At 44.7% G+C, this 123,806-nt stretch overlaps 11 protein-coding genes and 2 long non-coding RNA genes across 22 annotated transcripts; 8 read left to right on the plus strand and 5 right to left on the minus strand.

Moving 5' to 3' along the window:
• The first annotated feature begins 1,366 nt into the window (after positions 1-1,366).
• tnfb (tumor necrosis factor b (TNF superfamily, member 2)) lies at positions 1,367-3,305 on the plus strand. Its single transcript, XM_057046395.1, has 4 exons — positions 1,367-1,735; positions 1,823-1,868; positions 1,945-2,004; positions 2,390-3,305. The coding sequence occupies exons 1-4, from the start codon at positions 1,547-1,549 to the stop codon at positions 2,845-2,847; spliced, it is 753 nt and encodes a 250-aa protein (XP_056902375.1). The 5' UTR covers positions 1,367-1,546; the 3' UTR covers positions 2,848-3,305.
• Positions 3,306-4,138: 833 nt separating this feature from the next.
• gabbr1a (gamma-aminobutyric acid (GABA) B receptor, 1a) lies at positions 4,139-49,668 on the minus strand. 3 transcript variants are annotated; one of them, XM_057046386.1, is made up of 25 exons: positions 49,422-49,668; positions 49,041-49,107; positions 46,444-46,533; positions 46,142-46,206; positions 45,034-45,172; positions 44,304-44,489; positions 42,420-42,437; positions 36,785-36,945; positions 31,388-31,522; positions 28,829-28,999; positions 28,022-28,123; positions 27,673-27,738; positions 27,330-27,521; positions 25,391-25,636; positions 24,426-24,489; positions 23,631-23,708; positions 18,310-18,460; positions 17,024-17,156; positions 14,658-14,774; positions 13,519-13,629; positions 11,754-11,847; positions 8,013-8,140; positions 7,153-7,282; positions 6,574-6,728; positions 4,139-5,682 (listed from the first exon to the last, which is right to left on the minus strand). In XM_057046386.1, the coding sequence occupies exons 3-25, from the start codon at positions 46,523-46,525 to the stop codon at positions 5,404-5,406; spliced, it is 3,003 nt and encodes a 1,000-aa protein (XP_056902366.1). In that variant the 5' UTR covers positions 46,526-46,533; positions 49,041-49,107; positions 49,422-49,668; the 3' UTR covers positions 4,139-5,403. The 3 variants fall into 3 exon arrangements, with proteins under 3 accessions (XP_056902366.1, XP_056902365.1, XP_056902364.1); XM_057046385.1 differs by having other exon boundaries at positions 6,574-6,717; positions 7,154-7,282; positions 49,349-49,432; XM_057046384.1 differs by having other exon boundaries at positions 49,349-49,432.
• Positions 49,669-49,926: 258 nt separating this feature from the next.
• Positions 49,927-53,958, minus strand: sh3bp5la (SH3-binding domain protein 5-like, a). The gene is made up of 6 exons (XM_057046389.1): positions 53,265-53,958; positions 52,924-52,986; positions 52,700-52,828; positions 52,135-52,299; positions 51,785-51,958; positions 49,927-51,563 (listed from the first exon to the last, which is right to left on the minus strand). The coding sequence occupies exons 1-6, from the start codon at positions 53,496-53,498 to the stop codon at positions 51,039-51,041; spliced, it is 1,290 nt and encodes a 429-aa protein (XP_056902369.1). The 5' UTR covers positions 53,499-53,958; the 3' UTR covers positions 49,927-51,038.
• Positions 53,959-54,304: 346 nt separating this feature from the next.
• Positions 54,305-59,341, minus strand: mgat1a (alpha-1,3-mannosyl-glycoprotein 2-beta-N-acetylglucosaminyltransferase a). 2 transcript variants are annotated; one of them, XM_057046388.1, is made up of 4 exons: positions 58,427-59,341; positions 56,856-58,330; positions 55,738-56,641; positions 54,305-55,603 (listed from the first exon to the last, which is right to left on the minus strand). In XM_057046388.1, exons 3-4 carry the CDS (start codon positions 56,368-56,370, stop codon positions 54,905-54,907), a joined length of 1,332 nt encoding a protein of 443 aa, XP_056902368.1. In that variant the 5' UTR covers positions 56,371-56,641; positions 56,856-58,330; positions 58,427-59,341; the 3' UTR covers positions 54,305-54,904. The 2 variants fall into 2 exon arrangements, with proteins under 2 accessions (XP_056902368.1, XP_056902367.1); XM_057046387.1 differs by having other exon boundaries at positions 56,942-58,330; positions 58,427-59,340.
• Positions 59,342-59,928: 587 nt separating this feature from the next.
• rnf183 (ring finger protein 183) lies at positions 59,929-63,980 on the minus strand. 2 transcript variants are annotated; one of them, XM_057046393.1, is made up of 2 exons: positions 63,094-63,980; positions 59,929-61,423 (listed from the first exon to the last, which is right to left on the minus strand). In XM_057046393.1, the coding sequence occupies exon 2, from the start codon at positions 61,362-61,364 to the stop codon at positions 60,390-60,392; it is 975 nt and encodes a 324-aa protein (XP_056902373.1). In that variant the 5' UTR covers positions 61,365-61,423; positions 63,094-63,980; the 3' UTR covers positions 59,929-60,389. The 2 variants fall into 2 exon arrangements, with proteins under 2 accessions (XP_056902373.1, XP_056902372.1); XM_057046392.1 differs by lacking the exon at positions 63,094-63,980 and adding an exon at positions 62,141-62,431.
• Positions 60,830-64,439, plus strand: LOC130533178 (uncharacterized). The gene is made up of 2 exons (XR_008952500.1): positions 60,830-61,444; positions 63,976-64,439. It is a non-coding gene; the product is annotated as an uncharacterized LOC130533178 (long non-coding RNA).
• dhx16 (DEAH (Asp-Glu-Ala-His) box polypeptide 16) lies at positions 64,436-73,749 on the minus strand. Its single transcript, XM_057046383.1, has 21 exons — positions 73,524-73,749; positions 72,703-72,905; positions 72,333-72,562; positions 71,815-71,995; positions 71,667-71,723; positions 70,822-71,076; positions 70,400-70,633; positions 69,603-69,794; positions 69,256-69,366; positions 68,965-69,080; positions 68,605-68,815; positions 68,414-68,512; positions 67,921-68,073; positions 67,553-67,693; positions 66,824-66,986; positions 66,581-66,699; positions 66,379-66,446; positions 65,908-66,070; positions 65,416-65,577; positions 64,844-65,017; positions 64,436-64,612 (listed from the first exon to the last, which is right to left on the minus strand). Exons 2-21 carry the CDS (start codon positions 72,898-72,900, stop codon positions 64,484-64,486), a joined length of 3,156 nt encoding a protein of 1,051 aa, XP_056902363.1. The 5' UTR covers positions 72,901-72,905; positions 73,524-73,749; the 3' UTR covers positions 64,436-64,483.
• Positions 73,750-74,040: 291 nt separating this feature from the next.
• Positions 74,041-78,509, plus strand: LOC130533176 (lysosomal thioesterase PPT2-like). Of its 2 annotated transcripts, none has more exons than XR_008952499.1 (8): positions 74,041-74,367; positions 74,847-75,000; positions 75,796-75,891; positions 76,313-76,420; positions 76,493-76,576; positions 76,663-76,789; positions 77,159-77,213; positions 77,320-77,404. XR_008952499.1 is itself a non-coding variant. In XM_057046394.1 (8 exons), the coding sequence occupies exons 1-8, from the start codon at positions 74,233-74,235 to the stop codon at positions 77,461-77,463; spliced, it is 861 nt and encodes a 286-aa protein (XP_056902374.1). In that variant the 5' UTR covers positions 74,042-74,232; the 3' UTR covers positions 77,464-78,509. The 2 variants fall into 2 exon arrangements, 1 of the variants encoding a protein (XP_056902374.1); XM_057046394.1 differs by having other exon boundaries at positions 74,042-74,367; positions 76,663-76,747; positions 77,320-78,509.
• Positions 78,510-81,447: 2,938 nt separating this feature from the next.
• Positions 81,448-81,927, plus strand: LOC130532079 (uncharacterized). The gene is made up of 3 exons (XR_008952258.1): positions 81,448-81,584; positions 81,722-81,752; positions 81,831-81,927. It is a non-coding gene; the product is annotated as an uncharacterized LOC130532079 (long non-coding RNA).
• A 242-nt stretch (positions 81,928-82,169) lies between these two features.
• LOC130532463 (ankyrin repeat domain-containing protein 26-like) lies at positions 82,170-85,935 on the plus strand. The gene is made up of 11 exons (XM_057045131.1): positions 82,170-82,246; positions 82,364-82,502; positions 82,583-82,729; positions 82,874-83,294; positions 83,407-83,648; positions 83,734-83,886; positions 84,053-84,165; positions 84,284-84,371; positions 84,631-84,861; positions 85,013-85,218; positions 85,330-85,935. The coding sequence occupies exons 1-11, from the start codon at positions 82,170-82,172 to the stop codon at positions 85,406-85,408; spliced, it is 1,896 nt and encodes a 631-aa protein (XP_056901111.1). The 3' UTR covers positions 85,409-85,935.
• A 525-nt stretch (positions 85,936-86,460) lies between these two features.
• Positions 86,461-95,243, plus strand: si:ch73-95l15.5 (uncharacterized). Of its 2 annotated transcripts, none has more exons than XM_057045633.1 (12): positions 86,461-86,618; positions 87,120-87,313; positions 87,393-88,405; positions 88,773-88,901; positions 90,308-90,373; positions 90,771-90,875; positions 91,308-91,457; positions 91,567-91,716; positions 91,999-92,112; positions 92,277-92,468; positions 92,641-94,198; positions 94,634-95,243. In XM_057045633.1, the coding sequence occupies exons 2-11, from the start codon at positions 87,148-87,150 to the stop codon at positions 92,701-92,703; spliced, it is 2,148 nt and encodes a 715-aa protein (XP_056901613.1). In that variant the 5' UTR covers positions 86,461-86,618; positions 87,120-87,147; the 3' UTR covers positions 92,704-94,198; positions 94,634-95,243. The 2 variants fall into 2 exon arrangements, with proteins under 2 accessions (XP_056901613.1, XP_056901612.1); XM_057045632.1 differs by having other exon boundaries at positions 91,567-91,715; positions 91,989-92,112.
• Positions 95,244-98,311: 3,068 nt separating this feature from the next.
• On the plus strand, positions 98,312-108,335 carry LOC130532541 (membrane-spanning 4-domains subfamily A member 12-like). 2 transcript variants are annotated; one of them, XM_057045240.1, is made up of 7 exons: positions 98,312-98,450; positions 101,127-101,314; positions 101,974-102,090; positions 102,294-102,350; positions 106,162-106,344; positions 107,496-107,618; positions 107,977-108,335. In XM_057045240.1, exons 2-7 carry the CDS (start codon positions 101,138-101,140, stop codon positions 108,040-108,042), a joined length of 723 nt encoding a protein of 240 aa, XP_056901220.1. In that variant the 5' UTR covers positions 98,312-98,450; positions 101,127-101,137; the 3' UTR covers positions 108,043-108,335. The 2 variants fall into 2 exon arrangements, with proteins under 2 accessions (XP_056901220.1, XP_056901221.1); XM_057045241.1 differs by lacking the exon at positions 98,312-98,450 and adding an exon at positions 98,812-98,862.
• A 2,056-nt stretch (positions 108,336-110,391) lies between these two features.
• LOC130532542 (uncharacterized) lies at positions 110,392-114,676 on the plus strand. 3 transcript variants are annotated; one of them, XM_057045245.1, is made up of 6 exons: positions 110,392-111,884; positions 111,966-112,218; positions 112,342-112,398; positions 112,482-112,640; positions 114,403-114,513; positions 114,604-114,676. In XM_057045245.1, the coding sequence occupies exons 2-6, from the start codon at positions 112,054-112,056 to the stop codon at positions 114,646-114,648; spliced, it is 537 nt and encodes a 178-aa protein (XP_056901225.1). In that variant the 5' UTR covers positions 110,392-111,884; positions 111,966-112,053; the 3' UTR covers positions 114,649-114,676. The 3 variants fall into 3 exon arrangements, with proteins under 3 accessions (XP_056901225.1, XP_056901222.1, XP_056901223.1); XM_057045242.1 differs by having other exon boundaries at positions 111,966-112,398; XM_057045243.1 differs by having other exon boundaries at positions 110,392-112,398.
• Positions 114,677-123,806: the final 9,130 nt, after the last annotated feature.

Raw genomic sequence — 123,806 nt, forward strand, 5'->3', positions numbered from 1 at the left:
CTGTTATTATTATTATTATTATTATTATTATTATTATTAATTATTATCTTGTGTGAGGACTTTTCAGATGGGATGTAGAATTGCTCAAAATTCATCAGAGTGTAAGAATAATCATCTGAGTCTATTTTTGGCTCCCTGTCAGTTTGGTTTTTTTGCTGTAATCCCGACCGCAGAATTTCGAAAGAGTGGACTGCAGCCTGTTGGAGGTCACCACAACTAACACCTGCATCTGATAAATGTTCCTATGAATAATGACGAGCTGGTGGGTGTGGAGCCAAGAGGAGGAAGTGTAAACATATGTCTTGTGGGTGCATATGATGATGATGATGGTGATGATATCATGCATAACTGCAGCTTTTCCGTGGATTGAATCAGCCAAGGTATCAGGAAGCTGTTTCTACAGACACACACAGACTCACACACACACACACACACACAGATTTACTAAATCATTAAACTTAGGATAATGGAAAGTAAATAAGAAAGAGAAATTTGATGAAAGCTTATGGGCATTTTAGTCTGGTGCTCTAAAAAATTCCTCAAATCTTTAAAAAGCCTGTGTGAACCACAGAGGGTGAGATTAGAAACTGAAAAAGGGAAACTGAAAGACCAAAAGAGCCATCAGGAAGTGGAACTGGTCTGTCCAGGGTTTGAACAGGGATTCCTCATCGGCCGGCTCTGACATGAAAATACGAAAGCCAACGGGTTTCACCTGAACAGTGCTCCCTTTTTAGATTACTCTCGTTTGTTTTCACATGAACTGACGCCAAAATACCACAAGCAAAGCGAAAAGAAAGATGAATATACGATTGTTTCTAGAGTGGACGGTTCCGCTTTGGTATTTTCATCAATGTTAAACAGCCTCACTTGCAAAAGGGTTAGCGTGATTTCAGCTTCAGCAGTGATGATAGTCATGATTTTATCTGGAAAAGAATGTGTCTCCTAACCGCATAGCTACGATAAAGATGGGAGGAGATTAAGAACATAGTAGTGACACATTTAAACCATGAAGGGCTTCAAAGCAAAACTTGTTAACAACATGAACAGATAGACGTCACAATTTTATGGCATTTTCAAACAATTTGACCTCAGAACGTTGGCAAGCCACGAATTCACGAGTAAACGTCCACAGTCACACAGTTTTACATGCTGTGGGTGGCACAGTAATGAGCAGAATATGTGTTTGTGTGCTTTGGTGAACGCTTGCCTGCCTGGATGTGTTACAACACTGTCAGCTTTCAAAACCTAGATTCTGGACGCTCCAAAACCACTTTCCCATTCTGAAAGCAACACTCCAGATTTGATTTAAAAAAAAAACCTGTGACTTTCCTTCTCTCTCTCCTCTCTCCGTGGCTCAGGTCTGCGCGGCGGCCTCCATTTACCAAATGACATCACTGGAGTTTCCCTTGTGCAGAAGTAACTGCTGCAGCATAAATACTACAGGCAGAGGCACTGACAGCAACACAAAGAGAAGGAGAAGTCATCACTGCAGATCGCAGCAGCGAAGAAATATCTGTAAAGGCAGCAGCAGAGCCCAAAACACAGGATGGTGAATTACATGACAGCAGCCAGCGACGTGGAAACGGGTCTTCAGCAGAAGACCGTGGTCTTAGTGGAAAAGAAATCCTCTACTGGGTGGATGGGGACGATCTTCTTGGCCATTTTCGTGGTGGTCCTCTGTTGCGGAGGCGCCCTGCTGTTTGTGAGCTACTGGAACGGAAGGCAAGAGATGCAGGTGAGAGCCAGACACCTTCTGCAGGCCTGCACCCAAACATCATATCTACATTTCTAAGTCTAATTGGATGGTTTTATTCTATTGCAGGCTGTTCCAGAAAAATCTGAAACACTAATTGAGAAGAAGGATACAGGTAACTATACGTGAACACAGCAAAACACGAGCGCCTGTTGCTCAAATCAAGCTCACAGTTGTGGTTTCCTCCTCAGATCCCCACTACACGCTGAGCCGCATCAGCAGCAAAGCCAAGGCAGCCATCCATTTAGAAGGTGAGTTCCTGACGGGCCCTCGCCCAACAGCAGGCCCCTCGTTTCAGCAGCTCCTGGAAATAAGGAAGCTGCCGCGTAAATCATTAGCAAGTCCCTCGTGTTTAATCTTAAATCAAACGCTGGGTGGTCAAGTCACATCACGCGTGAAGAATCTGTGGTATTTTAATGACACACGGCAAATAATCATGCTCATGAAGAAACACCCCCCAAAAAAACTTGATGTAATTATGCTCCCATGTATGTGACTTGTGTTAGTGGTGGTTCAGCACACACAGACCAAAGTTGGATGTTAAAACAAAAAAGAAAACACCCCACGTCAACAAACGTTTGTCATTTTTAGCATCAGGAAAGACTTTAAGAGTGTTCCTTCATGCTGTGTTCTCAGGCAGCTTCGATGAAGGAGAGAACAGAAAAGACCAGGTGGAGTGGAAGAACGGTCAAGGCCAGGCGTTCGCTCAGGGCGACTTCCAGCTCGACAACAACACCATCATCATTCCCAAAACCGGCCTGTACTTTGTTTACAGCCAGGCTTCTTTCCGAGTGACTTGCGGCGAAGGGGACAAACACTCACCGGGAAAAAGCCACATTCCCCTCAGCCACAGGGTTTGGCGGTACTCGGACTCCATCGGCACTGAGACCACTCTGCTGAACGCGGTGAGGTCAGCGTGTCAGAACTCGGCGCTGGAGGGAGGCTACAGCGAGGGACAAAGCTGCTACAACACCATTTACCTGGGCGCCGTCTTCCAGCTGAAAATGGGGGACAAACTTCGGACCGAGACCAACCAGCTGTCCGAGCTGGAGACGGAGGAGGGCAAGACTTTCTTCGGTGTGTTTGCACTTTAAAACAACGTCCCTGAACATCCAAAGCTCCGCACGCTGCCCTCAGCGGTTGGGAGGATTTTATTGTTTTCCAACGGTCATGAAGATCATTCATCTTCAGGGTGAAATAGGAACATTTAAGTCTCAATGGAGATGAAGGTTGTTGTTAAACACTGTTGAGCTATAAACTGTAACAGTTTGCATCATCATTGTTTTTGCCCTTTAGGCACTTCTTGTTTATTTATATTAATATTTATGGTGACCTGAGATCATGACAGACTTGACTTTCTCTGCTGTACCAGATGAGGACACAGCTCTTTGTTGAAGAGCGTAGGTTCAAGGAATATGTGTATGTACAACGGTGTTTTTATAATCTTAACATGTATGTATTTATTTTTATTTATATATTTAAATTGGTGGTATCTGGTGGTGAAGATGTACTGACGGTACAGGATTATGTCAATTAAACTGCTGTAAACTGAGCAAACAATTGTGTTTCTAAAATACTTCCCATGTGAAACAGCAAATTTCTCTCTCTCTCTCACACACACACACACACACACACACACGCACACGCACACACACCCACACACACACACACCCACACACACCTACACACACAAAAATGGGCCAGAGCCAGCAAATAGTTCCCTCATCAGACAAGTGGAGGGGAATTTTTGACTTTTTTTGTCCTGCTGTGTCAGGTGGAGACCCACAGAAGCCTCAGCCCAGAGCGGGTTTTCCCCAGTGGCACCCCCCACCCCAACTCTCTTCCACACACACACACACACACACACACACACACACACACGCATTTCAACCTCTGACCTCCTACGCAAACGCACCAACCTGCCCTCATTACCAAACTCATTCCCTCATGCTTGTCCTCAGTCAGCTGGAAACGGATGTGACACAGGGTGTCTCTCTCGTCATGCCCCCCTATATATCACACACATACCAAACACTTTCTGATTCATTTCCTTTTCTCGACTGACCTGTTGTTGCTCTGGTAACAAGATTGGCTTTCACACTGCATCAAGACCCACTTCCCTCTTTTGTGAATGAGATCTTTTAAATTCGTTTCCTTCATTTTAATGCGGGGAAAGTGTCAACAGAAGAAGTAAACAGAGGCGACTCACTGCTGACATCTAGTGGATATCAGGTAAACAAGAACCACAGTTTCATCTTTATCTTGTGCACCTCTTCATCGATGCAAAGTAACCAAAACCAGCTACTGCGGTTTCACATGGTTAACTTCTGGATAAAGTACATGGCAGCACTAAAACACAGAGTAAAACAACCAGTAAATGACCAGTTCAAATAACAAAACCATTGCTTTTATTTATGGCATATTTGCATACACATACTTTGAAATATATAAACATTTAGGATAGAGATATAGATAGAATGAATACAAAGACCCCCAAAACCATGTATATTGTCACAAATCTGCAAGATAATCCATCATTTTTAAGGTTACTTCTGCCTTCATATGATACGCTGATCCAGGAAGTGACCAGGTCATAAATTCGTCCTTTATATCCTCCTGAATACACAGCTAAAATTCACAAGAGTAAAATAAAGGTAGGTTTAACTCTAGATCCATTTAAAGTGCACTATGAGATAATGGGTACATTTTGGAATATCTGGTGATCGTTTCGTGAGGTGACGACTCCGTTTAGGTATCAGTGCTTTTCAGAAACTGTAAAAGCTCCCGTCTAAAACCTCCAGACGAGCCCCTGATTTAACACGGTATGTTACACAGCTTTGCCCACAGCTTTATCCACACCCCTCCCAGTGCAGTCCCCAGCAGGAGAAGATGGTAGAATATAAACCAAGCAGAACGTCCATCAAGTTTGTCAGTGATGAGAAAAAGCAAGTAAACAATAAAGACTTGGCAGGACGGCGTGTGAATACGTCACACGTTCTAGCCGAGTGTGCGTTACAACCACACCAAACTGGTTGAACACGATCCTGGAAAGCCAAAGAAAAAGTTGTAAACTGTGATTTTAACTGTCAAAAGCGGATAAAACACGAGCACATTTGATTTCCTTCGGCGGAACATTTGCACTGGAGTTTTTAAGAGGCTGCTTTCGACACAAACTACAGCCACGCATGCCAAAACCCTCCCCGGCGCTCGACCTGAGCTGACCAGCAGAGCGATCTTTAAGAAAAACGGGACACGGTTACGTTGAAATGACTCCTGAAAGGTAAAACGAACCGTGAAAAAACAGACAGTACAGAACAATATAGGAAACAACTGCATGTACAGTTCTTCTTCAGTCAACAACCTAAAGACACAGAGCAGAGACACGATAGCAAAGACACAACCACAAACGTTTCTGTTGTTGCTAAATCCAACGTGTCTGAAAATTCAAGCAGGAACCTGGATGAAGGCAGGTGAGCTGCTCCCCATCAGGCTTCTATCCCCTCTATTATAATCACTGTCACAACACCGCCGTGCTGACACGAGTGAAGGTCACAGTGTCCCAGCGTGTTCTGTGTGTGTGTGTGTGTGTGTGTGTGTGTGTGTGTGTGTGTGTGTGTGTGTGTGTGTGTGTGTGTGCGTGTGTGTGTCTCCTACTTATAAAGCAGTGGGATTTGGCTGTTGTGGCAGTGGTTACGGCTCATCTTGCTGTCAGCTGGGTACAGGCTGGAGGAGTTGGAGAAGGAAGGAGGAAGAGAGTGGTTGTCTGTGGTGGGGTAACCCGGTGGGGGGAGCAGGGATTTTGGATCCGTCTGGGATGAGGGTGGGGGGGCATTATGGTTCTGATTCTGGCCAATGGAAGGTCGGTGGCGGTTCCGTAGAGCCTGCCGCTCCGCCAGCTGGTTGCGTAGTGCAGAGACTCGTTCTTCTTTCTGCAGCAAAGACACAAAGAAGACAAAAGTCAGAGGGAATACCGGTAAACACATTAATTACGTTCTCCAAGTTCCGTTTTCAATGAAACAAAATATTGCCCAGCGTCACCAGCAAATGTGCAGGCTGGAATGTTCAGATGGATCAATATTATTTTCTGAACTGCTGAGTTTCATTGGGAATATTCCTTTAAACAAAGGTCACTTACAAAAATAGCATCTACCATTTTGAGCCGTAGTCGTGGATGTTATCACGTCCTCCGTGGACTCCTTTATTACCTCCGCCAAGGCGACATGACATTACCTAAATACCTCGAAGTTATGAAGGGATTTTAATTAAATAGTCAGGAAAGGTTGATAACAGGTGAAGGAAGAGCTCATTAAAATATGTGAAGTTCCAGATTCCGGAGGGATTTGACCTCTGAACTTTCAAAAACCAAAGCCAAGTGCTTTGATCATAAAGCAGCCTGCTTTATTACATAACCTTGCTGCCTATATATGTAAAGATACTATTCCACAGGTGTAAATCCCAACATGGGGGGGGGGGGATGGGGGCTGCTTGGATTTCTGGCCTCTCTGAGAGCTTTTTCCTTGTTAATACCAAGATTATTGCTATAAACAAGAACTATTCTCCATCTTTATTACATTCTGTATTCGATTTCTCTTTAAATATGAGGGCGCCTCCTCAGCTGTTAGAGCGGCACTGAAACAAGGTTTTATTACCATGTAATAAAGATTAATGTGCGTTTTGCCTCGGTGTTATGCCACAGGTTTAGAATTCTAATAAAGACAACATTCACGGGGCAGCGGATGCATTCATTACAAAATATTTACTCCTTCCATCCTCACTCATGTGTAATCAAAGCAGCAAAGCAGTAAAGCGGAGGCCGTCACCTCCTGGATGATCTTCTGCAGCTCCCGGTTCTCTCGCTCCAGCTGCCTGGACTTCTCTTCATCGTTGTTGTTGGTGGATGATCCGGTCTTCAGTGTGTCCTGCTGCTCTGATTGCCACTCGCCACGGGTGATGAGACGCCGCATCTGGCCCGCCGCCAAAAAAATGAAACATCAAAGAACAAATCAATATCAAAAACAATAATCAGACCCCCAAAGAACATCAGAAAATTCTGAGTTTCATAACAACATATTGAGCAGATGATTAAATATCTGTTCCATTTTTATCATCTTATGTTTAGCTAGGAGGTCAGGGCGCCACCTGCTGGAGGGGGCACCACTTCAAGACCCCCTCCCCCCCAAAAGAAATAAAATTAAAACAAAAATACAACTAAAACTAGAACAACAATGAGCAGTCTTTACTTTAGGATGCTATCACCTAGAACCAGTTCTATTCGAGGCCACACTCCCAGTCCAGGGACTTTAACATCCAGGTACCTTATTGATGGACGTCACATTTGACTAATTTCAGGGAAGGAAACAGTATTAGCAAAAAAGGTTAAGGAGGCTGCTAAATAATCACCTTGGGTACAAAAAGCACCACCAAAGTAATGTAGGCAGAGAAGACGATCGCAAGAGACGCGAAGGCGAAGGACGCGTCCTGCTGTGAAGACAGGATCATCGTCACTGGAGCCGTGATCAGGCACAGCACCTGCAGAACGAGAGGAAGAGCCAGGAAGGTCGGGGTGGAGAAGAAAACAGTTGTGGGGGGGGGGGGGGGGGGCAGACATCCACAACAGCATCAGGAATGTGCAGCAAAACCAGCAAAACCAAAGCATGAAAATATGCAACAATCAACGTCTTCGGGGTCCCACAGCGTCGCACAAAGGAAGCCTGTGGCACCATGGTAACCAGCGTCTGGATCACAACATTCCATAATATCACACGCCGTCACAGCTGAGACGAAATGATGAAATTACCGCTGCATTTGCGGCAGCAGCACAATCAAAGATCCCTGATCAATGCTCTCCTCCCGAGGAGACAACGCTGAGGAGCTACGATGCTTCTTCTCCAATTAAACCACAAAGCTCGATCTTAAGATCACAGCAACCCTCATCAGCCTGAAACGGGTCGAGTGAGCATCTCCGAGAGATACAGCTGACCTGCTCTAATCAATTCAGGATTATTTAGAGCCCAAAAATCACAAACATTCTGCCTGAAAGACTTTTACAATCTGCTCACCCCCCCATCCTCACACCCTCAAACCAGGTCAGGAAACACTTAAAACGGAAGAAACCCGAGACGGACAGAACAGGAGATAAAACCATTAAGGTGTAATGGTCCATTGAGGAAGGGATGGCTGCTACTAGGGCAGAACTCGAGCAGAGGGCAGAAAGTAGAGGCAGCGTTTTCGATGCGATGGTTCATTTTTTGCTACTCACAGCGACGTTGTAAATGGCCATCCCCACGGCCCGATGGTCGTTGATCTTTTCCGTGGAGACAGACTTGGTTTCATAGGCCAGGAAGATGCCCAGCAGCAGCAGCAGCCCCTTGTATCCATACACCACCCCTGCAGGAAGAACGAGGTCGGGATTTGTAATATGCTGCTAACAGCCACACATTTATACGACAGCTCTCATTTGTGGGCTGGTTGATGGGAAGGTTACCGGTAATATCCAGCCTTCCTCCAACATTAAAATGAATTATCTTTGCATTTATTAAACAAAATGTTCAAGGTCAAATAAAAATGAAGGCATCTATTTTTTCACATGCATCTGGCTGAAGTTTCACTGTATTTGTCTGATTTAATACCCTCATTAGTTGTTTCTTCGTACTATTTTTTTTCCTCTTCAGAAAAATTTATGTCAAATGCCAAAAGAAGAAAATAAAAAGCTGAGAGCAAATGCAAACCTAAATCATAGTTTCCCTTCTGGGAGTCATTTCCATAATGTTCTGCTAAAGGAGCTCGCCGCTGGCAACGTATCGAGAAAATCTAGTGGAGAAATGGGCGTTTAACTCAGGAAAAGTGATGTTTAAATTAGCAGAAAATGGGCAAATTCAAGCAAGAGTTCCAAAAAACTGACATGCTTGAGTAACTGCAGTTATTACAGTATTGAAATGACGTCACCCTCGGGAGGTCAAACTAAACATAAAGCATTTCTGTAGGTTCCAACTTGACCCATCGCTGCCAGCTATTGATATTTAGGTAATTCTCCATCTTTACACCTGAGCCTCGATCTTTGAAACACATCTGATATTCTAGATATGCTTTAAAAGGTGATCTTATTTACAGGTCAATAATATAAAACAGGCAATGCTGCCGCGGCGTCTGTAGAGTCCCGTATATTGTTGTGTGATGACAAAAACACTCGACTGCACGTTCATGTTGGGGTTTCTGGGTTGTGTCGGCCGCTGTCCTGCAGGGGGTGGTGTGGAGCACAATTGGCGGCAGCTGGCACTGCGGGCAGGAGCACCTGTAGGCAATTTACATCTTGCTGCCGATTTAAGCAGGTTGTGCCTGCCTGTCAGTGCCAGGGTGTTCTGCGCCTGTTCCGTGTTCCCTGGAGGGCCGCTCCTGCTCCTGCTCCCCGTGCCCAGGAGGGCCGCGCCTGCTCCTGCTCCCCGTGCCCTGGAGGGCCACTCCTGTTCCGTGTTCCCTGGAGGGCTGCTCCTGCTCCCTGTGCCCGGGTGGGCCGTGTTTGTTTCCTGCGCCCTGGAGGGCCGCGCCCGTTCCCTGGGTGCCATGCAGTCCTGGAGGGCTGCCTTCGTGTTCTTTGTGTGCCCCCCCACCCTGTAAATAAAGCTGTTTGACCACTCCACCATTGTGTCCTGGCCTGCGTCCTGTTCAACCCCCTCTTCGTAACAGTTCATTCATAAATGACGTCTTGGTTTAAAGTCCACTGCATTGATTTTACTCCTCAATGTTCAAATAATAAAACCAGTGTTTCATTAAAACAAACCCTTTTTTAAGGTTCTAGACGGAGGATTAAGCACCAGGGCTCTTTATCCTGGTGCTACTTGGACTTTATTTGGCTGGGTAAAAATCTGACCTGGCATAAAAAGAGAGAAAGTAGAAAAATCTGAACGTTCTGCTAGACTGATGGATTAACAACCCATCCGAGCGTGCTAACTTGCTCACAGGCACTAAGGCAGATTCATCAGGACCAAAGGCAACAGCACGCTATCTTGGCTCTCACCAAGGTCACATGCTCAATTGGGTGCAGAAAGGATGAGTTTCATGTTAAAGGAATTTATGGCTTCAAAGTCTTCAAATGAGACTTCCAGCTTGATTGTAGCGATAATAACAATGTTATAAGATAATAGAGAGCGAGTGAGAGGCAGAGAGAGAGAGAGAGAGAGCAGAGGAAGATGATAAAAAAAGACGGGATGGAGGGTTGAAGCCGGTCAGAGAAAAGACAGATTGACACGTCTTTAAACGGCCTGTTTCTTCTCTTCTCAGAAATGACTGATAGAGCAGTGCCTCCCTTTCTTCTCGGAGGACAGAACTGCTAACGGGCGACGGCCCACTTTGCGACGCTGATTATTTGAATTTCAGCGTTATTATACTTTCATAAGAGCCGCAACCCTCAGAAGACAGGCAGATAAAATGACAATGTGGACCACCAAGTAGGGAGAAGTGGGGGGCGGGTGGTGAGACCTCACACAGTATTACTACATGGCAAAAATAGAAAATATTTATAATAAAACATTATGAGCATTTTTTGCTCCTACAGCCCAGAAGAGTGGCTCCTCCAAGCACCCACAGCTGGTAGACAATTCTGGAGCGGCTGAGAGGCTCTAAATTCCTGTGTGGACTTTTCAGAGACGTCCTCTGTAATTAGTAAGGTAAGCACATGTGACTGAGAGCCCGACATGCTCACTGAGGAATGTGATATGTTTTTAATGACAGGTTCGGAACTCTCGGCCTTCAGGGTTGCAGTAATGGGACCATTGCTGCAGTTCTGACATGAATTATTGAGAGTGATCACAGCTCTCCTACCCTGGCTTCTCTCCACTGACCCAAAAGAATCCAGAATCTTGAAAATCCTCCTCCTGAACTACAGGCTGCAGCATATCTGGAGAAGCTGACAGAACCAGATTTTCCCAACAGAACTCTCCGCTCTCAGAGTAGAACTAAAAGTAGAACAGACAACCTTTACAATCTTCGGAGTCATGCTGCTGGGGTCCAGAGTCCGCCTCTCCTCTCCTCTCCTCTCTCCTCTCCTCTCTCCTCTCCTCTCTCTCTCCTCTCCTCTCCTCTCCTCTCCCCCATCTTAATTCTTTATCTTCAGGACAACAAATAATGACTCATGACCTTCTGTCCTTCCCTCTGTCCTATCTGTCCTTCTGTCAACACCCTGAGTCAATCATGACTCAGCTGACGTCCTACATTAAAGTGAGATGATAAATGGTCTCAATACGCCCCCACCGCCCTGGAAGACACGTGACAATCGTTGGTGAGTATCGAGTGATCAACAAATGTTTTGTGCCATCAGATTTGACCACGAAACCACTTGTGACAATGTTCTGTTGGTTCTGAAGGTCCAGAAGATGCTGCATCCAGCTGAAATTAGAAACACGTTGTGATAACGTTGTTTTTTTTCCTCTCTTCATGGTTTTTCCTCTCTTAAGGTTTTGCTGTTATGTGCACAACACAGTTGGCTCAAGCTTTTAAAGCTTTTAACCTGACCTTTGTTAGTAGGATGTTTGCTCATATTTCATTGCAAAAACATAAAAAAGCAATTTACTAACACGCCTACAGAAATTAGAACCACCATTAAATCTGCATGAAACCTGAGCACCTGGAAGAAAATTCAACCTCTAACTGGGAGGTTGAATAAAACTGCCACAAAATCGGACACCTTTGGCTCCAACAATGTTTCAAACAATGGAATCTGGAAGAACTCAATGCCTCTTAGTGAAAACTCAATTATTATTTATAATCCACTAAGCAAAGACAGTTCCGTTGAGATGGCATTATGTAGCAGTATGGGCATAAAACACAAGGACATTAACATTTATCATGAGTAATATTAACACTGAAATATTTAGTAACATTCTTGCATAATATATATTATGTGTTCCTAATATCATGCAGCGCCAGACTGCATTAAAATGAGAGCAGGGCAAAGAGTGATAATGAAAGTGTGAGATGTGAGAAAAGAAAGAAGCAGAGCCGATACCGAGCCACGTGTTCATCTTCTCTGAGCTGCAGTGCTCCAACAAGGGCTGAATGAGGACGTCCAGATCTTCTTTAGGGGCCTCTTTAGTGAACTTCTACTCAGACGGCAGAAAGAAGAATGGGGGGAGGGGATGGAAAGGGAGATAATAAGAAGCAACACTGGCAGAGGGAAAGCTGTGCTTTTAGCAACAGAGGGCTGATTCGCTTCGGGGGAAGGATCCATCCTGCACATCAGACATGATGGTGAAAATTACCTTATTATTAATCAGATATATAATAACCATGAAAAAATGGCAGCTCCGTTTAAGGCCGGCAGCAGTTAAGAGCAGCACTCTGCAGGTAATGGCTGATAACTCATGTTAATCCGGAGGCTCAACCTGTCCTCCGCAGCTTGCTCTTCGGTCAGGTACCGGGTGCACTCAGCATCAGCCAGCGCTACCTGCTAAAGCTAACACTGTGGGATCCACGCAGGAGCTTCTAAAGAGAATACATTTCAGGGGGTGGATCAAATCAGAGCTGATCCTGTTTTATGTGAGTCTCTGAACAAGGGGGCAACTTTATTCCCTATCAAAGGAGTGTTAAAAGACCTATTTAATGAGGAGCCATAAATGTTAACCAGCACACCAGTAAATTGTGTCTGTTTATGGGCAGTGCAGCAGAATCTTCTGGAGCTCCTGACTGAACACAGCTAAAACATGCCTGCAGCCCCTGCTGGACCATGAAACCAGGAAGACTGGTCTCCCACCCAGTCCAGGATCTAAGTATGTTGGTGCAAATATACTGGCGCTGGGCATGACGGGCTGGAAATTATTATTTACCGAGGTTACTTTTCTTTTATTGGATTGGAAAATGCAGACCCAGCCTTGGTCAAACAGAAAATGAATCAATTACGACAATGAGAAAATCCATTTATCAGCCCGATCCTTCCCGTTCTGGAATCCAGCTCCCCACAGCAACCTGCCATAAACCATCTTAGTCGCCCTCTCGAAGTGAAAAAGACCACTTTAATGAGTAAAAATCAAAAGAAATCAAGAGGAAAACTAGGCTGGCTTTACTGCAAATTAATTTTTGCTGAACTTGAATTTAAGTGTGTTTTTTTTTTACAGTGTCTTAATTCACCAGGTGATCTTTACAAATACAAACATAAGTCATAAATCAGTTCTTATTAGATGTTATAGATTATAGATCAGGGGTCGGCAACCCGCGGCTCTGGAGCCGCATGCGGCTCTTTGGCGCCGCCCTAGTGGCTCCCTGGAGCTTTTTCAAAAATATGAAAATGGAAATTGTTTTAATATAATTTCTGTAGGAGGAATAACGTGACAATCATTCTTAAAGTTTTCCAATGCTGTATAAATGTGTATAATAAATATTTAATTTCAACATCTCATTATAATGGAAGTTAAACTTAAAGCGTCATCGTACAGCAGAGCGGCCACGTGGTGCCTCATTCTCTCCAGGATGCTGCAGGGAAAATAAACATTTCATCATGAATGCTCATTATGTATTTGTAGCCTACTTATCATTTGGAAAGTAGGCTAATGCAGCTAATATAGACACTTACAGCATGTGTTGCCTTTATTATGAGCCCTGTATAAGGCTTTTAATTTTTTGCGGCTCCAGACAGATTTGTTTCTTGTTTTTTTGGTCCAATATGGCTCTTCCAACATTTTGGGTTGCCGACCCCTGTTATAGATGGACACACACACACACACACACACACACACACACACACACACACACACTAATAAATCTGTTTATTTCCCTACCTCCACTGTGATATGCAGAGGATCCACAATCTGCCAGATGACGAGGGACAGGAAGTCGATAGCCAGTAGCACTCCAACTGTTGCATAGAGCTTCCATGGCTCCAAGTGTTGCTGTGTCAATTTGATGAAAAAGACACACACACACACACACACACACACACACACACACACACAATCCAAGGGCATCATGTGAGGCGGTGCAGAAACAGTGAAGCCAGGTTGACAGCATCATAGTGAGTTCTGGATGACTGGCTGCAAACTGTCTAACTGAAAGTGAGTGCGTGTGCGTGCACACGCCAGAAAGAGTGAGGGAGAGTGAGAATGTGTGTATTTTAGGAGCTGTGGGAGTTCGCCCATATGTGTCTACAGGCCACTCACACAGAACTGCGCTGACTATATTTGTGCTCCCACCTGAACTCATCGCTCTGACACAGAGATGAACCCATCTGGGTTAACCAGACGGCTCATATCAGCTGCAATACTGGAGAACTCAGGCAACACCAGGAGTGCTACACCCATCCTGAAAAAACAGGCAGCTCCCCTGCTGCTCTCTGCCTCCTTCCCCACACGCTTCTCTCCCAGCACGTCCAGCATTCGTCGTAGCAGCCACTCGAGCGAGCGATCGTCAAAGTGGAAAATGAAATGCAGATGGAGACGCATTCCAGTCCTGTGCCATTTCACTCGAGTCACATGAAAGTTGATTTGAAAAGAGCTCCTTCTCCATTAGCAGAAGTTTCTTTGAACACTCGAGCGGAGCTTTACGGCAAAATGGTGGACGGGAAGAGAGCGGAAAGTGGACCTGATTCGTTGTGCTTCACGCAAACAATCACCCTCATGAAGGTTCCACTATAGGACTTTAGTGCTTATCCATATTCATAAACACTCCATAAATAGTTTAAACTCTTGTTATTCTGATGAGGCTTTGGATGCCCCCCCCTTTCCCCCCCACAGCACACATGTAAACCAGAACAGCAGGAAGGTGGAGCTGATGGTGTGTTTGGTTCTGCTCGTGTTCCCGACAGCAGCATCAGAAATCCTACATGCATTTTCCATGTTTCCAAGGTTTTACTGTCTCAGCTGGTTTGTTTTTCCCCATAAAACCACGTCAGGGCTCACCCCCCCCCATCCCTTCCTCCTACCTTCTTCTTCTCCTTCTTTTCCTCCTTCTTTGTGAAGAGGGTGTGAACCCACCAGATCTTGGTGAACATGCTGCCGTACGCCAGGCTGAAGCCGAGGCCGAGGAGCCAGAGTCGGAACTGCAGGAGAGGGGAAGAGTCGGGCGAGAAGAGCGAGACGAGAGGTTGTTTGTGAGAACGTGTGCGAGCGCTGGTGCTGGAGCTGTTGTCAGCTCCTGCGTGAGCTTCTATTAGTTTTTTCTGTTTGTTGCACATTATCGTTCCGTGTTTGCTTTTTTCTGGCTGTTTCAATTGTTCTGCTCTGCTCTCTTGGCTCTTTATTTGGTTTATTCACCATTTTTCGATTTCAGGGAACTGTAACTATATTCCTCTTCAAAAAACATTATGTTTGTAATCAATTATATTTTTAAAAAAAAGACAAATCAGCTTTAAAGGGTATAGTGGGTTGAATGAGGGGAATATATCACAGACCCCGAACTTACAGAATCCAACAAGGCTGGTTTTTAATCTCAAACATAAATTAGGACATTTATATATTGTCTCGATTAATAAATTATGAACTTTAAATGAATGAATGAAGACGATAAAACCTGGTAACGTTAAGAATTTAACACCCGTTAGGCTGAGAAAATGTATGGGTGTATTCAGAGGGGACATGAAGTTGGTCAGTGAAGAGGATGAGAAGATGAAGGGCACGAAGAGGACCGGGTCAGACTACGACAGCTGGTTCGATGTGGCGACCCCTGAAGGTAAAAGCCAGACGTAAAAGTTCTAACAGGAGCAGGGCATCATATATTTTTCATGAATGATACTCCATATGTGGAGTCTAACATGTGATCGAATTATGCTCCTTTTTCACTCTGAATATTCCACATCAGATCCGACTGTGTTTAACTTCCTGCCAAAAAATAACTTTGCCAGGAGTTAAAGATTTGTAGGTGTTGCAACATAAGCAACGGCATTGATTTTCCATCCAGTAATAACAGATACAGATATATGGCTGCAACTGTTCAATAATGGAATGTACAGGAGATATAAAAAGTCTACAGCCCCTATTAAAATGTCAGATTTTTGTGATGTAAAAGTGAGAAATTGTGCCAGTAATGTTGATAGATTACTGAAAAACAAACAGAACTTGACTTTTTGGGTTGGAGACCATCTGCAATGCACATCCTGGCTGGTGCTGGGTGGATCGTGAGGTCATCTCCTCCCAGCTCTTCAGATCAACACTGATCTACAGATGGATTCTGCTCTGGCTCCAGCTGCCCTCATGCTGTCCCGCTGAAAGGTGACCTTCCTCCTCATCTTCAAGAGAAAAGGCTTCCATGTTGCCCCCCCCCACCTCACAGCCCAAACCTATGAAGAACTCTTGAGGTTCTTGTCACATGTAGCCCACCTCCAGGACCTTCCAGCAGCTCCTTTAATGTTGCTGTCCTGGAAGCCTCCCTGACCCATTTTCTCCTGGTCTCCTCATGGGTTTTGGAGGGACGTCCAGTTCTCGGTCGTGTCCCTGTGGAGCCACATGTCCTCCTGTCTTCACTGTGGTCCATGGTCTATCTGAAGCCTTGGAAACTCTTTTCTTCTCTTCTCCTGACTGATCCCTCCAACAGTGAGACCCCTCTGATGCTCTGGAAGCTCTCTGTGGACCGTGGCTTTGCTGTCTCATCTAACTAAGGACAAGTCAGGAAGATCCTCCTGGAAGAGCTCAACCCAGGAATGATGGACGGACCACTGCTGAGCAGGAGTCTGATGGTCTGAACACACCAACCTCCCAGTTATTGCAGGCTGGAAACACTTGTGCAACCACAGTACTTTAGCTTTTCCAGTAAAATATTTATTTAATCTTGTAGGTCCCATTAAAGGTGGATAAAGTACTGACATAATTCTCTGAATTCCATTTTTTAACATCACAAAACCTGATTTTTTTTTTACACCCACTGTAACAATAAAAATCTCATTTTAAGAGACTCTTGTCTTTGCTTGTCTGGACAGAAGACACAACTGACGACGTGAGCAGATACATAACAAAGAGCAGAGACGCTTCAGAAATGGAAATCTGCTTCTTCCCATCTCATCACGGGTGACAGAAATGCTCCCACTCCCCAATAAAGCTGGGCTCCTCACTGTGTGGATCCCAGCAGATCTATGCCTGCACCACAGAATGCCAAATTAGACTTAAATACTTTATTATTAAGACTGTGTTTAAATTCCTACCGATTCCACCCGGAGAGCGTACGAGATGGAAATCCCGACGCAGGAAATGCGGTACACGCTAAAACATCAAATCCGTCCACGTTTCACACACCAAAACAGAGAGTGAGGATCACACGGCGACACCAGCGTGGATATCTGCCGACAGCGAGGCTCACCTGGCAAACGACGGGGAACTGTGACCTGTGGACGTGGTGACCATCGATCCCCAGCGGGAAGACTGCAGCTAGTGCCATCATGCAGCCCACCGCTGTCATGTTGTTCAAGTAAGGCTGTGAGTTTTGGATGTATCTGGATCCAATTGGAGGAGAAAGAGAAGCAATGAGTGTAAAAAAATTGGGTCCGAACCAGCAGTGTGACCTGACCACACCCTGTCCTTCCATCCTTTCAAACATACATTTGATCTATTTGGATTGTTTGGGTCTAAAGGAGGCATCCAGGTATTTTCCAAAGATGTGAAAAGAACCAAAACCAGAACCTTGTTGGCATGCGGGTGGCGTAAAACCCTGCACGCACCCCAAGGCATCATTATCAGATCATTTCTGCCGCCTCATTAAATCTAACATCACTTCCTGATGCTACAAATTCTGTTCAAGTACACTGGAGTTTGGCTGTGAGGAGCAAATAACACAGGAAAATGTTGATTTCACACTTGCAAAGTCTTTCTTGCAGAAATAATTCAGCTGAACATCTCGGGCAAGTTTTTAATTCAGTGCTGCTGGATTTGTGCAGCACTTTCCAAAACCCCTAATTAAATTAATTCATGTAGAAAATGATGTTCCTCCCAGTTTTGGTGGGAAGTATGTTCATGTTGGTTGCATAAATTAGCTTAAAATGTGGCTGCATTTAATGGCTTCTTTGATGGGATCATTTCAAGACACTGTTTTATTTTAATGGCTGTAAAAAAAAAAGCCTGAACGCAGCTTTAAAGGCGGTTACACATGTGTATGTGTAACGCCGTTAAACTCTTCTTTTGGCTGGTTTCTAATTGTTCTGTGAATTTTTTTTAACAGTTTTTGCGTTCTTTTGTGATATCATAAAATGCAATGCAAATGCATGATAATCAATTTAAAACAGACTTATGTCTCAATCTTAAAATTGCATTTGCATTGCAGCAGCATTTCAGCCAATCACCTGACAGGGCCGGAGGTAAAACTGGACTGTTATTTTCAAAATTACTCCGAGTGAATAATCACAATCAATAATGATGGGAGCAGTTTGTGGCGTGAGTCATTTCCTTTCACTTTTCTGGGCGCTAACAGAGCCTCTCCAACAGGTGACCTTCACATGCCAACGCTCTGACAGTAGCTTTAATTAACCCATCAATCCTCATTATTTTCTGGTAAAAACACCCTTTTAGCAGCAACCAAATGGAGGGACAAACTGGAATTTAGCCCAAATACGCATATTTATACCAAATGACAGTGTTTAACTGTCGACTCACCGGACGTTGCCGTTGTAAATGTTGAAGGTCAGGCACAGGATGCCGAGCAGGATGCCGAGGCCAGCAAAGACAGAAACGGCTGCAAACAGCTTTTGAGACAGGAAGCGGTACTCTTCGATCACCACGGTACGATCGGCTGGAGGTCCGGCGCCTGAATGTGGACAATAAAACACCATAAAACCGGAGCAGAGAGTGCTGACGGCGTTCATCTTTGGCACTCAAAACAGGACTCATTCATCTGCACGGATGGGGCGATAACATGCAAGGATTAACTTTATTTAGCAAGCACCTCGGGCCTGTGATGTTCTTGACTCTGCAGAGCCTCGACTGTCAACTGTCTCCAGTGGTGGATTAATCCTCGCTGGTATTTCCAGCCGCATGTGAGATTCAAATAAACTGCGGCAATGCAGAAACTGCTTTTAAAAGATTGTATTTATATTCCCCCCTTCATTAGGATCAGTGGTCTTTGCTCTTTGCTGAGCCATGTTTACTGGTTCTGCTTCATCATGGATCCGGGTTCGCCTACAGCCTACTCATTATGGTCTGAAATGACTCTGACTGAAACCAACGATCCATTTTGCTGAAGATTTTACAACTCGATGAGCGACACTTTGGAATCAGAACCCTTTAAGATGTCAGCCTGCCCTCATGGAATCGCTCATCAGCTGACTGAACCTTTGGAAAGGCTTCTCCGCTCTCAACAAGGGACAATTGAGCCTGACAATTTCTGTAACTACCTGACATCGACACCCACTTCAGGGTTTTTTGCCCACTCTTTCTCTCTGACACAGTGATTTCTGTCTCCACCAAACGGCCTCAGAGCTGTCGCCAAATGTCCAAACTATCATTTCATTTCTCCTCTCCTCTGTGTCACCACCATCAGAACAAGGCAGCTAATTAATTTATTCTAGAACAATCATTGTCATTTTTTATGAATCGTCTGATCTACTGTAATCTAATATTAACTTTAAAGGTGTCCGCCAGAAAACTCCCGTCTGCTCCGGTTGGTCAGTTTCCCATTTCAACTCATTCCAGTTAAATATTGGTAGTTTTCATTTACTTTCCTATGAAGCAAACTGTAAATATGTTCACTGCCTGGCTGCAGCGTGTCTGGTGATCAGCACATTTCCTATAGATGAGTGAACTAAATACTCTTCAGGTTTAATAAAAACAAATATAAGACTACAATCGTGCACTAGAGTGATTCAAAATCACATGTAAGACGTATGTGAAGTGTAGAGAAGCCATAGTTGTCCTTCTCCTGTTGAGGAAAATAGCCGACTCTTTGAACTTTACAGCCTTGAAACAAAAAGTGCTGAAGGCATGAATTTTAAAACAACATAACAGTGATTTGCTGATGTCTAATAAGCTGTAAGTATTGCTTTAAGGTCATAAAAACTCCAGCCTAATTGTCTCCTTCCTCATCCTTATGGATAAAAGCTGCTTCCTCCTTCCCTTTAGTCTCATTCCAGCAGTTTCCTTCAGTATTTAACCTGCTTGCTGTAGCCTGGGCTGTTTGTTGGGCTTATGCATATAAGACTGATTAATGTGTATTGATCTGAGCTGAATGAGTCATTATTAAGCGTATAATATTTCTATAGGTTCTCCCCCTGCTCAAGTGTTGACAGGTTCAAACAAAGGCAGATGGATGCGGAGCCGGTTTATACCAGCTTATCTGTGCATGTGTGCATGCATCCTGCAAAGCACACGCACCCCATATGTGTCACGTGAACCTGCAGTCATCATGAATAAACCTGCTCAGTGTCATGAGTTAATCTGAGCGTGTGTGGGGGCTCCGGGATTAGGGGCAGCATTCAGCAGTAACTGGTTGGGGTAACGGTTATGGTAAAGTTTGGGTTAACTAGGCTGTAAAAATGGGAAGAGAAAATGGACTCAAAGGCCGCGCAGAGCAGCAGAGGCTAAAGAGCGTCATCGCCACACGGAGCCAATCTGTCACTACGAGGGACGTGTCAGAGCGCCGCGGCCTGGAGGGTTGCTGGGTGTCAACGCGCTGATCACGGTCTGTTAAGACGCGTGTCAGCACGTTCACGCAGCTGATGTATATCTGGTGATGAAGGGACGGTGATATAGGAGCTGTTCTGGGCTCATGTTAAAGCTGACATTTATAACTTCCATCACACTGAACCCACATTTACGACTCTTTATGACCTTCACAAAGAGGTTGTTTCAGCACAGCCTGCGTGTGTGAGGAATTTCAGATACTATGCACAGCATATATGGATTTACACCGTATGCTTACATATAAGCTGCATACATTATTCATTGCCCATAAACATAATGCAGTGCAGCTCTCCCTGTACCACATGTGAACTGCATGAAACACACACACAGACTCACACAGACTCACAGCATGTCAGTGTGGTGAATGGGAACACAAATGCACTGACCCAGTTTGTGATGTGCTTAAACGTGTGACATAATGTGTGGCATATGCTGCAAGAGTTTTATCAAAAACAAGAAGAGGGAGAGCGCACAGAGAGCAGAAGTCAGAGCGGAGGACTCATTAGGATCCCACTGAGCAATCCTCCCTTTGAGTTGTGTAAATCACAATCCTGAAGACTTACAGCAGCGTTGGCGTTAAAGAATGCACCATAAAGACAAAGAAATGCTACATCACACAAACGGCAGCTTTGCTTATAAGTCTGGTTCATTTAAATTTGTTTGGCTGATTTTAACTGACTGAAGTATTTTGTTTTTAATTCGCGCACACGTGCTACATTTTCCTGTCATTACTTCCTGTTTCGTGACAAGTTCTCGCTGCGTCGCTCTAATTGAGTCGTAATCCTGTTTACCTGCACTGATCTCGATTTTGCTCCATTTCACCCACTTTCCCCACCCACAACACGTATAACATCATTCCCATGTTTTTCACACATTTACAGAGAATGGTTGACTGCGATCTGAGAGATAATTGCTGATTAGCCTGAGATGAGAAAGAGAGAGAGAAGTGACATCGACTAACTTTTAGTTTATAATTAGAACCAAAACACCTCTGTGAAGCTGTTTTCTTGTCGAAACGTACATGCTTATACAGTATGTAACATGAGTTACTTAACAACAATATTATCCTGAAAAATACACAATCTGCAGAATAAGTTAATGGGTTAAATGTTGTCTATGAATATAAAGCAGTGTTTAAAATATGAAAAGATTAAATATGGTGCAAATACGACATCACCACAGTCGTATGAAGCCTTTCAGAGTTTCTGCACATGTGTACAACAGGAAGATATACTGCTGTGTGCCGGTGTGCGTGGCAGTGCATTGTGTGTGTGTGTGTGTTAACTATCCGTCCTTGATCAAAGAATCAGGACAGGGTGTTGCCATGGAGACCCAGCTCTATACCAGTTGCCACAGCGATTAGGAGTAGAGAGCAGCCAAAGTGGTTGTTAGGGCGACCGTGAAGGGAGTGGGGAAAGTGAGAAGGGTTAAAACTCAGGGTGCACAGGAAGTATCACACACACACACAACCACACACACACATACATGTTTATTTCTAGGAAATAAAAACCCCACTCTGCCCAAGTTTCATTCACCGCCAGAGTTACCAATTAAAAGCCCGTAAGGGGGGCAAACGACAGTCCTGTCTGGGGCAACCTCCTCGCTCTCTGTCACCTCTCCCTCAGTGTGTGTGTGTTCATTTGTGTGTTCAAAGCTTCATGAGTTTGTAATATCGCAAAAAAAACAGAGTATGGAGATGGACTCCCCCCGGTGTGGGGGCAATAAAAGATATCTCCTTTTTCTCCTCTTTACTGACCTAACAAAGTGTGTGTCACACAGCAACAGGCCAAACTCGGCCCCCCTGACCAACAGGCCCCTCTAGGGACATGTGAGACGCTCCTCAGCGCTCATTCTTTACGACACAGGCGGCAGACTTCAGGGGCGTCTGGGAGAAGGTCAAATAAAACCCAAATGGATTTTTCTAATCACCCGGCTAGACACTGGAACACACGCCCTCCCCGCGCTCATTCACGAGGGGAGACGCACCTGTTTTGTCAGCAAAGACACTGAAACGGTAGAAGTAAATGTGACAACCTGCATAAATGAGAATAAATAACGAGCAATTACAACCCGCTTGAGTAGTTGAAATGTAATGAAACCGTTGGTGCAGGTGCTCCGGTCATTTAGACACCGTTACATCGGCAGAGACACTGATGATGAACCAAAAGCCGAGAAGACAGAGCTGGAAGATTTTAATAAGGTGCTGCTTTCTTCCCCTGGAATTCCGCAGACATGGAAACACACATATAAATTAGGCTGCTGGGAGACACTAATTGTCCCTTGGAAGGGTTTCTGTGGCAGAAATTACTATTATAAATGCGTAAAGACGACAAATTGATGGATAGATAATGGGTAATCTAGTTTTGCATATCTATTACTGCCCTGGATTGTTCCCAGGTCTGGAATTATTACCAAATTTTCAAATTTGGTTCTGGGAAAATGAGAAATTCCAGCACTGTGACATCAAGCATTTCCTTAAAAGCTTGTAAAGCCCAGCTCTCGGAAGGCCGACGCGTGCAGAAATGATTAGTGGCGCACTGTCCTGGCACAAGTGTGTCACCTCTCCCGAGAGGCACGGACCAGTAAACAAGCACAGACGAGGTCTCGCTGTCGGCAGCGCATCATCAGCAGTAATAGGGTTTCCCAGGAAACATGGTGTTCAGCCGGAGTCAGGGAGTCAGCCCCGGCTCCGAGGCTGGATGAATAAGCAGGGAGCTTTGGAAACCCGTGTCCTCGGAGGTGGACGGACAGATGTGAGGTGATGGGTGATGAGATGTGCACTTTCTAAAAACAATCCATCAGGACGACGTGATCCTGAGTCCCGCCCACCAATACGAGCAGCGGCAGCGGTGGCAGTGGCAGCGGCAGCGGCAGCAGCCGTGCTTGATTGCTGCAATTTGCTTCAAAAGTCACACTCCTCCTCTGAGTCATAACTCAGAGACATCTTGATGCACGCAGCTTGAAAATAAAACCAAACACCCACTAACACCTGCTTTTGTTTTCAGTGGGAAAAAAAGGAAAAGTACAGTTCGTTTAACGTCTCCGCAGTGGCTGCAGAGACGAATCTGTTCCGTCTTCACCTGTGGTGCAACCTATCTGTGGTCTGATGAAACAATTGATTCTGAAATGCCAGCAAGAAGAATATAAAACCAGTCTGGGTGCAGCCTGTGATAGGATCACGGACAAAGGGGTGGGGGGGTGTTAGGGTGGGACTGTAGTCTGTGAAAGCATCAATCAAGCAAGAACGTGGCTCACAAACGGGAAGCTGCAAGGACACAATGTCGGGAATTCCATCTTACCTATCCAAACATCATTTCCAAACCAGGAGAGATTCTTCTGAGAGCTGTCATAGTAGCCGATCTTCTTGTAACTGCCTCCTAAATGGTTAGAAAAGAGAGAAAACGGAGGGAAAAACCCAGCAGAATGGATCAGGTGTAATTAGAGTGCTCATCTAATGCATTCCCTCCCTTGGTATATTGAGGGAATCATGTTTTCAAACACTACAACAAAACACGAGAGGTGATAAATATTCATGAGGGTACCATTAAGCTATTTTTCCATCGTTCCCTCAGTTTTAGAATAATGGAACGCCTGCGCGCCCAAATAAACACACAACGGGCAAATAAAAGACGTGAGGGTAGAAAAGGTGCAGGAGGAAAGACAAACATACGCCAGACCAAGGGGGAAGAAGGAGAAAAGGACGGGGAATAAAGGAGCTTATGCAGCGGCCTTGACCGGGAATACTGATGAGGCCCCACAGTGATTCAGAGATGCAAGTCGGGTCACCTCATTGTGGATGTCAAATTACCTCAGCGCCACAGCAGGAAATATGAGACACCAAGCAAGGGGGGAAAGGGCCGGGATTATAAATTCTCATCCTTTAGGATGTGTGAGGACAACAGAGGGAGGGAATAATCCTCAACCTTATGCTGTGTGGAGAAACTCATTAAGTCACTGCTGAAAAATAGGATACCATTTCCAGAAATGGCTTAAAAGGAACAAGGACATGGGCCGTAATCAGTCAATAAATAAAGAAACCGATGGATTGTGCTGGCGGCAGATGCTGCTGGGCGAAGCCTGCCTCGGTGTTTTACCTTGCAGTTGTTCAATGAGCGTCATGGCCATCCTGGAGCCCTGGGCATCAAACACCACCTGGCCCTGAGACACAGACAGCAACAATTTCATTTCTTCTGCAGAAACGACACTCATTCCTTGCAGGAATGCTCTGTTATCAACGGAAAGATTTCTTTTGCGGCCAAAGGCTGAATCAAAACACTGACCTTTATAACAAATATAAGTGCAGGTGAGAAAGAAAACCTGCAAACAGCCAGGGTGTGACCACCCTGGGGTGTCCCTGAGGCTTTTAAAAGGGCGTAAATGCTCCTACAGTCACACCACAGTCAAACAATGTACAGATTAATGGCTCTAGAACGGGTCCATTATAGGCTGAATAAATGGGATGACAAACATCCAGAAGGGCCTTGAGAACTTGGTCTGATTTAACTGAACTGAATAGATTAGCTCAGTCTTTAAAATGTGTTTTTTTCATTTATCATGAAGGAGCTGTGCAGCGAGCCGTGGAAGCGATTCTGTATATTTCCTTCCTTCTGGAGAGCCCAATGACTTTCAAAGGCAGAAGGTTTTACTCCAGATCCAAATAACACTAAAAAAAGAGGGTTGTTAATCAGCAAAATGCACCCTGGTCAATGTGAGTATTCACAGTTCCCACCGAGAGTCAAAGAATCTCCATTGTTCATGTAATTCTGTTGAACGCCATCAGGGAAACTGTAAAAGCACTCAGGTGTTTAAGTTATTCTGAGCAGTTTTCTAAAAAAGAATGAAGATTTCCTCTTATCAGAAGCCCAATTTATAATTTAGCGAGGCCTGGCTCCTCGTCCATGTGCCGTTTAAGCACATCACTTATGTTCTCCTGCCCGTGATGACCCACAAACACTCCTCCATGAGCACAAAGATCTCTCTTTATAACAGCGGCAATAACCTCAAACATGAATAATGTAGTTATAAGAACAATATCCGTGCAACAACTCGGCTGACTTACAGATACTCCTTCGAAAGAGCTGGTGTTGAGGGCTCTGTAGATCTCCGAGGTGATGTCGTGGTTGTTATAGTTGAAGTCTTCCAGCCTCCGGCCCCTGCCCTTCAGCGGGGCTACGGTTTTATTGAGGGCCAGGGCGAGGGCCCACACAGCGTCAAAGGCCAGGGGGGCCTCCTGAAAGCCGCCGGTCTCCTCGGGGTTCATCCCACCCAGACGAGACATCAAGGCAGCGATGAACTCCTGCGAAGTCTGAACAGAGACGGAGCCGAGGAGCCATTTTGAAGCAAAGCCGACCATTAACAATGTTTTCAGCAGCTTAAAATCAAAGACGGCGCGGCCCTGATTTTCCACGTCCACCACCTTCTCCGTCCAACCTTCTTTGGGTCTGGATTTAACAAATCGCGTGAATCTTCCACCCTCTTTGTTCCGGTCCTCCCCGGTTTGTCGCCGTTTGTGCTGGATCTCTGAGCCACTCACGCGCGCTCCTGTGAGACCGTCTCGTCTTTGCTGAGCTATTTTAAGTCAGTAATTACTCTTGTAGCTGTCTGCCTCCCAGATGTACCTCTGCAAACTCACAGGATACACACACCCTTTGTTTCAGCCGCTCCACAATCATCTCTGGTTAACACAGTAGACCTTTTCACTTTCACTCATTCACTCTCTTTTAACCTGCTTTGTTAGTTAGTTAGTTAGTTAGTTAGTTCTTCAGTTACACTGAGATCAGACAGTCGCTCCATAAATAACTTCCAGTGCAGTGAACTCTCTCTATAGGTTAGATGCACCTTCAGCCATGATGGGTTAACTTCAGAAGGAGTCAGCACGTGATGTAGAAACAAGTAAAACTAAAGTTCTCCTAATGAGACTGACCTCAGATCTAATTTTCCCTCATCTTTCTGTTCATATTTGCTTTGCTTAAAAGAGTTAATGCAATTAAACTCTAATTAAGACTCTCTCCAACTGACAGCGAAGGGCTCTTCAGTAAACTATTCCTCCTAAACGTGCCGTCCCCGTAGAGTTTGTGGAGCCAGTTGTTTGAGCCCTTAATTCACTTATGATGAATCTGCCTCGCTGAAAAGCAGCCTGATGATTGGCATTTCAATCTGGGGACCAAATATCAGCTGAAGATGTGCTGCTGCGCCATCACCTTCATCTAACTGCTCCGACGAGCCAACTCTGAAAGCAGAAACTGAATGCGACTCGAGGGGCGGCCGCCAGGTTTCTGGCTTTAATCCAAAAATCCAAAAAGCTGCAAAGCAACAGCTGAACTCGTCTCAGCAGGTAGTGACAGGTGGGATACGGACAAAACAACAGCTGCTGGTAAAGTGTAAGAGCAGGAAGAGGTAAAAGAGGTGGGCAAATGGAAAAGATAAGAGCGAAATGCAGTGGTTAACCTGGAGGAATAGATGGGTGAAGCGGCACAGACAGGTCGAACACCCGGAGAGAAGAGGGAGACGGTCGAACCAAGGAGAAGGATTGGTGACACCTGAGCAGGTAAACTGTGATAGAAATCCCTAAAACCTTGTCTTTCTTTCTTTCTTTCTTTCTTTCTTCTTTCTTTTTTCTTTCTTTCTTTCTTTCTTTCTTTCTTTCTTTCTATTCCATCGAAATATGTTTTAATCGGCCAAATGTTCATTGATTTGTCGAGTGGTTTACAAAATTGTGATTTCTGGAAATATTTCTTTGAACACGCTGCTGCATTTGAACATTTTCTTTATGAATTTTGGACACCGGGACGTAGAACCGGGCGCTTTTATTGTTTGGGTCTTGATGCCCTTGATCACATGCATTCTGATCTATTCTTCATGAGACTCTATAACACAGATGAGTTATTATTTATCAGCGTGAGGATTACATAAGGGGCTGTTTGAAGACAGGGACGATCCCATTTTTGGGTCACTGATTAACACGACTCTCTCTTTAATCTTGCAGACGGGTCTCCTACCATGTTGGAGACGCCCCGCACGGTTTCTGGATTCAGCATGACGATCTCGGTGGTGACGTGTCCCTCCACGGCCTCTGTCATGTTCTCCACCGTGCAGTTGATCGCAGGGTCTTTGATCTTGAACCAGTTGTCGGCGTACCAGCCAATCAGGAACCACACGTACTTCTTCCCGTAGAGCTTCTCCTTGAACACCTGCAGCACGAGGGGGAGGCGAGCACAGGCGGTGGGTGCATGACGAGTGAGACGTGCCACACGAGGAATTGGCTTCAGACGCTCAATTCCTGCTAATTGGCAGACAGATTCGACCGCCGGGGGTTGAGGCGAGTGGGGGGAAGATACTAACCTCACAAAAGACCTTCCTCGCTTCAGTCTCATAAAAGAGCCCCACAATAATCCTGGCGTCCTGGCGCTGCATTACGACACGGAGAACAAAACAGGGCTCAGTTGCATCAGCTGCAGCAACACAACTTCTCTGTGGCTCAGCTTGATATGACAGCACAGCCAAAGTTCCTGCTGCTTGACAGGATGGCAAGTACCGCCATTCAGGAGTTCCTAATTAGCATGCCGCATTAATTTCCTCTATCAAATCGCCTCTATGCTAATGGCGTGGCATGCAGCTGTGAGCTGAAGAAGGAAGGAGAGGCGGGGAGGAAGAGGAAGCAGCAGCTGAGGTGAATTTTTAATCAAAGCACCTTGAGATTCTTGACAGCGACAGCAGGGTCGGTGAGGAAGCTCTGGCGAACGCTGATCTCGATGCCGGCCTCCTTCACCCTCTCCTCCAGATCGTCCAGAGTCTGCGTGATGAAAGGGAGGGACGGAGTGAGACAGACAGCGAGAGGCGGATACGGGTGAGACAAAGGCTGGATAAGTGAGGGAGCTCAGCAGAACAGAACCGATGGCATAGAGAAGAAAGGTAGAGAGGAAAAAGACCAAAAAAAAAACCTGGCGAGTCATATCAAGAAGATGACAAAGACAGGAGAGAAGAATGTGAGAGCAAGCTCATTAACCTCCGTTACAGAACCAAGCCAAGCGCTGTGGTATCGACTGCAGCGCCTCTCGATGATGTATTGCTCCATCAATATCTCTCACAACCAAAACTCCAACAATTGACTTCAAAAAAATCCTCGAGGAACATGCGTGAGGATGAAACGCTCTCGCAGACAAACACGCCGCGGCAGAGCGAGGAACGCTCGACAGAACCGTTGTCTGTGCGGAATTTACCCGGATTTAACACCTACATGAACAGATAATGTCTTAAAAATCCAGTTGACAGCAACCGCATGAGCAGCTTTAGATGCAATATCTACATCTAGAATACAAGCAAACGTCTTCAGTGGATGATTCTAATATTAATGTCTTTATTTGTTTTATTTGTCTTCCCACCTGGGATCTAGAATCAAGATCCAGACAGGTCATAAATAGATTATTCAAGCAAAAACAAGCCACACTGTCAGTTCGCATCATCTGCTTTAAGATGTAGAAGGTTAAGAGGTACTGACGGAGGTGAAGACTTCCGTCGTCTGCTGGATGGTGGCGATTCGGGTCCACTTCCACTTCTGGAAGAGCTGCACCCTGGTGGGGTTGTGGAGGGTGGCCGATGGGTGCGTGCGGAAGAAGGTGGGGAAACGCTGGCGGTTGGACAGCGCCGGGGAGCTGGAGCCATAGGACAACTGTGAAGCAGGAGAGCAGCGGCTCAGAGGTGACACATGACAGAGTGGGAGGAACTAAGAGGAGGATGGTGGTTCTTCCCCGACGCACGGCCCCCTCCAGGGAAGACAGCAGAAAAAGTAGCATTCCTAAATCTCCCCTCTTCTGTTTAGTGATTTCCTGTGCACGTGTCACCTGGGAATTTCCATTTGCCAAAAACTGCAGAAAAACTCTTTTAGCAACATTATTATTATTTGGAAATTTTTTAAAATCTATTTCAAGGATTTTTATGGTAGACTGAGTGTTTCCACGCCAGCAGAGACAGCGGTGGAAAATCCCAGCCTGAAACAATTAGTTTCACGGTGACACCTGGAAATGAAATCCTCGACAGGTCTCCTTTAGAATGAGGTTGCAGCCGTTTAGGGAACCATTACAGATGCAGCAGCCTCTCCTCCTCTCCAGCACTTGCCTCAGCCCCATTACTGGTACCACACTGAGCTGTTCACCATTGAGAAATGAAAAGGGTCCTGATGATAAATGCCAAATGTCACCTGCAATGTGGACTCTCCACAATATCAAATCCCTGTGGGTGGAGAGGGAACCAGGGAACTGGCAGGCTCAGAATGAGGCAGCTGATCAGGAAAAGGCACATGCTCGATCAGAAAGGCCTATGTTTTTATAAGGAGCACAGGAAGAAGGTCTTCCAGGCTAAAAACTGCACGGTTTTGCTTCAAGATATAGAATATATTCAAAGCAAACACTCAAAAGTAAACATGCAATAATTGGAGGCTGCAGAAGAGATAAAATTAATCATTCCTGTTTCTGCGCCCCAGAGCGGCCGCAGTAGTTCTACACTGAGCTTTGGGAGCAAAATTAACACTGATCAATAATTTACTAGAGAGATAAATGGCAGCAGGAGCAAAGTGTTGTTCCTCTAGATGAGACAATATCTGATTCATTTGCTAGCTAATATTAGCGGCATGGGTTACGGTGCTAATGATGCCTGAGATTGACGCCTGGTGTCTCATTCTGCATCTACTGTTGGTCGTTTTGGACCCAATCATGGTTGTTCACCCAATTAAAACTCCAACATGACTAAATGATGAGCGAGAAGACATTTTCTAGCCAAGCAAACTGAAAAAACAAAAAGTTAGCTTTGTCCAAGCTTTCGTGGGCTAAATTTCTTTAGTTAGAGCTGTTTGTTTGTTTGTTTGTTTTAGCGTTGTTGATTTCAGGAGAGACAAAATGCCACAAAGCTGAAAAGGCAGCTGATGGTCAAATTAACTGGCATGGCCACGGCCCCAAAGTTGTGCAACTGGAACCAGTTCCATTAGGGAACACACAAAATGTCTTGATTTTCAGCTCCTCTCTGCTCTCGTATTATGGGATTGATGCCAAGCTAGAGCTCCCACTGCAGTTAAACTGGGAGATAGAAGATCAGATTAATGCTGTGCCAGAAGGAGCAGGTCGAGAGCTATGGCTTCATCAGTCCAGGAAGGAGGGATGTGTTCTCATTGCTCTGATGATGCTGTTTGACACGTGAGGAGGATCCTGCCAGCAGGGTGCCTATAGAAATAATTGAGTGTGCTGGTTAGGAGGCTGTGCCAGTGGTGGCATGCAGTAAAGACAGACAGATCCCTTTGTGTGTGTGGAGTGTTGACTGATTGCACTGAGGCAGAGCGAGGCGGAAATGAAGATGGTAGAGATGGAGAGGAGGAAAGATGGAGGGGGAAAAACAGCAGAGCGGCTCCAGGCTGTGACAGCAGATGCAAAAAGAGGATGGCAAAATGTGGAACAGATTTTTATGGATCATGAAAGAAAGAGTGAGAAAAAGATAACAAACAAAAAAACCAGGGCCTGGTTCCAACAACTGGAACTGATTGTTCTCGATGACTAATCTCTGGATGAAACTTCAATAATAAAGGACAATAAGCTGATTGCTGTGAGCGATGGAGAGGCAGATGAAGCAAAGACAAAGAAGGAGAGAATTTATTTAATTGATGAAGCCATAAAAACTCTCTGCAGGATTGTGCTGTTTCTCCTCCTGCTTGACTACAACACGTTTGGAACAACATCCCATCCCATTTGTCTAACATCACCATACACCATAACATCACTTTTTTTTTTGTTTTAATCCTGGGAGGTGCTGACATGAAGCTCCTACGGTGACCCAGGTGATCGCCTGAATCACTGTCGCTCCATTTAAAACGCCACTGTGACCAATGAAAGAGAAATATTAAATATTTATTCAAGTTTAAAGAGCAAACTGAAACCAATAATGATACATAAGCACCTTAGTTGCCACTTTACTGAGTAAATCTGAGCTTTTAACACCTCTGATGACCTTTGACAAAATCAAAGAATAGTTATAAAGTCTGTGTCTCTAAGTCTTAGATGTCCTCTTCACTCACCACTATGAGGTTCCACATGCGCGCGGCTTCAGCCACCAGCGTGGAGACGCCACTGCAGCCGGGCATCAGGACGATTTTAAGAGGCTCCGTGTAGAGGAGGTCATAGAGCAGCTTGGTGGCTTCTCCTGGGTCACACTGAGAGAGACAAAAAGACAAATGGTTAGACAAACGGACAGATGGAAGCGTGAATCAATAATGAGGAGGACAAACAAATTAATGGGACTTGAAGAAAATGTGGGTTAGAACCAAAGATGGTGGGAGAAGGAGGAGGAAAGCAGCGTGGTGAGATTAGAACAGAGGATCAAGGAAAGGAAGAAACAAACGAGCAATGAAGTGAGGCAGGGATGAAAGAAAAAAGATAAAATAAATGTAAATGACAAAGATGCAGGGTGCGGGGAGAGCATTACATCATGGGAAAGAGAAGACGAGCACGAGAGAAGAGGACAAAAACAGAAAGCAGAGGGGGGGAAACAGCTAAGGTCAAGTTAAAGCAAAGGAAAATGGCACAAAAAGGGCTGGAATCAGCAAAAAGAATGCAAATGTGAGATGAAAAGACAGTGTGGAGGAGAACAACATAAATAGATGCAGCATTAGAACCCGGAAAAACACAAAGATGGAAGAAAACCAAACGACAGACAGACGCCATCGGTACAGCATGGGTACTCCACATCACCGCGGTGACGGTCGATCCAGGCTAAGATTAGCGCCCGTCTTCATCAGAGCTGGACTGACACATCTGATCACTCGCCATATGATGATACGAGATGATATGATGGGCTTTGCAAACACCTGAAAAAACCCCTCCAGATGTGTGACACAAACAATCAGAGCTGCGCCGCTGACGCCAGCACCTCCTAATGGGTGTGTTGGTTTCAGATCACATCTTAGAGGACGACCTCTCACTCTCCCACAGAGATAACCACTCCTGACGGCTGGGGAATGTGCGCAGCGTTGAGCCTTATTGACCCACACGTTTTCCACGAACCCTCCATCGGCCGAAACCGCAGAGGTGTCGACCCGTCTGAGGAGAAAAGCCCTGACACTAACACGCACGTAGACTGTAGAGGGACCGGTGGCTGCGGCTCCTCTCATTGACAATATTCTGCGCCCTTCTCCAACCTTGACTGGGAGTGGAGAAGCTCAAGGTGACCACTCACGGTCCAGCGAAGGGCAGAATATAAGCAGCATACTGCTGGTGTGAGGAGCCGCTCCAGGAGCTCCACCTCTACCTAACGGTCAAAGCGAAGGTTGACTGTCCTGGTGGCCGCGGTCCTGTGGGCGTAATAACGCTCTCTTTACGTGATTAGAAGAGTTTATTGGTCCGCAGGTCGTCTCTCAGGCTTGCTGTTAGCAAACCCTGACGACCTGACGCACGTTGAAATGTCCTCTTCACAGTTTTAGTGAGCATAATTTGAGGTTCTGTGACTTTTCTGCATCTTAAATATCTCCACAGCTAACAGCTCCTCCACAGCCTACTCAGGTCAGGGGTCGATGCTCTGCTCTTATTAATTGGTGCAGGAAGCTTTTGGAGCCGTTTTGAGGCTACAAGTGCATGAGCACAGAGCAACGCTGATGTGTGCATGTGCACTTTTACCTGGATCTTCTTTCAGATATTTAATATTTAACCAGATGTTCACCTGATAAACTGGTTGGTGGTTAACGATGAATGCTAAGGTGACAGTTCATACACGGTATATTTCAGTGTTTCTACAAGGATTTTGTCTTTTCGTCCAAATAAACTCTCTGCTTATCTTGAAGACAAGTGATAACCTGCAAATAATTTGTTAAATATGTTCACGCACAACCTTTCCTGTGGTGTCATTATACAATTAGCTTAGCTGTGAATGAAAGAAAGAGAGAAAGAGATCAAAATAGGGCCAAACGCTGGGTTTGCAGAAGAAACAAATCCTCGGTGCCAAAATTAAAGGGAGCGTCCCGAAGGTCTTCAATCCATCCAAATAAACACCCCAGAACCCAGAACGGAGGATTTGCAGCCTCTACATGAGCCCAGATTTACCTCACGCACCACTGACCGTTTCCAGGTCTGTAGCCTTAAAGTATTGATATTGATGGAGGAAGCAGCTTCCCATGGTGGAACCTGACAGCGGTGATGAAGCTGGGAGAGGCTGCAGGTTCGCCCGGCGATCAATCACTGCAGCAGCTGCTTTCACAGCTCACATCCTCCTCGCTAAACTAAAAAAGCCGGCGTGTGCTTGCGCTGCATGTCGGATAATGAGGAATGCCTTTGGAATGTTTTTCATATTGTCTTATTGATGGTTGTTTGTGTTGGCTGTAGCTGAGGGCTGCTGGCCTGCTGAGAGGCTCATGAGCTGCCTGCTGTGTTCGAACCCTACATGTACACATAAAAAGAATTTACAGAATTTGTTTTCCCCACATTAGAGAGCCGCGAGAACAAAATGCGGCCGTACACACGAAGAGGCAGAGCTAACCTGAACCTACTGAACTCGGAATTAAGAACAACCTAATTAGCTCACCTGAACAACTCCAACCTGCTCTATTCGCCTAAGAAAACATGCCAGTCACAAAAGGGGACGAGGGAGATGGGAAGGAAAAGAGTATCCCATAAACTGGGAGGGGAAAACAGGGCTGCTGGCAGGTGAGCAATAAAGGATGAGGAATCTCTGCTATTCTTGGAGGTCTGTCTTCTACAAACCTCTGGGGTCATCACCATTTCCACTTTCATTCCTGGCTCCCCTCGGCTCATGAGAATACCTGGTTGATGGCCCACAAATCCAATCTCTCTCATACACACACACACACACACACGCACGCGCACTGTAAAATGCACTGGCACAGCAACACGCGTGTACTTCTGTGCTGAAATTCCCTGAACTGATATCAGTGTTGGGTTGACATTCATGTTCCCATCCGTTGAGCCCAATCAGACCAAAACCGGTTCATGAGAACCTTCATGAGATCCCCTTTATTAGCATCACACTGCTGTGTGCCTGCGATTAACACACGCAGAGGAAACCTCACTTCAGCGACGCCTGGACACTGACGGCACCGGAGCAGATGAGAGGCGGGTTCTTCTATATTCGCAGGGACCGAGTGTGCCAATGAGCAAATTCCAGAAACAAGGTCACGAGCAACAGCGTCTCGTGGAAACGAGGAGACGACAAATAGCAGCAACAGTAGCATGTTGATGCTATAGGCTTGTCTTTAGGCACGGGGGGGGGGGGGGATCACTGTAGCACAAAAAACTCTGCAATGAGATAATAAGGAACAGCCCAATCGGAAATTTCAGGGTCAAGAAAAGAAAACCCATCAAACCAACGAGCACTATCCAAAGCCGTGCACGTGCCTGGACGTGATTCCAGGAACAAAGTGACCTTTTTGTAACCAGTCTGATCCAGTGAGCTCCATCCAGCACAAGGACTCAAACTGTGATTGAATAAAGTGACGAGGCGCCGCTCATAACACAAGCGGGGGTTCAGCTGCCCGCGACACCGCGCCCTCCCGCTATACACCTGTGGGATGCGCGGTGGAGACGGCTCACGCCGCAGTAACGACAGACAGGTGAAACACTGGACATAAGTGAGAGGGAGCACCTTGTTTCGCCATCTCTGAATCTCCACCGTTAATAATTGATCAAAGTTTGCAGTCTCCGCTTTGATATATCCATGGCAACAGCCTGTGTGGAGTGTGTGTGAGTGTGTGTGTACATGCCTCAGAAGGCTGTAAATAGTCTGATGCTGTCACCAGCATAGGGGGAGCAGCGAGCCTCTCTGCGACCACGGGGTATCTCCCTCCGTTAAGAGGACAGGCCGGGATTAAGTGTTGGCGGCCATGAATATTGTATGATGTTGAACAAGATGAAGACGATGCTCGATACCGCTCGGCTCAAGAGTGACAGACGTGCGCGCGCGCGTGTGTTTAGGCACCTGTTGCCGATGCTAATGCAAGTCTATTCGACGGCCCCCTGCCGGTAAACTTTGAGCGGACGTTGAAGCGTGCAGCAAAGTGGGGGCCAGCGCCTCAGCGGGTTTCAGCGGCGCCGGTCACACCCTCTTCTGAGCGCACGCCGCGAAGACGTGTCCCCGTCTCTGACCAGATGAACGGCGTTGAGCGTAAGCGGAATGAATCCCTCTTTTTAATTGCTTCTCTCTGATCCTCATTACAATTATCAGCCAGAAATGTGGGGGAGAAATCATTAAAAGTGCAGCGAACCCACAGCAGAAGCATCCCCCCCCCTTCACCCCCCCCCCCGACCCTTAATTTACAGAAGTAGCTTCCGTTGTTGTTTTTCAGCTGCTCTATTAAAAGAATCTGCATCTGTGAGACTGAGGCAGATCCTGAATCACAAGCACCAGCGTCTCCTCCATGAAATCCTCTCCTGCTTTGTTCGCTACATCTGCCTGGCTGGAATCTCAGAACACACACACACACACACACACACTTTCATCCGCTCGCCTTTTCACACCGCGCAGCGTCGGTTCTTCGTGCATCCAGAACATGCATTTGCGCGGATACTTTCGTGGAGCTGAACCCTTATTTGTTTCCGAGGTTTGCTTGAAGAGTAACTGTGTTGCCATGCCAACTCTGGCTGATCTCTCTCACTGACACACAACGCTCCCTCTCCCACTATTCTGTTTTTAACAAGATTCCAATGCAGAGCCACATACGCCAATCAGAATAAAGCTCATAACAGGGTTCTAACCAGTCCTGGTTCAGTTAACAGTTTGTTGCCCTGGTTGCTCTCCAGGCTTCGGTCCTGCGGTCCGATTGATAAAGCCGCTCCAAAGACCAGGCGGTGGGGGGGGGGGGCAGACATAGTCTTTGTTTTCATGCGTCTCCAGTCATGCTGTCGCTGAGCAAAAAGGGCTCCTTTGCCAAGGGATTCAAACTTTTAGGGAAACATTTGGGACGGGCAGCAGTGACGAGCAGAGAAGATTTCTGACAAGCATAAATTATGATTGATTGGAGTCGATGGGCCCGGCGGGGGGGGGGGGGCAAACTGGGACGAGGGGAAATTAAAGTAGGGGAGGGTGGATATTGGATTTATAGCAGATGATCATGCTGACATTTGAAAATACCAGCGTGATTAATGATTGATGAGCAACAAGCGGGAGGTGTGCGCGTCTTCATGGAGCGCCAGCGTGCACGCATGGCAGCCCGCTTTATGGAGCTGAGGGAGGACCTGAAGGTTAGTTAGCAGCAGGGTGACCTTTTGCTAAACTGCATCTCAGAAACATGTCACAGAGGGAAAAGGTGCTTCTAAAAAAAGGCACGTTTGTATTATGTTGCCACGACAACGAGGAATGCATGCGATTGCAAGACCCGAATGCAAGCAGAGGAAATAAATATGTTAAAGTCACCCAGGCTGCAGCAGCAGCAGCGGGGTCACCGGCTCGAGGAGCCTCCACATGCACTCACCATGCTGTCATAGTGGATCAGCTCCAGCTCGTAGTCGGGCAGAATGTCGCTCCTGTTGTTCACCAGGTCCAGCGCCATCTGCGCAGAGGGCATGCACGCCTGGCCGCCAGGCCAGCCCCCGCTCATGGGGAACAGAGCTCCGATGTACAGCTTCTTCTTTCCTGCGGACGGCCGTGGCCAGAGGAGGAAAAGCGCGATGAGAGACAGCCGGAGAAGCCTCGCAGGTCGCGGAGCACTTTGGAGAATGAGCGGCATGTCTGAAGGTGAGCGAAGCCCGAGCAGACGGGCTGCAGCCAAGGTTCTTTTGGATCTTAGGCAACTAGGAATGAAGGCTGTCAACACGTGTCCGGCTCCTTTAAGCAGCCTGGATGCCTGTGCGGGAGGCTATTGTGTAACCCGACCATTTACTCTCAGTAAAAGTATTTGTTTAGCGCGCCGCCTTAACATTTTAGCCATTATATAAGTTTGTAGAATGTACGGTGAATTATGCATGACATGCTGAATATCTCCGGGACAGAGTCAAATGCAGTTCAGACACGGGAGATGCTCGACAATTAAGTTTCAAGCGAGCCCCGAAACTCGGAATTCCGTTATCTAGACGACTAATCCAACATTTTCTGCCTGCGCTTGGTGCCAAGGAAGGGCGGCGCGTTCCGAGCTTTACGCAAGAAAAGGACGAATCAGGCGCAAAAGTCGGTTTAGAGGAGCGGGCGAAAGACTGGATGATGCGGCTAAAACGGCTAAGACTGGGCTGCTGAGCCGTGGAAATAGGCAGCTACATCTCCCAGTAAAACCAGCAGTATTCCCACAGATGAAGCGATCTGCGACGGAAAAAGCGAGCGCGCCATCGCTCTGCGTCTGATCCACTGCAGCACCGGCGGAGAGAGTGTGAGGGAGGGAGGGAGGAGTGAAAGAGAGGGAGGAGGGATGCGAGAGAGGAGAGGAGGAGAGGAGAGAGGAGGGGGTGGTGAGAGGAGCAAGGGAGGAGGAGGTGGGAGGGCGAGAGAGATGAGGAGGAGGAGGGGGGGGGGGGGGGGATTTACAAGCAGTTGCGACTAAAGTTAACAAGGCTGCTGATTGGTGGCTGCATCCATGATGGATTTCTGATCCATTGATCAGAGTTTGGTTAAAGGTGGAGACAGCCCTGCATTTACTGCTGTAAACGGTGATTTACGGCTGCTCTATAGGCTGAGCGGACTGTCGCCATGACAACATACCTTTAATCTAAGATTCGCTCAATTAGCTGATGCAGTCCGAGTCATTTCAATGAATTAATTATTAAGCCTTTGTTCACTGGATTAGCTTTCAAAAGGTGGGATGATTAAAGGATTCGTTTGTTTAAATATAAACTTATTCATTTTAGTTCACTTTGAAAGAACGGGATGCTTTTAATGTTTATGTCAACATCTATCTTCCATTAGTTTATGGATAAATTTACACCCATTTTGACTCTACAGTATTTTAGTGTAATTATGTAGTCCAAAAATCAGGGGGAAAATTAATTATACCAAACATATAAAGCAGCTTAAGTCAAATGATTGGGTTTTCTTAGACACAAGACATCAATACAACGTATCTATATATTATGTATATAATAATCCAGTGGAGCTGCTTTATGTCCTGCTTGTAAATGAGCCAACAGCTTGTTAGCTTATGCTTCTTTTTTTTTTTTTTACTTTGGAGAAGCTCTATGAGGTAAAATGCACATCCGCACAATGAACTGGGCTAATAGATCAAGTGTTAGTGTCTTGTGTGCTTCCCCATCCACACACACACACACACGCACACACACACACACACACACACACACACAAACACAGCTTCATCTACAACCTTTTACATCATTGATCAATTTACACACAGCAAGTGACTACAGGCTAAACAACATTAAGCTATTTGATGTGATGCTGTGTGTGTGTGTGTGTGTGTGTGTGTGTGTGTGTGTGTGTGTGTGTGTGTGTGTGTGTGTGTGTGTGCTTTAAATACGGGTCATCAGATGATGGGTGCAGTGCTGTGGCAGCAGTGATGTCCATGACTAAGCGAGCAGCTCTGTGCTGCTCCTCCAGGGCCATGAAGAGGAAAACTGCTAACGGCATGTTAGCATGCTAACTTGCTAATGTCCACCATGTTTCTGCTGGTATTCCGCTGCCACTGGGCCCCAGTAAAGCTGGGGTTGATGGGACTGTCACCCATGGCACGGCTTCTGCAGCTATCATCGCCACAATGCTTCCTGTCCCAGATGGGATTTTAAATAATCCCAAACATTTTTTTCAGCTCCCCAGTTGGTAGAAATGAGCTTTTACAAATATTACACACGATAATCATCTTTGAGAAACATCTCCAGCAGGCGCGTTCTCCATGGTGGTGGATTACTCAAGTCAGGATGGGTCGACGGGCAGCGTTTGTCCAAAAAGGTCCCATAATTTGACCTTCGACTTAAGTCTAAATCACAGATTTAGATCAACGGACTTGCTCCACCCGCCTGTTCCAAACACGTTGAGTTGGACTTGGAGGGCGGCTGCTGCGTCAGCCCAGCCCCTCCTCCAGGGGGCGTTATCGGGACACCTCCACGGAGCACAGAGCTCCTCAGCTGCTAACAAGCCCTCCCAGGCTGAGGTGAGTGGAGGCATCATTTGCCTTCATCTTCCACCTCCTCATCATCATCAGTGCCACTCTGTGACCCACCCGCGCCGCCATAAATTATTCAGCTGTGAACTTTATGTGCTGTTTCACTGTATGAGGACGCTAACGGGTCCCTGGCGGCGATGAGACGATCGCTGTGTCCAGGCCTGGAAAGGACGCCGGCGAGCCCCGACACGGACCACTTTAATAAGGCCTTTCGAGGCGTCCAGTTGTATATTTGTGTCTGCAGCTCCAGGATAATGTGGTGCTGCTCCGTGAGCAGGTGTGTTTACTGGGAAAACAGTGATTTGCGCGTGGCTCCTCCGCGGCGCGGCGCCGCGTGGCGTCGCTGAGGATCTGGGTGGACAACAGTTGCAACAGCTGTAATTGTTCATGTGTAAATACGTCCCGTCAAGCTCGGCTGTGTCACAACACATGGCAGAAGAATTAACGTCCAGAATATAGCTGGGAAGCTTCAAAGCTCGGCGCAGCATTCCGACTTATTCACTATTATTAATCCTCTGCGTTGCCGGGGTAACACGAGGCTGCTTCCATCTGCTGGTGTCCTGCACACCTTGGGCCTCCGCCCTTGTTAAATTTGCCTCCTTCAGTTCTGAGGTCACAGGGTTCCACCAGGTTGTCTCGGTCTCCCATCTTCCCACTTTCCCTCAGCTGGAGACCATCTGAGGGCCACTTTAGGGACGCGGCCCTGGTCTGTCCCAAGGACACGTCCAGCGGAGACACCCACTGCGGAACGCGCTGACCTTTTTCACGCCGCTCTCGGCGTTCCGAGCCAGGATTCAGGATGGCTGCTGCACAGCGGCAGCTGGTTTTGGGTTGTTTTTCTTTGCTCCGAGCTTTGCCGAGCAGGAAGCACGATTTATCCCAACTGACAAGGCGTCCTGGGGATTTAACCTTCTCAACAACGCAGAGGTCCCCACCCTCAACGAGGGTTGGGACCAGTAACAGTCAGACCGTCAGCACAGTCAGAGGTCATCAGGAAGAGGATGGGTGAGATGATACATCCCTGGGGTACGCCGGATTCAACAGGTGACCATGACGACGGTACAATCATCACGGTGCAAGCCCTCAACAGCTTTCTGGGTGTTGGTATCTGGTCAGCCACCCCCCTCCCCGGCCTGGAGCCCAGTAGGATCAGCAATGCGATGCTCTCAGACCTTTGGACCCGTCTTCAGGAATTAGGTTCTTCTGCTCTCGGATATTCCTGAACGGGTGAGTGAGGACCTGCTGACATCATCTCAGCATGAATGGAGACTTTAATGCCTCTTGACTCCTGTTTTAGTTGGGGGGTTAATGTAGAGTCTTATTTGCAGGCGGGGGCCTAACAGGATGTTCTGCTGGTGCACCCATCAGGTTGCCTATTAGTTCCCTAAAGACTGCTTGTCCTCCTCTTCTGGAAGAAGCGACAGGTAACAAATTTGTCTGGGAAAGAAATACTCTGCAGGGTCGTTGCTGCCTTCTACAAGAATCAGCTTTAAGCCATTTGTGGACACAAATGTAACATTTTCCCTTTTTTAAAGGGGACCAAATTCCATCGTTATCATCCAAATGGCGCACGTTTGCACTCATGTAAAGGTCTAGAAAAGGAGCCTGAAGGCACCATGATCTTCTAATATTCAACATATTTTATCGTCAAATGAAACCCCTGTTAACACGCGTGGAGGGGCTGGATTTGGGTCAAATCGAATCAAATCTACCATACGATAATCTGAGGCTGACGCAATAATAACAGAGTGGATTTATAGAGATACAGGGGGAACTCGTAACATCCCACCTGCTATTTGTTGTGAAGCTGTTGTAGCTTATAAACACACACACACACACACACACACACACACACAGGCAGACAGGGGACAGTATTAACCTTTCTCCTGCTGAGGGAGCAGAAAGTGGGTGGCAGCAGATGAAGTGAGGAGGGAGGAATCAGGAGGAGGTCTGGAGGGAAGATCTGAGGAAGTTCTGCTCTTCTAGTATTTGTATATCTGTCAAATCCGTCTTTGACCTTTGGAATGTTTTTTTTAGCACCTAATGGAGATTACTCATAAACGAGCGTCAGACTAAAGTATACAAATGCGTCTCCAGGCATGCGTGCGCTGATGTGATTAATAATGGTGAAAAATGGGGTAAAAGTTCCTTGAGCGTGCACGTGACTGGTCGGCAGCCAGGAACAGACGTGTGTTTGTGTTGTCGACCGGTTACAATGGTAGGAAGCAACGAGCCTCCCATCATAGCACAGAGGGTCACGATGGGGAACAACGTGTAGACTTTCCAAGAGCGCTGAAGCTCTAAACCTCAGCAAGTTGCGCTTTCAGAAGCTGCTTCCAGTGAGATGAAGTAAGAATGTCAGCATCCACCGCAGCCGGGATTAGAAACCCGATATTTAATAAAACAGAAATCCATCCCCCGAACCTGAGTCAGTGTCCTCTCCTCTAATGAAGAGCTGTATTTATGGATGGGCCCGCTGCCTGATTATATTTTACATGCACCGAGTAATCTGCTTATAAAATCAACCACTTCAGCATATTAAAAGGTGCAGGAGACAGAAAGTCAGCAAAAACAACCACCAAAATAAACGCAATTAAGTTTTTATTGAAACGTTGGGTAATTCAATTCTATAAACTATTGGTGATCTTGGAGTTGAGTTGGAAATGTGGTGCTGAGTAAATGAGAGGATTAATCTTTGATTCAAATTGACAAACGGTCCTTAATTTAGAAGAGGGACTATAGGATAATGCCCTGTCTTGTTCTAATATTAGACAAAAACAATTTCCTGCAGAGTTCTATTTCCAAACGCTATAAAAACTGACGTAACTACTCAGGTACAGCGCAATTGTCAGATGTTTAAGGCGGGGGCGCCATCTAGTGGCCAGGATTTAGACTGGTTTGGACTTTTAAAGTAGAATTTAATTAAATAATAATAATAAATAAAAATTGTGTTTGACGGTAAACATTGAATAAAATAATAGAGTGGACAGTTTAAAGAAAATCTTACCTGTGTAGTTTCTGTCATCTTTTGAAGGCAGACACAAGAAAGAGAAAATAAATTAGCGAGATTTTGAGGTAAATAGAAGAAATTAATCATGCATTCCGGCGAATTTTTTTTTTTTTTGTTTATCCAAGAAATATTCAGAATTCCGCATTTGTCGTGCATGAACTTTAAAAACAGTAATAATGTTCTCCACTAGGCGGCAGCAGCGCCACACTGCAGTTACTGGCCAGTCTCAGGGCGGGTGTTACGTAATCATGGTTATTTTTCATGCACAGAAATACGAATAAAACGTTGAACAGTATTTTAATTAAGTCATCATGTGCAAAACCGTGTCGTAATTAATAATAATTAATTCATACTGTTATAATACAAGTAGCATGTAATTGGTTGAATCCAACTGTGATAATAATCCCCTCTGCATCCATTTTAAAACCATCATTTCCATAGCAACTTTATTGGTTGCCATGCCAACAGTTCTGATAATCACTTGGAGATCTGGGTTATTCCATTTCCAGTTCTTTTAATGATCATTTATTGATCCTAATTCTGGACACTCCCCTCGCTGCAGGAAACGCCAACTGCTGCGAGACTCCTCTAAAAATGAGATATATTAGATATAAAATTATAATATCGGTCCTGTAATGTCTCCAACATATGGAGAATGTCCTGATTATAGTCATGGCTTGCTTTACTGCTTGTGCCAGTGGTTTGGTCCTCTTCCTGTGGGTTGCTGGTTCATTTACCGCCTTGCACAAGTGTTTCACCTGCTGCCGCGCCGATGTTCTGATCGGATGTTCTCAGATGTTGTCTGGTGGATGGACAAACTTTATGGCTCTATGTTATTCAGTTCTCACTACAGACTAGTTATAATTAATCATTATGTCACGAAACACCCCGACACAAACAGAGCGAGGTGGTTTATGCTGATCAGTTCAGTGATTAAAGCTCTGAAGGTTGGTGACACCACACAGCCAAACCCCGGAGCGCCGGCTCCTCAGGACGGGACTCAGCCGTCAGGTTACATCTATGGGGGACACTCCGCTGAAGACAGCAGCGCTCGTGTTTTGGCCGGAGGATAAAGATGTTTGAAAGAGGAGCAAAAGAAGCATCTTAGTTAACCTGGAAGAGCATCAGAGCTCCATCTGTCCTGGGAGCCTCCACACAAGGTTTCACAGCCATTCACACCCACCAGCCCGTGAGGACCGGGAGGGTCCAAACCCCTTTATTAATGCAAATTACCCAGAACCCAGAACTCGGGCAACCACGCAGCACATGCACTATACACCATACACTAGTTTAGAGCTAAAAGATGCAAAAGTTCCATTTCAATTTGTTTGGAGCCCTCGTGTTTGGCAGCTTTTCTCCAAGAATAAAAAAGCTGGTGGAGCAAGCTTTTAAACATTAAACATTAAATCTACATTTGAGTGTTTTAAACATTAAACATTAAACCTACATATGTTTGCTGCAGTTGCTTCGGAGAAACGACAGTAAATTTAACTGCAGCGAACCACACGTAGAGGAGAAGCTGTGACCTTGAAGTTGCGGATGTTATAGATCCCACATCCACCAGATGTTTAACTGCTGCAGTCAGAGGAAGTTTCTACTTGACCAACTTTGTGATATTTTAAACTAGATTCTCACTGATACCAGTTTACTGGGTGTTTCTGGTGCAAACCAGTTTGGCCTCCACCCATTTCCGTTCAAAAACAGCACTTAGACGTTACGAAATTTCCAATCCAACATGGAAACCTTCAAGCACAGAGATGCTCCAAGTCCTGCTGCCAGAACTTCCCAGTATCAGCACAGTAACTGGTTAGAGTTCAGGCTCTTCTTACATAACCAACAGCATCAGCCAACAACGGTTGTAATCATCCGTTAGTTACTCACAGAGGCAGGTGGGTTTCGGGGCGTCCCACTTGCCCAGTTTAGTGCAGTGGGTCATGTTCCTGCCCTCCAGGATGAATCCAGCATGGCAGCTGTAATGAAGCGTGGCCCCCTCCACCGGTGGCCCTGGCGGCTTCACCGCCACCCGCCCGTTCTCCAGGGAAGTCCAGACTCGCGGGCACAGCTGCACTGGAAACCAGCGAGGCGCACGATTACACAGGAAAAGTGACCCAACGGGAGATCAGCGGGCAAAAGCTCGTTAGCTACGAATGATGCTGGTTGAGAGGCCAAAGAGAAACAAGCAGCAGACGGGACTAGAAGAACGTCATCATAAAAATAAATGAGCGTCCTACCTATCGGTCTAATGTTTATGTTTATTTGTGTTTATGAATGTTTATGTGTATACTGAAACATAAGAACCCCCCGTCTGTGGCTGCTGCAGCTCTAGATAAAGTAGTCCCGGTTATAAACGATGGTGTTGTGATGTCTCTGGAGGTTTGAAGGTCACAAATATTTGATCACAAACGGGACAAGTTTGATTTTGCGTAAGCTAAATTTAATATTATATAACGCTGTGGTAGATCTACAAAGCAGTGTTGTGGAGGGTGACCTTCCTCGAATCCCTGTGGAAACCCCTGATTTCCGTCTAGATTAATCAGAACTGACCATCAGAACCGTTGAAAACTGAGATTAGCGACGGTGGAGGCGCTAACAGGACGCTAACAGGACTTACAGCATCTGCTGTGCAGCGACATGTCCGTCCAGGTGCCGTTGGGCAGGCACTTCCTGACCTTGGGTCCCACGATCACACGGTTTCCTCTGCAGATGTACTCGATTTCATAATCCACTGGCAGAATCTGGACACTGCGGATCTGGGAGACAAGCAAGGACAGACAGAGACATCGAGAGCGTGACTGACGGACGCTGACGCTGTCCCAGGTCTGGGAGGAGAAATAGGAAAAACATCTTCTCCTTCTATAATGATGGATGGATGGACGGACGGACGGATGGACGGATGGATGGGCGGATGATGGATTTATATTCTTTGAATCTGTATCGTTTTGACCACACGACTAATTTTACTCTTGTTAAATTATGCAAATCTCACTTTAAGCCTGATTTAGAGCCCCAGCCATGATTTCTGGAACATAAAAATCAGATTCATATGCGAATGAAAAAGAAAGCTTTGTTCAGAGGCTCCGAGTCTCTTCTGTGCACGTTCCTGCCTCATGTCTGGGAAGCCGCCGTCCCTCCCAACATCCGCAGCCTCTTTAAATTTCTATCCATAATGTATGCTAGTTCATAATTTACTGATGCTCTCTCTGTTGTCGTGGTAATCTCGCAGCCTTTTAAGATTTTGTTTGACGTGATATATCGAACCGTGATGGCATCTGAATCAGATGCCATCACGCGGTCATGTGACCTACGGCTGTCGTGCCAGAGGCTTCGATCATCACCTGGGAAATCGCTCAGTTTCTGAGTCTGGAAATCAGATTTTGTTTAATTCCCCTCAACATTATCACTAAATCTGCATCCCAACCAATTGAAATCCTGCCTCGGGCGCCGTTTTTGGCTTAACAACATGGAAAACGACACGACCACTTTTGATTGGATAATTGTAGCAAGCAAACAATGGAGTAAACAAGAAGCACTGAACCTAGAATTTAACCAAGCAGTTGTTTTCAATTCCTGACATTTTAATTTCCTCGTTTATTGTTCTGAAACCTGTTAAAACCGTCTCAGGGGCGGCAATGATGACAAAATCTGCGGATGCTGGAATCGGACACAAGAAAAACCCAAATCAGGTGTTTTCAGTTGGCGTTCCAACGCGTGACGGGTACCTGTTCTTGGGTCAGGCCTCGGTAGCGGATCCCCCCGTCCCTTGGAGGACGGATGATGGCACAGCCTGGGAAAGAAAGAGCAGGAAGAAGATGGAAAGAAGAAGGTCAAAGGTCAACAACAGAGGAAAACCTCTTTCTCAGGATGACGCAGCACAAACAGGACGTACTGTCGCTTCCCTCTGACAAACAACAGCACTTCATTAAGCCGACTCAGCAGTCTCCTGCACTTCCTATTGCCACACACACACACACACACACAGAATACACTTTATTTAGTTGCAGCAAAAAAAAAGGCAAGTTACCTCCAGCTGATGAATTATGTATGGGCACCACAGGAGATGGAAGGATGTAGAGAGCGATCAGAAACAAGAGCCAAGCAGCCATATCTGGATCTGAAAGACACCAAAGTCGCAGGTCAGAGCTGGGGAGGCCTGACAGGAAAATCGGGGGGAGAGAAGAGATGGTTAGGAAAGGGACGCCAAGGAAACATGCTTGGTCTCTGGTGCTTCTTCAGCTTGCCTGGATGCACAGAGGGGGTGAGCTTCTGTTTGTTTTTACAGTACAGACAGCCCAGGCTGGACGCAGAGCCAGCTTGGCTGCTGTTCAGAGGCGCTGCGTGTTTCAGAGGTTCTGATGCTCGGTATTTTCTGCAAAGTGGCTTTCACGCACGCATTTCATGCCCAGGCACCACTCAATGGGCTTTATTATTAACTCCACACGCGGACGGTTACGAAAGCGCTACATCGTCCAGCTGGGGGTTGTATTTGAGGTGGGCCGACAGCTTTGGAGCTCCAACAACAAACCCCGTTCCTTCACTGCTACTTTACAGCGGCTCCCTTTTTTCACAACGGCTCCTTTTTATAGGATACAAACAACGTTATTCACAGCAGCGTTACGGCAGCCTGCTGACTGTGCAGCGCCACGGCAACGGTACAAAGGAAGTGCAAACACACAAGTCAGTTGTCAGTTGCGCGTTACGTAAGACCGAAGCTGACTTCAGCATTCAAGGCCGCGATCGTCTGCCAGTGGAAATAACACAATATTCTTCCTTTTTGTTTTTCTTCCAGCTGCTGTTTAACACTGGATGAAACAGGCAGCTTAATTACTACGCGTGGCTGATCCTCCGTGGTAGATGGTGTTGGTTTGGCCTGGTGTGTCTCAACACCTGAAGGAGACCGACGTGGTGATTCTGCAGCAGCGTCACATGACACCAGCCTCCATTGTCAGAGTCGTAGCCTCCATCACCACATTCTGCCTGTCAACGTGCTGCTCTTTAACATGCTTAGCCTGCTGGGGAACAGGTCACCACTCCCCCCCCCCGTCGCTGGGGTGGGGCTGCTTTGGTGGGACGGATCGGAACACCTCGACAGAATTCAGCCGTCAACGTTGAAACGAAAGGAGGGCACTCGATTATCAGCCTGAGAAGAACCATCTGCGCTGAAGGAAATCATCTCTGGGAAAGATTAACTGGAGGCGAGCCATTTGTTTCCAGTTTCCTAGGCGTCATCTGACATAATCTGGGGCTCTTTCTCTCAGCGAGTCCCACCAGGGAAGGCTGCAGATGGGAGCTTTCATCATCTGTAGACGGACTGACTATACAAGCCGAGGAAAGCTGCAGTCAATAACCGATCTTATCGTGGAGCCGCATTTCAACATTGTTTGATGTAACGATGCAGTGTGGGGAGGGTTATCCAATAATACCAAACCTAAAAATCATCCCATGAGCCAAACCAGCTCACGTGCGGCAGTCAGGGAAGCACAACCAGGGAGCGTATCCATGGTAAACACACTATATATAGCTGCTCATTTGCAATTTTGAATAACAAAACACTGTTTTATCTGGTGGCCCTACTTGCAAAAACATAAATATTTCCATACAGTCACGCTGGCAGTAAGAAGGCGGCGAGAGGGTGGAGTTTGCGTGTCTGTAAAGTAGGGGAGCGAGGGGGGGGGGGGGGGGGGGCAGTAAAGAAGACAGATGGGAACGAGGCTCGCTCGTGAAAATCAGACAAACTCTGCTGGATACTTCATTAGCATTATCCAGTGTATTTTTAGAGTTCACTCACAAGCAGGATGCAAAAGGTAGACATCGCTCTGTGTGTGTGTGTGTGTGTGTGTGTGTGTGTGTGTAGCTGATAGTCATGAGGAGGAAACCCTGCAAGAGTCATCCATATCAGTGAACACACACATTCTAAAGTGAATGAGTGAGACAGACAGACCCTGCACTAAGGCACCAAACTCCAGCGTCGGGGGGGGTTTCAAGTGTTGGGGACACGCGTTTGCTGCCCCACAACAACACCCATGGCTCGGCTGCATCCACTCCCACCCCCCGGTACCACCGACGCAGAGGCAGCGAGGAGAACCGTTCCGGAAGCTGCAGTGAAACCGGACCCGGAGAATCCGGTGAATCTCAGCAGCAAAGGCAACCGCGCATGGAGCCGGTGGTGGATGATGTGCATGACAGGGTATGAATGAGTGAGAGGCGAGGGTCACCGTTCCAGCTGCCACCGTCGTGTGTTGCCGGTAGTTACGAGTCGACTGTTGACAGCAGAAGCGGCGCTGGCCTGCAGAGGCCGACCACGTTAATGGACAATTACATGTCGTGTCCCTCATCTTTCACCAGCCCTGAAATGTGCCAAACATCGCGACGCGCTGCCTCTGCAACACGAATGCAGGCAGGATTAAGTGATTTTGCAGGAAGGGACCCAACACAAATCTGGGCTAAGCCTGTTGGAAATGTATGGCCCTTGCATACAAAACGAGCAACGCGTCCATCTAGAAGCATCAACATGGGAAAATGGAGCATTTTCTGAGGAAATCTACTCTGATATCGCGAACTGCCAGTGATAGTAGCGTCTGCCCCCCTTCCCTGAAGCACGGCGGTAGCATGTGTACTTACTATTAGTTGCGATGCGCTCGGTCGGGATAACAGTGCGTCCTCTGGATACGGACCGTCGAGGAGAGAACTGTGCAGGATTATTTGGTAAAAATGTGCATCTTAGCAACCGATTTATTGCTGTATTAATATGGCTATAAACGTGCAAGCGCCTCAATTGGTAAATTGAATGTTACATAAACAGTCCGACGCTGCTCCGTGTATTGTAATTACGCATGGAAAAGATACAAAATGAGACACAAAAATACTACAAAAAACAGACATGCACTACATACAAACGCAACGCCATAAACGACGGAATACCGATTTACCACACTCCCCTCCTTTTTTCCTCCCCCCCTGGACGATCTTGAGCTAATCCACGACGTCATGATGGAGACGCACCGTGCGTAACAGTCAAGCTCTCACGAATTCAGCCGCCTCCCTCCTTCCACATATCAATCAGGACGTTGTCCGCTCCCTCAAAGAGAAGAATAATAATGAAGCTTATAAAGATCATTGGGCTTTAGGCTCAGCGTGCTTCTGTCCACAGTGAGGAGTGATGCGGCGCAGCGGCACCGCGCCGGGACGAGGTGCAGATATGGCGCCGTGGTATTAAGAGAGACTCCGACTAAAGCTCTTCCGAAGCTGCAGCAGTCGGACGTTTCTCCAATACTGATGAACTACAAATCCACAGCCCGACTCTTCCCTCTTCCTTTCCGTTCCTCATCTGATGTCTATTCCGAGATCAACATCCTGCTTCATATTTATCCATCCGCTGAATTATTAAAGAGGGCTGGTGAACGCAGCAACCCTCTCTGTGTCGTTGATCTTTATTCTGGTATCTGCGAGGCACAAGGGCCACACTAAGAGCAATAAAACATGAAAACAAGGGAATAACTGCGACAGCTGAGTGGTATGATCGGGTTTATTGATTACGCACAACAACCTGGAAGGTGAAAGCATCTGTATGAATAAATAAATGCCACTGAGGAGGGACAAAGGATGTTACGAGGGAAGGTTAAGAGCTTTAAAACAATGATCGCAATATACACAACGACATCTGGGACTGCAGAACATCTGTACAACAACCAGCAGCACGTGCTAACTGTACATGTCGGTGTTTCCCAGCTTTGGGATAATTACAAACATTTACAAGTCATGTCCCGACTTCAGTGTTGGACATCAAAGTAGGATATCAGTGTAGAGAGTCGTGGAGAACCCAAACGCAACCGTGAACTCTCCGAGTCGCACTGGCTGCTTTGAGAAACTCAAAATGAAGCAGTGATTCTTAACGGGCCCTGAGCAGAACTACTGGTAACGTAGCACTCTCAGAGCTAACGTTCTGTCAAGGCACACTTCAAATTACAACAGAGGCAAAAAGGCCAACGAAAAAGCTCACTTGCTGTCAATCAAATACACATCGACAGGTACACAATGCCCAAATGCATGCTGGGAGATAGTTTGGCCTCCTCAGACTAGTAGTAAATCACTTTAGTGTTTTAGCTTTGACGTGTTTAATTACCACGGCGGCCATCGGCATTCTTCTTCACAGATGCAGGATTTTTTTGTTTTTGTTTTAAATACTTTCGGTGCTCAACAGTGAACGTAAACGCGCCCTTAATCTGCACCAGCGCAACAATCCTCATCACATCCCCATGCGCAAACTGAATGAGGGCGCTGGAACAGCATATATCTCTGCGTCCAGGGGCCGTTCCAGCCCTGACAGAAGTGGAGCATAAATAATATATAAGAATTCTGCCCAATCCTTGCAGGTCCTTCATATAGCTCTAACCCTGACCCGTTCTTTAAGGGGGGTCCGTATGGAGTTAGTCTGGAGTGTGCTGGAAATTCTGTTGAGTTTAATGTGGTTCTATCATGGTTAACGAGAGGTCGCTATAAGATTAAGTGCAATGCCATTAAACATGAGTATCATAGAGCAAGAATTGGGGTGAACGTTATACGCCTGATTTATTGTCTATACGTTGGTCCTGGGCTGCTGTGCAGCGGCGACAGCGCAGCTCACAAACTGAAGCTCCGGTGGTGCTGCTTGTAGAACTGCTGCTTCCGCTCCTTGGCCGACAGCTCCATCAGCCTCTCTCTCCTGTCAATCACGTCGCAGCGCTCCTTTTCCCCCTCGTCCCCAGTGACGCTCCCCACGTCGCTGAGGTCTCCCAGGTGCTCCACCGAGTCGTACTTCTCCAAGTCGGAGGCGATGGTCTGTAGGCTGAAGACGGACAGGGAGTCGGAGCCGGCGCGCTCCCTCTCCCTGTAGTTCTCCACCAGGTGCAGAGCGGCATCCACGCACTCCGACCCCGAGGCACCGCTGCCACAAGCGCCTTCACTCCCATTTCTGATGTCAGACTCGGCTCCCACGGGGGGGCTCCGCCCTCCACACACCGTTGGACGCCCTCCCTCAGCCCGGTCCCTCTCCCTCTGGGCGTGGATCTGCTCGCTGATCTGTTCAAGGTTTCGCAGAGCGATAGAGTAGCGGGTCTTCACTTTGGCCACGTGCTGCTCCAGCTGCAGCACCTTGGCTTTGTTCTCCTGGACATCAGAGCAAGGGATTAACATCCGTCATTACTTGCTACACAAGTTTGGGTGCGGTTATCGGGTCTCCATTAGAAAAGCACGACTGTCTTAAACAGACATTTGTGACAAAGTGATGCTGTTTTCTTGATGTGAGTGGATTCAGTGATGCTATGAGAGGTACGTAGAAGCAAGCAGGTTAACCAGGCTGTCGATGTGAAAACAGAGTCGGGCTTTACCTCCAGTATTTGATTGAACTGGGCTTTCAGCTCAAAGTAAGGCTTTGATTTCACAATGGCTCTTTTGAGAGACTTTTGCAGCATCTGGACGCGAGCTTCCGCCTCCTGACAGGCATGTGTGACGCGCATGTGCTCCCGCTCACTGCGTAGCCGCTCTTCCTCCGCCTCGTTGACCTGGGACAACGTCCACACGCAGAGTTACTTATATTTATGACACGTATTACTGGAAAAAGGAAAATGTAATGAAGGAGGAAACCTCCTAATCTTCTCATTATTTGAACTGAAGTGTATCAGCTGGTTGGATAAGACCATTGTCACAGCGCCTGCACCCACCCTGCCTCTATTTTTACCTTGGCAGTAGCGTGGTTGAGCATCTCCTGCCAGGTGGGATCTAAGGTGTTCTTTCCATCAGCCATTAGGCCTTGTTCCGCCACATAGACCATCTCCCTGGCAGCAGTGTGCATAGAAACAGCTCTCTCATAGCTCAAAGCTGCCTTCTGGGTTTCTTGCTGTGCCTACAGTTTTGGGGAGGGGGTAGAAAAAATGATTATAGTCTATCGCAGAGGAAGTTGAGGAAATCATACGACCTCTCGGTGAATTGAATTCCGCTAGATCTCAGTGACCGCTGACATCTGAATTCCATCGGGCTATTAATATCACAGAAAAAAGAAAGAATCCATTTTCTTCAATATGTCCATGTAAATAATTAACTGTCGATACTGTAATGTCAACATATGGCTCAGTGTTCAGATGTGAGATGTCTCGTTACGATGAATAAAATTAGCTCAGTGCATCTTCGAGAGACACCTAACGCAGGGAAACGGCTTCAACACAAAAAATGCATTCGGTTATTATTGACTGTGATGTCATATTTTTCTAAATGGAAATTTAAAAGGCATTATAGTCTGAATGTACCTCTTTTGCAAGACGGCGAGCTTCATAATAGGGTCTTGCTTTCTCAATGCAGCCGCCAAGCTGAGAACTCTGAGCATTTAGCTTCCTGGCGGACTCCGTAAGGATCTTCCTATATCCAGATCTGGCGTCCTGGTTCAATAACACGGGATTATGATAAAGAAAATGCCAGAATAGCAGGTGTGTACAGTACACGGTGTTCTGAACTCAAAACAGGCTTTACTTACATCCAGCTGCAGCTCTAGTCGGTTAATTTCCACGCTCGCTTCATTAAGATGTTCTAACTCTTCCTGTAAGTTCAAAGGTATTGATTCATTTTCCCAGACAGTTTGTTGCTTTAAAGGCTGCTTCCATATTTTATCTCAATATATTTACATACAACACACTTTAGCTGACAATCACGCTGGTTTCCCATTAAACTACAGTCTGTCTTTATAGCTCATCTGAAAAGCTGCACACATGAGATTATGCAAAACATTTATTTCAATCTGACGTGCGCGGTTCCTGAGCAACTATCTTACACTCAAAACCCTGAATGCACGGACAGGTCAGTGTTCCGGGCACCTACCTGGATCCTGGGATCCAGTTCCTCCTCATAGGGACTGTGGAACTGGTCTCCAACGTTTTTTGGTTTTTCCTTCTCGCCTTCCTCGTAGCTGTCTCTAAGCGTCAAATCCATTGTTCCTGCATGAGTTTCGACTGGTTTGTTCTCCTCTTCCCCACCGGGAATAACTTCCCTCCACTCCCCTCCATCGGATTCCCCGGATCCGGCGGGGCTCTCTCTCAAGTCGCCCGGCTCCATGCTAGCCAAGGCTGCTAGCAGTGGTTATCTAGCTAATGGGACTGGGCGAGCAGACGGAGCAGCTGATATACTTTTCGATTATTTCAGCTTTGGGAGGAAACACTGTTGATGGAAACACTGAGAAGAGCGTTGATAATCCCCCTGAGGCCGAATATGCAAAACGACATATCAAATCGCTGGAACAGGAACCGCAGGTGCAGACCCCGCCTGCAGCCGAGCACGCTAACCTGCTAACGCCGCCAGGGAGACTTTCACGGTTGCTTTAGAGTATTCAGATAAGAACCGAAAGCTTTCGTAGTATGAAAATCAAAGGGCTCATCGTTGTTCCCACACTTAATTAACAGCTTTTCCTCCATTTCCCACCGGCTGCTTTAGCTAGACTAGCTAGCTAACGGTTCCAGTCTCACGTCAGCGGAACACATCAAGTAAACACTGAGCTTGTTTTTGCGATTACGCGATTGTGTTTGGATCAGTGCGGCTTCCGTAGCCGATACTGACCTGTTCATCGCTACACTAATGTTAATCTCTCGGTTATAAATAAAAAGATTTTTTTTAAACAACCAAAAAGCAGTTTTCCTTCCTGCGCTTTGATTTTGAAAATCACACATTTAAATCTTTGTGTAACTTATTTGCAATATTTGGAGAATTTCCAGTTTGTACGATCGCGCTTGCTGTGTTTTCAGTCGTTTTGTGTGTTTGGGGATGTTTTGCCCTCAAAATGAAAGTTTTTCACGATTAAAAGAAATGTGCCGGAATGGGGAGTTTCGTAGTAGGTCTCTTTTTGGGGTATAATAATAATCAATCGATTGAACTTAAAAGGATTTGCGAGGTTTTTATTCCAAAAAATACAGACAATTGCTGTGCGCAAGACAACAAGCTCACTTGGATGTCTACAGCAGAGAATCTCTTAAGCAAAATCATCAACTGATTTTTCTGACAAACATCCAATAGTGAAAGGACAACATGTATATGGCAGCTAATGGCCAGCCTCCACCACGAACAATCATACCACAGATCCTCTTTCATATGTGCGTCAGACACGAAATGTTGAAACTGGTGACCACACACGACATATGCGTTTGCACTGGAGACACAATGAAGTTAACTGCAGTGAATCAATGAACACCGGTCATGTGTGAAATCAGGATAGTATCAAAAATAGATCTCTGGTGGAAAAAAGCTGCTGAATGAACTGTTTAAGCTCTACATCATAGTGTAGGAAATGTTAAGGAGTAGTGGAAAAGACCTGAGTGGCATTGGCAAGTCTGCCTCGTTGAGGACGACAGAAGATTGAGATTACATACAACTTAATCAAAGATATCATTTCAGCTCTGTCTTTGGTTTGGAATGCTTTCTGCAATGACTATAAGGCTTTTACACAGGTTCACTGAAGGAACTCTGAAGGATCAGCTCCAAGTGGTGTCATACTGGGTCCATCCTGTAGGAGGAGCCAAAAAGATTCTCCGACCTCTTGAAATGAAACTAACGATCCCCCTGTATCCTGTCCTCGGGACTCCGGACTTAAAGTCGTCCATGATTCCCAGATTTTTGGCCAGCAATTTAAAACTGTCCCTGTGCGAGTACTCGAGTCGGAAGGGACCCGCTCCTTTCAGCTGCCCCTGCGTGATCTCCTCATACGTAACCACCGGAGCGCCATAAACCTCCCGCTCAAAGGCTGTTCTGTACGCGTCTTCCTTCAAGTAACTCAGGTCCAATTTGGTGAAAGGCACAAACTCAGTATTTAGCTTAATGTAACGCAAATACTTGTCATAAAACTGACCCAGACTCACGCCCTGTCTGCCAAAGGTCAGAGTTCGTGAGATTTCTGGCCGTATACAGGCACGATTACGGCGCTGCTCTGGCTCGCGCATCCAGTCATCCCAAAATGAAGCGGGCCACTTGGGTTCCAGTTCCTCCCATAGCTCCTTGAGAAGCATCCACCCTAAACCAGGGAAGAAGTCCGTCCGGTAGAGCAGCTGGGCCTGGCCTGGATCCACGTATGCATCCCTGCCGTTGTCGTTCCAGGCAGACACACACCACAGAGAGGGGTCCGATTTCAGCAGCGGCAGCGAGGCTCGGAAGTACTCAAAGAAGTCTGGTGCCACCTGCAGCAGGCGAAAAGAAATGTGGTCAAATTTATGAAACCTGGACATTTCGCCCAGTCATTTTTCCAGAGACCAACGTGTGTATTTCTACTGGTGCTTTTGTGTTTAATGAACAGGTATTCACGCATAATTACCTCCAGGTCATCCTCTACAATCACAACGGAGGAATGGGAAAGGGTCCTGAACACCTGGTTGAGAGCCCAGTGATAATGCCTGGAAATCTTGTAGTAACCTTGAAACTTCTTGTGCTGTGGTTTCACCGCCACGTCCGACAAGTCTGGCTGCTGCAGATGAGTGACTTGTTCTCCGTACGAACGAATCACCTCTGCGGTTTCGGCGTGTCCGCAGTCCTGACTCACGATGATCGGGTGAAGTTCTTCCGAAGGACGGTACTCCAGCAGTTTATCCAGGCACCGCCTCACCGTCACCCTGTTGCAAGCGATTACCAAAATAGGAATGACCGGCTGGGTCGGGACAACTGCCTTTGGTTTAGATTTGTTTGATGGCTTCCACAGAGACTTGTGACTCTTGATCTGCAAAAGGATTTTCTTCTGCATCTCCAGCTCGGCTGCGATGCTGTCTGCCATGTCGAGCACGTCTCCCATCACATCAGGTGAAGGCTTGACAGCCACGTCCACCTGGTCCTGGACCGCCTTGTCCTGTTGGGCAGGTGTGGGCCTTCCCCACAGCAGAAACAACAGTATGGCATTCCAGGTGATAAGTAGGAATGTACCACAAAGAATCAGAGGTCCTTTCTTGCGGAACATGGCCCAGAAACCTCTGAATAGAAAGACGTGTCCTTGTTACAGACAATAGAAATAGGATGAGGGCAGGGCAGTTTGTCTGTCACCACAGTTCATCATCAGAGATGTGAAGTGCCTTTGCTAAAGGTATGAAGATACAAATCATCAGTAACGGCGAAGTTCTCTAAAATAATCCCGAGGGCAAAATAAATCCTAATCCCGAGGGCAATGAGCATTTTGAGTAACGAGTAACGCGGTGACCGACGGATCTTCAACTCTTAATTAGCACGCCCACCTGGAAAAAAAAAGAAGAGTAATCAAAATAGAGCCCCAAAAAAATGAAGTAGAAAATGGCGTAAATTCAAGTTAGTCTCGCTTTTAAAGGAAGTCTCTTCTTGTAAGCGATGATTCATCCCAACAGCATGATCGATTATCTCTTATCACCTGTGGCTGTCTCGCCTAACAGACTGAGCGGTGCAGCCAGTGTAAAAACACTAAAAAACATGTACCTTCGACGTGAAGTACCCGACAAACGCTTTCTGTCAAATAGTGAATGCTGCAGTTTGACAAGGAGCGCGTTGAAATTAGCCTTTACCGTCACAGTCTGGGCAGTTCTCCTCCGAGGAGCCATTTCTCAGTCGTTTCTCCCGTGACAACCTTTTCGAAGTTGAACGACAAGGAGAGCGATCCTTCCGTGGGGGTTCGAGGGCTTTTTTTCCTGCAAGTTCGACAGTTAAAGGCGCAGATTCTGCCCCGTTTATCACAAGACTGGAAGAGCGAGCAGGAAAAAGTCAAGAGCCCGACTTCCGGCCTGGGGGGTGGGGGACAGGAAGTCCCGCCTTCACCGCCACTCCGAGAAATGGCACATGTTGACGTGTCTCTGTACAGCTGATAAACGGAGCGAGATCTTACTTTATTTTATTGTTTTCTCGGATTTCCATGATGATGATGAAGGAGCTAATACTGTCACTTTTATATTTTGCCTTTCACCGGCGCTTCAATGACTGAACTGAAGAGTCTTACTTTTAGTCAAAGGTTTACAAAAATATTACTAAAACTGTCAAAACAGACACGGATGGTTTAATTAGTTACTTATTGACCGGACAACTTCTAGTGACAGACTTGGAATAACAAGAACATTTTACATCTTTCATTTCTCCTCCTTTTTTTAGAACGTTACTCATCGTTTTTGGCTTGTTCTCAATTCTCTATATTAAAATCTTGAAGGGATTTTTTTTATATTTAAATCCTACAGTTTTTTTGGAAGCGCCACAGGCGTAAAGGGACATTATTAAACTTCTGTGAGCATCCACTTGAGGTATCTTTCATGTGTTGCCTGGTCTGTTGTTTTTTATTATTATTATTCAGATTGAACTGAATTGTTTTGTTTTTTTTACTAATGAATTTATTCTGATCCAAACTGCCATCAAATGAAAACACTGGGAATCAGCTCTAGAACCTATTTCTTAAGTTAATGATTAAAGACACTGATGATTGAGCCTGAAACTGCTAAATGAATGATCCAAATGGAGACATCGCCGTGGAAAGGAACCGTCACTGGCGTCAACGGAAATAGCTCACTGGATTTTACTGATAAGGTGTTGCTGACAGAGGCGGCATAGCCTAATCTAACTAAACAGTTGTGCCCACAAAAACTGTTGGACTGCTTGGTGTGTCCAGACTATTACTCCAAATAAGACCATTTATACAGTGCAATTTACAACTTAAGTTAAAATCCATAACTACAATTCACAGCTTGGTTTAGCTTAACTGGGATGCTTCGGCACAAACTGCAAGTTCAACACGGGTCACTGTTTACTTGGAGTCCAAAAGCTGAAATCAGAGTCAACAGGTGCTGGTTTATTGAGTAATTGGGTCAAGTTGTTTTGACTATTTTAAGCTCTCAGTCTGGTCCCTCCTCAGTGACCTTTAGTCCAGAACCCTGTTTGTCCTGTTTGTCTGAGATGCCATCAGGAGGATAAACCTGAGGAAAAGAGCAGAACTTTAACGCCTCCACAATATGTGGCATCATAAATGAGACGTCCACTCTGAATAAGTGTTTTAAATGGGCGTAACTCACTTGCAGGGAACCGTTTTTGACATTTACAGCCAGTTGTTTCTGCAGAGGAGGTGCATCCAGACCTCTGATGCTCGACCTGCACAGCACTCTGACACCCGCTTCGAGCGATTCGACAACGACAGTTAGGATATTCCCCATCGTGACACGCTCCCGCGGAGCAATGGCCCCCCAGGCAGACGCCGTGTGTGGCCGTGCGCGCCCGGCTGGCCAGCCTGCTGCCCCGAGGCTGTGCGCCGCGGAGAGGGGCTGCGTGCTCGGCGGATTCCGCGTCCAGAGATTCCTGCGACACCGGAGAACTGCAGTAAGGGCACAGGCCGAGGGTGCGGAGGACATCTCTTGTGTGTCTCGGGGTTTGACCCTTGTCAAACTCGGTCAGCAGGAATATTCAGGAATCTTTCGTTGCGCTCAAGCGTGGCCGCCTCCCGCGTTTGCGCCGCTCCGCGTTTCTGTTGCTGCTCAACTGCGCTGCGCTGCTGGGTCCCATGGCTGACCCGAGAACAGCCTCAAAAATATGTATTCACATGATACACCACCAATAGATGTGGTACCAACGGGAACGGGACAGGTTCCTATTTGAAATCACGTGACTGGAAATAAAAAGAACTGGTGCAAAAATGCATCCGCTCCTTTCCCCCCAGATGTTCCAAATCCATCTGAAAAAAAAGTAAGCACTACATGGTGGATTTATACCACAAGTATTAAAAAGTATTTTGGCTTCAACTTAATTTCCGAGCTGAATTCAAATCTTAATCGTATCTATATAATCTACTCACGGTACCACACTAATCCCTTCACAAAGCCATTTTCCTTTTAAGGTGTAACCCTATAAAAGGTAATATTAGCTCTTCTCTTTAAAACAGCATGGATTGCCACTTTGTCGACCCGATCTGGAACTGTTTTTGATAGAATGTGGTTATTGCGCCCCCCCAACAGTGAAGTGCCGTGCTGGTGTCAGCGGTATTACCGTACATCCGCGATAAGGGGCGCACTGAGAATTCCAGACCGAGTCCCGCCGGCTTGTTGTTGTTGTTGTTATTATTGTTATTGTTATTATTATTATTATTATTATTAGTAGTAGTAGTAGTAGTAGTAGTAGTAGTAGTAGTAGTAGTAGTAGTAGTAGTAGTGGTGGTGGTAGTAGTGGTAGTAGTATTTTAATTGATCGAATAATAATTTAATAATCGAATGTCGATATTTTTAAGGTTAAAAGCCGTCGATGGGTAACTGTGGGTAAAAATATTCTTGTCTATGTCAACTTAAGTTCTCCACGGGCGAAAAAAAAGAAAACAGTGGAGAAATAATGTAGTTAAACTGGTTTGTCCAACTGGTGTATTTACACCACTAGAGGGGATCCGGTATGTAAACACGAGGACCTGTCGAACAACTGAGTCATTCAAAGCAATGGACCATATGTTGTTCAATAGTTCTAGAGTTCACAATGATCGCAGTTACTGATGAGTCCATTTCTGTGTGTTTGGCAGTGCCGAAAATATGAATAGCCCTACAGCAATACTTTGTTTAATTTATTTACCAAAAACATTTTAGAAATACATATATTTATAAGTAGCATTTGCTGTCTATGTACACTGGATTGGTCTATGAACAACATGTGCAAGCACGATAAACCTGGGTTTGATCATCAAAATCTACAGATTGGGATATAAAATAGAGGAACATCTCACTAATAATTAGAACAATCATTATGGACAGGTCACAGGTGTGTAAGAGCCAGTGTTCATTAGAATCCCAGAAAAAGGAAAACAGGCTCATTGGCTGTTTCCGTCACGTGCAAACCTCAGCATAAACAAAGATCAAGCCATTAAAATGTTGTTGTCTGAGTTTTTCTTCATTCCTTCACTTCAATGGGTGTAAACGTTCTCCCTGCAGTGCTTCAACATTGCTTTCAGCTCCAATGCGGGACGGATGAGGTTCCAGCCCTGCTGCTGCACCGGGGGGGGGGGCATCAGGGACTTGATCCACCTGAAGCCCCCGTGTTGCCTGATGTATGATTTCCCGCTGGAGTAGGGCTCTGGAAAACCGGCACCTTTGGGATGATGACGAAGGCCAGAAGCCCCACTAGCATGAGCACCACAGTGATGGTGATGATGGAGCCCACCACAGCATAGTAGCACTGGTCGGAGCGGAACACCCTGCGCATGCGCCCTCTGATCCTGCTTGGGGGCCTGCCTACGTCCACCACTGTGGTTGGCACTATTCCCTGCTCCATGGCGTCCAGGTTCCCCTCTGGGGTCACTGGGCCTCCCTGACTCTTTACAGGCAGCGTGAGGACGTTGGATTTGGTGGGACTTGTGGGAGGGGGGTTCTTCAGGAGGAGCTTGCCTTTGCTGCGCTGGAAGCGGATGGACAGGGCTCTGTGCATATCTGGCGGCAGCTTGTCGATGATGTCCAGGTTGTTGCCCAGGCGTGGCAGGTCTTTACCGTGGGGAAGTTTGGTCAATTCGCGGCAAATGGGGCAGGACAGGGTTTTGAGTTCGGCAGAGGTGACGTTGATGCGTGCCAGGCACTCCAGGCAGAACGTGTGGCCACAGGCCAGGAGCTTGGGAGTTTTGAAGACGTTGTCGTACGTGCAGAAACACACGGCGCACTCTGTGTCCTCCATGTCATCCGGAGGGGGACCCGCTTTGCGCCCTTCGTCCCGGTTCTCTCTCCTGTCTGGTCTGTGGGTCTCCTCGCTCCTCCCCCGCCGCCTCCTCTCCCCATGGTGCCTCTCTTTGTCGCTCCTCCGGCCTCTTTCCACCCTCTCCGAGTCGGAACTCCTCGATCTCCTCACTTTTGCCGGCTTCTCTTTCTTCCACTGGGTCTGGCTGTAGCGGATCTCTTTCTGGGTGGGTTTAGGCTTGACGTTGACGGCCGGTCGGGTCTGCTGACTCTGGCTCTGGCTGCCTCCAGGCCTGCGTCTCTGCCTGTCATCACTCATGTCGCTGGGATCAAACCACAGGAAAGCAGGTGGAATATTCTTCAGGTTTCAAACTGGAGCTGTGAAAAGTTCAACTCTGGGTAAGTTCATGAGGTTCTGTCACGGATTCATAATGATGAGAGAGACCTGCTGCTACACCTTCAACTCTAACTGGTTTCGGTTTAACACAGTGAGGAATAAACCATCGAATTCTGCTTAGAGGCACAGTCATTAACTGCACCTTAACTGCATATTTACGCTTGTGAAAAATACTACAATCTACTGTACACTCTTTCTACATGATTCTGTTGTTGTCTGGAGGTCTTCAGTCCCACATACATCCACAAGCCTCCTCTCCTGATCGGCACATTTTACACCAAATCGCATCTTCTTCCTGATTATTGACTCTTCACTGTTATCAGACGCCTGACAAATGCCACTGAGTTAGAGGATATAAACCCAAGACAGTGTGGCAAAGGGATGGAATGCAGAGATATCTAGAGTTGGTCTTAAAGTGACATATTTTGTGTGATAGGGTGTGTTCCCGTGGCCTGGAACACAACCTCTAAAGGCAGCAAGCGTGTTTTGAAACGTCACAGCAAACATTCCATTATGTCGCGTCTCTCGGTCAGTCATTAACTGTGAAACAGCACGGAAACACCTTTCAACAGCGCTAAAAATGACAGGAAAATGTCATTTCCACTCTCCTTCTATGAGAATCTTTTTAAATTTGGCTTTGGGAGTTTATTCCAGACTGCAAATAACTGCAATGAAAGAGTTGTTCCACACACACTGACCTGCTGGGGAGGACGAGGATCACAAAGTCATCACTGCTGTCAAAGTACCAAATATCCTGAATGTAGAAGTGTTTCAGTGCACCTGCGGAATCTGCTCTGCTTCCAGCACAGGCTTTGCTTTTATATCTTATTTCCTAATTGCGACACGAGCCGGCCTCCTCTGCACCCTCCTCCCTCCTCCACCTCTGCTTCCTGCTTGCCTTTCCCCCTCATTTTCTCGTAAGACCAGTTGGACGAGCCAGAGGCTTTACTGTGCTTGGTGAAGTTTTTCACCTCACAAACCCCCACGTGTGAATATCAGTCCCATCCCACGATACTCAGGGGTTGTAGCTCTGCAGATGCACCATTCAAACAGCTGATGTGGTTTGACCATCTAAGCTCATGTGTCATGGAGGAGAAACATTGGAAGTGTCATTATAGGCTGAAGGGAAAATTCCACCTTTGCAGGTGCAGTTCTGTCAACACTTCATATCAGCACCTCATACCTGCCATAACTGCTGACACTTTGAGATTTCCAGTTAGACCAGAACCAGAACTCCTCCCACTGAGATTTTAGATTACTCTAAAAAAAGAGTCCTATTTTGACACAACATAACCCGGCTGGCGGTGGATTTGCAGAGTCTTTGCACGCCTGTGATGCACAGTTCTGTGAATCGGATCACTCTGAACCGTTGTCAAAGTTTTACAGGAGGACCAAACCCTCGAAAGACCAAAGTGTAATCATAACAATAACAAAACCAATTCTCTGAAAACATAAAAGAGGGTTTGAATCTAAAAGGGGGTGTTCTGACTCTGCCCATCACCCTCCTCCTCAACAGCAACAACAATAATAATAAATGTGTATTTTTTTATGAGGATTCCTGTCTGGCATGAGATGAGACTCTGTATACTATAATCAAATGGAAAAAGACAATAAATGGGTCATTTAAAGGCAAATAAAACAATAATATTACCAACTTCCCGGTGTAATCAAACGTTCCTGACAGCGTCAGCCCTGCGGTATCTCAGCCTACCTTCAGAATGGTCACTGTTGTCTGTATCCACTGTTTATATGCACCTTTTCCTGGTCCTGCAGCATTAGTCACACTCTCTATTTTTATACTTCTACATTCTACACAAAAGGCTGCTTTGCAATGCTGAACAGGTTTTGATATTAGAATATCACTTCTACGGAGCTGGCCGCTGAGCGACAAGACCTAAACTTGGACCTGGAAATATTCTGAAGGGTAATACAATGATAAGAAGTGACTGACTGGTAAACCAGCCACAAATAACATGTTGTAAAATTTAATGGCTCTAGAAAAACAAACAAGGAGCCGGGCACGTGAGGAGTCCAGTAATCCTAAAACTACACCCCTTCACCGGGGAGCGGTCTTTAAAACACACACTTAAATACCACTATTTTCCTGAAAAGTTGAAAAATGTCCTGAAACAGAAAAAATAATAACAAAACCCACATCTATCACATCATTAATGAGGTAAAAACAATATTGTGACTGGATAGTTTACACTGTCTAAAAGTAGCCCAGCTGATATGCTGGTTTATGACTCGACACATTGTGACACACTTTGTGGCCTCACCCACATTCATCTTACACACTATTAGCTTTATTTTTAAACTGGAGGTCGAGAAGCTCCTGTGGTGTCCCACTAAAAGCATTTCATTTTTATCTATCCCCCCATGGTTGTCGGATATTGGAAGGATCGATAAAGGGTTTCTACATTTAACGCTCTGCTGTGCAGGTTGCAGTCCGGAGCACCACAAATATCAGGTGATCTGGCTCCTGCTGCTTTGATCCTTTAGGCTTTAACATTTGGTTCGTCATTGGTTACAGCCTCTATCAGGTCCAGAGCGGTTCCTCGGACAGATCTCCCCACTTTACTATCAGCCTCACTCACTGGATGGGTTTGAGATCTGGACTGAGAAGAGCCCATCAGATCCAGCAGATTCCACCAAGGGAAAGATTATTCAAACAGCCCATTCAGTTAAAAAAAGTATCTGAACATGGTAAATATGTCAAGTGTTAATCTGCAGTTGGGCAACAGTTGTTGTAAAACAGTGACAATGTTAAACCTGTTCTATATAACTTAATATTCACGCTTTTTGTTTTATGCTCTCTGCATCGTCCTCACTTTTCCTTCCAATTTGGAAAAATATTGACGTTTTTAAAGCTTCAATCTGCTCTTACTTATATTTTGGCTTTGATATGTGTATTTATCACATGTAAAACTGCATTTCCAGTCAGTTCTATTAATGCAACAGATGTTTGTCCGCGTAAATAAACTTCCATTGAATGGGTTTGTTATCATTTTAATTTTTTTTCCAAACGCGTCGGTGTCCCTTCAGCCCAGCTCTTCCTTTGTTTTGCCCTGTTTGCGGGGCATCTTCTTGTTGCTGTTGTCCTCCAGCTCTTTACTCTTGTAGTAGTGAGGAGCCACTTCCAGCAACCAACTGCTCTCTATCTCAATCACCTGCAGAGGACGAGACGGAGAGATGAAACCTTTATCCTGGCAGGGATACAACTCATGATTATACTGGAATATCTAACACACTTCCTCATTACTTTACTGACCCACTGGCGGAATCTGTGTTTCCCTGATGGACTGTGGACTTATAGCTATATTTGGGATTCACATTTATTTAATTACTGCCTTCCGTGTGGGAAACGTCAGACAAACGCACGTGAGCCGAAACCTTGGTACCTGTCGCATGAACTCTTTAGTGGTGAACACTAGCTCGTGGTAGATGATCCAGCGAGGCAGCTCTTCGAAAAGGGAACTGTTTGGGTGGACGAAGACCGTCTGCTGGTGCTTCACTGTCTTGTAGCCGCCCTTACTGAGGCGCGCGGTGTGATAGAAATAACCAGCTGTTACAGCCTGGAGGATGAGCAGAAGCAGGTTATAAATAGAGAATTTTGGTGAAAAGAAAAGTTAGAGCCAAGGGAATAAGAAGTCTGCAAAAATTCTGTCAATGCCCCTTTATCCATCACAACAATATACACACAATATTGTGCTTCTACTGGAAATCAGCTGTTAAATAAAGTTAAAGGTGGCCGAAGGCAGCAGGAATCCCCTGGATGTTTCTCTGGGAGGATGTTTGTGTAGTATCTGTTAACAGACGCCACCTAAATGCTTCCTGACCATGTTTGTGACTGTTTTTACACAGAAGTCCTGATGAAAGGCTGACTAGGTGGTGCTGGGTGTGTGTCAAATAAAGGTGACAGACAGCAGTATTATTATCATTATCGTTTTTATTCTACAGGCTAGTTACTTACCTTGCGAATGGGCACATTGTCTTCCTGGGAACTGACCACCTCCACCTCGATACGGTCCATGAGGCCCTCCAGCTGGTCCCTGACATCCCGGGCCCTCCTCATGGAGCGAAACTGGATGAAGTTCTCATAGCACCACTGCGTTGAATATCCGCTCTCTACCCACTGAAGGACAAAAACATCACGAGCTGTAGGCTCCATCGTTTTGTGGTTGATGTTCTCCAACATATCATTCACATCAATATATAACAACACGTCAAAGGTGCCCACAGTAATATATATGAGAGGCCATTTAATATAAGAGTTCACTGTTGCTCTGAGGTCTCCTGAACATGACTTTAGATCTGAGACACACGAGGAGAAATATTGAGATTTGGCCTTGAAGTTGTGGCTGCTGGGTTAAAAACAGAAATTGCATGGTGATTATTTTTTTTAAAAGCACTTTTAAAGCTAAACAAGCATTGGTGCAGGTGTGCTGAATGCACCTGCATGTACCTGATTATAGACATTCAGCAGCACAAGGTGGTCTCCTCCAGGCACCACGAAGTTCATCCGCGCGTTGTCGGCATGCACAACTTTGTCTTTGGGTCGGTAGAAAATGGAGTTGTTTACAGACAACATGGCTGCTATTGTCAGCACTTCGTTGGAGCACTTGTACCTGGAAAAAAAGAAAGATCATTCTGTCAGTGTCACTGATCAAAAACAAAGCTTCTTTTCTTTGTTTCCTCTCACATGTAAAAACCCCAGCGTGCAACGTTCATGCAATTAGACACTTTGCTGACTGAACAGGTTGCCTTACAAGTCAGGGTTTGTTGTGTTTGAACAGGTGCAACATTAGAAAACACTAAATGTGGCATCAGTCTGGCTACAACAGACGAAGAAAACAGACATTTTTGGTGTAGACTGTGTTTGTGGTGACAGTAATATTGACTGAAAACACATCAATTAGAGCTGGAGGAGACTCACTGCTCGGAGGCCAGGATCATCTTGCTCAGCATGGGGTCCACTGGAAGCTCGGCCATCCTGCGACCAAGCTGAAGGCAACAAGAGGAGAATCCCAAAGACATTTGTATCAGGTCAGCCAGAGCCTTTTAAATCTGGCCTTTAATAATAATAGCATGAAATGGAAGAGAATTCCAATTCACAGTTGAATGAAAGAGTTTTAAACCTTAGTGAGCTCTCCAAGGTGGTTCAGGGCTCCTAAAGCATACAGCTGCTCCAATGCCAACACCAGGGTCTCGTGAGGTGGTGGGTCCATGAAGTCAAAGTGAACAAGGTCATTAATGCCTGGAGCCATCAGGAAGAACAGTAGAGCAGTTAGCAAACACTGGTGCATTCGGCTCCAAGGGAAATATGCAAAACCTTTTGTTGAGAAGTGTCAGCAAATCATTAAAATGCTTCCAACTAGTACCTAAACTCTTCAGCAAGAGGACGACGTTTCCCAGGTTGGTCCTCTGAATCTCGGGCACAGTCGTTTCCTCCATCTCATGTTTGAAAGCCCAGGCCGTGTACAGCCGGAAACACTTGCCAGCAGCCACTCGGCCTGCACGGCCTGCCCGCTGGTTGGCTGAAGCCTGAGAGTGGACCAGAAATACTAAAGTGGTCATTTGTGAAGTACAGAGCAAATAAAATAGTATATATGTAAGCATCTACAGAACCAGCGGCTGACATATAAGCTGAGACATATAAGAAATATGTTGACGTCAAGAGAGATCGATCAATAATTATCAATATTCTCAGGCTTTGCCAGTGCAAGCTACATCTGAACTAACTTTGCTGGTTCTAGAGCCAGTATAAACACAAGACCTCACGTGTTCCAGGTGACACGTTCCATTTACAGGTTCGACAAACATGGGTCTCAATGACTGGACGACATATGGTTAAAAACTGAATATACTCTGTGGCAACGTGTAGGATTTTTCTGCTTATAGACTGAACTTTACAAGTAAAAAAATAAATCTAACTTCAATGCACATCTGCAATCATTCAATTATGTTCCATTTTAGCACCTTCATTGACTTTTAAGGAAAATTAAGGAAAACAAAAGTTTAAAGAATCCTGGTGAGTACTGCAAATGGAGCTTATCTAAATCTAAGATTGTTAACATGTACATTTCTGACTATGTGTCACCATTTGGTACCTTGGAGCAGGGTGTGACAATGAGTGACTCCATGCCAGTCCGGGCATTATAGCTCTTCTGTTTGCAGAAGCCTGGATCGATGACGTAAATGATGCCATCTATGGTTAGTGAGGTTTCTGCTATATTGGTAGCCACCACTACCTAGAAGGTCAGAATACAGTGTCATCAGGTCAGAAATGTGGACATCCAGTAGCAACATTGTGAAACGTCTCCATCAACTCTTTGGCTGCGGCGCCCTCTGGTGACAGGAGTTGGTATTGTAAAACAGAGCGAACAAGTAGCAGAACTTGAACAATTTCTATTCTGCCTTGATGCTACACAGAAGGCAGCCGTCTTTTGTGTACAGGAATCTGGTAAGATGATCTCACTTTGCGAGCTCCGGGCGGGGTTGGGGTGAAGATCTTTGCCTGCATGTCAGACGGCAGATTGGCATAGATGGGAAGGATGACCAGTTCTGCTATCTTTGATCCCAGCCTCCTGCATCTATCTTGGAGCATCTCGCAACATGCTTCGATTTCTTCCTGCAAAAGAAGAACGCAAGCAAAGAAACGGTGAAAAAAAAGAGATACTTCCAGGCAGGACAGGTAACCCTCTGGCTTTTCTGGTCCATCCTGAAAAAAGTTCCAATGCGCCTGAGACAGACAGTTGCTGTTCGAGGACATCCAGAACTATTTCATATTATAGCTCCTAAGGATTCCTGTTCATTTGATAATGCTTTATTTATTTTAAGACCTGCTAATGACTGGATTATGATGAGTACACATGGGGTTGAACATTATAAGACTTTGTCAAATCAATAAGTTGTACCTATCTAAATTAAATGTATCTATCTAATTCATGATTGTTGCTATCAAACTCTACCTGTCCGGTCAGAAACACCAGGACGTCTCCAGTAGGCTGGGTGACGTGGATCTGTAGCACAGACACCACACAGGCCTCCAGGTAATCTGCTTCTGGAGCCTTGTCAGTGAAGGGAAAACAAAATAAAGAGACATCAACATCAGAGTGAAGGTTCCAGCAGCTGTGTACTCTGCTGCATGACAAGTCCGTACTTTTGTGTAGAAGATGTCGACAGGGAACCTCCTGCCCGGGATCCTAAAGACGGGAGCGTCGTCGAAGAACCGGGAGAAGCGTTCGGTGTCCAGAGTGGCACTGGCCACCAGCACCTTCAGGTCTGCTCTGAACCTGGCGATGTCTTTAATTAGCCCAAAGAGGATGTCCGTGTGGAGCGTTCGCTCGTGGGCCTCATCGATGATGATCACACTGAAAACACACAGATGGGGGTCAGGAAACATATTCTATGTGGATGGATGAACCTCTTGACGCACACGTTTCAGGAACCACACCTTCACGGGTGCAGCGTCCTCACATTTTCCAACAAAGAATAATTGTGAAGAGACGAAGGGTGGTACCTGTAGCTGGCCAGATCGGGCTCGGTGAGGAACTCTCTGAGCAGCATGCCGTCTGTCATGTACTTGAGCACCGTTCTTTCTGAAGTGCAGTCCTCAAAACGAATACTGTAGCCAACCTGAGAGAAACCACAAAGCTCAGAGCTTCACAAATGTCATCACAGAAAACCAATCGTGGCCTCTACAACCTACTGGGACAGGATATAACAATTGGCCAAAGCAGTGAACAAAACAATAGTGTATAAAGTTTGGCTGGATTTAATTTGCCAAAAGTGCGCTGCTCAAATGGCTCACCTCATTCCCAAGCTTGACGCTCATTTCTTGCGCCACTCTGGCTGCCACGGACATGGCAGCCACTCGGCGAGGCTGCGTACAGCCAATCTTTTTATCATCCCTCGTGTAGCCCTGATGCAAAAACAGGTTCAACAGCAGATGAGCATATATGCAGCAAACATTTAGGTGGTTGCGTGTAGTGTAACGGAATGTGATAAGCCCTTATGAGCGTTTGCATTCGACATACTGGGAGCACCTCTTTCCACATTCACAGAGGTTGAGGATAACGGATATCAAAAGGAAATAAAACTGTATTTGTTATAAAGTGTCTTAGTAATTCTCTATATTTTGCATGAGGCTTCATTCACCTCTTCAAAGAGATACTGTGGGATTTGGGTGGTCTTTCCAGAGCCCGTTTCTCCCTCAATAACAAGGATCTGGTGCTCCTCAATGGCCGACAGCAGGTCCTCTCTGTAGGGGAAGATGGGAAGGCTTCGTCGCACCTCCTGCATGGACTGTTTCTTCAGCTCTGCCTGGGAAAGAGCCGGGGTATCCTCATCCTGATCACAGCAGAGGGGAGATTTAAACACCACCTCTGCTAAATTACATCACAACTCAAATTTTCTTTTGATAACGATGTTCTGTATTCTGCAATGGCAAATTTAAGCATTGCTCCAGTGCGAGCAGTTTCCTCCCCTATCATCTGTGACAACAAACAAGTGTTCCCTTCTGAGTGGTGTCATAGCAGAGCTCTGCATGGTTGTTATAGATTTGGTGAATACCAACTAGTAGCAGCGTCCCCTGCTGTGTTTCAGCATGAGAACATCTGACTATTTTTCAGGCTTTTTCTCTTCCCCAACACTGACAAGACGACATAATTACTGGGGCCCGACCCCAGGCTTTAACCTTGACTGTCTTTGACAATTGATGAAGACTTGAGGAGTCAGGCTTCCTCATTGTTAGAATAAGATCTTCCAACTGAATCCAGCTCTGGACAACAAATGTGTCCAGAAAATGTGGTAACACTGGATAAACATATCAAAATGATGAATGTGTCACTTTATCACAGTTACAGAGCGTCCCAACAACAATATATGAGTGTGTGTGGCCCTTTTTGTTGGTGACTGGAACCCATTAATGAAGGCTTTGCACCACTGAATCTCACCTTTTCCGTCAGTGTTCCCTTCATGGTAATGGCAGTGCTGACAAAATCAATCATCTCATCATCTTCGAGGAGAAGCTGGTACCTCTCCTGCTCACGCCTCATGCCTAGCTCTCGTTCCTTCTTAGCACCGAAGGTAAGAGAAGCCGTCTTTAACCTCTCCTCCTCCCAACGGCCTTGCTCTCCTCCCTGTTCCATGGGCATTTCCTCTAGCTCCAGATCTTTCTGGGGAACCTCCTGGCAGCAAACGAAATGAGAAAGGAAGGAGGAAGGACTTCAATAATTGGTCCTATTGACTTTATATTAGGTGAAACACTCTAAGATGCTGTTTTTCTAGAAGTTCCCAACAAACATTTCCAACTTTTGAGTTGAGCAAATGTAAAGAAAAAATGTAGGAAAATGGCACCGACGCCTCCCATTCTTACCTTCCTCCTATTTTCTTCTGGCATATAATATCTGTTCTTCCTCTCTTCTTCTTCCTTGGCACCAGCCTTTTTATAATCTTTTGCCAGGTCTCTAAGGGTGCGTTTGTAAAGCAACTCCTTTCTCTCCCTCTCAGTCAGTTCTTCTGTAGAAAACAGGTACTCTTCATCCTTGATCTCTGCTTCCAGGTCCTCCAGCTTCTCTGCTTCTCTCTTCTTGAGATATTCTCTGCGAGAGTATTTCCTCAACTCTGGTACCTGCCAGAAACAAATACATACAACCAGAATCTTTTGACAAGAGTTTTACAATGATGCCCAGAAATTGTAAAAAAAGCATACCTATTACTGATAATCATAACAAATAATAGTAGTATTGAGGACTCAGAAGTGATCGATACTGCTGTGTGTGAGCTAATTGGAAGAAGAGACCTCATATTTTCATATTTGGTGAATCGGGGTGGGAATAGCCAGAGCTCTAAGTGTACCGGGTCAGTACCGTTATGTTAATGCAGCTCTGTTAGTGCTCTGAGTGGCCTGTGGATCGCCGTCACTGATGAGTCACGGGAGCAACCCAGTTCAGCAAACTTAAAGCCACCATTTTTTAAACATTGTGCATTTCTTAATTTTACACTACTAATAAGGCAGTACTGTTGACGAACAGCGAGGTACAGAATACAGAGAGCTGCACAGTGAGACCCAAATATGAGGATATCCATGGGGGTCTCTGAGCCAGTGGCTGCTCAGGGGTACCAGGGGACATAAACGTGGATAACGTCATTTGAAAATTAACACCGATGATGCTGATGATCAATTTCACAGGTGAAGCATCATATCCCGCCAGCACCTACTATTTTCCTCTGATCATCTTCAGCCATTTTTAACCTCTTCTGGGCTTCCTCATAAGCCTAGAGGACAAAAAAAAACAGAAGCAATTGTCAATCAGCATAAAACAGTAGACGTTTAAGAATGATTTCCTCAAATGTCTTTGTGTCCCACCTTTTTGTCAGTTCTCTCTGCTATGTGGCGAGTCTTGTCTTTGTCTTTCTGCTTCACTCTTTCGGCAAAAGCATCTCTTTCCTCAATGTCCTGCTGTCGCTCCCTTTCTTCCTTTTCCCACTCTTCCTCTTCATCCTCTTCTTTCGTAGAATCCCCTTTGATATTCTGTTCTGAAAGTTTCCTGAATTGACAAAAATCCATCAAATTACAGCTTCTGCAAACAGACAACTACAAAAGACAGCTTTCTACTACCTTCTCAATAAGAACTGTACGACATGAATTTATCTTTGGAATCAACATAATATCAAATTTTTGTAGTTCGGTGGAAAATAGAAGCCTATATGAATAGATTGGGACTTCCTCACATTGAGCAATGTGTGAACATCTACAGTTCAAAATCAGAAAAGAATAATCTTTACCAGTCTACCGTCACCACATACACGTCAATGTTATTGAACAATATAAAATACAATGAATTATTAAGTAGTAAAAGATAAGAGATCATCTGTAAAATTCACCTTTTGGGAGCTTCGTCATCACTTGACGACTCGCTTTCTTTCTTCTGTCTGATGTGCTTTCTCTTTTTTTCTCTGTCTTTGTCTCTCTTCCTTTCTTTCTGCTTGTCCCTCACAGCATCTTCATCACTGTCACTCTCAAGTAACGTATACAACCGATTTTTTCGGTCCATTTCAATGGCTTCGCGCTCCACTGCCCGGGATGGTTTCTCAATAACCTGCTTGCGGGGAACCTTGAAAACACAAGCGAAAGATTAAGAGTTCTTTCTGATCAAAACTACCCACAATGAAGGTCTAGCATATCTGGTTTATAAACACCTGAACATAAAACTGTGCTGTTCCAACACTCAAACAGGATCGAGAACAGTGCTACCTTGTCAAAAAGCTCTTGTGCAAAGGCGATCACACTCTGGTCAATGTCAATAGTCCCCGTCTGCTCAAGCCGAGCCACCAAGTCTTCAGAGCTGGATGCTTTCTGTGCTGTGCAAATCATGAACTGAGACACATATTTGTGGCTCAGCCCAAGGATGTCATGAAGACGGTCATTGACCCACTGTTCCAGACCAGCCATAATGCCTATTGAGAGATGAATGAGAGCATGAAAACATCATTACTCCATTTTATACAAGTACCTGTACCCTGTTTCCTGTCATAAAATTGTTTCATAAGTGGAATTACAGGGTTTTTCATTTTATTATTCAAGTTTCACCTAAAATCTTTAATGTTCCAGTTACCACTGACTATGTGATGGCCCACAGAACCCTGACTGCTGGGCTGGGCTTAAATGTGGCCACCTGGTGCAATGAGGGTTGTGATATACGCCCATGCCAATACTTTTATTACTGCCTTGTTTTCTTTGTATAATCTCACTCTTCACCCTAAATCACGGCGCTATCTTCATGAGATTAACTAGATCTAATTAGCCAAATATCAGATGGAACCGTGTCTGTGATACAGCAGATAACTACTGAAATTTCCTTCGCGATATGTGTTGCACAAGTTGCGATGGAGACATTTCTGTACAGTGCATTGTTTTTGACTGCTGTGAGCAAAGATTGTGTTGCTAGTTAGTGTTTATTTTATGCAACGCTTTAATCCTAGGTATTTCGTAAACAGACTCCGAAGTGCAAACTAAATTAGACTAAAATTCTGCGGCTCTACGACACCTAGAAACAAAAACTTTGTTTCACTTACCACACAAGACGTCCAAACAATTCTGAAGCTGTTGTATGAGGAATAAATTGGGATAGTGCAATTACTGTGAGTTATGGCGTATGTTTTTACTATTTCTAATTACCTAACACACATTTTAAGCCATAACCATGTTAAAATAAGAATATCTTTGAATTATAAACATGTTTCGCGCATCCAGTTCACGAGATGCTTAACGGAAGCGGAAGTGACACACACGTAACCACCGAAGAAGAGCGGCTGCATCTATGTAATACTGCACCCATGCGGTCATCTGGGGAATAACAGTAATTATCGGGATCGGGTTTTAGTAAAACCTTCAATCCTGACATAACGACGGATCTAATCATTCTATATGAATTTATAGACTCGTGTTGTATTCTACACTTTAAAGTCCTGAAAATGAACAGTGGTCGTGCCAGCACATTAGGACCACGAGTCCTACGCATCATCTATCTGGTTCTTCAATGATTATTGGTAACTATAAAGTTACATTTAAATTACATTAAGCCTGTGATTGCATTTCTAGTGGTAGCTGATGGTTGGATATATAGAACAAAAAAATAGGTGTGAGCTGAGACAGTGAAACAAACAAGTAAGCAAACAACCCTCGGGCAACACTTCCTTTTGAAGGAGTGCTCAGGAAGTCAAAAGATGTAGAGGAAATAAGTTATGAGTGCATGTCGCACACTCAGTGTACACGTGTAGAGAAATGAAGACACAGAGAGCACTGCTTCTGTTGCTGCTGACGGGTCTTTGCATTGATGGGTACAAACCTGTCATTATCGTACACGGGATTCTCGATGGACCAAAAGAGCTCAAAACGTTGTCTTTTTTCATAAAAAAGGTAGGATGACTGAAAATCAACTCCTTATCACATTCCTCAGTCTTAAAAGTAAAACTGCTCATAGTTTGGGAATAAAAGTGTGAATGTATGTGTGATGCATTATGTACAATAACGTGAATATTTCCATCCGATACGTTAAAGTTTGAACCACAAATAAAGCAAAATACTTAAAAGCAACACTATCAAATGTAACACATGTCAGGTAGTAAAAAGAAGCACAAATATACAGCTCATGCAGTAATAAACCCATTTTTATTAATTATTTTAGTTTCATTGAAGAGAATGGTGAAGTTCACAGTAAAGAAAATGTGTGAAGTGAAATTTACAGTCCATGTCTTTAATCCCCTTTTCAGTTCTCTAATGCATTTTCTGATGTAAAAAAAAAACTTCCAGTATTTCTGTTTAAGCTTGACATGATTGTCAGTTGTCAGGCTGTAAAGGTCTTCAGCAGAGGCATCTCGTTCATCTCTTCCTCACAGGTGCATCCAGGCACTGAGGTGACCGTGATTGATCTGTACAACTACATGCAAAGCCTGATGCCACTGTGGACGCAGGTCCGAGGTTTCAGCAGAGCCATAGAGTCGATCACCAGAAAAGCTCCAGATGGTGTCCATCTGCTGTGTTTCTCACAAGGTGTTCTTTAGTTACAGTTACACTGTATTCTGTTGCGCTCACTTAAGGAAAAGCTACTTTAAAATTGAAGATACATTTTTATGTTTTTTCCAAGACAAAATTCAGATTTCCCCAACTATAAGATCTAAGATGTAAAATAACTTTCATAACTTTCCTCAGTTATGTCATTTTTCCAGTTATTTATTTTCTTTTTATGGAAACAGATTTTTTTTTTATTAATCAGTCACATTTTAACTAAATGTGTTTCAGCTGATGAAGGTGGGGCCAAATTGATAAAGCTTTAGCTATAAAAACAACAATTGTCTATATAGTTTAGTACACTGTCAGGCGTGTAATAAAAAGATAAGTATACAAAGTGCAGATGATAAAGTTCCATCATTGAATATAGATTAATTTTTTTTGGCAATACTGATTCTGAGTGGATCAACTTTGGCTAAACTGTTTCATATAGCATATATACGGAAACCAGTCCTAACCTTAAAATGACAGTAAAGTACACCAGTAGAGCTGTTTATCAGAGGTCAAAATGACCCCTGCGTGATAAAGAGATAAATGTGAACCACGGATTTAACCAAAAGAGGGTCCGACAACATGAAACCAACCAGTTCTCTAAGAAAGAGGCACAAACTTTGCAGTTTCCTCCTACACCAACTTTCCCTTCCACATTTGGAGTACTATAAATCTAATTTCACCCCAGCAGCTCACACATCTGGTGAAACAACCCAACACAGCCGTGTCTGAAATACAACCAGGGCCAACTGCCGTAAATGTGTGTTTCTCCTTGATTTCTCCAAGGTGGCCTCATTTGTCGAGCATTTCTATCTACCACTCCAGACCATAACGTGCACACCTTCATCTCACTGTCATCACCACAGGCTGGACAGTACGGAGGTCAGAGCGCTCACACTGAAAACATTTTTTGATGCATATCGCCCAAGTGACACAAAAAATTAAGGACGCAAGCTAAACATACTTAATGAATTTTGACAATTTCTTTGGCCTTAATAGCTGAATAAATGTGATTCATTTGATTTGTTGTACTTAGCATTTCCAATACGCGTATCTAAAATTCTTCAGCATCATGTATGTTTGTGGGCCTGTAGGCTAACAACACCATGAATTCTGGTGTCCCTTATGGATAATTATAAGGTGCATCTGCAAATTTAACTCAGTGTTCAGAGGAGCACAAGGAAATTACCATTATTATTATTCCTTTTGTGCAACCATCTTGTCTCATGTCATCCATCCCCATAGACAATCTTTGATCCTCTCATCATTCTAAAGTACTTCCTCCCATTTCTCCAACCCACAGACACGGAATACTTGAAGAGGATATTTCCCAACCGCTTGAAGGAAAGTGTGTTCCACCTTTGTTATAACAGGATAGGACAGAAGATTTCTATTTGTGACTACTGGAAAGGTAAGGGTGAGGTTTGAGTGTGTGGAGAGGATATTAGCGACACACTCTGAGCTATATCGTCTTCCTCTACAGACCCTCATCACACGTCAAGTTACCTGAGGAGCAGCAGCTTCTTGGCGATGCTGGATGGTGACAGATCTCACAAGGACCTTGAAGGTAAAGATTTATTGCCAGAGATGTTTGGTATGATGCATGTGTGTTTTGAAATCATGGATCCCCTCCCCACTCCCTGACATCTGTAGTGTGGAGGGAAAACTTCCTGCGCATCAAGAGGCTTGTTCTGATTGGAGGACCAGATGATGGCGTCATCACACCTTGGCAGTCCAGGTATCTGTTTACTACATATGGACTCGAGTCGCTTTGATTCTGGTAAATAGTCCCGTCTTGTACCATATATTTATATTGATTTTCTATTTCTACTGTACCAACGTGGCAGAACTAACCCTTCATGATGTTGAGTCCTCGTGATGAAGAAATAAAGGAACCAAAATCTATAATATGTAATATTCCCCCACACACACCAACTAGTGAATTTGACCTGTTCATCCAACCTTCACCACTAAGCGAATTGCAGGGGCAGTGGGCAGCACTTCACTTCACCCTTGGTGCCTTGCTCAGGGGCACCCCAGCACCATCCTGGAATTTGAACAGGCAACAAGCCCAATTCCTGTCCTCTGGGGCACAAACTGACAATGAACATTCTCCTCACATGGACTAACTTTATTTTTTTGTACCCAGCCACTTTGGTTTCTACGACAACAGTGAGAATGTGGTAGAAATGAGGAATCAGGATGTAAGTTACAAACATCACTGCAGGTGTTGTGCAAAGGAAATTTAAGTCCACTCATGAAACTTCTCCTCCCAGTTGATGCATTTTTCTTTTCTTCCCCCACTGACAGTTCTACAGGAATAACACGTTTGGCCTGAAGACACTGGACGCTCGCGGGGACGTGTCCCTGTGTCTTCACTCTGGAGTCAAACATGTTCACTGGCACTCAAACTTTACAGTGTTCCAAAGCTGCATGGAGAAATGGCTCACATAAAGACAGATCACACTCTGTCTATGCACGACACCTGCTTTTACCCAATTGCACGTCTTTTTCTAAAAGTGTCTCAGTCTTGGAATACAAACTCAGGTTTTATTTATGTTACAGGAATCTAATCCAGTGAATACTTTATCATATTTGACTGTACCTATTAACAATTAAGTCCATTCTTCATCTTAAAGTTTAGAAATATATACTTTGCCTGACTCAATAGCAGCTTCAAGCTCTTATATTTTACTTGCTTTGATGTTACTTGTTTTAAACTACAAGTATTTTCCTGCAGTGAGAGGGAGGCTTTAGAGGCGAGGCAAGAAGCTCAGTCACCCGGGAGGAGCTCAGAGGAGCTCAGACTGGAGCCAAGCGCTCCTTCACATTGAGAGGAGACTGGGGGCGGGTGTTCCAGACATGGCCCACTGGGAGGAGGCTCCGAGGAAGACCCTGGAGGGACTCTGTCTCTCAGCTGGCCCTGGGCAAGTGATGGGTCCACCCTCAGCCCGCAGCCAATGGTGTGCCGACACCAGCCAGACCAGCACCCAAATCCGGGTTTAGCGACTCAAACAAACTCAAACTATTTTTGGCGGCCTTTAAGGCTGTTTTAGAATAAATGAATATTCAAATACCCCCTGACTTTCTTTGATAAGGCTTATATTTAATGGAAGGTGTGCTACACATTTCATTCAGACAAGAAACTACAGTGAAAATGCTGAAGGTTTGGCCGACGTTACTCCACTTTACTGCCGACATGAAAACTCCACTGCTCACATTCAAAGCCGGGCAGCTTTAAAAACGTTTGATACCTCAAGGATCAATCTGTCTCAGCAAGTTTTACACGTTAATATGGACAAAACCTGTTTAGTAAGAATAAAGTATTTTCTCATCCTGACTGTAAAAGGTACACCTGGATGAATTCAAAAAGTGTCTTCTTGTTTTTGTACTGTATTTCACACTTGCTTTAGTGGAGCCTGTTTAAAATAAAACATACATTATAGGGGGAAAAATGTCTCTGCCTAAAATGCAGCATTAAAAAAAATCCTTATCTTGAACTTGTGTATGTGTGTATACTTTCAGTTATTAACTACTTTCTCATTGTTGTTATTGACATTATTGACAACAGGTCCATCAATTAAAAAAAGTCTATTATGCTGCTGAATGTCTTTAAAATGATATACTGGCCCTCCTAGCGGCATCAAACCTTTTATGTTTTTTAATTGCTTTGATGTAACTTGTTATAGACTATAAGGTGATGGATATACACATGTAGTGAAAACAGGTTAACATTATTCAACTATGTCATTACTTGCCAATATAAAGAAAGCGTGCCTATCCAGAACTCCTGACAGGGGAAGGTCACCCTCTGACAGTGGGAGGTCACCCTTCGACAGTGGGAGGTCACCTTTTGACAGTGAGAGGTCACCCTTTGACAGTGGGGGTTCACCCTTTGACAGTGAGAGGTCACTCTCTGACAGTGTGGGGTCACCCTTTGAGGACTATAAATCCAATAAAAGTCTCCAAGCGATCGATCAGTTGGTAGGACAGGATGTAACAATGCAACAGGATGGAAAGGAAACTAGTCAGCCAGCTACAAACAGGCAGGTGGAATCGTGGTCATGTGCTTCAAAGTTCTTGTATTTTTGCAGTCATGCTGTTTACAGTACATGAAAACTAAAATAATCAGATACGGGTGTCGAGGGTTCATCTACCCGAGTTTCCATCAGTTCTATTCAGAATTTGAACATTTTTAATACCTTTTCTGTGCTGTGATGGTACTATTTTTCCATTTGACCCATGTCCAGCTGTTTCTATACTTGTAACCATTCTCTGTCTATTTTCTTCATTAGCTGCCAGCGTTCCTGTTTACAAACCGAATGTAAATATCATCATTATGGGATCCATTGATCCCCATCTGACCCTTAGATGGTTGTAGTCTGCATCATTTGCAAATTTCTAAAATTTGGTGTTAAGTGAATTGACAGCTACATATTGGCAATTATAAACTACAGTTTTGCCAACCCAAGCTTCCCACAGCGCCTTGGACCACTAATTACTGACTCCTAACCTGCACAATGGAGGTAGAATTTCACTTTCCCTGAAGTAGGACGGGAAAAAAGCTGATCTGTGCTGACTTTTCATTGTATTTCTGACGCTATAGTTCCAAAGATTCCCGAGCTATATTATCGGTAGTTCATTTATAATGAACTTTTCAAATTTCCTAACAGTTGTAGAAGCAAGCATCTAACATTGGGATGCCATCATCTTGATCCCTTGTAGGTGTTTACATGGGAACAATGGCGTGGCTGCTGGTAACGAAGGGCACACCACATCGTCACATCCATGTCGAGTCAGTACTCCCCAACGCAACCAAGCAGCCACTAGCAAACACAGTCAGTATTTCCACTGTTTCTTACTTAAATGTAAATCTGTTAACGCATACATGACGTTATAATTGCAAGCCCTAACCTTGAGCTAATGCATTGAAACAATCTCTTCAAAGTTTACTGAGGTCTTTGGGGCTAAAATACTCTGTGCTTTGTTACAGATAAGGAAGAGAGTTCCCAGTTGAAGCCACAGACTGGGTAAGAATTATGTCATTCTGGTCTGTGCATTGCAATAAACTAAATTACTAGCCTCATCTTCTCTCATTCCCATTTCAGGGTTACTGAGAGTGAAACGAAGAGAGGTTGCCTTTTTTCTGAAATGGTTTGTGCTTGTTCTGGCATATGGTGCTTTGATTTTCCTAAAATACAACCCTTCAGAATCTTGTTCTTGTTTTTTTTATAAATCGCAGAAAGACAAGGGGAAGATAGTGAACCAGATGAAAAAGTTCACATCGAAATTAGGTAATGAAAAATCTGGAATCCTGCTTACTTGTCGGTGCCAGTAGGCCGGTATGGAAGGGCTTTTGTTGCTGTTTTGATCTCTTGCGGGTGACAATTTGTCTGCATGTGCTTTTAGCTTTCCCACATTCGCGCACACCCACAAGGGAGGTCACAACCGAGCCCGAGGGTGAGAAAGAGCCAACAAAGACGTATGGTGTACAGCTCCTCAACATTCCCAAAATTTCTAAAAAGTTCCAACGAAGTCGTGTCATAAAGGTAAAATATGAGCAATAATTAGACAGTTGGGCTGTGTGAGAATGGCAGTCGGAATGTTGGACATGTGACATACTCTTGTCACATATTGCAAATGTCTTGTGGACACACCTTTGGTACATATGTTCACAGATTATTCTTCTGTTGTCCTTTCAGTCACCCTCTCAAGATAAGGAGGAAGCCTCTATTGGTGAGGGAGACGATAAAGACCATGGTTAATATTATCTGACATAACATAAATATGCTATAATGTTGTCCCCTGTGTCTCTTTAGATATCTTTGAGCTTTTCATAAAATCATTAGACAGTACAGATAGTGAGGAGCCTGAGAAGCTGCACAGGGTGAGAAATGCCCAAAACATCTTTCTTCATTATTTGCTACTTATTTTTGTCCATTTATTTGAGTCCTTTTTATGACTTTTTTAATGACGCTAAAGCTTTAAAGCTTTAGCGTCATTAAAAAAGTTTCAGGAGCTTTAAAGCTCTTTGTTCACCACTGAGGATGTTGTAAGGTGCTCCATGAAGTCATGTTTGACAAGTCTTAAATGCCCCCCGATCCGTGTTTAGGCCACAATACTTCACTTTCAGGGCAGCATTAGCTAAATAAGACTTAACTTTCTGTTTTCAGAAGAGTGAAGAGGGCACAGAGATGAAGATTAGCACCTCTTCTGAGGTGCCCCCAGATGACCTTCAAAAGGAACACATTTCAAGTCAATTTAAAAGGAAGCATGTGACCATTCAAGGGTATGACATCACCATGGCAACATCTCTTATCAGCAAGCATATAAAGGATGTTTTTAATTTTTTTTAGCAGAAGGCAGAATGTTAATGTAAATTTGACTTAAAGTCAGAGATTAATTAATCTTCTATATATCAACAGGGAACCAAAGCAGGATAAACCCAAAGGTCAGGACAGGCAAGAAAAAGAGGCAAACAAAGGAACCCCACGCAGCACGGGCCTTCAGCAAAAGACACATCTGAAAGAGGTCCCAGCGACCAACTTAAGTGGCACCTTAAAGACTGAAGACAGGTATGAGCTCCATGATTATGCAGGTGGGTGGCACCTACGGGTCCCCACTTACCTCCATTGTTTCATAAAAGAAATAAAGGGAGATCATAATAGATCAAACCCAAATCTCTCCCAATGCTTCTCTGTATTTTCTAAAGGTTGTTCAACATTGGAGGTGTGGAAAATGAGGTAAATATTAAATCCTATAGATCGTCAAGGTAAAGACTCCAAGAAAAATAGGGAATAATATGTGAATGTTATGTGCAGATCACTGAAGACATGTTTAGGTGTATGTCACCGGTGTCGTTATCAGATTGCCCCACTTTTGATGATCTGCGGCTCATTTTTAAGAACCTGAAAATTGGTAATTACTCTTCATGTTTCCAGCCAACTTCAACACCCAGTTAACCTAACAGACCATGCGATGCACTTTTCCATATGTGCTGAGTCACCAATCCTGTGTTTACAGACCCAGTTAGCCAGGTTGAAGTGATGAAGATGGTCTGGAAATACATGTGCTCCTTGAATAACGAAAAACGTCACAATGAGCAGATGTCGTGCGACATCAGCTTCCTTCAAACAGACAAGATAGACTTACAGGGCAACATGGAGAGGCTCAAAGCTTCCTTTACCGAAGTAGAGTCTAACCTTATGCAGTTGCAAAAGGAAAACACAAACCTCAAGTAGGTCCTTCATGTGCTGTGATTGTTCCCCATTGTTGTCCAACATTAATAATAAAATCGGCATCGTTCTGTTGTTTTAATTGATCAACGGGAAGTAAATTTCTGCTTGATGCTTAGATATCGACTGCAGCAGCATACCACCACAGAGCAGGTCAGGGATATAAAAACACAACACCAGGCTGGGGTTCAGAAGAAAGCAAAGCTGGAGTTCAGCCTCAGAAGAGTGGAGGAGGAAAACATTAAGTTATTGAACCAGGTAGACCATCTTAACGTGTTCAGTAGTTTTGTGGCTCTCTTATCAGTCAAGGCACTCATATAGGTTATCTTTCCTCTCAGCATGAACGGGAATACAACGACGTGCACAGCCTGGCGACTCAAGAGCAATGTGCTCGGGAGGAGCTGCAGAAACAGCTTGACAGCTGTCTCAGGAGGCAGCAAGAGCTGGAGGAGGAAAACAGTTCAAACAAAAGGAAATGCAACAAGGTCAATTTCGGCTCCTCCGTCGAACAGTGTCATGTTACGATGTTTACATAGTCTAACTGTTTGTTCCAGCAGGAACAGACTGGTAACATATACTGATATTTGTGGTCTTGTGAGTGAAACCAAACTCTGAACTGGTGTCCACAGGTTTTGGGTCAGCTCACCGAGGCCAGCAACAAGGAAAAAGCCATGCGGCAGGAGATTGACGCCCTAAGGGACCAGTTAAGCACCCTGAAAAGAGAAGGCAGTCTCAGAGAGAATGTGCTTTTGGAGGAAAAGGAACTTTTCCAGGAGCAGCTACAAGACACTGTGAGAAATTACAAAGTCGGCGCCAACGCCCTGAACAAGCAAATCGAGTGTCTAAACTCAAGGCTGTCTGACACAAAAACCCTCCATGAGAACGAGCGTGCGACTCGCGAAAGGCTGGAGGCAGAGCTAAAAACCATCCAATGCCAGCTGGCAGAAGTGGAGAAAAAGGCTGACCTATCCCATATAGCACAGTCAGACATCCAGAGAACTCTGTCCCAGGAGAACGAGCGTCAGGAACAACTCATTAACAACCTCAAAGGTTAGTCGAAGTGGGAAGGATCCCAGCATTTTGGTCAACATTCCGACATTCAGCCAAAAAGTTCTGTCTTTTTGCACCAAATGCCAAAATGTCTTTTTTTTAATTTATACAGAGAAAATTATCAACATGCAGAAGAAGTATAACCATTTGTCCCAGAAATTGCAACAGGCAAAGGACAATGAGTCTGACATGGAGAAAAAAGCGAAGCAGCTCACGCAGCAACTTCAGGAAAATGTTTTAAAACAGAAGGTCCTACAGCAAGAAAAGGACCAAGCAGACACGGATTTCATCATGAGGGAGAAGAACATGCAAGCCAGGATCTGCAGTTTGCAGGATGAGAAGAAGGAAATAAAGGTGAGGCAGGGAGTGATGAGAGGGTTCAGCATTTCTCTTCACCTCTTCTCAACCTGTTGCCTCTCTGGATTCCCTCTGATTGCAGGCTTGTCTGCAAAAGACGGAGGAGGAACTTGACGAAACCCTCAAGAAGCTGTCGATGAGTGAGGGCGCTGTAGAGGTGAGCAAGCAATTCCAGCTCGAACTGGAGGAGGAGCGCAGCCAGCTCATCAGAAATTTGGACACCTTTGAACAGAAGGTATGGACAGCCAACAGGGGCTCCTTGTCTCATTACGTCTATATTTCCTATATCTCAACTGCATTATAGGAGGAAATGTACGTGGTTTATTCACATAGGGGGCTGTTGCAAACACAGTCTGAAAACCTGAACTGACATTGTTGCCACGTGTTTTTGTTTTTTCCAGATGGAGAAAGACAAAGACATGCACAACGTTCTAATGCAGGAGAAGAACGCGGTGGAGAGGAGACTCCATCAGGAGATGACCAAAGCCTCAGATCTTGAAAAACAAAACTACAGGTGACATGATACACATCCACAAAATCTGGCACGCATCCGTCCCTCTGTGGATGAAAACACACACACACACACACACACACACTTTTATGATTTGCTAACAATGCTCATCACCTTCAAGGATACAAGCGTCGTTAAGAAACAAAAGGAAGAAGCTGCAAGACCTGGACAACGACCAAGCCGAGTCTCTAAGACGGATGAAAAATGAGGTTTGTCTCAGATCCGGTTTTATGCTTTAATCTCAGAATAATACGATTTAGTGCTTTTTTTCTCGTTATCAGTCTCTTTTTACTAAATGCATTATATCCACTTGGTTGTTTAAACCTTTAAAGTATTTAATTGTTAATTAAGATTTGTCAAGATTTTTTCTTTTTGTGCTTACTTATTTGTACATTTTGTTTTATGGCAACTGTTTTAAGAGTTTAAAAGAGGAAAACAAAACCAATTTCTCCCAATTTGTGTGAGCAGATAAGTAAGATGCAACACAAGCTGGACGTGGAAGGAACCATTCGGAGTCAGATGGAGCAGGAAACCAATTATCTCCGAGATCAACTGGACCAGTGTGCGAGGAAAAACGGAGAGTTGGAGAAGGAGGCCCTGGATCTCAGGTACCAAATGCTGATCCTTCAGAGTGAGCACTGCGGAGAAATCCAGTGGGACCATCAGCAACAGCAAGAGCAGCTCATGCAGTTCCAGCAGGTAAAAGCACCTCCCACAAATGAACCTCCCTTCTAGGGAGGCCTCCCCAGCAGATGGGGTCAAATAGCTGCTCGAGTCCATCTTGGGTCCAATTTTGACGACTAAACTCGTTTTGACTAAAAGAAAAAAACACCTCATTTTTGTCTCCCAGGCATCACCCAAACTACAGGATCAAAGGAAAACAGCAAAAATGGACTTCACAAACTCTGAGGTGGAGGAAAGATTTGAAAAGCTAGAAAATGAACTGAGTCGGGTGATCGAGTCTCAAGACGCTACGCAGAGGGAGCTGGAGAGGTCCAGACAGCTGTACATACAGCAGGTGGACACCAACAGGGCCCTGGAAAGGAAACTACAGAGGTGAGTTTGATTCACATTTATTTCTTTGATCTTGTTTTTTTTGGTGCTAGTGGTACAAAGAAAAAGGTCAATCGTATGACTGATCATCCTTTTACTGTGTTTTCTGCCCAGGACCAAAAATCGACTCACTGAAACGAGTGAGATGTTGTTCCGACAGGGGCCGACGTGTACTACGTCACATGTGAGCTAACAGGACAGGACGCAGGCGCGGTCTTGCAAACATCTGGAGTACATACCTGGACGTCCGTACTTGGAACGTTCTGCCGTCACTGGCGCTTTTGGTGAAATGCGTTGTGGGATATCTAGCTGTATCAAGTCCACACAAGTCACGCTCACCTGTTAAAATGGAGGAAGCAGGTGTCCTTCAAAGTCTCCAAGGTGTACCTTGGAGACTTTGAAGAAGAACTGTACTTGAGCAGCGATTGATGACATTTCACAAGAGGACAAAGAGGAAACGTGTATGTCCTCACCTCTCATCCATGGCCGGAGGAGCAACAGCTTCAATGTATCATCTCATCACAAAATTGAAATATTCCCTTTTTGTATAAAATACTTTTTTTAAATGTATGATGTATTAATTCTTACTTACTAGCATTAGACACACACACACACACACACACTCTTCCTGATGTTGCTATCTTTGGGGACTGCCACATCTCTATCACTATGTCCACTTGGTCCACATCCATAATATGGACGTGCCACAAGATCTTAGCTCAGTTATTGTCCACCATCTTAAGAGGCCCGAGGTGTGGTGTCCCACTTTGATCTGGGAGTTTCCAGTCCCAACGGAACGGATGTTCCCGTACAAGTGTGTGTGTGTGTGCTTGCGCATCCTGTTTATTTAAATTTTTTACATATTTGTTACCTAGTTGAGGTGAAAAGTGAAAGTCAATGTAATTTTGCCTTATGTGCTGCGCGTGACATGTGAGAGCAGACGGAACGGGGCGGGGCGTGGAGCAGGTATTTGCCCGTGACGTCACCAAGGTGACACCCACCCTCCGCCTTCTGCAGTGTGCTGCAACGTCACCACAGCTCAGATCTCTGTCGGTGGACTTTAGAATCTGTTTGTGTGTGTGTGTGTGTGCTCGCGCATCCTGTTTATTTACATTTTTTACATATTTGTTACCTAGTTGAGGTGAAAAGTGAAAGTCAATGTAATTTTGCCTTATGTGCTGCGCGTGACATGTGAGAGCAGACGGGGCGGGGCGTGGAGCAGGTATTTGCCCGTGACGTCACCAAGGTGACACCCACCCTCCGCCTTCTGCAGTGTGCTGCAACGTCACCACAGCTCAGATCTCTGTCGGTGGACTTTAGAATCTGTTTTAAACCTCTAACGCACCGATTTAGGGAGGTGTTGGGATCCATTTGTGAACAGGAGAATCCGGAAGGACTCAGACGTAAGTTTGCGCTTTGACAACGCGTTCAGAGTAGAAATCTGATGCGACAACTTAAGGCTGGGAAAAGAAACGCAGGTTTGCCTTCATGTTGCAGCTGCTTTTAGTGGATCCGCTCTTCTCCACCTTTTAAAGAGCTCTTCTCTTGATTTATGCGCGTGTCCAGGCAAAGAAAAGCCCGGTTTGATTTAGTCGCCTGTGGACCGTCTGGTCAAAATGAAGTTTCGTTGCGAACAAGTGAGCTCAAGCGGCTCTTCATGAATCAGAAACATCAGATATGACCTTCCGGTAGAAAGTGCACTTTATAACACCTTTCTGAAGAACTGTCAGTTGCAGTCGTAAAGTTTGTTCCGCGCTCCATCAGTCAGTCATTTAATCACTGATTAGTTCGCGTAATTATGGCCACTTTTAACACTTTTCACCCAGCAAAGCCAGTTCTTGGATCTGGCTGGGAATTACACAGTTGACAAAGCTGTATTTTTAACTCTCAATCCCTCACAATAGGGGGAACGTCGTCCAGCCTCCATTCACAATGTCCTCTAGTGGTAAAAGCAATATTTGTCGAATATGCGGCGGCGCCCTCATGGGAAACCAAAGGCGATGGCTGTTTGGGGGCCAAAATAAAAAGAATGGTCACCCTCAGACCCCAACGGAGCCCACGAGACAACATAACCTGTCCTCGCAGAACAGCCCCTGGGGTGAGTCTGAAACATTTACATTCTAATTTCAGACAAAGTCCATCTCTCTCATCTTACGTGTTTTTTTATCCGGTCACAGGAAGTACTTTATCATTGGGGTCAGCCGGATCTCTTTCCAAGTCCCAGTTGTCCCTGAGCTCTTCGTCCAAGGGTGTTGATTTGCTCTCCGTGTTGACCCACATCCTGGGGCAGTCTGTGCCGCGTGGGGGCGAGCTGGGGGAATTCGTGTGCGGTAAATGCGTTTGCATCCTCGAGCGGGTGTTCAGGTTTGACTCTGTCATAGCCAGGGTACGGGTGCTTTCATCCGAGAGGCTGCAGAAGCTGACGCAGGAGCGAAACAAGATCAGGCAATGGGTGCGCAAGAGCTACCGCCAGAGACACCCGCAGGACTTTCAGAGCTGGGGCAGCACCAGCGAGGAGGATGGCGAGTGGGACAAGGAGGGCTACAGGGACATGCTCAAAGAAAATATGGCGCTCTCCGAGTATGAATGCTGGTCTGAAAGGTGGGACGCGTGTCCGTATTTTATAAAAACAGGTAAAAGGTGCAGAAAGGGGAAAGGATGTGAAGGCTGTGATGTCCTACGGGTATCAGACTCGGATTATGAGGCGGTGTGTGGGGTTCCTCGCCACTTACCCTTCCAGCCGTCCTCGCCGTTTGGGTTAACGCGGGACAAGTCCCAGAGTATGCCTCTGCACTGGCAGGGGGAGCCGTCCATCAGCTCCAGTCCTCGATCCCTGGCAGGCTCCACTCCCTCCCTTCATGGATCTTTACACAGTGAATCCATTCATTCTCTGGACTCTCCGGATGGCCACGACCCGTTTGACTCACCGGGTGTCTTTCCAGCCAACTTTGTGCTGAAGGAACTGAAACGGATTGAAGGAAAGATGGTCAGATCTCCCGCAGGAAGCAGGATCCCGGTTCTGCGCAGGAACAACGGCGGCTACTCGGAAAAAGCAGAAGAGGCAGCATCACCTTCGGTGAACGAGGCGCTGAGCTTTGGGACGTTAGAAAACGGAGACATTGGAATGGACGGAGAGGTCAGAGACGTGCTCACGGACCTGAGAGATGAGTTCCTGCCTCTTCATCAAGAGGTTAGTAGCTTTGTGCTGTAATCTTTGGACTTAACATTTAAAAAAAAGAAGTTGTAAACATGATTAAAATGGTGAATAGAAAATGCCAAATGGAATTAATCATGAGTTGCTTCTGCGGTTTGGTGCCACTATTGGATATTGTCTCCCAGAGGTTTTATGTGTGAGACCTCTCTTTAATAGGCTGATTTGTCATAAAGGAGAGTGTTCACACACTTTCTCCCATTTATTTAGGGAAAAACCTTTTGTTTGTTTAACTGCGAACTGCTGCCAAGGGGCACCGTACCGTGTTTACTTCAGGGAGACCTTTGACCAACTGTGTCGGTCAACATTGACCGAGTTACTGACCCAAATGAATCTGTGGTTTCAGAACTGGGTCCGTCGCACTCTCAGTCATCTGCGAGGTCAGCTGGACAAAGCAAGGTCGCCTGCCGGGACGCCGGGGGCGGGACCCGTCCAAGGATGGAGTAGACAGTGTGAAGTTGATGGATCAGCTCCCGTAAGTGATACGTTTGCTGTCATCAAAGGTAGCAAACGCACCAACAGCTCCAAACTGATTATTACCATAAAACGAAGCAAAATGCAGCAGCGTTGCCGGTGGCGACTGTGGTCAGGAAACCAAGACAAAGAAAAATAAATAAGGATGAATACAAAGATGCTTCTGTGAGGACATTCTATCGGCAGCTTGTGACTTTTGGGATCATGTGAGGTTTGAATCTGTTGAAGAAGTCAACCTGTTTCTTTTCTCCTTCGTGTCTGTTGCTTCCTGTGTGGGTTTTTATTTTAGGTGGTACTGGACTACACTCGGTGGAGATGTGGCACACTTTCCCCATCAGCTGTTTGATGGTTTTCTTCAGGACTGTTAGAATCACAGCCTTAGGTGTCATTGCCCATAACTGTGACATAACAAATAGATCTTCCCAGAGTGGCGAGCTGGCGGGTGGATTTTCTGTCAGGACTGAATGACCTTTGTTGAGGACCCTTTGATAAGCTAGCACCGGTTTAGCAAAGCTGGGGGACAAATAATGAATTGCGGTTTGTTTTAAAAAAATACGAATATTTAAATCTTCACCAAATCTCAATATTAAAAGTTAATATCTAAAAACAAGATGGACGACATTGGAACTGGGAGCTTTTTGGGAATGAATGTAACCATCTTCACAGATGTGGCTTTAAACGCAATAAAAATGGTTTAGTACACACAGCAACAATTCAGGGTACATAAAAAACCCTCTGTGAATGTTGACCAAGCACAAATATCATTTTTTCCTCCTGTGGGAGGGTGTGTCCTTCAGTAGCAGACACAGTCTCTGGAATCTGGTCGAACTGGTGGAGTTTGCCCTGTGATAATCTTATGATTATGATTCCATCGAAAGGCCTCCCAGCTGCTCCGTAGAAGCACATGTGAGCTGTGTTTGTGTCCTCGTGTCCTAACCGTTCATCAGCTTGTTTAACGACACCAGGCCCCGTACTGGGCGCCACGCTCTGCACGCCTTACACGCAATTGGGGGGAAAAAAAACAGGTTGAGGAGCGAGTTGCAGGTACGAGGGGAGGGGCAGTGTTAGTGCGAGCGGAGCCATGTTTGCACGTGCAGAATCTTTAATCTTTTATTAACTGTATTCTTCTATGCTGTAAGGTCAATGTTTCCTTTTCAAAAATGCCTCCGACTCAACGGTTTCTGCTTAATTTATAAGGATTGATGATGCAGAGAATTAAGTGTTGCTCTTCAATCTCTTGCTAATGGACACGTGCACCATTGGGGGAGCTGTTCTCTAATCTCTTTGGACTTGGTAACAAAGTAGCGGTTTCCCTGTTGAAATGTTTCCAGGCCCAAAGGAACATTTACTGCTCTGCATTTTGAAATGAATGATTTGTTGTGCTCTTTCTGTTGGTCGCTGGAGCAGACGTGCGACAGTTTCCTGCTTCAGAGCCTCGGTCACTCCCTCCACAGCCGAGAGCGCGTCATCCAGGTGGGTGAACTGAGGGCCGAGGGCAGCCGTTTGAGCAAATCAGTAACTTTAGAATTTATTTTCCTTGTATTTATTATCACCTGTCTGCGCTGAGCTTGCTTGGTGATGAAGTTGTACTGTGATTGAATCACATGAACTCAAGTACATAAATTCACTCTTTGTGTCACAATTTGTTGGTAACCTGGCAAAAGTTTAGCAACAGTGTATGTGTTCTATCATGGGTCGTGCTCTTCTGTATATGAATTTGTTTCGGGATTATGGTGAGCTGTGATGGAAAGATGGTGGCTGACGGCAGCTGCAGGTTGCTGCCGATGAGGGAAGCAACACCTTTAAAAAGTATTTAATCTGAACATCTGTTGTTCTTAGTCTGCTCAACTGATTATTTCCTTTCTTGCAGGAGTGTTTGGGTCTAATCAGGAGAGTTTGTGTGGAGGACGAGACGGGGACTGAACTGACCAATAAGCTGACCGAGCATCTGAAGGAGATTCTCGCGGACAACAAGGTTAAAGCCACCGTCCTCCCGATGAGCCAGGCTAGCAAGAGCAGGCTGGGCTGAACAAACAGAATCAGAAAGCACCAACTTCAATGGCCTTGAAGCCATTTCTGTGATCAAAGAAGGCCTTGTTCTTTGACAGTGGATTATTTGGGGTAGTGACATGTCAGCACTGTTTTTGAAAACATTTATGGTTCAGGATTTAAAATATATTCTGCAGTTGTTTATTTCATGTATGAACTGGTAGACTGGTTACAGAGGCTTATATTAAATTGTGAATGTAGCTGAAAGCATTCGGTATTCAAGATCTTTGTCCTGGCTACTGACAGAAACTCTCTTGGGGGGGTCTTTAATTAATAATTCCAGTTATTTCCAAGCTAATATAATGGCTTTAAGTGTAGTTAAGTTTTAAATTTAGGTGTAAAATTTGCTGATTTGTAGACTGCTCTGGAAGCTCTGAGGTCTAAAATGACTGCCACAGAGACCAACATGGAGAAAGAGATCAGTTCTTTGAGGAAGGCAGGAAGAGATCGAGAGCAAGACCTTGAAACCCTCAACAGCGTGCTGCAATGCAACCAGGATCTTATCAATGTGAGAACGTATACACACACACTCACCTGTTAACAGTTGTTCTTTGGGCAGTACACAAATTCACATTAAGGTTGCATCATGACACACCTCAAATCTGATATTTTTTCAGGATCTGCGAGTGGCTCTCGGGGAGAAGGAACAAAAATTAAAGGAAGTGGAGAAAGAGGTGGAGTTGTGGAGACAAAAGGACCGAGCCCTCACGACAGTCCTGCAAGAGAAGGAGGCTCAGATCAGTCTTCTCCAAACTGCACTCCAGGAGGTGATAAAGCATGTTTGCCTTTTATCAGGGTCCTCAGGGTCGCTCCCCTGACCAGGAACGTTCCCCTAAATTCACATAATAGAAGACATCCCATTTAAAGAGAAAACAGATACATTTAACACTCATGAATAACCAGGCCAGTACACATGAAATGAGGCAGAATTATTTTTCAGGGTTGTTTACGACTGCTTTGATTAACCGTCTTCGGCTCAGGTCTGCATTTTTATTTTTTCAATGCTGACTTTACCTGGATCCGGTCTTTATCCCACTCTGACTGTTCAGGAGTCCCCTGAGCTGGCTGATCTGTTTGAGCTCAGAGAGGAAAGTGGTGCCAGCCTGTGCCAGGAGGTCACTAAACTCACCACTGACCTGCAAGAATACCAGCTTATGGTTCAGGTGAGATAAGTGTGAATTAAATTTTCAAACATATTTATAAATTTGTTGGGTTGACATAGTTGTGGAAGCAGGCGATCTTCAGCTGTCTGCTAGGTCTGGGCAGCGGTAGCGAGCCCTCGGACGCACCGTGCAGCAACATCCAGTCTTTTGCTTTTTTCCACCAGCATCAGCAGGAAAGTCACAGTCAGACAGTGACTGCTCTGGCAGCTGAACTGAGAGACATGCGGCTGGAGCTGAGGAAGAGAGAGAAGGAGAGGAGGGAGTCTGAAAGAGTCTGGCTGAACAGCAGGGAGGACTGGAAGACAGAGGAGGAGAAACTGATGCACAACCTGCAGAGGAGAGACAGGCTCATCCAGGTAGACTAAAGGAACTCACTCCTTTATAAGGGATATTGAAGATGAAGGTACTATATCAAGAATTTTAACCCCCCCTTTAGTTAAGAAGGTGATTTTAAAACTCTTGAGCATGTTATCAAATAACATTTGATGTGAGACTTGTGCTTGATAAGAGTTTCTTTCGTTGACACAGCAAATCCTGTTGGATGCTGAGGAGCGGGACCATCTGCTGACGGCGCTGCAGCAGAAGCTGTAGAGCAAACAGGAACCCCTCACTGCCATCAAACACAATTAGCTCGTTAGCCTGCAATGGTTTGGCCCCCCCCCCGAAGAGTCGAGCACGCTTTTCATGAATGTGGGCACAGCTGCCCCATGTTCTTGGAGATAATTCCAGTAAGGAATTCTGTGGATTTCTTTTCATGTAATGGGAAATAATCTACTTTTTGTTGGTACCAGTAATGAAAACCAATACAGGTTTACCATTTGTGACTTACACTCAGAATCATTTTAAAGTGGGTTATTTAATTTTCTGTGGTACAGAACTGTTCTTCTTTTGTTTGTTTTTTAAAGCAACAACTTGGGACAAATGGGGGAAATTAAGGACCAAAAGAATTTCAACTGCTTCAGTTTTATTGACCCACCCAGTTTTATTAATAATCTGGTTCCAACATCTTTCCTTAAATGATCCATACATAAAGATGGTGTTCCTTAACTCTAATGGTAACGGTAAAGGTCCAGACTGCCAGATTTTACTTATTAAAGGATGCTGCTGGTGCATTATTCATGGCTTTAAATGGGTTTTTATTGTAAGGCTTTTAAAAATATACATAAATTATTATTATTATTATTGTGTGAAGATGTCCAGAATATTTTGTGATGGGATGTTAATCTGGTGTATTGTCTAACTGTTAATTATTCATATCATAAAGGACACATACACACAGCACCTAATTCAATAAATGAGAAACTGAGATGTAAAATTAAATAAAAGCTTTTCCACATTGAAAGACATTGTTTTGTCTGCAAAGAAATTGAGACAAACTAATTCTTGTATGGTGGCGGCACGGTGGTGTGGTGGTTAGCACTGTTGCCTCACAGCAAGAAGGCCCCGGGTTCAATCCCCGGTTGGGATTGATTGGGGACTTTCTGTGTGGAGTTTGCATGTTCTCCCTGTGCCTGCGTGGGTTCTCTCCAGGTACTCCGGCTTCCTCCCACAGTCCAAAGACATGCATGATTGGGGATTAGGCTAATTGGAAACTCTAAATTGCCCGTAGGTGTGAGTGTGAGAGAGAATGGTTGTGTGTCTATATGTGTTAGCCCTGCGATTGACTGGTGTCCAGTCCAGGGTGTACCCTGCCTCCGCCCATTGTGCTGGGATAGGCTCCAGTCCCCCCTGCGACCCTCAGTGGAGGAACAAGCGGTAGAGAGTGAGTGAGTGAGTAATTCTTGTATGGACCAACCGAGCCAAGTGCTGTGTATTTTGAGTGAAAGGGAAAAAAATCCAGCAGTGGGAATGTGATGACACATGAGTGGACAATATCTAATGAGCAGATGTGGAACAGCGAAGGGGTGTAGATGCTAATTAATGTGTCCAGAAGACTATATGGATCCCATTGGTTTGACTACTTTATCTCCCAAGAGGTTGGATTTTTGTTATCTTTACTGGCTAATCAATGAGCATGATTCCTGGATTCCTGGACAGTGATCATTCTGGGCAATATGGCCCCAAAGCAGCACCTGTTGTCTCTGCAGTAAGTTTCCCGACGGATCGATCTGCTTTCAAAAGTGCAGCATCTCCAGCACTGTAAAAGTGTTTCTTGTATTTGTAAAACTGTTTTGCACCTCCTGTCCACTGTAGTATACAGTATATCTTACTCTAGACAATGTTCCAATATATAAAAGTCAAGTATGGTTTGATCTATGGGCAACATACTTTCTCTTAACACAAATTCTCATGGTAGTAAATTAGGCTTAACTGAAAACAATAAGAATATATTGATAAAAATATATTCAAATAATTACTCAGGTTTTAAGATGAGGGAAAGCCGTGTTTACAGGCCATTTCAGAACCTAGTTGTCAAAATTGCTTTTCAAAATGATATGAAATAAGTACATATCCTTATTATTACATAAAGTCTTTTGCAAGAAGAGGCATAAAGACTAACTTGATTACTTTTACTTCACAGATATCTCAAGAGAACCTGCAAACGAATATCGTAAACGGATCCATATGACTCCCGGCCACTGGGGGCAGAGTAGAGCAAACTGCTGCAGTGACTGGCAACATTTCAGGCAGCAAGTAAAGCGTTTATTCACCCGCGTGAGTTTATTCTCGCGCAAGGTTGTTTTGGTTAAGAAGTGTTTGCCGGCTTCATGTTGCAGAAAATAACCGCTTCCAATCGTATTTTCAATGTAATTCTTCCTTTTCTTTCTTTCTTTTCTACACTGTAACACTTTAATATTAAACATGGAGACAATCAAAGTCATATTTTTGTTTCTTTGACAAATGTTCTGCTTGAAAAAAGTCACAAACCTCTTTCTGGTCAACGAATTACTTAGTAAACGCAAAAGCATGTTTAATCCGTTGCCATAAAATTTTTCACTTGTCTCGTTTGTTGAATAAGTTCATATTTTAATTTCAATTAGACAAACCCCAAAAGAACCCATGTTAATTTGTCTTACGTAAATTATCTTAATCTATAAACAAGACTAAACCGTGATTTCGCTATATTATTATTAAAGTGTAATATCTGTAAAATACCAAAAAATAAATAAATAAATCACATTTTACACAAAGTTTTCTGAGATGTTTTTTATTTGGCGAAAAACTTGGAATGAAGTCTGCTAACTGAGAACAGTTATGTTCGTTGACATATTTTGCAAAAAGTTTTCCCTCATCTTTTTCTGGAGAAAAATGAAGGTGCAAGAAAAGTGAAGGTGCAATAAGAGATATGCAAATAAGACATTCCAGAGGTAGGATGAATATTTAGTGCAGAAAAATATGCCACATTAGGAGTTGTGAATGTTGTATAATCTGACTGCAGTTGGGATGAATGACCTGCGGTAACGTTCCCTTTTACACCGTGGGTGTAACAGTCTGCTGCTGAAGGAGCTGCTTAAGGCCCCCACAGTCTCATGTCGGGGGTGAGAGGGGGTGTCCATAATTGATGTCAGCTTGGCCAACATCCTCCGCTAACCCACCTCGTCAATGGAGTCCAGAGAACAGTCCAGGACAGAGCCAGCCCTGTAGTTATCACACTTACTGGACTACATTAATGAAATCCTATCACCATAACAAATTTACTCAAAAGATCTTAATTATGTTCACTGCTCCATTTCCAGGGGAAAAGACAACATGAACAATTCTGCAAAAGGCTGAAATATAGTCACTACTAAGTGCAACTAATGGTTAATCTAAAGTTTGGGATCATTGTGATCTCATAGCACCAAATAAGGTATAATGCAGTTCATAGCATATATTTTTGTTTCCATAATTGAATTGTATTTTTAATTTTTAAATGGTTCTCAAAATTACAATTGCTTGTAGGTGCGGTGTTTGCAATGCACACAAGAGTTGTCTTACAGCTACGACACATCATTGATGCTGAGACACTTGTGTGCTCGGCATAACGACAATCATGACCCTGTCTACACTGAAAATCCTGGCAGTAAGCTAAATATATACGTATATATACTGGTATATATGTTGTGTTCTATTTATTGTAGATGTTGTGTTGAAACATCTTTTTTTAAAATTCAGTCATTCATTGTCTTACTTCCTGTGTCATATATATTTGAAAGAACAAATTCTGCCCACCACTAATTGAAGGTTAAGAACAGTTTGATCCAAGAGAGGCGTAGAGACCTCGACAGAGTCCAAAAACAAGTCCACAAAGAAAAATCACAGCAATAGTCTGGTAACAAGAAGTCAGGGTTTCGCGAAGGGAACAAAACACTCCAACGCTCGCAAACTGGAGTCCAGTCTTTAAATAAGAGGCTAGAATTCCGATAGGTGCGTCAGCCTGCGGCACCAGCTGCGGCCGGAGAATGGCTCCACCACGCCCCCTGCAGGAAGAAACCCGCAACAAAGCTCCCAAAAGCTGGGAACCCAACATATACTGTACTGTATCTTTCAGGTCATCCTCAATGTGACTCTGAATTTCTTAGGATTCCCTTTTGCCGTGGCTGCCATCGTACTCTACATCAAGAATGCAGTGTATTTGTGGTTGAGATTTATATGTTTTGGCAGTTCGGAGGATATCTCATGGAAAAAATACTCTTTGAGGAAACATGCCTGGAAAAATGTGCTGTGACCTCAGTCTGTAGATAGTCTATCTATCTGTTTTAGCCTGGAGGATGGAGACCAGCATCAGCACAGCAGTCGGGGTGAGTTGAATTTAAACTCGTGAAGTCCTAAAACCAGTGGTGTGTCCACAGTTCAGTCTTTTCAGACCATCCAGATCATGGTGGGGCTCTTCAACATCGAACTCGGGTCAGGACGTACGAGCACGTATCCTGGGGACGTGAGCAGTTTGGGAGCTGCGTCCTGGCTTGGTGCTGTGGTAAACGGATCTTAGCGTTGCTCTGTTACCATGAGAAAATCAACTTGAATGTTAGACTAACATAACAGGATATTCTAATTATTGTCAGTAAATAGGTGCGGCAGTTATTAAAGAATAGCAAAGTAAATATGAGCAACTGGATGCTGGTATTTCATATGTTAAGGCAATTCTTTTGCTCCAGAAAGGCATCAACTCTCTGCTGATCATCCCTTCTGTCACGGAGGTCTGTGTTGCCATCAGCTGGGTTGTGTTTGGGATCAAGGCTTTTCACAAAAGTCCAGGGAGAGAAAATCAGGTACAAAATCACATTTGGAGAGTCGACCCTATAAAGACCATAGTACAATAGTTAAAAGAATATCGAACATTTTTTTATATTGTAATTAAGAAATAAGGCTTTTCTAATCGGGGGTTTTGCCAGCAGCCAACAATAAATAGCTTTATATCTCATGTTGGTAGTACTTTTTGCAAGGTTTTGCATTTTCTGATAATGCTGGTCATCCTGTTATTGCACTTCCACAAGAAAACATGCAGTTACAGTAATACTACCAGGTCATAGGGACAGTTTTGACTACTGTCAGGTCATAGTGACACAGAATTTGTAACATGATCTGTGAGCTGGTTGGTGCTAAATAAGCGGCTACTACACTAAATGTAACGCACATGCCGATACCTTTCTGGCCATACATGAGCAGAGCACTGAAAGGAATCAGACACCAGGGGTGCAAAACACCAACTACTGGATGACAGGACAGTTGTTCCAGAGTGCAGGGCCTGACGAACCAGTCTGCACTGTCTGGACTGACTACAGGAAACCCCACGACTTCAAGCCTCATAACTGTACCTGGATCGGAGAGTGGTTACAGCTGTATGGGATCATAGAATATTCATACAAAACACCATGGGGCTATGGGAGACCAACCTTGAGTCCAACTTCAAGCATATTGCATAAGTCAGCATCTAATTCCCAGAGTGTGACCCAGGGGGATCCATCACCTCCAGACATTGATCCCTGGCAGGGTCCACCCACTCCATTCATGGATCACTACACAGTCAATTCATTCAATCTCTCGTAACCAGGTTCTCTTTCAGCCAACTTTGTGCAGAAGGAAACATATTGAATGAAAGATGTTCAGATCTCAGGAAGCAGGAGGAACAGCAGCTAGTTAGACTTGGCTTCTCCATCAGCTTTGTGAGCTTCCTTAGGACCTGGGGTATTGCTGGGGTATAACCCATACACAAACTTACTTAGCATTATTAACAAGTTAAAGAAGCTAATAACTTGGTCATTTTCTCTTGTATCTGAAGCCATGTCCACATCCGGACCAACTCCCGGCCACTGGGGGCAGAAAGGAGCAAACAGCTGCTGTGACTGCGCAGCATTTCAGGCAGCGAGTAAATCTAATTAATCTGCGTTTCTCTTTCCCCTGGAAGGCTGTTTAAGGTAAAGGGTGTTGTTTCTGTTTTGTTTGGCACGTCGCGGACCAACACTGAAAAAAAGAATAGATTTTTATTTAGTTTTACACAGTCAAGCATGCGCCGTGTGAAACTCAGAGTTAACGGTGGAGTTTTAAACTTTTTGTCATAAAACTAGACGTAGTAAAATGATCTGTGATTAATGATCCCCCCTTGGCCCAGTTGTGACCTCTAATTTAAGAGGAAATCCCAAGTTTAGGGACAATCCCAAGATTAGGGACATATCATGGGAGAATATTAATAGAAGGCTGGATGGGGGGGTGAAAAGCCAAAATGATTATTTTACAGTAAAATACTCTCACGACTTTAACCATTTCTAACTCCTCCAGATTTTTCCTCAATTCCCTCGTCAGCACTATTGGACTCATACTAACATACCGGTAATCGTCCTGTTTCCTAAAAATCAAGATGATTTTCAACTTTTCCACCATAACCTTTATTCGGACAGATGTATTCCTTTCAACTGAGCTGTTCCAGGTTTCTAAAATATGTTCCTTTTACTATTTTGGCCTGCACTCAAACTCCCCCATCCTGTGGCAACTGCTGTGATTTTCCACTACTTGCCAGAATCCAATAGTTTATCGCTGTATCACCATCTGTAGCCTCACCCACATCTCCCCGCTTCGTCAGCCTTGTCGAATCTCACTGAAAATCTGTGTTTGGTATCTGCCTTGTTCTAATTCATGTCAGATGCAACCTAAGGCTACATTCAAATCACGCTAGTAATTTTAAACCTGCAAACTCCACCTTATAGTGCGACAAAGATCCTCTGTGAAAATTCTGTGAGTGAGTTTGCTCACTTTTCTTTTGTTATCTGCAAGTCATAATCCATGGGCAGAGGTTGGCAGAGGAGTCATCTCGGATGGTTATCAAAAATATTTGCCGGGTTTCCTTAAGTGTATTTGTCCAGTTGATCATCTGTTTATACGGCTATACACATCGGTTGTACCTGTAAAAACATTTTCTAATAACACAGACCAAAACATTAGATGCTGTTAATCCATAAAATGTGATAGAATAAAGTAGTAGCTGAAGTTTTAGATAAATTTATACTGTATTTTATACAATGTATTTTTAATTTGAATATCACTGTTAAATACCAAATTGTACATTTTAACATAATAATACTTGACACAATATTTTCCGAGATGCTTTTCATTCTGGGAGTAATTTAAATGAAGTCAGTCAAATGAGGACGATTCACACATTCTGTGCGATGGTTGTGGGGGTGCTCCGCAATGAGTTCTTTCAACCATTAATCTCATAAATATTCAGCATGGCTGATCATTCTTTATCAATCTATATAAATTATTTACCTATTTTAATGTTGTCTTACCACCAACACAATTATGTTCAAATGATTTTAATTACAATCACTGATCGCTTCCATTACCAGGTATTGAGTCCCAACAGTTCAAGAGAAGCACATGGTGAAAGGACAACTATCGTATTCATTTTAGTTTCAAAAGCATCGATAAAAACTAAACTTTTTCTTAAAACTAAACTTTTTTGGAGTTTTGTGAAATAAGTTATTTGTTTGGTTCCCCTCTGACATGCTGGTCTTCAGTCCATCGAGTTTGACTCAGCTGCATAGATCAGATACTTTCCTATCGATCACTACAGGTGGGGAGGAATCCTAGTTTTAACTTGAACTCTGCTGGCATACTGAAATGTATTCATGATATATACAGTATATATATCTGTTTAAGCCAAAGAGAAAAACCTATTAGAAACTAAATATATGAGCAAAGATGCTGGAGAGGCAAATATATTAAAATGCTCTCAGATAACACTCCACCCTTTAATGTAGCCTAGATTTTTTTCCCCCATTCTGTTATCTGTTTTCTTGTCTGTAAACATCTGTTGCCAGTCCTGGCTGAGGGTCCCTCCTCTGCGGTGGGACCCTATGAAGGGTGTTGTTAACGTCACCAGCCCCCCGGTCAATTGGATGATGGCTTCTCCTGAGTATTTGGTTAGACAGGTGTAGTTAGTGCAGGAATATGTTTTCAGCTTTGAGGGGGGTAGGAAATTTTGTAAAACACAGGTGTAAAACCTACTGTATAACCGCAAATAAATGGGTGATTATTCCTGTGCGCAGAGAATCAGTCTCAAAAGGCAAATGAAGGGTGGGACTGACGCATGCTGCAGTGAAGTCACCTGTGTGACCTATCCGGGCTAGATCAACCTTCTTGCGACTTGGAGAAAAGAAACACATGTCTAAGGTGTGAGGGTGAAGTATTAGTCACCCGTGCTGTTCGTCACTAGACTCAGATCAACCACGCAAACAACAGGAGGCCTTGCAAGGGAGGGTTGAGCAGCAGTTCAGGCTTCCTCTGTCAACGCTGCTCGTCTGCTGCTCCCTCGCCTCTTTTATTGGTGCAAACAGGGCATGTGTCAAACAGGCTCTCATGACTTCTTATCTTCTATCTACTTTTCCCATCTTTACGACTTCTTTGTCTTAACAGAACATTCATTTCAGAACATTCCTTTTTCTTAACAGCATTCCTCAAACACTTTAAATCTACACATCACAGCATTTGGACGATAATAGTGATAACAACAATTCTTCTCACAACGGTTCTTGCGAGACTGACTACAACCTTATTAGCAGATGTAAAAAATGCTCGTCTCCTCCTTTCCACAGGACTTCAGAAGATGCCTGTGACTGTGTCAACAGCTGATGGGGTCACTGTGCTGACTTTAACCTCTGACCCCAACAGTTCTTGTCCTCCACTATGCCAAATATTAAAGGGACTTTGCTACAGCCCCAAGTGCTGCACCATGTCTCAGCAGTTGAAGGAGAACCAAGGAACTTCACAGTCAACCCTGGGGGTGAGCAGCTTGATTTTCATATTGGGCTGCAGAAGGTTGACTGACTTATGCAAAACCCATACCGGTAAACCAATTTCACATCCATGCTGCCCTTCTTGCACTGGCAGACTGGCAGGTTTTGACCCAAGAGGGTCTTTATTCTAAAGGGGCTAGCCTGAAAAAAGCCCTTGAAATACCAAATACTCTACTAATACTACAAATGATTTTGAGTTGGGCTGATTGAAATGCCTGACATTGTGGTGGAGTGACTCTGCAGTGGGCCTAGCAATTATCTCCCTTGGCCCAAACAAGCTGAACAACAAGCACACTTAACAGTACTCAGTTGCTCAGATCAAGTATGTTCATAGGGAAGCCAAGTAGCTAAGATTGCAAGCAGTAAATAACGTGCACGGTCTTCTTAGCCCAGTACCTTGAAGACACACATCTAATGTAAAATACCCCCTATTTGGCCCAATAGTCATTCAAGTTCATGAGAAAAGAGATAGTAATGGATGTCCAGCTGGATTGAACTTGGCTACTCTGGCCTGCATGGTCCAGATCTTTCCCATAGAACTCATTCTCTTGCACAGATTCTTCCAAAGATTCCAGTTCCATTTAAAGAACCTCCTCTGGCTGCAGTTATACTAACCAGGGTTTTACCTTTCTTCCATCTTCTCCAGACTCTGCACATTGTGATAGGGTTGCTTAACATCGGCTTTTCAGTCATCCTCTGTACCGGAAGTGGTGCTTCATGGGATATAAGGGAAACCTATTTCCCTTTTTGGTTTGGAGCAGTGGTAAACAAATGACTTTTCATTTCTATTTCACAATATTTACATCCAGTTCTGTCAGCTGCTAATATATTGTGTCGTGATAGTGTTAGGTACCGCACAAAATAAATCAGTTGTTTTCAATTTCTGGATATTATGCTTACATAACTATTTAGTTATCAAGAACCATTGTCATGTTATACTTAATATCATTCTGGTCTTTTTCATAGTTCATATTTTTAGGAGCCATGTGCATTTTCTCTGAGAGGCGCCCCAGTCCAGGCCTAGTAAGTTTATCCCATTTTCTTCCTCATTCAGCAAAATAAAATGTTTTAGAATGTTGTATTCTTGACTAGAAGGACACGGTGATATTAATTTTCATTAAAAGATTATAATCAAGGGTTAGTGTTGAAGTTTGTCTAGTTATAAACTGCTCAATGAAAGTTGTATATCACACAGCGCAGTGGGCAAGTTTTCACAATCACAATTCTTATGTAGCTCATGAACTTTTGAAGTACATACTTGGTGGTCTGTACACTGAAGCATGTACATTGCATCTTTGCTGCCCATTCAGGTGAAATGCAATATGGATACCTAGCTGTCCCTCGTCCACACAGGTCAAGTCTGATGCATGCTGAAATATAAAAAAAATAGGCAGAGCAAGTACATATCCGGGAAACTTGGGACATACTTGGCAGTTTGTGGAGTTAATTGCAATAGCACTTGGGTGGTGACTGTTAGAGTTGAAACAGAGCAACTCAACAGAACCCTGCATGAATCAACAGAAGACACGCGGGTGACCTTGCAAGAGAGAAGAGCAGCAGTACGCTCCGAAACCCTCCGTCGCTCTGCTGTTCCGCTGCAAGCCTCCTCCGTTTATTCACATCAGCTTGTTATCACTTTGTGGTATTTCACCCACTTCCTGTACGCTCCCAAGGTTTCAGACGCTACACATATAAGCAGTTTCACAATAGCTTTGGTAGTCTAGACAATTGGATTAATACTAAGAAAAGTGAAAACACTATGTTCCTCCTCCATCTGCGTAGGTGCTAAACATACAGATGCATTGTAGCAGTAATCTAGAATAATTCTCACATTTCCGTCCTGTTTATCATTTAATGCATCTAGATTCTCATCATCCATAATACATATTTTCACTTTTATCAACTTTAAATGTATTACTTCATTTTGCTAGACAATACATTTCTTACACTCAAGAGTTCAATGTGGGTGCAACTTAAGACATTTCAAACAGTCTGACATTGTGCAGTGCATTCGTCCAAACTTCTCGTGGATCCACTTCTTCTCCTTCATCCAGTAGAGGTTGTTCTGCTTTTGCTGTAGGGAAAACTTCATTCCATCTGGTAAAAGGATCTTTTAACACTAAGCAATATTTCTTTCCTTCACATGGACTAAGTTCAATATAGTCCATATAAATTGTGTGAAAAGATAGGATGGTATAGGTGTTTTACCTTTCTGTGGCTTAATACCTCCCTGAGGACTATGCTTCAAACAAATTGGACATGCTAAATACAATTTTTTTAGAGTAAGATTGAAATCCTATTGCATAGAGCTGTGATTGTACTACCTTCACCATCCGTCCTGTTGAGACATGGCAAGGCCCGTGGCTCACAATAGCCACCCATCTATACATATTTCTTGGCAATACAGGTTTTCCATCAGGCATTGTGTAAATTCCATTCACTATCTTAGCACTGTGTTTTTTTTACTGTAAACAGAACTTCCACTATTACGGTAATATAAATAATTGTCTCTCTGTGGCTTCCTTTGTGGTTTAGTATGCAAAGTTGTTCCTCAATGTTGTGCTATCTTCCCCTTTTTTGTGTGCAGCACATTTGCATACTGCGACAGCAGCCTGTTAAACAAGTCTCCATGTGTTATTTTCCTGTACTTATTACCATGCCTCTGTTTTTCCACTGATTTGCAAATATGAATAGTGTAAAGTGTGCATACTGGCTGTCTGTATAAATGGTTCCCTTTTTCCCTTTCATCAATTCACAAGCTCCGATTAGTGCAACTAACTCTGCTGCCTGTGCAGAGTAGTGTGGTTGCTTCCACTGCCGTGTCTATGGTGACAATAGCGTAGCCAGTTTTGTTAGTGCCATCTAGACTCTTTCTTGATGAGCCGTCAACATACGAAGTTATTCCTTCTGTCAATGGTGTATCTTTTAGGTCTTTTCTAGGTAACGTACAACTTTCCGTCATATCTAAACATTTATGTTCTGTTCCATCTTCTGCAGTTGGCAAAAGTGTAGCTGGGTTCAATACTGTACATCTTTTAATAGTCAAATGTGGTTGTGAAACTGCCACAGACGATAGGTGTCGTTCAGGTGACAGGAAGCTGATCTTGCTTTGTAAAAGCAGAACAGAGGGACTAAAGGCACTGGCAGTGCTCTCGCCACAGGGTCTAATCTTTGAGGTTATTATTTGAGGTTTCCACTTATCTCCATGCTGTTGCATCAATACAGAAGTTATATACCGGTACTCTCCTTTACAATCTACTGTTTGTCTAAATGACTTAGAATAATCAGGAAATGCTAAAGTTTCAGTACTTATCAGTATCTGCTGTATTGTGCTGAATGCTTCATTTGCTTCTGGCTTTTGGTGTGTTAAATTTTGACGTGCAGGATGACATTACTTGTGAAAATATGGTTGGACTTTCACAGTAACCTTGTGGAAATCTAGTCCAAGTATATTGTTTACCTTGGAAAGTAAATGCAAACCAAAACTGGCTGTCTGGGTGCACTGGAATTGAAAAGAATACATTACTGATTACTGAGTTGAACGGAAATACCTTTCCATCTGATCTTATATCATTTAAAAGTGTAGATGGATCTGGGACTATGGGTGCTCTGTGAATTACTGTGGCATTTACTGCTTGCACTAGCCGCCATTAATTAGATGGTGGAGCTTCATTCACTGGAAACAATGGTGTATTTACAGGTGAGTCGTTGCTTTCTCTAATGAAACCAGCTTTCAGTAGAGACTGTGGGACCGGTTTTATCTCCTGTGCATCAGGTTTCAGGGGATATTGTCTCTGATGAAGCCTATAATTACTCTTTGGTCTGATTTTAACTGGTTCTGCTCCTTTAATCAATCCTACATCTGCAGGTCCTTCTGACCGCAATTTAGGAGAGAGTGAACTTAGCTTCTCTTCCTCTTTTTCTGTTAGCAAAAACAAACCTCATGCTTGTCCATGCTCAACACTGAGATGTTGCGAGGGAGTAAAAGCCACTCTTTGTTTCAGCGTGACCTTCCACTCTCTGTATCTACTGTTGTCTTTGCATTTAAGCAAAAATATAGAATAATTATTCTCACCTGACAGATGACATTTCAAAAGTACGCAAGGTCAGTCAAGTACTCTCATCAAGAAACAGGAAGTGATTCTTAGCACAAAGCCAATGTAGGAGTGTCTTGGAGCCAACTCAAAATGTTCAAAAGTAGCCCAGCAGGAATCCTGACTGAACCCAACTGAACTCAAGAGACCGCAAAATGCTCTTTTACCTGCTGCACCCTATTTTCCCAGATCTGCAAATGTAAATGTAAGAATCTAAAAAAGATAGTATGTGAAAACATGCCGACTGCACTGTTTGTTAGATTTGTGTTATGTGGTAGTCTTTTGAACCCCCTCCAGTGAAGATGTCTGATGAAAATGGCTGGGCAGCATCCCGGTTTCATGACTTTTGGAGGCAATATAAATTTGATAGTGATATGAACGTCACTCTGCAAAATAACGTATGAATATTGTTTTCTTATTATTATTGGAGTTGATCTTTATGCGTTATTTATTTTCCACCCACGAGGAAATTGACATTGTTATTTGCTGTTGTCTACTTTTCAATGAGAATATTATAAATTGACATTCCTTGATATCATTTTTTCCCTGCCTATCATTGATTGTTTTAAGCTAAAAGAAAATCTACATAATATTTGACCGGAATTTCTCTGATAAATTGGTCGGTCACAGTGCCAGTTCCTTTTTCTCGGGGGAACCCTGATATCTTTTGTTATTCTCTTAACTAATGTTTTGTGTGACTTTGTTCTGATTTTGTTCTTGTTTCTAAATGTGTCTTTCAGGTCTTTCTCAATGTGACTTTGAATATTGTAGGATTTGCTTTTGCTGTGGCTGCCATCGTACTCTACAGCAAGAATATAGCCAATTTTTATATATACTGGATATGCGAAGATTACTACCCAGACAAATCCCAATGGCAAAAACTCTATGAGGAAAAATGCTTGGAAAAAATTGCTTTGACCAAAGTAAGTGTGAAATACTGCAACTGTATTGTATATGATGTCCTTGATAGTAGATTAGAACAGAATAAAACTTTATTCACCCCCATTGGGGAAATCGTGCTCAGAGAGGAAAATCAGCTTATAAGCAACTTATAATATAAACTGCAGTTAAGAGTTCTGCTATTAAAAAATAGCGGGGTGTTTACCAATTGAATCTGGATTTTATACCATGATTTGGAATAGTATGAAAGAATTTGTGTACCATTCTCTAATACTCCAGAGCAGGATCTGTCTACTACTGTCTACTGTCTTCTATCCAGTATGTGATGGATAGGGTGGTCCAGGTTAGCCAATATGGATACTAGTTTGTCCATTGTCCTCCTCCACTATAGCCTTAAAGGCCTTCTGTTTGCAGTCAATAGAGCAGCCAGCCAGGTTGTCCACTCTGTTGGTATTGCTGGCTCTGATGCTCAAGAACTCTTTCAAAACACTGGATTTCACAATCCGGGTCACATTGTATCCTCCTCAGTACTTTGACATCCCCAGACATGAGGGCTCTCTTCTTGTTCAGAAGCTCCCTTAGGTTGCTAGGTTGTTGTTAGGTTAATTCAGATTCAGATTTCCTTTATTTGTCCCACACAGGGAAATTTACAGCGCAACAGCAACAGCATGCAGAGAAAAAAATAAAATAAAATTTGAGATAATAGAAAATATACAAAAAATGGATGTATATATAATAATCCAAGATAAATGGATAATTGTATACCTGTACATAATACAGAGGGTGTATACAATGTACATATGAGAATATATAATATTCAACGAAATGTCCTTAAAGGCATGATGAAACTCACTGAAGTTGATGTCCTCTTCACGCGCCTGATCAGCAGGCTGCCTCTTGACTAGAGGGACATACTCAGGGGTCTGCTAGATGAGGTTCAGGGTCCTGTTGTCTTTGGTAGGACAGGCCAGCAACGGTTTTGTCTAGGGTGACATAGTCGGAGTCACCAGTTGAAACGGTATTCCAAATTCTATCAATAAGAAGGTCAAAATGTTTATGCCAGTCATTTAAGAAATGTAAAGTAAATATGACTAATTGGATGCTTTTTATAATCGCATTAATATAAGCTGCACACTGAAAAGAGATTTAACTATAGAGTATATATGTATTTCAGGTGCTCCTGAAAGGCATCAACTCTCTGCTGATCATCCTTTCTGTCACGGAGGTCTGTGTGGCCATCAGCTCGGTTGTGTTGGGGATCAAGGCATTTCACAAAAGTCCAGGACGAGAAAATAAGGTTCAAAATCAGCCTTAAACGACCAAGTGAATTTCAATGTGTTTCAGTCTTTACTCATTTTTCCCACAGTTGCAAAACATGGTTATTGAACATTTTATATCTTCTGAGAAATAAGGTTTCGCTAATCAGTTTTCTTGCTAAAACAGCAATAAATAGCTGTATTTTTATATTTATCCCAGAAATGTTCCATAAGGCTGCACCATAAAGTTCACATATTAAAATGTTTCTTTTAGTATTGTGGAAATTTTCATCTAAATGCAGAGGACATTTCAGAAGGCTCAACAAAGTATCATGTTTTCTCTGTTGCATTTGGATGTAGCATTTTTGTCTTTTCCTGAACTTGAACTTTCTTTTACAGAGTGCTGAAGATCCAGAACAGTGCACGCCACTACTGGATGAATGCACCGACGACCCTTCAACCTGAAGCAGTTTCTGCACAACAGCCAAACGGCTTCATCTATCTGCACTATAGCCTATAATTCTGTAATACTTATATGCTGCTGTTTACATTTTTATGTGCAGCAAATTTACTTTCATTTACATTAAGTTGCAATAACCTACAATACTCTTCACTATGAGCATAACTGCTATTCTTAAGATGAATTTAAACTAAAAGCGTTCTGTTTTATTTGCTTTTTTGTATCAATAATCCGCTTTTTTTTGTTCAAAGGGATTTCCTGTTAAAGGTTTAAATAAAATTAAAATTGTAATGGGTAAGTGATCTTAGTAATTTTTTCTTGGTCTGCAAACTATTTTGCCCTGAGAACCAATCGGATACAAAGTTTAAACCAGACAATTAAACAGATTCAGAAAACAGAACAGTTTTTCAGCCTGGGATAGGATTGAACTGGTTTTACAGGAAGGACCTAGCCAAGAGGTGATCCTTATGCTTGTCCTAGCAGAAGTAGCATATTTTAGATTCACTGAGTAAAGAAATCTGGCCTCAGGCACCGCTGCCGTAGGAATCAACAATGAGTGCTGCATATTTGGATTCGATAACATTGTTTTACAGTATCAACGACTGTTTATTCTGCCTGCTGTGACATTTTCACACAGTCCTCTATTGAATGGTTTGGTTCTATGAATACACACAAATGCAGCTTTTTTTCACAATGAATTCAAGCATGATTGGGGTGAGTTGAATTTAAACTCGTGAAGTCCTAAAACCAGTGGTGTGTCCACAGTTCAGTCTTTTCAGACCATCCAGATCATGGTGGGACTCGGGTCAGGACGTACGAGCACGTATCCTGGGGACGTGAGCAGTTTGGGAGCTGCGTCCTGGCTTGGTGCTGTGGTAAACGGATCTTAGCGTTGCTCTGTTACCATGAGAAAATCAACTTGAATGTTAGACTTAAGAAACCGGATGAATGATGTCTGTGTAGATTCTCAGTCATCCAGGTCATTGTATCCAAGGTAGTTTTCTCTGTCAACTGGACTGGATTTCTTCTCTTGAAGACGTTTCGCCTTCTATCCAGAAGGCTTCTTCAGTTCTTCCCAGCAACACTCTCAGACAGAGGTTAGTACACCCAAAGGACAAGACACCAAGACCCAAACAAAGTAATGTTGTTTATGCTGTACAGTGCCAGGAGAAATGCAAGGAACTGTACATTGGGGAAACCAAACAACCTCTCCACAGAAGAATGGCACAACACAGACGTGCCACCTCTTCGGGTCAGGATTCAGCAGTCCACTTACACCTAAAGGAGAGTGGGCACTCCTTCGAGGACAGCCAAGTATGGATACTGGCCAGAGAAGACCGCTGGTTCGAAAGGGGGGTCAAGGAAGCTATCCATGTTAAATTCGAAAAACCATCCTTAAACAGAGGTGGTGGCCTGAGGCACTTCCTGTCACCCACATACAATGCAGTCCTCCGCTCCTTCCAACAACAAAACAAACATTCACACCATTCCAGGAGACCCAGTGACCACCACCATGTGACCCAGCAGACAAAGGGGAGACACCTCAACAGAAACTAGGTGAACGACCCGACCAACGACCCTGCTAACGACTCTCAGGTGACCACCCAGATCATTAGCATGCAAATGGTCCACAGGGGCTATATATTTTCAAGCTCTCTCCCCAGCGATTTCAGAACTGAAGAAGCCTTCTGGATAGAAGGCGAAACGTCTTCAAGAGAAGAAACCCAGTCCAGTTGACAGAGAAAACTACCTTGGATTCTTCAGTTCTGAAATCGCTGGGGAGAGAGCTTGAAAATATATAGCCCCTGTGGACCATCTGCATGCTAATGATCTGGGTGGTCACCTGAGAGTCGTTAGCAGGGTCGCTGGTCGGGTCGTTCACCTAGTTTCTGTTGAGGTGTCTCCCCTTTGTCTGCTGGTCACATGGTGGTGGTCACTGGGTCTCCTGGAATGGTGTGATGTTTGTTTTGCCAAGGAGTGGAGGACTGCAGGACTGCAACTTGGGCATGTCTTAACAGTTCATTGTGAGCGGAACCATGTCTATCCTGTCTGGACAGTTCCCTTCAAACTGCCTGGTAAGTGGCTCCATCAGCCAACTGGATCCTGAATAGGAAATACGTTGCAATATGATTCTTATTTTGAAGGTCTTTCTCTCTGTCTTTCCTCTCAGAGGTGGGCTTCACTGTGTTCATGAATGTGGTTGGAGCCGTCATCCTGATCGTGCTGTATTCTATAGACTTGAAAAATGCCTCTCTCCTCTGGATGTGTAAAGACAGCCTTGGGGTTTCTTACAATGATGGCTGCAGAAATTTGGCTCTTCTGGTACAGGTAATCCTGAATGAATAGTACATACGCTCCGCATCTGCTGGAGCCTCACAGGTTAACAGTCACGTTTGTTGGGTGTTTGTGATGGATCCACCTTTTCTTTTCCATCTCGTCCATTTATGTTTAAATAAAAAGAATGTCTTCTTTTACCTCCGAAGCGGCAAGTAGTGCAGCCAGTGCAAAAGCTAAATCAGATTTTGAGATCTGATTTTCCTTCATTGTCAGAGTTTGGTGACATCTATGGACACAACCCTGATGGTTCTGGCTGCTCTGCTGCTCGTTGCCCGTCTTAGGTTTGCTGTTCTGGGTATCAGAGCTCTCAGCACTGCTGGGGAGGAGATGCAGGTCTGTGAATAGGCTGCAGGAAACAATACAAGTTTAAACGGTTTTAACGTGAAATGTGGTTTTCTTTAAGGTGAAGATGTTGAGCAGCCACTGTTGAAAGAAGTACATGGACAATCATAACCCATGCATGTATCAGAAATACACAATACAATACAATACTTCCCAATACTTTGGTTTACATTCACTACTGTACATTTAATCCCATGTAACTGCCTGTGTTTGTTGTTGTGTTTGTTTGTTTTATGTTAAACTTGATTAAATAAAAGCAACCAAAAGACTACCGTAAGTTGTTCATTCAGTTCTAGGCAAAAGTAGGGAAAACAAGCTATCGACTGTACAGTAATATTCAGTATAGCCAAACAGTAGAAATAATATAATGAACACAGCTGTTTAGTACTTAAAGGACGTGAAACATCATGTCACCGTTTTCAGTGTGAAGTCCCACACACAGTTTACATTTTCTATTATCCTGCCCTGTTGGCTTGTACCCATGCGTGTCCAAGATGCATAACCGGATTATAATTATGCCAAATAACTGGTTCTAATTATTCAATACTTGAAGCAAACTTTTCTGAAAACAAATCACTCTTTATGGTAAATGTACTACAGGCAAGCTCTTTTTAGTTTTTTGCTCTTATTCCAAACATTTGAACATTTCCAATATTTCATTCAAACCTTTTAATTATAGACATGAATTTTAGCACAGTGCTATTATTCTGAAATTAATCTGGACAGGGAGTGTCTGTTTACGGGTTCAAGAGGTGTGCTGGCAGAGGCCAGCCTCTCCAGTCTCATTTGGCACTGGATACAAGTGAGTATGAAGCAAAATAATTGTTCTTAGAGCATTTTACAGTGAGATTATTCTCATTTTATCTCCTCAAATCTTTATTAGTCATAAAACAGCGTGTATAGAAACGGATATGTTTCAACTCTTCTCGCATGTAATGTTATATCTGCAATATTTTCCAATCAGCCTAAACGGATCGTACAATTTTATTGCTTTCCAAAGTGATCCAAAAAACTGCTTTTGTAAATGTATACTTTTTTTTCCCTTTGTCATCACTTTTGAGAGACTTTTACTGTGAAATGAGCCGGTAGGTTCGGCCGATGTTGATGGGTTTTGCTAAGTTTTGCTGATTTGTGTTTCAGCGCCTTCAGTCATGGCTTCCATGGGCAGGTGCGTTGTGGTGCTTGGGTTTGATTGTGCGTGAGAGGTTTGTCTTTGCTGAGAGCAAATACCAAGAATCTGTTCCTGCAGGTGCCAGAGCTGGTGTGTGCAGACAGGGCTGCTGCAGCCCAGCATCGCTGCAGCTCTGGCGTGAGTATCCTCCTGTTTACACTTTGAAATGTCTCTAAAGTTCAGGTCTCTCAGCTCTTGTGTGATTTTTAAACCTTCCCAGGTTATCCAGATCATGGTGGCTAGCTTCTACTTGGGACTTGGTCCCAGACAAATATTTAACTTTCCTGTGGACTCTACTGATATGGGAGCTACATTTTGGCTGGGTGTTGTGGTAAATTATACCTCCCAATATCTATTTTATGAGACACACCTTTCTCTGTGGCACCATTATTTCTTTACCTTGTATTTAATGCTATTAATCGTAATGTGGTTTTATGCCTTTCTGTCTCTTCAGTACCTCACAGCTGGTGTCCTGGTTGTGGTTGCAGGCCTGTCTCTCTCTGTTTGGCTGGTGAGTGAGGACTGAAGATCTTTGTGGTTATATGCACATGCTGGTATGTGATTGGAATAATGATGGACTTTTCTTCCACCCAGATGCGTGTCGCTGTGTCTGTCAACTTAATTGCTTTAATTGTCACCATCGCGTGTATTGTGCTGTATGGCATAGACCTGGGAGCGGTTTCTGTTGTTTGGATGTGTCACAGCTACAGAGAAGACAAGAATAACTGTTTAAAAGTGGTGTCCATTGCTCAGGTAAGTGTTTATTTTGTTGATTTAACAAAATTGTTTCTGTGCTCTTTCATTAAGCAAAGATCAATAAAAGAGAGAGGAGAGGAGAGGAGAGGGGAGGGGAGGGGGGAGGAGAGGGGAGGGGAGAGGGGAGGGGGGAGGAGAGGGGGAGGGGAGGGGGAGGGGGGAGGAGGGGAGGGGGAGGGGAGGGGAGGGGAGGAGAGGGGAGGGGAGAGGAGAGGGGAGGGGGAGAGGAGAGGGGAGGGGGAGAGGAGAGGAGAGGGGAGGGGAGACGAGACGAGACGAGGGGAGGGGGGAGGGGAGGGGAGGGGAGAGGGAGGGAGAGGGGGAGGGGAGAGGAGAGGAGAGGAGAGGGGAGGGGAGAGGAGAGGAGAGAGGGGAGGGGAGGACGAGACGAGACGAGACGAGGGGAGGGGGGAGGGGAGGGGGACGAGACGAGACGAGACGAGACGAGACGAGACGAGGAAGGAAAGGAGAGGGGACGAGAGGAGGGGAGAGGAGGGAAGAGGAGAGGAGACGAGACGAGACGAGACGAGACGAGACAAGGAAGGGGGGAAGGGAGAGGGGAGGAGAGGAGGGGAGAGGAGAGGAGGAGAGGAGAGGAGAGGAGAGGAGAGGAGAGGGACGAGACGAGACGAGACGAGAGGAGACGAGAGGAGACGAAGGAAGGAAGGAAGGGAGAGGGGACAAGAGGAGGGGAGGGAGAGGGGAGGGGAGGGGAGGGGAGGGGAGGGAGAGGAGAGGAGAGAGGGGAGGGGAGAGGAGAGGAGAGAGGAGAGGAGAGGAGAGGAGAGGAGGGAAGGAAGGAAGGGAGAGGGGACGAGAGGAGGGGAGAGGAGAGGAGACGAGACGAGACGAGACGAGACGAGACGAGGGAAGGAAGGAAGTAAGGCGAGGGGACGAGAGGAGGGAGGAGATGGGGGAGAGGAGAGGAGAGGAGAGGAGAGGAGAGGGGGAGGGGAGGGGGAGGGGAGGGGAGGAGGGGAGGGGAGGGGAGGGGAGGGGGGAGGGGAGGGGAGGGGAGGGGAGGAGGGGAGGAGGGGAGGAGGGGAGGGGAGGAGGGGAGGGGAAGGGAGAGGAGAGGAGAGGAGAGGAGAGGAGAGGGGAGGGGAGGGGAGGGGGGAGAGGAGAGAGACGAGACGAGACGAGGAAGGAAGGAAGGAAGGAAGGAAGGAAGGAAGGAAGGAGGAAGGAAGGAAGGAAGGAAGGAAGGGAGGGGGAGGGGAGAGGAGAGGAGAGGAGAGGAGAGGAGAGGAGAGGAGAGGAGAGGAGAGGCGAGGCATAATCCTTATATCAAAGGAAGGAACTTACTTTACTAAGCTTTCTTGCTGCCATCCTTTTCTATTAGCACAAACAGGAAGTAAACAGCTCTGGTCATGTAATAATGTACAGTAAACATGCGAGACTGCACATATTTTATTGAGACCCCCCTATTATATCTGCTGGAAATGCATTGATAAATCATTCAGTAACATTTTTATAGTATGTATAGTAGTATAGTAATATAGAAATGAAACATTTTCTTTCCGGTCACTATTGTGACTGGTGGGATTCAATGAAATCTTGTCAGGGTTCAGCTTCTGACTGGTCTGACGACGTGAAACTGGGAGCAAAGCTGGACCTGACTGCAGAGAAAAAGCCATTTTAAACAAATTTATACTGCTGTGTGAAACATAAATGGGACAGCAGAATGGAATCAGAACTTGGGAGACAATTATAGGAGGAAAGACGTCTGACATCTCTTCAATCTTCTCTCCTGTTTTAGAGTCTGTTGACAGCCACATACATCACTATAACTGTCCTGGCTGGTCTGCAGTTATGCGTATGCATCACTTTAGTAGTTCTGGGCATCAAAATGTTCAACGGAACTAAACAGGTAGGAACACGTGTCTTTGGATCCTGTCTTATAGGAATGAATGAAACATTCCACTGTAGACTCAACTACTGCTGTCTGTCCTGTTGCCAGGGGGACAAAAGTGCTCCGTTGCTGCCCACGGAAGACCTCAGCTGATGTGATGATGTGAAAATCTATCTATCTATCTAATCTATCTATCTATGATCTATCTATCTATCTATCTATCTATCTATCTATCTATCTATCTATCTATCTATCTATCCATCCATCCATCCATCCATCCGGGTACTTTGCAACGTCTTCCTGACATCAATGTGTGATGTCCCGTCTTTGCCGCTAGGTGGCGTCCAGCCTCCAAATAACGTCTCCAACGTTGTCGCAAAAATATCGAATGCAGTAAAGCATTGTACATGAAATATGAAAAGTTTCTAACTTTCAAACACATCTTAATTGGGAAGTGCATTTTTGTGCAGTCCTTTTCGAAGTCTTCTCAGTTTCAGTCGTATTCTTTATTGTTCAGGGGATTTTGTATACCTGTTAAATACCTGTGTTGGTGATGAAATCTGTTCTTAATAAAACCACTGAAAGACCAACACTCCTTCCAACCACTCCTTCCAACAACAAAACAAGCATTTACACCATTCCAGGAGACCCAGTGACCACCACCATGTGACCCAGCAGACAAAGGGGAGACACCTCAACAGAAACTAGGTGAACGACCCGACCAGCAACCCTGCCAACGACTCTCAGGCGACCACCCAGATCATTAGCATGCAGATGGTCCACAGGGGCTATATATTTTCAAGCTCTCTCCCCAGCGATTTCAGAACTGAAGAATCCAAGGTGGTTTTTCTGTCAACTGGACTGGGTTTCTTCTCTTGAAGACGTTTCGCCTTCTATCCAGAAGGCTTCTTCAGTTTTGCTGATTTGTGTTTCAGCGCCTTCAGTCATGGCTTCCATGGGCAGGTGCGTTGTTGTGCTTGGTTTGATTGTGCGTGAGAGGTTTGTCTTTGCTGAGAGCAAATACCAAGAATCTGTTCTTGCAGGTGCCAGAGCTGGTGTGTGCAGACAGGGCTGCTGCAGCCCAGCATCGCTGCAGCTCTGGGCGTGAGTATCCTCCTGTTTACACTTTGAAATGTCTCGAAAGTTCAGGTCTCTCAGCTGTTGTGTGATTTTTAAACCTTCCCAGGTTATCCAGATCATGGTGGCTAGGTTCTACTTGGGACTTGGTCCCAGACAAATATTTAACTTTCCTGTGGACTCTACTGATATGGGAGCTACATTTTGGCTGGGTGTTGTGGTAAATTATACCTCCCAATATCTATTTTATGAGACACACCTTTCTCTGTGGCACCATTATTTCTTTACCTTGTATTTAATGCTATTAATCGTAATGTGGTTTTATGCCTTTCTGTCTCTTCAGTACCTCACAGCTGGTGTCCTGGTTGTGGTTGCAGGCCTGTCTCTCTCTGTTTGGCTGGTGAGTGAGGACTGAAGATCTTTGTGGTTATATGCACATGCTGGTATGTGATTGGAATAATGATGGACTTTTCTTCCACCCAGATGCGTGTCGCTGTGTCTGTCAACTTATTTGCTTTAATTGTCACCATCGCTAGTATTGTGCTGTATGGCATAGACCTGGGAGCCGTTTCTGTTGTTTGGATGTGTCACAGCTACAGAGAAGACAAGAATAACTGTTTAAAAGTGGTGTCCATTGCTCAGGTAAGTGTTTATTTTGTTGATTTAACAAAATTGTTTCTGTGCTCTTTCATTAAGCAAAGATCAATAAAAGCCAACATCATCTTCTCAGGAGCAGTTCTCAAGCCCCATTCCTGCCACCCAATGCACCATTTCGGTTTAATCCAATTGGGTATCAACCCATTTAATTCCAAATAGTTCCCCAGACACAAAATTATCCAAACCTGTGTCAATCAATCATATATACTTTTTAAAATTTTCATGGAAAAGGTGGGGGGGAGGAGGGGAGAGGAGAGGAGAGGAGAGGAGAGGAGAGGAGAGGGGAGGGGAGGGGAGAGGAGAGGAGGGGGGGGGAAGAGGAGGGGAGAGGAGGGGGAGGGAAGAGGAGAGGAGAGGGGAGGGGATGGGAGAGGAGGGGAAGGGGGAGGGGAGGGGAGAGGGGAGGGGAGGGGAGAGGGGAGGGGAGGGGAGGGGAGGAAGGGAGAGGGGAGGAGGGGAGGGGAGGAGGGAGGAGAGGAGAGGAGAGGAGGGAGAGGAGAGGAGAGGAGGACGAGAGAGAGGAGAGGAGACGAGAGAGACGAGGGAAGGAAGAAGGTAAGGGAGAGGGGAGAGAGGAGGGGAGGGGAGAGGAGAGGAGAGGGGAGGGGAGAGGAGGAGAGGAGAGGAGAGGGGAGGGGAGACGAGGAGAGGGAAGGAAGGAAGGGAGAGGGGACAAGAGGAGGGGATGGGAGAGGGGAGGGGAGGTTGAGGGGAGGGGGGAGAGGAGAGGAGACGAGACGAGACGAGACGAGGGAAGGAAGGAAGGAAGGAAGGAAGAAGGAAGGAAGGAAGGAAGGAGGGAGGAAGGAGAGGAGAGGAGAGGAGAGGAGAGGAGAGGAGAGGAGAGGAGAGGAGAGGAGAGGCGAGGCGAGGCATAATCCTTATATCAAAGGAAGGAACTTACTTTCCTAAGCTTTCTTGCTGCCATCCTTTTCTATTAGCACAAAAACAGGAAGTAAAACAGCTCTGGTCATGTAATAATGTACAGTAAACATGCGAGACTGCACATATTTTATTGAGACCCCCCTATTATATCTGCTGGAAATGCATTGATAAATCATTCAGTAACATTTTTATAGTATGTATAGTAGTATAGTAATATAGAAATGAAACATTTTCTTTCCGGTCACTATTGTGACTGGTGGGATTCAATGAAATCTTGTCAGGGTTCAGCTTCTGACTGGTCTGACGACGTGAAACTGGGAGCAAAGCTGGACCTGACTGCAGAGAAAAAAGCCATTTTAAACAAATTTATACTGCTGTGTGAAACATAAATGGGACAGCAGAATGGAATCAGAACTTGGGAGACAATTATAGGAGGAAAGACGTCTGACATCTCTTCAATCTTCTCTCCTGTTTTAGAGTGTTGACAGCCACATACATCACTATAACTGTCCTGGCTGGTCTGCAGTTATGCGTATGCATCACTTTAGTAGTTCTGGGCATCAAAATGTTCAACGGAACTAAACAGGTAGGAACACGTGTCTTTGGATCCTGTCTTATAGGAATGAATGAAACATTCCACTGTAGACTCAACTACTGCTGTCTGTCCTGTTGCCAGGGGGACAAAAGTGCTCCGTTGCTGCCCACGGAAGACTCCTCAGCTATGATGTGATGTGAAAATCTATCTATCTATCTATCTATCTATCTATCTATCTATCTATCTATCTATCTATCTATCTATCTATCTATCTATCTATCTATCTATCTATCTATCTATCTATCTATCTATCTATCCATCCATCCATCCATCCATCCGGGTACTTTGCAACGTCTTCCTGACATCAATGTGTGATGTCCCGTCTTTGCCGCTAGGTGGCGTCCAGCCTCCAAATAACGTCTCCAACGTTGTCGCAAAAATATCGAATGCAGTAAAGCATTGTACATGAAATATGAAAAGTTTCTAACTTTCAAACACATCTTAATTGGGAAGTGCATTTTTGTGCAGTCCTTTTCGAAGTCTTCTCAGTTTCAGTCGTATTCTTTATTGTTCAGGGGATTTTGTATACCTGTTAAATACCTGTGTTGATGATGAAATCTGTTCTTAATAAAACCACTGAAAGACCAACACTCCTTCCAACCACTCCTTCCAACAACAAAACAAGCATTTACACCATTCCAGGAGACCCAGTGACCACCACCATGTGACCCAGCAGACAAAGGGGAGACACCTCAACAGAAACTAGGTGAACGACCCGACCAGCGACCCTGCTAACGACTCTCAGGCGACCACCCAGATCATTAGCATGCAGATGGTCCACAGGGGCTATATATTTTCAAGCTCTCTCCCCAGCGATTTCAGAACTGAAGAATCCAAGGTGGTTTTCTCTGTCAACTGGACTGGGTTTCTTCTCTTGAAGACGTTTCGCCTTCTATCCAGAAGGCTTCTTCAGTTTTGCTGATTTGTGTTTCAGCGCCTTCAGTCATGGCTTCCATGGGCAGGCGTTGTGGTGCTTGGGTTTGATTGTGCGTGAGAGGTTTGTCTTTGCTGAGAGCAAATACCAAGAATCTGTTCTTGCAGGTGCCAGAGCTGGTGTGTGCAGACAGGGCTGCTGCAGCCCAGCATCGCTGCAGCTCTGGGCGTGAGTATCCTCCTGTTTACACTTTGAAATGTCTCGAAAGTTCAGGTCTCTCAGCTCTTGTGTGATTTTAAACCTTCCCAGGTTATCCAGATCATGGTGGCTAGGTTCTACTTGGGACTTGGTCCCAGACAAATATTTAACTTTCCTGTGGACTCTACTGATATGGGAGCTACATTTTGGCTGGGTGTTGTGGTAAATTATACCTCCCAATATCTATTTTATGAGACACACCTTTCTCTGTGGCACCATTATTTCTTTACCTTGTATTTAATGCTATTAATCGTAATGTGGTTTTATGCCTTTCTGTCTCTTCAGTACCTCACAGCTGGTGTCCTGGTTGTGGTTGCAGGCCTGTCTCTCTCTGTTTGGCTGGTGAGTGAGGACTGAAGATCTTTGTGGTTATATGCACATGCTGGTATGTGATTGGAATAATGATGGACTTTTCTTCCACCCAGATGCGTGTCGCTGTGTCTGTCAACTTATTTGCTTTAATTGTCACCATCGCTAGTATTGTGCTGTATGGCATAGACCTGGGAGCCGTTTCTGTTGTTTGGATGTGTCACAGCTACAGAGAAGACAAGAATAACTGTTTAAAAGTGGTGTCCATTGCTCAGGTAAGTGTTTATTTTGTTGATTTAACAAAATTGTTTCTGTGCTCTTTCATTAAGCAAAGATCAATAAAAGCCAACATCATTCTCAGGAGCAGTTCTCAAGCCCCATTCCTGCCACCCAATGCACCATTTCGGTTTAATCCAATTGGGTATCAACCCATTTAATTCCAAATAGTTCCCCAGACACAAAATTATCCAAACCTGTGTCAATCAATCATATATACTTTTTAAAATTTTCATGGAAAAGGTGGAGGGAGGAGGGGAGAGGAGAGGAGAGGAGAGGAGAGGAGAGGAGAGGGGAGGGGAGGGGGGGGAGGGGAGAGGAGAGGAGGGGGGGGGAAGAGGAGGGGAGAGGAGGGGAGGGGAGAGGAGAGGAGAGGAGGGGATGGAGAGGAGAGGGAAGGGGAGGGGAGGGGAGAGGGGAGGGGAGGGGAGGGGGGGGGAGGGGAGGGGAGGAAGGGAGAGGGGAGGAGGGGAGGGGAGGAGGGGAGGGGAGAGGAGAGGAGAGGAGAGGAGAGGAGAGGAGAGGAGAGGAGACGAGACGAGACGAGAGGAGACGAGACGAGACGAGGGAAGGAAGGAAGTAAGGGAGAGGGGACGAGAGGAGGGGATGGGAGAGGAGAGGAGAGGAGAGGGGAGAGGAGAGGAGAGGAGAGAGGGAGGGGAGACGAGACGAGGGAAGGAAGGAAGGGAGAGGGGACAAGAGGGGGGATGGGGAGGGGAGGGGAGGTTGAGGGGAGGGGGGAGAGGAGAGGAGAGGAGACGAGACGAGACGAGGGAAGGAAGGAAGGAAGGAAGGAAGGAAGGAAGGAAGGAGGAAGGAAGGAAGGAAGAAGGAGGAAGGAGGTAGAGGAGAGGAGAGGAGAGGAGAGGAGAGGAGAGGCGAGGCGAGGCGAGGCATAATCCTTATATCAAAGGAAGGAACTTACTTTACTAAGCTTTCTTGCTGCCATCCTTTTCTATTAGCACAAACAGGAAGTAAACAGCTCTGGTCATGTAATAATGTACAGTAAACATGCGAGACTGCACATATTTTATTGAGACCCCCTATATATGCTGCTGGAAATGCATTGATAAATCATTCAGTAACATTTTTATAGTATGTATAGTAGTATAGTAATATAGAAATGAAACATTTTCTTTCCGGTCACTATTGTGACTGGTGGGATTCAATGAAATCTTGTCAGGGTTCAGCTTCTGACTGGTCTGACGACGTGAAACTGGGAGCAAAGCTGGACCTGACTGCAGAGAAAAAGCCATTTTAAACAAATTTATACTGCTGTGTGAAACATAAATGGGACAGCAGAATGGAATCAGAACTTGGGAGACAATTATAGGAGGAAAGACGTCTGACATCTCTTCAATCTTCTCTCCTGTTTTAGAGTCTGTTGACAGCCACATACATCACTATAACTGTCCTGGCTGGTCTGCAGTTATGCGTATGCATCACTTTAGTAGTTCTGGGCATCAAAATGTTCAACGGAACTAAACAGGTAGGAACACGTGTCTTTGGATCCTGTCTTATAGGAATGAATGAAACATTCCACTGTAGACTCAACTACTGCTGTCTGTCCTGTTGCCAGGGGGACAAAAGTGCTCCGTTGCTGCCCACGGAAGACCTCAGCTATGATGTGATGTGAAAATCTATCTATCTATCTATCTATCTATCTATCTATCTATCTATCTATCTATCTATCTATCTATCTATCTATCTATCTATCTATCTATATATCTATCTATCTATCTATCTATCTATCTATCTATCTATCTATCTATCTATCTAGCCATCCAGCCATCCATCCATCCATCCATCCGGGTACTTTGCAACGTCTTCCTGACATCAATGTGTGATGTCCCGTCTTTGCCGCTAGGTGGCGTCCAGCCTCCAAATAACGTCTCCAACGTTGTCGCAAAAATATCGAATGCAGTAAAGCATTGTACATGAAATATGAAAAGTTTCTAACTTTCAAACACATCTTAATTGGGAAGTGCATTTTTGTGCAGTCCTTTTCGAAGTCTTCTCAGTTTCAGTCGTATTCTTTATTGTTCAGGGGATTTTTTATACCTGTTAAATACCTGTGTTGGTGATGAAATCTGTTCTTAATAAAACCACTGAAAGAAAAACAGGGGTCTCAACGGTGCATGTTCAGTCATGAGTTTCTGTTTCCACAGCTTCAGTTGGTACCACAAGAGGGTGTTTTTTATGCTAATCATGCTGTGATAAAATTGTTGCAAGGAAACTGCATGAAAGTTGTAATGACTGTACACTGTCAGGTTTTTAATCACAGCTCAGTTCACTTTTTTTCTTCTTTTTTGCAGCTTTAATGTATAGAATGAGCCAAAAATGGAGATAACTGGACGGTTTTTGTCTCACTGGTTATCGCATTTACAGCATTGGGAAATTATTTTAAAGTAATCTTAGGTTCCAACCATTTGTGCCATTATCTCCAGCGCTAATGCTTGTTGGGTCTTGCCCAGATGTATGTCAGGTATGTAAGGATCAGGGCGGGAAAGAGTGAGGAGGGGAGCTAAGGAAGGGGGTTAAAAGCTGCTGCCTGAAGGAAGAGATTGGAGTCATTATAATCAGGAAGAGTGAAGCTTTACTGGCACCTGGATTCTTCACAGTTCTCAGCTTATTTAATAACTGTAAAACTCGTTATTTTAATTTTTTTTTAATAAAAACACACAATGTTAATTCTTGGCCAGATGGGGGCAGTGTAGCAACAATGGACAGCTTAGAAATGTACATATATTTGTAGGTACCTGTGCACGTGCGTATTAGCTATGTACATACATACGTGCACATGTGCCTACAGATGTATGAAATGTTCACAATAATAAAATATGTATTACAATAGCTCCAACATGAACCCTGAGCAAATAAAAAGTACATACAATAGCTCCATAAGCTCCTCCTCCTTTTCAGATTTCCCCCAAAACAATAAAAATATATGTAAACCCCCAGGAACAACTGTCCTCTCCTGTAAGGAATGAAGCAAGGCAGCGTCAGGGGCTTCGCTGCAAGGCTGGTGAATCTTTTCGTTGCCGCGTGATGTTTTCTGCGTTCCTGAGGTCATCTGATGGGACGGATTCAATGCAGGACTGTGTGGACAAACCATATTCATGGAAGAGTAATTCTAGACTGATTAAAGGCATCACTTCACCTATTCAGCAGTTCGGGATCAGCCACCCTCAAATCCCACCTAGAGACACCAGAACCGGCCTGCTGAAGCCTCTCGATGGACGTAAAAAGACACATAACACATCTGTCCTTCATGTTACCATCATTATGTTACCTTTAAACTGTACTTGTTGCTTTGGGTACTCTACATTTCTTTTATATGTACTATTGGTTCCACCCAAGGTCAAAGGTCAAAGGTGGCGGAGACTTTTCTCCATGGTGCAGATAGGCGTTATCAATCCAGCCCACAGTAACTATCCTACACAAGCTCCAGCGTATGTCACAATCATTTCTACATGTCTTTATAACACACATATATGTGTCACTATTGAACTGAAACAGTGTGGCCTCGGCTCACTTTGCATTTTTATAACTTAGTTGGTGGAAGTTCTTGGCACTGTCTTGTAAAGGAAAAGGGGAAAAAAACTCTCAGTTTTGCTCCGTTGGCAGGTAAAAAAGGTCTGACTTTGCCAACCTTCGTTGGTGAATGGAACATTCTTTGGAGGGCCCTCCCTCCCCCCTCTGAACCCAGCCATCCAAGCATTCCTGTGGCTTGCTCTTATCTTGGCAACAATAGTTTGCTCTGCTCCATACTGCCGCGAGAGGACGCTGTTCTGAACTGGCAGGATGTAAATTTATTTACTGGATATGAGTTGATTTAAGGACAGAAGCTACGGTCCAATACTTGGACTGGGCCTGGGACACCTGAGGGGTGTGTTGGAAACAAGGCCCATGAAGTATTCACACATTCATTCATCTTATCAAATGAATCCAAGGAATTCCCCAAAGACCGTTTTGTTCCTGGCGTTCCCAGCCAGTTTCAGCTACGGCAGGAACTCTAAATGCCAAAGATAGAAAAGTCACAACCCAATAATTACACAGCACGATGGGTGTTTCCACACCAGCCAACCATCTCTCTCTCTCTTGCTGTTTTCTTTTCTTGGCATGAACTTAGAAGAACTTGTTTCGCGTCTCTTCTTCCAGATAACTGGTCAACCTGATGCAGCATGTCCTTGACGTTTGTTTGAAGCCAGCGCTGATCTGGCTTCATCCCAACCCAAGTCTCTAGAAGCATAAACAAGATAAAAACTAACCTGTATTGATCCCCCAGAACAATCTTATCTAATTTAATTGGTGCCATTATGCAAACTGTAGCAGGTCTAATCAGTCCTGTACCAGGAAACTGGCTTTAGAAATAATGGG

Source organism: Takifugu flavidus, chromosome 10, assembly GCF_003711565.1.
Source record: "Takifugu flavidus isolate HTHZ2018 chromosome 10, ASM371156v2, whole genome shotgun sequence".
Classification (NCBI taxonomy): domain Eukaryota; kingdom Metazoa; phylum Chordata; class Actinopteri; order Tetraodontiformes; family Tetraodontidae; genus Takifugu; species Takifugu flavidus.

Bases quoted from the DNA above. Each gene is read 5' to 3' on its own strand.
- LOC130532542 (XM_057045243.1), top strand. From the start codon at position 112,054: ATGTCTCTAAAGTTCAGGTCTCTCAGCTCTTGTGTGATTTTTAAACCT. The intron at 112,399-112,481 runs GTGAGTGAGGAC...TCTTCCACCCAG, and splicing joins TGTCTCTCTCTGTTTGGCTG to ATGCGTGTCGCTGTGTCTGT. The intron at 112,641-114,402 runs GTAAGTGTTTAT...CTCCTGTTTTAG, and splicing joins AAGTGGTGTCCATTGCTCAG to AGTCTGTTGACAGCCACATA.
- LOC130532541 (XM_057045240.1), top strand. From the start codon at position 101,138: ATGCCTGTGACTGTGTCAACAGCTGATGGGGTCACTGTGCTGACTTTA. The intron at 102,091-102,293 runs GTAAACAAATGA...TCTTTTTCATAG, and splicing joins CTTTTTGGTTTGGAGCAGTG to TTCATATTTTTAGGAGCCAT. The intron at 102,351-106,161 runs GTAAGTTTATCC...TGTGTCTTTCAG, and splicing joins GGCGCCCCAGTCCAGGCCTA to GTCTTTCTCAATGTGACTTT.
- mgat1a (XM_057046388.1), bottom strand. From the start codon at position 56,370: ATGTTCCGCAAGAAAGGACCTCTGATTCTTTGTGGTACATTCCTACTT. The intron at 55,604-55,737 runs GTAATTATGCGT...CGCCTGCTGCAG, and splicing joins TTGTAGAGGATGACCTGGAG to GTGGCACCAGACTTCTTTGA.
- tnfb (XM_057046395.1), top strand. From the start codon at position 1,547: ATGGTGAATTACATGACAGCAGCCAGCGACGTGGAAACGGGTCTTCAG. The intron at 1,736-1,822 runs GTGAGAGCCAGA...ATTCTATTGCAG, and splicing joins ACGGAAGGCAAGAGATGCAG to GCTGTTCCAGAAAAATCTGA. The intron at 2,005-2,389 runs GTGAGTTCCTGA...CTGTGTTCTCAG, and splicing joins GGCAGCCATCCATTTAGAAG to GCAGCTTCGATGAAGGAGAG.
- sh3bp5la (XM_057046389.1), bottom strand. From the start codon at position 53,498: ATGGAGCCGGGCGACTTGAGAGAGAGCCCCGCCGGATCCGGGGAATCC. The intron at 51,959-52,134 runs GTAAAAATAGAG...ACGTTGTCCCAG, and splicing joins TCAACCACGCTACTGCCAAG to GTCAACGAGGCGGAGGAAGA. The intron at 51,564-51,784 runs GTAAAGCCCGAC...TCTGATGTCCAG, and splicing joins AGTTCAATCAAATACTGGAG to GAGAACAAAGCCAAGGTGCT.
- LOC130532463 (XM_057045131.1), top strand. From the start codon at position 82,170: ATGGAGAGGCTCAAAGCTTCCTTTACCGAAGTAGAGTCTAACCTTATG. The intron at 83,887-84,052 runs GTATGGACAGCC...TGTTTTTTCCAG, and splicing joins TGGACACCTTTGAACAGAAG to ATGGAGAAAGACAAAGACAT. The intron at 84,862-85,012 runs GTAAAAGCACCT...TTTGTCTCCCAG, and splicing joins AGCTCATGCAGTTCCAGCAG to GCATCACCCAAACTACAGGA.
- dhx16 (XM_057046383.1), bottom strand. From the start codon at position 72,900: ATGGCTGGTCTGGAACAGTGGGTCAATGACCGTCTTCATGACATCCTT. The intron at 69,795-70,399 runs GTGAGATTCAGT...TGCTGTGATCAG, and splicing joins AGGGAACACTGACGGAAAAG to GATGAGGATACCCCGGCTCT. The intron at 68,816-68,964 runs GTACCACCCTTC...GTGTGTTTTCAG, and splicing joins CCCGATCTGGCCAGCTACAG to TGTGATCATCATCGATGAGG.
- si:ch73-95l15.5 (XM_057045632.1), top strand. From the start codon at position 87,148: ATGTCCTCTAGTGGTAAAAGCAATATTTGTCGAATATGCGGCGGCGCC. The intron at 90,374-90,770 runs GTGGGTGAACTG...CCTTTCTTGCAG, and splicing joins GCCGAGAGCGCGTCATCCAG to GAGTGTTTGGGTCTAATCAG. The intron at 91,458-91,566 runs GTGAGAACGTAT...ATATTTTTTCAG, and splicing joins GCAACCAGGATCTTATCAAT to GATCTGCGAGTGGCTCTCGG.
- gabbr1a (XM_057046384.1), bottom strand. From the start codon at position 49,408: ATGACGTCGTGGATTAGCTCAAGATCGTCCAGGGGGGGAGGAAAAAAG. The intron at 8,141-11,753 runs GTATCGGCTCTG...TTCTTCCTGCAG, and splicing joins GAAGATGAACACGTGGCTCG to GGGTGGTGTATGGATACAAG. The intron at 5,683-6,573 runs GTGACGGCCTCC...TCTTTGCTGCAG, and splicing joins TGCAGAAGATCATCCAGGAG to AAAGAAGAACGAGTCTCTGC.
- LOC130533176 (XM_057046394.1), top strand. From the start codon at position 74,233: ATGAAGACACAGAGAGCACTGCTTCTGTTGCTGCTGACGGGTCTTTGC. The intron at 74,368-74,846 runs GTAGGATGACTG...TCTTCCTCACAG, and splicing joins TGTCTTTTTTCATAAAAAAG to GTGCATCCAGGCACTGAGGT. The intron at 76,577-76,662 runs GTAAAGATTTAT...TGACATCTGTAG, and splicing joins ATCTCACAAGGACCTTGAAG to TGTGGAGGGAAAACTTCCTG.
- rnf183 (XM_057046393.1), bottom strand. From the start codon at position 61,364: ATGAGTGATGACAGGCAGAGACGCAGGCCTGGAGGCAGCCAGAGCCAG.